Source organism: Phalacrocorax aristotelis, chromosome 8 (genome assembly GCF_949628215.1).
Source record: "Phalacrocorax aristotelis chromosome 8, bGulAri2.1, whole genome shotgun sequence".
In the NCBI taxonomy this organism is placed as follows: domain Eukaryota; kingdom Metazoa; phylum Chordata; class Aves; order Suliformes; family Phalacrocoracidae; genus Phalacrocorax; species Phalacrocorax aristotelis.
The window spans coordinates 16499695-16643873 of record NC_134283.1 but is presented as its reverse complement, the minus strand read 5'-3'; the positions used below and the strand labels follow the sequence as shown (position 1 = coordinate 16643873).

General features: G+C 42.4%; 3 protein-coding genes and 2 long non-coding RNA genes across 14 annotated transcripts in view; 1 reads left to right on the top strand and 4 right to left on the bottom strand.

Moving 5' to 3' along the window:
• Positions 1–1319: 1319 nt before the first annotated feature.
• Positions 1320–45150, bottom strand: TENT4B (terminal nucleotidyltransferase 4B). Its single transcript, XM_075101565.1, has 12 exons — positions 44370–45150; positions 23576–23699; positions 18408–18454; positions 15862–15982; positions 14726–14833; positions 11321–11449; positions 9473–9686; positions 8475–8601; positions 8261–8364; positions 6330–6517; positions 5568–5732; positions 1320–4257 (listed from the first exon to the last, which is right to left on the bottom strand). The coding sequence occupies exons 1-12, from the start codon at positions 44909–44911 to the stop codon at positions 4078–4080; spliced, it is 2049 nt and encodes a 682-aa protein (XP_074957666.1). The 5' UTR covers positions 44912–45150; the 3' UTR covers positions 1320–4077.
• Positions 45151–46895: 1745 nt separating this feature from the next.
• Positions 46896–70075, bottom strand: HEATR3 (HEAT repeat containing 3). Of its 6 annotated transcripts, none has more exons than XM_075101568.1 (16): positions 69440–69742; positions 67750–67922; positions 66870–66957; positions 65807–65919; positions 63891–64000; positions 62984–63124; positions 61946–62229; positions 61178–61268; positions 58134–58291; positions 57034–57116; positions 56646–56782; positions 54903–54991; positions 53958–54101; positions 53679–53855; positions 52595–52738; positions 46896–47403 (listed from the first exon to the last, which is right to left on the bottom strand). In XM_075101568.1, the coding sequence occupies exons 1-15, from the start codon at positions 69560–69562 to the stop codon at positions 52619–52621; spliced, it is 2031 nt and encodes a 676-aa protein (XP_074957669.1). In that variant the 5' UTR covers positions 69563–69742; the 3' UTR covers positions 46896–47403; positions 52595–52618. The 6 variants fall into 6 exon arrangements, with proteins under 6 accessions (XP_074957669.1, XP_074957670.1, XP_074957671.1 ...); XM_075101569.1 differs by having other exon boundaries at positions 46896–47094; XM_075101570.1 differs by lacking the exons at positions 46896–47403; positions 69440–69742 and adding an exon at positions 69779–70075 and having other exon boundaries at positions 47567–52738.
• Positions 70076–70102: 27 nt separating this feature from the next.
• Positions 70103–76624, bottom strand: CNEP1R1 (CTD nuclear envelope phosphatase 1 regulatory subunit 1). 2 transcript variants are annotated; one of them, XM_075101574.1, is made up of 6 exons: positions 76520–76624; positions 74164–74235; positions 72279–72352; positions 71819–71928; positions 71625–71679; positions 70103–71372 (listed from the first exon to the last, which is right to left on the bottom strand). In XM_075101574.1, the coding sequence occupies exons 1-6, from the start codon at positions 76542–76544 to the stop codon at positions 71331–71333; spliced, it is 378 nt and encodes a 125-aa protein (XP_074957675.1). In that variant the 5' UTR covers positions 76545–76624; the 3' UTR covers positions 70103–71330. The 2 variants fall into 2 exon arrangements, with proteins under 2 accessions (XP_074957675.1, XP_074957674.1); XM_075101573.1 differs by having other exon boundaries at positions 70103–71679.
• On the top strand, positions 76617–105531 carry LOC142061051 (uncharacterized). Of its 4 annotated transcripts, none has more exons than XR_012662033.1 (6): positions 76617–76796; positions 76905–77015; positions 87988–88101; positions 98050–98145; positions 100131–103101; positions 104048–105531. It is a non-coding gene; the product is annotated as an uncharacterized LOC142061051 (long non-coding RNA). The 4 variants fall into 4 exon arrangements; XR_012662032.1 differs by lacking the exon at positions 76617–76796 and adding an exon at positions 79262–79377 and having other exon boundaries at positions 76818–77015; XR_012662034.1 differs by lacking the exon at positions 76617–76796 and having other exon boundaries at positions 76811–76944.
• A 38155-nt stretch (positions 105532–143686) lies between these two features.
• Positions 143687–144179, bottom strand: part of LOC142061047 (uncharacterized) — a 7281-nt gene continuing 6788 nt past the window's right edge. The window contains exon 4 of the long non-coding RNA XR_012662030.1: positions 143687–144179. This exon is cut by the window's right edge and continues 3245 nt beyond it. This is a non-coding gene — a long non-coding RNA (uncharacterized LOC142061047).

Below are 144179 nucleotides of genomic sequence, written 5' to 3'. Positions count from 1 at the left end.
CTTAGAAAATTATTTTGCATTATTAAGCAAAAGAATCAAGTTCTAGGAATCAGCAGAATAAGTAATTGCTACTTTTTGCACTTTAACAGTAGCTGGAATAAATAAATGTCTTTTTTGTTACAGCCCATAAATAGGTAAACATACTTCCTTCCTGAGTAATCACATGCTTTGTAATCTACTATAACTTCTACTCTTCAGGAAATAAAGTTGGAGTCACACATTCAGTTTTAACACCTACCGTGTGTTTTAACAGTCATCAACATGTCAAATGGCTGGCTGCTTTTATTTACATTTTCAAGGTGAGCCTATTTTCTAACCACCTCCTCACATGTTGCGTTTAGAACACACACGATGACTCCAGATATAAAATGGAAAAGGTCGACTTCGAAAGTACATTAAAAAAGTTGCCACCCGCCATTAGACTACTAGTTGTTTTCTGAAGATTAAGTTACTGGAACACCTGAGCGGCAAATTCTGAGGAAGCTGCATAGAATGGAGGTCACTGAACAGATTCATGTCATGTCCCACAAACAGGAAGATGTACTTACCTTTTGGCTTTTTTTCTGCCGCAAGATGGAAGACTGATAATTTAAAAAAAAAAATAAATACACAGCCTTTAACTATAAACACCATTTGAACTCCTTTTAAAAAAAATAAAAAAAGCCTTAACAAATCAACCTAACATCAAACAGGAAGATACATAAACATTTCAGCTTATTTACATATTTCAAATGGTCTTTGGTAGGCTACTAGCAGCAAGACTATGAGAACTTTCAGTGTGTGTACGTCTCCCTGCTGATTTACGCGAGGAAGGCAGATAACCCAAGTTAAGAACATACTTTAGTGCTTCAGGAACCATTCTGAACAAGGTTTCTAGCTGAAGGTAACTCAGATGAACTTTTGCATATTTCTGCAATGCCCTCCTCAGCACGGCAGCCTCGAAGAGCTGCTGTCCTGCAGCTGGAACACTACCCCGAACCCAGGTTCAGAAAGCAAAGCAAGTGGGTGCTTGCACAAGTTTCCTATGTATAGTGCAGAGGAAAGTTAGAGAAAAATAATATGTTAAGAACCCTTTAGACATGCATATTCTTCCACTTATTCTCAGGCATACAGACTCTGCTGCAGCTCTCCTGGAAGGAAACACAGCAGACCAGGCCCACTCGAACAAAACAAGCTTCCAAATTTCAGGCAGAGAGGCCCAGCACTCAGCTGGGGAAGCACCCAGATACTACAAAAATGTTACAAAGCGCCTCAGGTACTCTGCTCTTTCCATAGTACCGTGAAGAAAAAAAAAAAAAAAACAGGGTAAGTGTCAAGAATGGTGATAAACTGCAGTAGTTAGATTAAACATTTATTTTGCATATATTCACAAAATCTTCACAAAAGTATTCAAACTCAAAAAGGAATTAGACTTGAGTCAAATACAGAGATGAAATGTACACGACAAATGAGCAGGCAAACTAAAAGGTCTTAAAAGTATTTTACTTCAGATTGAAAAACGAACAGTTCAACTGTTCTGTTTAAATAAAGATTTGCAAGATATACAGTATTTTATGAATACAATGCTGGTCATTTGAGGCAATGTAAAACACCTCAATTTTTCCTTCATGCCTTTTTTTTTCTATCCTTTTTTTTTTTTTCTTTTATAAAGATACTGTTTACCAAAAAGAAACTTGAGCAGTCCAGGAAAAGCTATTTTCCATTAAATTTATGAAAACCATAAATTGAGGCAAACCTAAGATTCCCAATGGAATCAAGATTATCTTCCCGCTACCACCACCTTAAAATTATCACATGCTTATTGGAACACTAATATCTGCACCCTAAGAGTACATTTGCTTTCAACGATGAGGGTGATTCTTTTAAAAACACTTCAGTGTGGTAAATGCAATAGAGATTTTTGCAAGTATTAAGTTTTGGAACAGTTTTGCTACTAGCCGCTAACAATACTGGATTAATATAATTTATAAATAATTGTTCCCTAAGCGGTGAACATAGGTCTACACATTCACAATAATCTAAAACAAAATAAATACTGTGATTATGTATAATGTGGTACAACTTTACTAGTTTCTAGGAAAAAAAAGCTCAACACCTTGTTGATAAAATAATCTGATCAAATTAAGATATGAATCTAAAATTTAAAAAACATTGTCAAATTAACATCAGTTAAACTTAGTGTTTCAGTAAATGTTAGAACTTTCCATATTTTGGAATATATATTTTTTCTTTTGAAGTAGAACACTTTAATGCATTGAAAATGTTTGTTAAGTGATGACATCAGTTCTGGTCTTATTTTAGCATTATTTTACTTTTAAAATCATTGCACTCATCAGTGCCCATTAATAGTCAGGTCAGGCTGTAGTATTCCATAAATGTATATTAAAAAAAAGTTTCTAAAAAGCTAATAGTACTTTTTATAAAAGCATCATCTCCAGAACAGCTGCATTAGATACAGCCATGTATGCCGAGTACGGACTTTCCTCTTTAAAGAAATATGTGAAAGTAAATGCCATTTAACTTTCTACCATTGAAGTGTCCCAACTCCTGCTTCAAGCTGTGCCTGTGAATGCAATTACACATTTCATTCGCATTCATGGCATCAAAGTTACTGCAACCTAGACTTGTAATGTGACTGAACCAGACAAATGAGGAGTTTAAATTAAATGATAACTAGGTCAATGAAGAAATACTATGAGATATGAAAGGTTTGGGTCTTTAAGGCAATACAAAATATATTTCATTATTTGAAGTTGTTTTTTGTTTGTTTGGGGTTTTTTGTCTTTTTTTTTTAAATAATTAAGTGTAAATATAAAAATGTCTAAGAGGGGAGTGAGAAAAAAATACTTCAGTTGTAAAATTTACTTAAAGCTTCAACAGTTATCACCTCCTACAGGAGTTAGCAAAAATATAGAAGACAAAAAAACCCAGACCTGGAAGCAGGAGGGAAGGCACAAACAAAGAGGCATGGGATTAAAGCAGCCCAGGAATGCAAACGTCTGTAACAAACTGAGTTTTCTTGTTTGTTTTTGAAAACTGAAATTAAAAAAATATGAAAACAATCACCACCACCAATCAAACAAAAAACCCCCAAGTGTCTTTATATTTCTTTAGAAAAACAGAAAGGGTTGGGGAGATACCACTGAGGGGAGGAAGAGAAGGATGCAAATATAAAACCCCACTGCCTGAAACGATGGCACTCTAGAAAACAAGGTGAAGGTTACTTCTCTGAGATGACAAGCTCAGTGTCTACACAAAGTACACGTACACTTTATACAAATGAAAAACTTCATTTGCCACCATAAACCTTTCTTTCAGAGGAACAGCTGTTGCAGATCAAATGTTCTATTAAATGCCAAGAAAAGAAATTCTGAGCAATGTAACTAGTAATGTCTCTTTATACGGATGTTAAAGTGACAATTCAGATTATGTTCCAAACTAATCCTGAGAAAAATTTATGTTTACAATTTAAACAGTAATGTTATGTAAAAAGTATTAACAAATCCACTATTACAAATGTCAGTTTTCCTATATGGTCATCTATATATACACAATAAAATAGTAAGTATATGCAAAAATAATAAAAAAAATCATGCAAATTACTTTTACCTTTAAAGGCTGGGTTTCCCTCAAAATACAATTTTTTGCTTTTTTTCCTATTTTTTTGTGTTTTATTTGTTTGTTACCACCCCCTAGACACACTGAGTACTACCTCTACAGGTCAGCATGAGCTGATGGGAAATACATTTATTTTACATTCAAGCTTTTATATTCTAAATGACCCTGTTGTAGCATATGACTTATCAAATGAGCAGCCTTTTTCCTCTATTTTTAAAAATTTTGTTCTTTTAAATTTTGTTTTTAGTTTTTTTCTTTTCTTTTTTTTTTTTTTTTTTTTTTTTCAGTGATCAGTCTTCATGATCCGTTCCGTGGCGAGCTGGGAAAAAAAAAAAATGCAGTTGCTAATCAATGTCTGAACAGTCTGAAGCTCCGGAAGAGATCCAAGGAGTCACTATCAAACTATCCTGTAGCATGATATCATTGCACACAGAAGAAGAGTCATAAAATAATAGGCAACTATCTACAAAGGTCTGAAAGGGCTGCATCCCTCTTGTGTTTCCTCTTTTTGCCATGGAAAAACTGATGGTGTGATTTGCTGCCTTGATGTTGTTTGTTTGTGACTGAGGTACCGTGGCTTGAATTTGTTGGACCTTGGAAGCCTTTGTTAGAAGAGCGAAATAAACGTGCAGATCCATGCTGTAAAAGAAAGAGCATGGTAAATCAGTGCTAAAATAATAAAGCGTGGCAATTACACAACCCTGTTTCCAGCTAATGTGGACATTAACTCAAGAAAGGGTCATACTTGAAAAAACTGATATGGCAAAAGAAGCTAGGCACAGTACCATGAGTCTTTCACTTCGGTGGCTGCAATCAAATGTCCGTCTCTAGACCCAAAACCATGCAGGTCAAGAGAGAATAGCAGAGCACTCTGAATTTTGAAAAGGATAGAACTGTTCTATCGCTCCCAATTGCAACCACCGAAAAAGTGTTTTACAGAAATGGAAGCCCATAAAATCCACAGACGAAGATTGCTCAAATCTCATCTTCTGTGCAAAATCAAGACAACATTCTTTTAAGACCAGGACTAATTTTGTACCACATCTTTTTACAGATGTAGAGTATCTCAGATCGTGCATATTCATATTCCAGCACCAGAATGAGCTCTGCCTAGTAACACAAACACACATTCATGGTGTATCCAAGGCCTAGTTTGTAAACTGCCTTGTTACTAGCTGGAGACAGACCACCAGCAAGTAGGAGGCAACAAGTCTTCAGAACTACTGTTCAGGAATATTCCAGAAGATTCCAGACTGTTTTTCATACATTAAAGAGGTCCTAAACTCTGAAAAAGTACAAAAATTTAAACTGCATATATCCAAAGTATATTGAATATAGAGACATATAATATTTCCAGATTACTGAGTTGTCATAGAAGTACTCCTCAACATGAGAAACCCCCTAAATGCACAAGCTCTGGTAGGTATCATCATAAAGGTATTTGTCTTTAGGGGGGAATGAGAGGGAATGTCATATATCAGCAAGGAATCTCCATCTCCCTTAATGAAAGGCAGTTCAACAAGTACCAACAGCTAACAGAGCAGCCAGTCATAATTTTAAACACATATTTTTGCTCTTTTTAACTGAGTGTAGGCAAGTCTTATTAGCTCTCAAATTCTGCAGTAAAGACTGGACTGACGTGATTTTTGCCAAAAGGAAATGGGTGCAACACAGCTGTATGCTTCTGGCAAATCTGTATCTCCCAAAATAAAGTCAGTCCAATTTCATCTGTTTTAAAGCTGGGAAAGCCACTGTTGTAAACTCATCTCTGTAAGCTAAACAGAGAACCAGGTGAGTTTAGATACAATCAGTGCTCAAAGCTTTCTAGTGGGGCAAAGGGGAGGAAAAAACCTCCATGTTTCCCTTCCAGAACAAGCTACCCTTCCATGGAGGGTGTGTGTAATATTCAAATAATCTATATAATTGTTGTTTCCAAACATTTCACAAACCTGAGATTTGTTCGTGTTGCTGGATGTATTGGCTGTTTGGCTATTTTGTGTTTTCCCACTTGACTGGGAGGATTCCAGTGACACTTCTTGTGACCCCACTCTGTTTGTGGTAGACTGACGACAACTCAATTGTTTAGAGGTTTTGCAAGGTGTCCCATCAGAATCCTTCAGGAGAATGTAAAGTATTAGTGAGTTTTTCTTTGAGTTTTTCTACAAGTGAGTTTTCCCTTAAAAATAAAGCTAGCAGTAGACAAAACTTAAAACATATTTATTTTGTTAGATATTAAAAGTCTTTCAATCAAGAATTCTTACTGAGTAAAATGGACAGATTAAAAAAAAAAATGTATTGATGCATGATTCTGATTCTGGGATTTATCTTTTACTCTTTTAATAGAATTCCCAGACTTTTTTTTAAGGCTTTTGAATTTTTTCAAAGCATATGCCTTAGGACTACCAGTCTTTTTTTTTTAAAATACAGTTTTCCCAGAGAAAAAAAGGCTATGTAACTTTGTATCTACTGTGTTCACTTTCTACATGTGTTGTATCAAAAACACACCACAACTTACATGTGTAGAAATTGCATAAGAGGTAACATCTTATGCAAGTTAAGATTCTGGATGAAATAACTAACTAGGATTCCAAGCTTTCCAAATGTGTTCTGTGGCAATACAAATCAGGAAAAGAAAAGAAAACAAAACAAACAAACAAAAAACAACAACAACAACAAAAAAAACCCAAAATCAGAAAGCCTCCTGTACTTACTACATCACTAGAGCTGGACAGTGTAGATGATGATGATGATAAAGGACCTGATGAAGAATTTGAAGAATGTTTACTAAGTGTTTCTGAAGTTTTATTTCTAGGTTTTCCCAGTGCTTCGTTCTCTTCAGCAAGATTATTGTTGCATTTGTCTAGCTGCTGAGTATCTACTATCAAGGTTACTCCGTTACCTATTAAAAACAAAACAGAAGCATCACCACACATTAACTGCTAAAGTATGTTGCTTTTTAAAAAAAAAATACATACCCACTCAGGTATTATATAACTATTATATCCAGCAGGACATGTACAGTCATCTGCACACGTACATACTTCTAATGCACGCAGGCACACATGTGCATGTGTTTACATGTATGTTTTGCATGCAGCAAGCCAACACCTCGCAGAGGGTGTGGTGGTTTCCTGACAATGTACACTATGAAAACCACCAACCCACAGCTCAGGATGGAATTTAGACAGATAAGACATGTAAGAAGGTAATAACAGAGCTCAGATGTGCTGCTTAATAACATGACACACTTGAACAGCACTCAAATACATAGGTTTAAATTCCGTTCCAATAGGCCCAATACTTATCAACTCCCATTTTTCTTCTGCTGAAGCTGCTAGGGTCATAAGAACTCCAAGTAAGTCTGGTTGCTTTGTATGATACCCTGCACTGAAAAATATTACATACAGAACTCTCATATCTCACTAACTGCTACCTTAGAACACAAAAAAAAAAGAAAGAAAAAAAGAATCGGAACTTAAATCTAAACTAAATCTACAAGATGACCACTGTAACTGTCACCATTATCTTCCTGTTACAGGGTTATTTTTATTTTTTTAAATACACCAGACACCTTGGAGTTACCTCTGATTTATATAATATATATTTATTGCTCCCCTAGATGTATTTGCATATACAGTTTAATACATACATCACAATAGGTAGCCAAGAGTTACTCTAGAGCTTGTGGGACTGAACTGTGGTTGTCTGCCATTAGCAGGGGCCACAGCAGTGCCACAAGGGTCTACAAATTGATAAAACACGAATGGCCAAGAAGCACATTCACTTCACAAGAATGGCGAGGGAAATCACCAACAAAAGATTTAAAACCAAATAAATAAATTCCCAACCTAGCCTAAAGACTAGGCAGTTGTGTCATCTTCTCTCATTGAAACCTAATAAGAGAAGACTTCTAGTAGCTAACGCTCTAAAATTAACTGTAGAGTATTAAAATTTATTTTAATTTGAAAATTTCCAGGCAGCAGATACACCTACACCAAAAGAGCGTGGCAACTGCCTGGTGGAGTCAGAACGTGGGCAATGAAAATAAAGATTATTTTAAAGGACATTTTCAGCACGTTCTCTGCCTAGATTTTGTGTTTCCATGTGTTAGTACCAAGAATTATGATTGATCCTTCAGCATTTCTCTGTTTTAAAGACTTATTCCACTTATATGGTCAATCCTGGTTTAAATATTCCTTCCATACACATACAATATATCAAAACTTTAAAATGAAAAATAAGAGAACAAAGGAGGGTCAGGATTTAGATTTAAACTAGCATTCTCAGTAACTCTTTTTAAAACCTTGTCCACATCGAAAGGACAAAGGAAGTGTGATAGTAACAACAGGTGTGATTTAAATTGGTAGTTTTTCAAAAGCCTCCTTTTGCAAGCCAGCACTCTAGACTGCTGACCAAATCTATTGCAGGATAAAGATGTTGTGGTGTAGCCTTTTTAATCTTGTACGAATCTAAATTTTCTGGATGAGAAGACAAGAAGCTGTCCATCAATACTGATCAAAAAGGTGATTTCATATTAGGATGCATACATTGCCCTATGTGGGGCAAAAGCAGCAATAAAATTTATATCATCAAAATATGCAGGAAGTTTCCCCACTATCAGCTCTGCTTAGTCAAAACTTACCATTACACGAAGACTCTGTCCTACTTTGCATTCCCCACTGCTTTGATATCCAGTCTCTGTATGTAGCCACTTCTTGTGTTACTCTAATTATTCTACCTAATATACTGTGAACGAAGGGGGGGTGGGGGAGGAAACCAAACATCATCACCATTAATTTTTAGGTACACAAAAATGTAAGCAATTAATGTCTGAGATTTGGACTCATAAAATTTACCTTTCTGTTTCGTTGTTAGGATAATATTTAGCTATTGGGGAAACCGCATGGCTCAAAACAACATAGGCATAATCAAAAGCCTGTTTCACTTGCATGGCACCATAGGAACTCCTCCCAACATCATTACCTTAAAATAAGAATATAATTAAATAAATAAATAAGATTGAACCAGTGGTTACCTCCTTTCAGGCACGAGACAGTAATATTTTTCAGAATTGTCCTTAAGACCTAACTCACTGCAGTTACTTCTTGTGGAATAGAAGAGGATTAGTGAATCATAAACATGTGAAAGAGCTTCAGAGACCTATATACTTTACACGTACAGAGGCCCAAAACGGCAATTCTCTGGGTAAAAGTGTAATACATGAAGAAAAAAATAATGTACTACATGTCCTACACATAACCACTATCTTGGATGATGGTTTTTTAGATCAGAAACGCCTTAACTCTTCTACGAATGGCACTTGACTCACTGCTTCAGAGGCTACCCATTTAAGTCAACAATCAACCTTAATGTAAAGGGAACAGTACAGAATGGAACCACCGCGTATTTATGTGACTTTACAGAATCAAACTGGAGAGCATGCTTAAGAGTTACATTATGAAGTGCAACCGTGATACAGGCAAGCAAAAGCTTGAAAGGGACCACGTGTACACACAGGTAGATCTAGCCCACACTCAGGCCTATGCTGATGTAGCTTTATTGCTGTTACCACAGAGCACGTGGAAGTTGTTTGGCATGCCCTCTCACACCCTACCTCCTGACTGCAGGACAGGCATTCTATTGGGTGACATGGTAACTTTTGCTAAAAACACATCTTGAAGAAAATCACTGTGTTCTGAGTGCATCTTGTGTTCATAGGCATGAATGAGGTGTTTCTGTTTGGGTTTTGGTGGTCGGTCATTCTATGCTATTTGTTGATTCAGTTCCTCTGGATTGTGCATTACCCTAACTTTTTTTCTTAGTCAATACATTAAATCTTGGTTTATGAGGGTACCTGGCTGTAATGGATCTTCAATATACAACATTGATGGTCTGTAGCCATCCAGCATGCTTTTTTGCACGTCATCCTTGGCAACGTAAGAGCCACCATCCTTTATTCGGATTCCAGTCTTCAGGTAATTGAAGTGACGTCCATATAATTCAAAAAACTCTATTAAAAGAACACCATAGTTGGCATTGGGCATACAGGCATCTTCCCTGGGATGCAGCTATTAAGAGAGGAAAAAAAAAAAATTTCTTAAGACTTCAAGTTTCAAGTGCCTTTACCTGCCTTTTCTTTTTCACAGCAAACGTCTAAAACCAGTAATAAATAATAATAAAATGTAATAGATAAAGCAAACATCTCCAAATATAGTATTTTTCCTTAATAAAACAGTTCTGCATCTTTAAAACAAAATGCTATCAAAACTTTTATAAACCAGTTACCTCTTAAAAATAACGCTGGAAAGCATTATTGTATTTGAACTGTCAGTTTAATAAGTGAACTTCCGGCGTTCATCATAGAATAGTTTACATTGAAAGGGACCTTTAGAAGTCACCTAGTCCAATCCCCCTGCAATGAGCAGGGACATCTTCAACTAGATTGGGTTGCTCAGAGCCCTGTCCAACCTGACCTTCTGGGCAACCTGTTCCACTGTTTCACCACCCTCATTGTAAAAATTTTTTCCTTATACCCAGTCTAAATCTACCCTCCTTTACTTTAAAACCGTTACCCGTTGTCCTATCACAACAGGCCTTGCTAAAGAGATTGCCCCTATCCTTCCTGTAGTCCCCCTTTAAGTACTAGAAGGCCGCAATAAGGTCTCCCTGCAGCCTTCTCTTCTCCAGGCTGAACAACCCCAACTGTCTCAGCCTGTCCTCACAGGAGACGTGCTCCAGCCCTTGGACCCTAATAGCAGGGTTCTTGTAAAAAAGCAGAGATATTTGCACTCACAAACCTGGATTTGCAATACAAATATAGGCTTTTAATGTACACAGCTATATAAATGATCCCCTCTACTGTTAAGTAGGTAGCCTGAGAGATTATGAACAAAACCAGTTTGTAATTGTAACAGAAAAGGGTTTTTTTTGCAGGAGTAATTGGAAATGCGATTAAGTCAATATAAGAAGAAATTGGGGTTGGGAGTGATTTTCCTTTCTTTCAAAGAGATATGCCTGCTGCCTTCATTTCCTTTGTGTTCAGCTGTCAACTGCAATAGCACTCAGCAAACACCAAGCTCCAGTTCAAGGCTCAGGTTTAAAAGTAACTACCATCTGGAAAAGTACAGACATACACATACACACACAGAGTTATACAATACCATTTAGTACACAAAAAAGAATGAGATTGATAAAGCCAGAGCTCAGCTGCTTCATATTTCTACAATATTTTTCTCCCCCCAGGCACAGCAATATACATTTAGCTCATGAATTTTGTTGTCTTAGTGGTTATACATGTTTATTTGATACCAGCTTAAAAACTTGGACAAACAAAATTGCATTGCATTCAGTAAAGCACATACAGGGTGTATGATCTGGAAAACAAGTGTTACAAAGGACAGCTGCATCTAACACTAACCTATGTAGCTTGCACCAAATAAGTTACACAATAGTCAGGTTATTTTACCCTGAATGACACATGTGCCTGGTACTGATACACCAACGGATGTTCCAAACGTCTCTAATAACAAAGGTACCAGTATGGGAGAAAGAACAGAAGACAGGTGGGATGTGTCTAGCTCTTAATGAAAAAGGAGTGCAAAACCACAAACAGGATAGCTTCAATGATTAAGGATTGATTAAATTCCTTCTTGGTGTAATGTCCATTTGCACTAGTGGCGTCAACATATTACATTAAGCTTACCTGAAGGAAACTGACAGCCATTAAAAAAAGACTGTAAGAACCGATTCCACCTGTAAATACTTCATTAAGGTCCCTCTGCAACAGGAACTGTTTCAATACTAAAACTAGATACGGTAAGACAGGATATTTCTGAAAGAGAAAAACAAAGGTGTTAGAATACTCTGATGCACATATAAGTGATGCTAAGAAAGTGTACTGAAGCTATCTGTTACATGAAGTCTCAAAGCTAAGTATAATTCTGACTTACTATATTTAGTAACAGGGTAGAAGCCAAGTGCTCTGCCTGTGATCAAGACAGTTATTTTACTTCTTCAATTCCAGCAGCAGATATTAACAACAGAAAAAAGTTATTACCTCAAAAAATTAGAATTATTTTGTTTGAATACATAAATACACTTGCTCTTATACAAGTGAAAAGGAAAGCAAAGGAAGAACTACGGAGATACTCCAAGTTTGTAACAACACCCTCCTGCTACAGCTAAGGTGATATCCCAAACTGGACTGAAACTTCTGTGCTGCAAGTACTCTGGATGCCCAGAATTCAAAACGGTCCTTCAAAATTACTACACCCAGAAACATTTTCAAAGTAGTCATATACTTACCTTTGGGTAACAGATCCTTCAATAGGTTTGTCCGCATGGATTTCCTTAGGGGCGTGCATATGCTGCACATGTAGAGAACGTGGACATTTTGCACAGTAGTGGAGCTACTGGGCTACTGGGGCTACACCTGCACTCTGTACACCCCAGCACAGGGGAGGGGGCAGAATAAGCCCAATAATATCATTCCTTTTATCAACACAGAGCTAAAAGGAGTAGGGAAGAAATTCAGATCATGGTATCTGTGACTGCAAAGATTAAAGGGAAAACAATTTTCCAAGAACTTCTTGGCACAAGTCTCACAGTGAGTATCGGGAGCCCTATCTAACTCAAGATCCCAGGATCACCTTTTCGAACTATTAAGAACTTACAGTCACAAGCTGAAGTGTTGAATATCAGTATATACCAAAACTGAAAGACAGGATTTTTCTCAGGAAACTGCAAACCCTTAATTAAGGCTTCAGCTGCCTCAGACATCCTAAGTAAACTGGAGGAAGAGAAATAGGCATTTCCAAGGGTAACACTGAACACGACACCTCAGGTATTCAAAGTTACATGGGACAAAATAAGATCCAAGAGAATGCTCTGCAAGTGTTTTACAGAGAGATCCTCAAGAACACCAATGAAGCTACTTGGCAAGTACACCTCAAGTCTACTCCAAGTTAAACAAACGACCCTGCATGGTAGCATAGACATTACCTGCCATGTGTCAGGGCCAAGTACCACCTCTCCCTCCCCACCCCAGGCTCAGTTGCCCGTGCTCAAGGCCAGCTCTGGTATGGCACAGCCTTGCCTTGGGCTGCTGGGAAAACATCTATGTGGAAAAGCGCCATGTGGGAAGCCTAGTTTGCTCAAGAGCTGCTTTTCATCTCAGCTGTTCCCCTTGGTGACTGCCTGAGCCATGCTGATGCTGACCCTGACCCTAATCCTGACCCTAACCATTGACTTGGCATCCTCAGCCTCGACCTCCTCACTGGGGACTTGTCTGCCAGCTGCTGGCCAGGCTGACCCTGACTACTGTCACCAGACAGGAGTACCATAGAGCTGCAGCCCGGTGGGCAAGGCCTCTGCCCTGTGCCTGCTCCTCCACCACACACAGCTCCTGCTCTCTCTGCAGGGGCACAGCCTGCTCTCGCCATGCCCTGACCCAAGGCCAAAGCAGCCTCTCCAAAGGGTTACAAATAACCCAGGCAACAGGAACATGCTAATGCTTTTTTTCTCTCTTTTAAGCACAGAAAAATGCCTTCAGGCTCTCAAGAGAAGACCACCTCATATATTGAGATTAAGAAGTATATAGACAATTTTGGGCAAGTATGCAGGGCTTTACAGACTTACCTAAAACTAAGTGGAACGTAACAGATATACAGCCCCTGTGTTGTGGCAGAAAACCAAATACGGACAGCCTGTCTACCACAAGGCAATGTGACAGTGCACAGGATATAAAAACTGAAGTTCGCTACCAAATTCCAGATAGGCGTCTTATGACAGAGAATTTGGACGTCTTCCTTCCTCAACAAGGAGCTACATAGCACAAAACTGTGGTCTTGATTTAGCAGCAAAGAGCTGGCCAACACAATCGACTTCTGTTCATCAGATAGAGGCTGAGAGAAGAAAGGTCTCTGGACCCATGCCACCCTCGTACTCTGAATGTGGATGCAAGAGGCCTCACCAGCACAAGGTTTAAGCAGAGGATTTATATAAAACACACAGGCGAGACTGCACGGACAAGAACTCAGACTATTCTACTGAAACTGAACTAAGGACAGATTTTTCTCCTGTGTCCTTCTACAGGTTAAAGAAATAGACACTGTAGAAGCAAAGTCAGCTACTTTCATACTTGCTACTAAACATACATAAAGGAACTGAAGATTAATAAGTTGAAGGCCATACACTCAACTTATCAGCAGCTGAAAATCCGCCCAAATTTGGAAGACTTCTTGCAACTTGATGACATTATTAAAGCAGATGTACATGATTTCTAACCCTTATGATTGAAGGTAAAGTGCTTGCTTTATTCAGATTTACAGAGTTTTCTGAAGGGGTTTTAATTGTCTAGGTATTGAAATACTTTGATTCTCCTGCTGTCCATTAGTTTGGTTAAAAAAAGAAAGCAGTTAGCAGTACAAAAGTAATACCTAAGCACTTAAGTGAGACTGAACTGCACTTCGTTTCCTCACAGAACATGAAAATCCAAGAAAAATTTTCTACTGCTTTTGTGAGACATTTACTATGAGTGTCCAATGCACTGAATAGGGGAAAAGAAGGAAAGGAGACCAGTGTAATGATACTTCAAAACTTTAACTACAGAAGCTCATTAATCCTAACAAAATGATTCTATATATTAAATAAAAATAATTGCAGTGTATCTATGATACAGGTTATTAGTGAATCCCTGAACAATAGCTTACTAAATTTAACTTATTCTACCTAATTAGCATTTGTATGCTGAAACAATATTCAATCTAGGACAAGAGTATTCCTATGTTCTGCAGGAATGTGTGGTAATTACTAATTTTAAGGTCAAGGAAGCACAGTTAGAAGAGCACAACATTTAAAACAGGTATTAGTGTATTTTCCTTCATCATTGTATCATTAGAACTTCTCCGTACTTTGTACATTTTATCATCTTCATGCCTTTTAGGGCAATATATCTAAAACCTAAGAACATCACACAATAGTATCAGACAACAGAAAATAATGGAGAGTAAAAGTGTCTCTCTAGTAAGCATGCAGCCAACATAAAACAGAAAACCAAATTAAGTCATCAAATACTCGGCTCTGTAGTTCTAGTACAGTGTTGCCTAACCTTGATAAAATCTTTGATGAGCTGGGCTGCTTTAACCCCATTCTGTACATTAAAGCTTATATCAACTTTCACTTCAGTGAAGGAATCTGTCAGTTTAATAATAGGTACCTGCAAAAGAAAGACAGATTAAGTCAATACAGATTTCCAAGGCACACTTGGCTTCATTCATACTTATATGCACCAGTAAAGCTTAAATGTTTTATGAATTTGTAGAGAAGAGGTTGACGGAGAAAACAGGCCTCCTGCCTATTTATCAACTCACTCTCCTTGCCAATCTGTTGACATAAACTTTTCTTTTTTAACTCATAAATGCTGTTTTCAATTTACTATACTGTTTAACAGAACTTAACACTTCATCTTCAAAGTGATTAATTTTAAACTGTTTTTAGTCAGTTCCTGGTGCAGAAGCATAGCTCTAGTGGGAAGAACAAACACCAGAGGGAGATGAACACTTAACAAACAAAGATAAATGGTAATAGAAAAGACACACTTGCGTCATCGTGGGTCACTGATACATCATCAAAATTTTCTTCAAAGAAGCACAAGATATGAAGAGCACTCTGACACACCTCCACCTGAATGGTTTCCGAATTACCTCTCTCTACTAATAACAGCCATCAGTTAGACACCTGTTTAACCCCCAACACTCTTACATACTCTAATAATTAGCAAAAGGAAGGAAGTTCCAATAATGGAATTAATCCTATCCCGCGCAAGACAGACCATTGCATATTTATTCAAGGCTGTACCTGCTACTTCTGTGTGAAAAATGCATTACATCTGCTTACTTGGAGTAACAGAAAATAAATCATTTACTTACGTACAAACTCCGTCCAGAAATTCACAAGTCTTATCACATTAATTCATAACAATGACTAGTATAACCACACTTAAAATCAAGCGTATGTTGTGCAGTATGGAAAACCTGATGATTTTCTCCAACAGCACTGTTGTAGCACTATCAATTATTTTGCCAATAATAAAAACCATACTAAATAAAAACGTTCTATTGGTTCTATTTCAAGTTTATATGTAAAATAATTTCTGCCAATGAAAATTCATCCTTTTAACCAAGACCTTTCATTGATTAGAAATTTAGCTTAGAACAAGGAAACACCCTCTTCCCCCAAACTTACAGTTGCTTTATCTAAAACCTTCACGGAGTTTTCATCTGCTACATTGTGCTTTCTAAGAGCTTCTTCCAGGGTCCAAAGAGGTAATGTCTCCCATTTTCCAAACACAACTAAATCAATATCACTGAAATGGAAAGAAAATATAGATTTATTCAATACACTTAAAAGATAAACAACTGACATCCACACAAGACTAGAATAAAGCTGACAGAATGTAGCTTAAGCAAATAATTCATTCTTAATTTTCTAAGGAAAGGGGTGGGGATGAACTCTTACACTTGGGGGAAATACAGAACGTTTCAGGTTACAAAACAGGAAGGGTACGGATACACATACAAATCAATTGGGTTGCAAAACCAGAGATTAGTCTTCTCAGGCCACACTGTCAGCAGAGAGGGATCAGTTCTCCAGAGTGATTCAGAGCAAAGAATTAACTTTTAAATAAAGCCCAAAGGTGGCAATTAATCTGTAATGCCGATTTAACAGCCTATCACTGGAAGGGAAAGTCCTGCTCCCCATCCTCTACTCCCAGATGCACAGCCCTGTTCTCTCCTTTACTCTAGGTCTGGTATTCGTCTAATCCACAGCAAATCAATTCAACGTATTAATGGGCCTGGCAGAAACCAAGTCCCCCCACCCCTTTAAACAAAACCAAAAACAACCAAAATGTTTTGGGGTAATTTCCTGCTTCTTTGCAACTCAAAGAAGGTTTTTCTGAGTGATCAGAGCACCAGTGGGCACATGATAAGCAACTGGCCTGTCGAACCAAGAACAGGGAGCAGGGAAGGAGAGATGAAAATGTGGCAACTTTGACTTCAGGAATCAACAAGATGTTAAATAAGATTAGCCCCTTGAAGAGGTGTCTCCATCCCACTATGCTTCCTCCCTATGCACATACACATTCATCTGACTACACAGGAAGCTGGCACCCTAATTCAGTGCCTAAACTCAAATTCACAAGGTGACTGGTGTCCGAACCTGCTTGGAGAGCAGGAAATACTGCTTGATACTTCTCTTCTAAACTAAATCAGTGTCAAACCCACTACTGATGCTGACAGTTAACAATGGGAAACATTTTTCTCATGCACACCAAGAGAGAAAAAGCAGCTCTGTTGTCACCTTGAGGATACATATTGCCTGCAAAGTAACAGAGATCCAGCAGCTAAACCACCATGTGCCCAAACCTTCAATATCAGCTTAAGTAAAAGGATATTAGGCAAATTCTGACACAGAATAACAGAATCAAAAACACACTGTAGTCTTTATGAATCCCAGAACCTGAGTTCTACATTAACTATACAGTTACTGATGGGTGGGGAAAACCTAGGGCAAAGGGAAGCAGCCAACAGTGAATTAATTACCAACACGCAATTGCCGGTTATTTTAAAAGTTTGGCAAGTACTGCCACAGGAAAGTGATTTGTGGGTTTATGTACTGTTTTTACAGTATCTGCATTTGTTCTCCCCCAAAAACTCAGCTGAAACAAATATGGAGGAAAAGTAGCATATGAAATCAAATAGACAACAACAAAGCATTTTTGTTACATCAGTTTGAAAACAATCAAGCAAATATGGTAAAGAACTACTACTATCAGTCAGGTGGACAGGAGTATCTCTCTTGAACTATTAGCATCCAACCAAGTTTAATCAAGCCTATTTAAAGTGAATGAAAAAAAGGCCGAGAATGAGGCCAAATGTGAAAACAATGTGTATTTGTACACCTTACTTCTGACCTTCCAAACAGAAACTGAGCAATTCAGCTTTCTTGCAACTCCTTAGACTAAAGCAGATAAAAGAAAGTATCTGACAGATACTTTCTTTTTTAAAAAGAGATTAAATGACAACTCAGGTATCCATCACGTGCAGTCAGTACTAGATATTAATTCCTCATGTTCCCGAAGTATGGAACTGAAGTGTTAACCTCAGCCTTATCCTATTTATATGTGTTTATCCCCTGCAGCCATTTAAGCCTTTCATTCTATTTCTATTTAATTGTCAAAAGTACTTACAATTTCTACACAGAAGATACCAGTGTCACTGAGTAATGGCTTTTATGAAAACTAGTAATAAATTTGGAAAAGAGAGGTTGACTATTGTACGGATTTCACAAAAGAAGACAAAGGAAAAAAACCAATTCTGTATGTAACCTTTTCTCTTCAGTGCTAACATTAGTATTAACAAGGAAATGTTAAATGTTTCAATTTAATAGTCTGCAGAGATAAAATTTAGCTTTTCTTTTAAGGCCAACCTCTTATTTTGTTTCAGTTATTTAATGAAGCCAAATCACAAAATAAGCCTTTTTTTGACAATGTGGGAATTCGGATCTTTTACTGATGCATGCAAAACCTATATAGACACATGTATTATAGTTAGTACTCTGCAAAGGGTACAGAAATATAGTAACTAAGACTACTAATTGCTTAACACTTTCTTAATGTAACAAGTGTACACACAAGTAACACAGGTATTGGGAGATCAGATGTACCCCTGTAGTGATTTAGGTTCCACAAGCTGATTTCTCTCTTATACGGAATTTACACAATTACTAACCTTGTAGGTAAATATAAACCAGTTTTAAAGCTTCCAAATATCTGCACCTGAAACAGAAGAACAGGATATATGAAAAAAAGTTTTCAGACTTCAGAAGACAAACAAGTTCTATTAAGTTGCTTGTAAAGGCTGGTTATGCCTACCCTCCACTGGTAGATTTTGGTATTGCTAAAAGGTACATTCTGAACAGAAGTACTCTTTTCTGTTAAAGCATTTGGCCTCTTGAATGTAGTATAAACGGCTTATTTTTATTGTTATTACCCACAAAACATTAACTGAGTTTTCTATTACATAACCTTCTTTGCAATGTAAAGTTTTTCCCCATGACCAAATTTGGCCAAACCCCATAAACCAAAAGATTTTAAAACACTTCAGAATGATAGAGCATAAAAACCCCAGTATCAGTTAAATTTATTTTTTTGTTTACATATCTCAAAGTATACCCTTCAGTTTTTAAACACTTTCTCTAAGTGTAAGTTTAATATATTCCCATTGTATTGCATACTTTAAAAAAATTAAATCATAATCCATTTTTTTTCTTAATTACAGAGCAAGTAGCACAACTCTGTTTATTTCTGCTTAAACAACAAACAAAAGCTTCAGAAAGTTTCACATCCCACAGATTTAGTTTAGCATGCTGGACTTTTACTAGCACTGGAGTTTTAAATAACCAGGTTTCCACTGTAAGCTGTCCAAAACCACGTTCCCATTAACTTAGCCGAGCCTTGCAGGGAGGTCAGACTCAAGTGCTGTCTCAAAGGGTGACTGGTGAGACTTCAAAGTAAAAATATATACACACTTGGACTAATTTTCAATGAGTCTTCTGATGTGCTTCCTGGAGCCACCTTACAGGCTTGCACATTTTGCTTTAATGAGTCTCACACACTACCTTGATTGCCACCTATTTGTGTGTCAAGTGACCCACTCTATGTTTTTCCTCTTTGGGACAAGAAAAAGGGGGAGACAGGAAAAGATGATGTTTTGCAAGTAAGTGTCTTGATATTTTAGAGACTAAGAAGCAGTATGAGTGCTTCCTCTTGATGATTTTATATCACTTCACTCTTTTCACACCCTCACCCCAACCCCGAACAAAAGGCATGCACTGGCAGTAAATTTTATGTTGAAAGTTCATAGCTTCAAACTAGAAGAGACTGCAGGAGATGCCACAGAACTAGCATCAATATTGTACAAGATCTTGACAAAAGCACAAAGGCATCAGAAAGCTAAGAATATAATAATAATAATAATTATTACTATTTTTAGTCCAGGATAGTAACAAAAGGATCCTCTGTAAAACTGGCTTCAGTCAAACAAGCATTTATTTGGCCACCAAGAACATCTAAGAAGTGCTTTTGCACAATAAAACAACCACTGATGGGTTTGGAAGAAAGTAAATGTGCTTTCACATTATCAAACAAAATAGTGTGTTTGGCTGAACAGCAAAGAGAGCCTTTATTGAATAAACAACCCTGAAAGTATTCACAAACTCACTGATACAACATATATGACCTTTACCGAAAGGAATGAGACAACATCTGCTGTTGTACAATAATTTGGAGTATGAGAAACACTGAATTATTATAAAAGAAACCCACACCCACACTTCAATCCCTCTCTCAACAAATCTGGAAAGATGGAAGAGGGGGAAAATTGGAACAGAAATTGTAAAGGATTTTGATTTATTATCCAATAGGAATTTAAACAGTTGAAGCTTTATAGCCGTGTACATATTTAAAGTATCCCAAATACAGGACATTATTATGATTTGAGAGACGCGAACATTAGTTTTTGTGCCGATTATGTTTTTTATTCTGTGTGGACAGAGGTATATAATGGCATTCGTAAGATAACTTAAGACTTCACAGCATTGTAATGGATTCCTTCTACTCCTGTATGTTATTGTTACTATTTATCCTACTTTCTGCGAACTTGTTCATATTAAATTCCAAAGTTCCTGAAGGAGCTTTAATTATGGTATGTGTCCAAATATGTCCTCACTATGCACAACAGAACTTGGAAACCCACAAAAGCTTGGAAAGTCCTTGCTACTAAAATCCCTCCAGCAAAACAAAAACAAAACAAAACAAAAATCTATCTGTATCCAATTTAAATTCCCTTTTCTTCTACATCATTAAGCAGAATTTTCTGTTTGTCAAATTAAATAGAGTTCATCTTTCTACTTCCATTCCCAATAATGGTGTTTTCATAACTGAAGTACAAGAAATATGCAACATTACCTCTTTCCAGATCTACAAGCCACACAATATTCGGACACGAAGCTGAAGACATTATGACAAATGTATCCTAAATTCCACTGTGCAAGTACTTGTTTGTTCAACAGTAAAATTTTCATGCTCAACTGGTCAAAAAACTTTCTCTTAAAATGCTTTCATTTAATATTTTGAATTGTTCAGTTTCAGTGTAATTAAAGCCTTTCTTAGGGTCAGAGCCTTGCTGATGCCAAGAAAAGTTCTCACTGACTAGGAATGTTTCCTTCTAAGCACATTCCCTTGAGTAAGAGAGCAAATGACACAATTGCTAACTTCTATAAATAAAGTAACAGTTTAGGATACCTAGTTTTACTGCCCGCACCCATCAGGGAAAAAAAAAACCAAAACGTGCACAGACACATTCCACACACTCTCCATACATCTAGACTCATGAAGCCTGATTTTCCTTTTCTTGGTATCTGATTTTTACAGACTATGTCTTACCTATGTGTTTAGTGAGGAACTACAAACTATATGTGTATGTTTAACTTACAAGTTTATTTTAGCTGCATTCGCTGCATCTATGACTCAAAATGAACAGCTTAAACATTAACTTATCGCTTTACACTACAGCTAAAGCTGAGGACATTGGACTAGATAACACTCCACCTTCTCAGAGCATGTACTCAAAGCTTAAATCTTACAAGTAGCTAAACCAACACAGATTTCCAAAAGGTTAGTGATTAACTCAAACGATTGAAAAATTACAACAGAAGACTGTCAGAGTTGAACACAGATAAATTCAGCAGTTCAGTTCCCAAGCAGATCTGTAAAGCAAGTATTAGAAAAATAACATTAATTTCCAGATTATAAACTGGCATGCTGTTGTCACTGTTCAGTGCCTTCCAGCCTCCAGAGAACAGAAGCGTGTACAAGAGGATAATTCTTCCTCAATGTAACAACAGCAGACAAAATGCAGAGTTAGGAACTGCTCTTCAAAGCCTGACTTGAGGAAAAAGGAACTGGGATGCTCTTGCTCTTAACGTTTTCAAGAACAGCAAAGAATGACAGTCATGGCAGTTTTAACTGGCACTAATTGAAAAGTGAAGTTCACTTTTCAACTGCACAGGTGTGATTCCTCTCAGTCACATTACAGCTAAGCCCAGTGGCCTGCTGTCACTTATGGTAGGGCTTGTAATTTGCTTCTGCTTCTAAAACAGATTATGGCTACAAAAAACACTTTCAGTATCTTACAGAAAGACTATTTTCTCAAGGCCCAAAAGTCACACATATACACACACACGTATATAAAAATTTAATACAAAAGACTTGCTTTTACAGATCAAGTCTGTCCTACAGAAAGAGTATCTCTCGAAGCACTAAGTGCTTGTGCCCCATTCAAAGTGTTAGTGGTAACAAAGAAAGATACCCTGGTAATAAATCCATTCACCCCATTACACTAGGTAAGTCTGCAGGACACAAACTTGTTTAGGAAATAGTGGCATCTTCTCTGGGCTGAAGCAATCAGTTATGTTGGTGAAATCTCCTACTACAAGACTTTGGCAAGGTGTATCATAGCAAGCGCTGTTTCCTGTACTATTGCCTGTCAGACTGGCAGCCCACTACTCCTGCTCTTGATTAGGGTCCACAACACTGTTTCAATGGGTTAGGGGAAAGCTATACAACACCTGTGAGATATGGTAAAGTCTCTTACACAGTTCCCTTAGAAAGGTTATTGGTTTTGCTCAAAGAAAAAATTACCAGACGTGTAGTACTGACGCTATCAACTCCCTCTAACTGTGCAAAGGCAGCTAACACTGAGTGCAGAGTGCTCCTTCTGTATTATACGTTACTAATACGTTGTCCTAACAACATGAACCACCTTGAAAATGTGAGTACATTTCACACACAAAACTACACACCACATACACATAGCTTATGCAGAATTCGTATTCTGCACCATTTCTAAAAACACATTCCAAAAAACAGGTTAAGAAGATCTGAAATTAACAGTGCGTTTAAGTCACTCATGTCAAAACACTATCTGTTACTGTGGCAGAATCATAGAGCATTCCTTATACTAAAGATTCTTCTGTCTGAATTTGGTTTACCATTCCAGCTAACAAGTCCTTATTTTCAGCTACTGTTATATACAGATAGATGACTATGGCTACAAATTTGCATTCTGGAAACGAACACCATGTTAGTAGAAGGATACAATTATGCTAAAAATCCAACTGTGTCCCCATAATACCATCTTGAGTTGCAAAAGCAATTTCTCTGGCTTCTCTTTAATCCAACCTTTATTAAAAAAAATCATAGCTCTGCATAGCAGAAACTCTTGTTTCGACTGATTTAAGTACTAGCAAAAAACCATCTTCAGTGGAAAGAGGCATTACAGATTTTAAGCTCGATACACAGACCTACAGACTTGTTTGTTCCTGTACAAAAAAATGGTTCCTTTAAATTCATAAGATATGTCAATTTAGTTTAAATGCCCAGTAAAAATACTATGGTCTACCTAACGTGGCATTGCTGGCATTCCACTTTAATAGGCTTATTCCTGACTGCAGGTCCTTGGACTAGAAACCCTGCTACTAGTGAAGCTATGAGTGTCAGAAGATTTATTTTTTTTTAACACAGTACTTTACAAGCATACATTCTTGATACATTCCCATTAATCTTAGTGAATAAATATTAATGACACTAAATGTTGCCACACCTTATGGCCTTTCTTTGACTACTGTAAGTCTAGCTTGACTTTGTTCCTATGTGCAATAGAAAATACTGACCTGTATTCTAGAAATAAAGATCATCTCTCTCATTTGACTAGAAATCCTTTGGGGTTTTTTGAATATGGAAAAATAAACAGTATTTTCACTCTTCAATACTTGACAAAGTAAACAGGCACAAAATGTTGCTTTTATATATTAACAAATAGAACAGTGTCCTACTCACATCTGCATTAGGCCAGAGCTCTTTTATAACGTTTTCTATCCTGTTCACCACTTCCATCCGCATTCTCTCTTCTTCAGGTCTGGGAGACATATACTTATAAAAGTCAGTGATTTCTTCATGAAGACTAAGAAAAAAAAACCAAAAAGAACAAAAAGTCATGAAAAACCCCACAAGAGAATGAAATAGCCACTACTCTAATCAAACATGCTTTTTAAGCTCCTAGTTAACTATTTAGTTAAGGGGCAGTTTAGGAGTAGCATGCAATTAAAAAAAAAAGATCCAGATTCACAATACTTGCTAGCCTTGAGTTTCATGCTAGTTTGTTATACCATAGGTCAATATTGCACTGCATTTGCTAAAAGCATGGAAACAAATCTAAATCCAAACGCCTTCATTTCACATCGAAAGTCACACTCTGTTTTAATGCCAGTGTAACACAGAAACAGGTCAGTCTTCAGCTATGAACACAGCTGTAAGCTCTGAGTACACACTTTGCAAAAATGTAAACAGGAGGGTTTCAGCCAATGCCTCCTAGTCAGCCCCTTCGTGTCAGCTAGGGAGTTACAGGTGTCAGTCTGTATTCAGTACCAAGCTTTTTAAAAAGCTGATAGTAATTGTGCCAGTACTAGAGCTAGAAAAAACACTTCTTTTTACTGCTTAGAAAAGACGCATAAACTAAATATACACACTCTCTCTCCCCATAACAAGAAAATAAGCACACCTGCAGTTGTGGCTCAGAAGAATAAATAATTGGCAGACAGTTAACCCATATATTTGACAGTTTGCCATATTATATGTGCTTCTCACAGTCAGTAAGTTATGTTTAGATTGCCTACGATTACAGCTGAAATAAAAACGTCTTCATACAGTGTCACAAATTTCTATGCTTCTGTAACATCACAGGCACACCATAGTCTTGACTAACAATGTATTTAAAAAACCAACCCTTTCATTCTAGCCAGAGTAGCTAAATTCATTTCATTTGTTTCCTGCAATGACCATTACAGTAATAAAAAGTTATTTTTTAAAACATTATTGTTTCTAGTTACCAAGTACAACTGCATCTCTCCTTACAGCCCTGAGGATCCACCAGAAGAGAGCAATTTATTAAGAGCGAGCCTTTAGATGAGATGTGGAATATAATACTTCCCAATGCACGTGCTTAAATAAATCAAATGTTAATAATTGGAAGTTGTATACAGGTGTCAACAAAACAGGTTAAAATATCTGAAAGTTGTATTTAACAGAGTCAGGGTAGGGACAGAACTCAAACCATCTGCATTATGTTCTTCAATACTACAGCGTTATGAACAACACAAGCTTCTTTCTCTCAGAGACAGAGGTATAAAATATTTACATTACTTTTTACTGAGCATTCATTGGAATTTCCCCCACGCACAGTTAGGGGAATAGTCATAAAAGCCTAGCAACTCATGGTGGCCATAACCACAACTCTAAATAATGCAAAGAGAAAAACTTCTCTGACAGAGGGAGATCCAGACAGACACCAGATTTAGCTCTTCTGTATCAACCTTTGGAGAAGCTTTTCCTCCTTCAACACCTACAGAGAGCGCCTTACAAACTGAGATAAAACAGCCCCCCCAAAAGATCTCCTGCAAAAATGCAAGGTGCCATCTTCCTCCTCTCGCCCCGCTTTCCACCACACTGACACCAAGCCCTGTTCATGCACAACATCTTGGGTACCACAAGGATGTTCTGAACAGTGCAGTTGCAATATTCATACTGAATAATGATGGTTTCAGCATTTATTTTGACATTACTAAGAAATTTCTTACCTCCTCCTACAGCCACTTTGTTTTTGCCTGGAAGCATACAATCTGGGATTAACATGCACATTCCAAACCACCACTGCCATCCCTTACAGGGGCATTGACTCTTCTGCCTTTCAGTCATCTCCTGTTCTTCTATTTGTCACTGCTATTCAACCTATTGGCACTTAAACTTCTTTTTACAGCTATCCTCCCATAGAAGAACTGAATTAAGGTGAGAAGTATGCAATAAAGGACAAGTTAAGCACTCCAACAACCAAGTTCACTTTCCGTCCCCACTGCCAGTCACACACATTGAATTGTCAAGTTAGTCTCCACCTGCTTGACCATTAAGGTATCATTCAAAACAGGAGGAACAAGAAAAACAGGGGAAAAGGCTGATAATCAACTGTAGAAAATACAAATTATTTTTCAACTGTAATTTGGTGAACCAGCTTACACAGGAAGACCTCGGAGTCAGTCCAAAGCTTCTTATCATGTCTGGCAAGCCCTTTACTTTCTTTGTGGGCTACGTTGTGGGGAACCGATGAAGCAACACAGCCCCGTTTCTGCCTCCGCTGCTCTGGACTAGCTGGAACAGACTGGTTACATCCACAAGGCACAAGATTTGCCCCAAAGCAATCTTTTTAGTAATGTAAGATTGTGCGCATGCATGCACTGCATGCCATGAGGAGTGGCACCACATTGTCCGACGGCACTTAACGGTACAAGACCTGCTGGGATAAGACTGAGGGACTACCCCTTGGGAGAAGTGCATTTATGGCACAGCACAAATCCATACTGCCCATCATCAGTGGGCCCAGCTGCTCCTGGGCTCCCACTTTACAGGAGTTAATTGTTTCCCTGTCCCATAAGGGAACTTTGAAGGAACAAGGCAATCAGAAATTAGGTCCCCAAAGCGCACAAAGGGCCAAGCCATACAGACGCAGCAGTTCTCAGGGGACTTCTCTTTATTCACTCCACTGATACTCTTAATTGAGATAATTTTATCAATTGGTGCATTCTTTAGAAGCACAAAAAGTAATTGTGTTGTCAGGACCAGATGTATTTATTTTTCTAAACATAAACAACATATGTCTGTGTCCTGGTTTCAGCTTGGATAGAGTTAATTTTTCTTCCTGGTAGCTGGTATAGTGCTGTGTTTTGGATTTAGTATGAGAATAATGTTAATAATGTACTGATGTTTTAGTTATTGCTAAGCAGTGCTTACACTAAGTCAAGGACTTTTAAGCTTCTCGCACTCTACTATCTGAGAAGGCTGGAGATGCACATGAAGCTGGGAGGGGGCACAGCCAGGACAGCTGACCCCAGCTGGCCAAAGGGATATTCCATACCATATGACATCATGCTCAGCATATAAACTTGGGGAAAGCTCGCTGGGGGGCTGCTGCTCACAGACTGGCTGGGCATCAGTCAGTGGGTAGCAAGCAACTGCATTGTGCACCACTTGCTTTGTATATTCTATTATTAAACTGTCTTGATGTCAGCCCGTGAGTTTTCTTACTCTTATTCTTACAATTCTCTCTCCCATCCCACCAGGGGGGAGTAAGCGAGCAGCTGGGTGGTGCTTAGGCTGGGGTTAAACTATGGCAGTCTGCATCTCTTTAAATGGGACCCTTCTTATTCTTAGGTAATCATGTAAAGCTTTATGGCAAAACAAAAAATTGAGCAGCATGCAAACACACAGAAACTGACATTACACATGCGCTGAATGTTACTAAACAATGCAGAAAAAAATGAAATTTGAACATTTTCAATGATAGAAGAAAGGCTTTAAGACTACTAGAGAAAGCCCCCATCAGCACACCAGCTGGAAATACTACAGACATATCTGTGTTTCATCTGCTGCAAGACTCCATGCTGCTTGGACTGCCTGTGCTGCACAGAGTCACAGTATGCAGAAGGCAGGCAGAAGCTGTAAAGGCTCAAGACTACACCTGGAACTGTATTTCCCTGCCCAATAATGGCTGCTGCCAAGAAATTAGAGAATGATTAATTAAAGCCAAGACAAACAGAAGTAACCACATGCAGATTTCAGAGCAGTACAACACGACTTACAGGCGTGACTCTAATGTGGACTTAAGCTGAATTGAAAATTAAAACTAAAGGTTATTCACTGTCTTAATCAACATCTATTATAGTCACTGTTTCTTCAAAACAATTTGTTTGGATTAATGGAGTCTGTTTACAAGAGTCTCTAGTGGAATTTTATATCTTTAGCTGAAATGAAGATCAAAGAGGCCGAGAAGTTATTTCTGGCATCATAACAGTATTTTATTATTTAATGCCATCATATTCATTAGTTATTTTAGATAAAGTCCTTAAAAGAAGACTTGTTTTTAGAAGGAAATTACACTGTAATAAACCTGATCTCACTATGGAGAGATATTTCATTTGGCTTTATAGTTATACTGAAGTATACCAACGCGCAAGACCTACTTAGGATGCACGGAGAGAGTTCTCTGCAATGCATCAGTTTACTGGTTTTATTACAGTAAATAGCAGTAAACAAGCAGGTCTTTTTCCTGTACTTCAGGATATCTTAACACATGGGGAAAAGAAAAAGAAATTAGTCTCTTAAACTTTCTCTGAGTATGCTTTAAGACAAATTACTAGCTGCATCTCACCCTGTTTTCAAGCCTGGTAAGCTGATTCCATCAGAATTCCACAGACAGAACAGGATTATAGAGAGGAGAAGCCACTAAATTGATGCTATTAAAGCGTCTGTTACATTTACCTGACAGAGAGTGATGCATCATTGAAAAATAAATTATGGCTGCAAAAGCTATAATCACAAGAAGGACTTCCCACGATAACATCACTGAATAGCACCACAAGGAACGCAAGTCTGCTAGACTCAAGCCGCTTAGGTGAAAAGCCGCAGCTTTTGTGCTGATGCAAGCACTATGGAACACAGTGCATTACATTTCTTTCTTAGTTTGATCACACTTTATTTTGCAGCACAACTCGTGGGCTCTGAATGTGCAACTTGGGACTCTCAAACTGCTTACATATATATCCAAGACATTGTTATTCTGGAGTATGAATCTTACTGCATCTCTGACAATCAATTAAAAAAATATAATTGCATACAAACAAAATGTTTTTTGTGTTTTTTATACACAGCACACAAACAGATAGGTGGAAAGCACATACACTTGACTGTACACCTCAGCTACCTGACTCATAAAGCAGCACAACTTGCTAAACTGGAACCAAGAGTGATACCGGGAGGCACATCGCTTTATGAAACATAACTGGAGATGCTACAAGTTTCACATCTCTGCCCTAGGATTCTGAAGCAGACTAAATGACCAGCCTACTGTGCTCACGGATTTCAGCAGCTTGGAGGAAGCCCACCCGACACAACCAATGCCCAGCACTCGCCAGCTACACCAGCACCTGCTGGGAATGGGACCATACTCTGGTTCCCTGCCAGCCCCAAGCAGCTGAGCAGCACAGCGCAGTCCTGCTAAGCAGAGCAGCCAGCAAGATAAAGATAATTCTGACTGGTTTTGTTTAATCACAGGATAGCAGTTAAGTGCCTTTGTGTGCCATCATGCAGCATTATACTAACCAGAGTAATAAGTTTTAATTGAAATATTTCCTGCTTTTGTCATTCTGGAATTGTGCTGTATTTCCACTCTCCTCTGGCTCTTCTTCCCTCTTCAGTTCACAGAAGAAATTATGCAGGCATGCATGTTCTAATTTCTTTCATTGGGGTATTACCCATAGCTTCTGCTCCAAGTGTTAAGAATTACTGGGGTAAAAATTCTGCTAATCCATCCCAAAGAGCTTCCTCTGCCTTGGGCATAAATGTTCCTTTGCACAGGAACTGCTATTTGCAACATCACTGAAGATAATTTAAAACAATGGATATTAATCATACAAAAAAAAAACCTGTATAGTACTCGTGCACTACAATTCATACTTTGGCAGGATTTTCTGAAGGAAGCTTCATTTTCAGAGTGATGAAAACCTAAATTATTTAGAAGCTCTGCAGACAGTGGGCAGAAATAAGCAATGAACGCACAGATGACTTCTGCCTTCCCAAACTCTATGCTTTAAGAGGGTCACTTCTGATTTAACAGTTTTGTGATTTTCTACCCACACTTGGATGGGATATTTGCAAGGTACCCCCATAGCACTAAATAAGCCTTTTGTATCTGTATTTTCATTGGATGAATAATTCCTATAGGACAGTGTTTACTTGCCCATACCATTTTAAGTCTCCTCTGGAGAAAAAAAAATAAAAATCAAAGGCAGAGAGAAATATTGTTGCATTTCAGGTTTATCATTGTTTTTGGGGAACAATGTGAAAGAGGAACCTGAGGTATTTTAGCTTCTTGAAAGCATCAATACTTAAGTGTCCTAACTGCATGCATCCCTCCACCCCTGACAGGAAAGCTAGCACAGGAGAAGAAAGAGTAACTTCAGTTTGAATCTTCCCAATGTGTTTTACTAAGATAGGATTGTTAAAAGAAAGAATTATGGCAGGGAATTCTGATCCTTTGGAAGTTTCATGAACTAAACAAAGCTTTTCCCTATCCCATCTGCAACCTACTTGGTCCTGAAGCAGTTTTGAACAGAATTGTACCTAGGATAAAGGACCTCCTCCCCTCCCTCTGCTGTATTTTTTTATATATATATACACACACATCTTAAAAGCAACATTGACACTCTACAAGATGGGGAATCCAACAGCTTCCCAAATTAACTTTCAATTTTAACATTAATCTCCCATGACCTTAATAAAGTAATATCTAGATTACTATTACATGTGTTGAATAGCAAAGCAGGAACAACAGCAGACACTGTAAGGATAACATTATTTTCCTACCTACAAACTCAAGCAAAATCAAACATTAGAGTGGTGAAGGGAACCATAAACACAAAGCTTCTGCTGAGTTCCTCTCCCTACTGCCTGGATCTCTGTAGTAGACAAATTCTTTTAATATTTGCTAGGTTTTAAGCTACTGAAAACACACCTAAATGCATCTGCAGGTGATTTAATAGGCAGTTAAGTTTCATGGTGACTGAATATATCAGGCCTCGTAAGAAACTAAAATCGTGCATAATAAAGCAAACAATTTTCCAAAGCCTCAGAGACTTTGACAATCATTTTTTATATCCTTAGTTACTGAACCACATCAACATATTATAGGTCACATAGTAACCATATTTTGAGCCACATATGCCCTATGGGAGGTTTAAAATGAAACATCCCAAAAGATGTCCATATTAGTAACCTGGCAACACCAGGAAAGCTTAAGGAGATGAGTTTTTGATATCACACATTTTTCTTCCATTCAGTTCAGTTCACCCATTTGAAATACAGCTTCACAGAACATCTTCTGGCACTTTATCTAAAAACAGACATGCAGGAAAAAACAAGTATTCCACTGCCATACAATTACTGAACATCACTAAAAATCAGGATATCTACTGTATAAACAGTTTCTTAAGGTGCAAATGGAGAACTTCACTTTGCAGAGAGCTAGGCAGATGAGATTTATTTCTGTCCCCTTCCATTATAGCCCAGGTGTTTGTTACCGTTCCCTGGCTTCCCAGCCACAAGGTCTGTTAGAACAGGATTACACAAGCCTCCCTAATCCATCTAAAGCAAAGTTAGCCAAGTTAAATCCCACCACCTTTACCAGTTCAGCCAAAGCAGCCAACTCCTCCTAAGCATAGCAGGGAGCCTGAAGAGGACCCCTCGAGCAGCAGTCACTTCCACCGAGATGGCAAGGGGTGAAAAGAGGCCAGCAGAAAAAAACACCTTCAACTAGCATATCTACATCCAGAAGACCACCTCCAGCAACCAAGCACTATTTGAGTAGCTTTCAGTATTTACCCAAGAGCAGCTTGACCTTTCTGACTAGCATTTGTCATCTGCTGAGCAATTCATAGAATTGCCTTCTGGGACCAAGGGAGGGCAAAATTTTCACAAATACATAAATGATTCAGGAACCTAGATCCAACTTTCAGACTAATGTCTTTCAGGATTAATCTAATCATTCTGATGCTGAGTTTAGTAACACGTTTCTGTATGGAGTTAGTTTGTTCAATTTATGATGGACTGATTATGCACATTTCTTCAAATGCTGTGGAGTAAAAAAGAGACGCCACTAAATTTACCTTATAAGACCTATGATTTCTATCCTGTGCAAATATTTGAAAGTATATAGCACAGTCCCCTCTTTCTTCCTCCCAATCAACACCCACCTCCACAAACCTTTCAAATTAATGTAGCTTTTTATTTATGTTCTGGATTTAACATTAATTTATGGATTTAACTGCATCATAAAAAGCATTAAAATAGCACTGCCTTGTGGTAATGGCCAAAGTGTATCAGAGGCATATTAAAACACAAGAGAAAAAAGCAATGTGGCCAGTCTTTTAAACTATTTAAATTGTTACCTCCATCTTCTCAGTTATTTTATTTGTTTTATAGTTACTTTGCTTCAGTCTGGATGAATGCTATCTTCTTTAAATGTTATTTCTAATTAAAACTCCCAAGCATATTCTTTAGTCAAGAAGTAATCTAAGAGACAATTTTTCCTGTCAAGGTAGAAGTGAACATCTTCTTGTCTGTTTATAAATTGTGATGTGTGCTTTGTCTTCCTAATACACTCAGATGTACTACGATTTTTTTCTACAGAAATTTGTCTTTTAAGAGGGAAAAAAGTCCTACTGAACTTTAATTATCAATCAGATGCTTGAATTAGTCCTACCAATAAGCAACCTGAAGTATAACTCTGCAACTGATCCACTGGCTTTTAAACCCATGCCATATGCATACTCAGTCTTGCTCTCTATTTTTACAGCATTTCCAGCAAAAACATCAAATGCCAACTAGGAAGAGCATTTTGAGAAGTATCCTTATTCCCATTGCTTTTTTTTTTTTAAATCATACCGTACATAAAAACAATCTACATGTGTGGGAATGGCCTATTTCTTCCCTGGAAAATATCTACATATTGTCCCTCCTCATCTCTGTAACCAAGTACTATGAGAGCCTCTTGCTTCTCTTCTCACAGGCAAGGCATTGCCAAACTAAGGCATGGGTTTTGCTAACAGAGTGAAAAAATAATACTAAGAGAAACTGCCACCTCAACTCAGCTGAAAGAAAAAGTACTAACAAAAGAACAAGACAGAGCATGAGAGAAGGTTTTTGTGCGGGGAAAACAAAGTCGAAAGAGCAGAGATGGGAAATAGCCATTTTATTGCATTAAGACAAAAAGGCTTCAACTCTAGTAATATCTACTTATCTTGAATTGCACCAGTAATTCCAACATCTCCTATAAAATACTACTACAAGGGTTCTCTTTAGCTCACTTGTAGAAAAGCATTAGTCTGTTGGAACAGTTACATATACAGACCAGCTATGCAGTTTGCAACCTCGTAATTTAAAATACAGATATGTTTTTTAAAGCCTTTAAGTTTAAAGTGCAACAGTTAGCATGCACTTCATACACTCTGTAATTACAGCTTGAGGTAAATTTCCAAAAAGCTAAAACCACAAAGGAATTAAAGGTATCTATTTCCTATAGTGGAGAATTAGTAATTCCTCAGCCTGCCAATTCCCCTTGCTTAAAAAGCTCTCACTCAAAAAGACCAAACACCAGTTTGTACATTTTTTTAAACAAGAGCTTAACAAGAAGTGAAAGTAACTACCAGTATCTGTTCAATTTATACTCAACCTTCCCAACAACACAATAATGCCTGGGTTTGTGTTAGTATTGTAACAAAAGCTATAGCCAACAAATCCCCACAATGCTTGAGAGTAGGTCTGACCCGTTCTGCACGAGCACAACGGGTAGCAGAAGGAAGTTAAAAAAAAAGTGTATTAGATCAATTTTGCAACTATCACCAGTGGTGTTACTATTAATGCAGAACAGAGGGATACAGCAGGTCAGCTACTACACCTTTGTTTGTCTTCATAAAGCTAGGCTATCAGGACAGTTCTTTATACATCACTAGTATATTACTACTATTTTGTTAGTGTAGTAAACATTATCATATAAACACACAATCTGTGACCTCCCAATAAATGACACCTCATGCTATCTGCTATATGGCAGAAGCAAGACTAACACACTCCCTGCAGGCTGATGAGCACTTCTGATGGATAACGTGTGCTCAGAAAAAAACCCTCTCCGTTTGAAGACTCTGATCAGAGGTAAAATCTTGCAGCACAGACCTTTTTAACCACGTGAAGGGCTGCGTGTGCAGCAGGTCACCCAACATGAAGCCACGCAAGCCTTGCACAGAGCTCCAAACAGGGTTTTCTGACACAGAAGAGAGTGGAGAAAAGTCCTCTAATTTCACACACAGAGCCGATTCTGCCTGGCAAATATACTTCTTGTTTATGACTTGATAAATTATTTGACTTGAAAGATTAAACAAAAGGAAGGACAGCAATGTCATTAACTCCCATCTCCTTCCACCAATATATGCTGAAAGATGACTTATAGAAGATTTCATGCAACTACCTCAATTGCTGGGTTTTGCTTGGACATAAGGACAAAAGAATCAGCACATGGTGGAAAAAAAGGACTTCTAATGGGGTGAGAGTTAAAACCTCAAAAATGACCCAGGCTTAATATCACATAGGTGAATGCTGGAACCCGCTCTACGATGGAGCATCCCTGGCATGGCACACACTGTTCATATGTTGTGCATTAACAGTTGTGCACAGTCTTCCAACAAAAGCAGCAAATGGAGAGTGAGGGCCTGTGCAGAGCTCTCAGAAACCCACTCAAGATTCATCCAACTCACCTACTGAAACCATTCTCTCCAAATAATTTCAATAATAATTTGAAGATTAAGCAAATGTGTCTAGTGTAGTGAGTAGAGGATGAAGCAGTAGAAACTAGTTAGCAGAAGCAGAAGAGGGTTGCTGCAAACTCTACAAACTGCTGAATCAATAGCAACTCGAAAGAGCGTGTTTCAGCATGCCTGAAGCAGGTACACCTTAGAGGAGCAAAGGCTGAAGTGAACTCTTCTACCAATAATGTTCAGTGACTTAATGCCTACAGGCAAATACCACATTATCCAAGAAATGAGAGAGGAAGTTTGTTATTACACAGTTATTCTCTTCATTTGCTCCAAGTTCCTGTTATGCCAGGAGCTGACACTGCTACTTACTGCCATTGAAACATTAGCTTTCACCACCTGTACATACCCTGTCACATTTGGCCAAGTTGTAACGAGAGCAGCTTCAGAAGATCACTAGTTAATTCAAATTTAGATAGATTCTAGCTAAGAAAAGAGTTGCAGCTTATGTATAATGTGATTACAAGACACCACGGTCTTTTCTGCCTAATCTCAAAAACCATCCTGTAGGAGGAAATCCAACAGATCGATGAGGAAAATTTCTCTTCCACCTCATGCTGGAAGCAGAGGTACATGTAAATAAGCTGCTTACCTTAAGTAACAAACTAGCTCTTCAAGAAAAAAATCAACATGAAAATTTTCACCTGTGAGTACCTGCCAAGTATGACTACTACAAGGAAAAATCCCAGTGGATGAATGAGAGTAAGATACTGAGTCCAAAACACAACCAGAAGATTAAGTAAATAAAAGATCCTCAAGCATGTGAGTTGAATCACCCAGCTGAAGACAACTGCGGCATAAGTCAGATAAATCAAGGGCAGTGATCATGCCCCTATACTCAGCACTGGTAAGGCCGCACCTCGAATCCTGTGTTCAGTTTTGGGCCCCTCACTACAAGAGGGACATTTAGGTACTGGAGCGTGTCCAGAGAAAGGCAACAAAGCTGGTGAAGGTCTGGAGAGCAGGTCTTATGACGAGCGGCTGAGGGAACTGAGGTTGTTTAGTCAGGAGAAGAGGAGGCTGAGGGGAGACCTTATCGCTCTCTACAACTACCTGAAAGGAGGGTGTACTGAGGTGGGTGTTGGTCTCTTCTCCCAGGTTGCTAGCAACAGGATGAGGGAAAACAGCTTCCAGCTACTTCAGGGAGGTTTAGATTGGATATTAGGAAAAATTTCTTTACTGAAAGAGCGGTCATGCATTGGAACAGGCTGCCCAGAGAGGTGGTGAGTTGCTGTCCCTGGAAGCGTTAAAAAAAAAATGCATAGATGTGGCACTTCGGGACACAGTTTAGGAGACATGGTGGCGTTGGGTTGATGATTGGACTTGATGATCTTAGAGGTCTTTTCCAACCTTAATGCCTCTGTGATTTCTATGGTTTCTACAACAAAGCAAAAATTAAATAAAATAAACTATCAGGACCTCATTTTTTCAGCCTGGCTTGATATTTACCCAAGACTGTGTGATTTGCAATCATGATCATTATTTGGATCAAGATAGTTCCTTCACTGAACTATGCTTAACTCAATACTTGAACTGCCAGTTGTGGAAAGGTTGCTGACCAGGAGTACCTCTGAACACGTAAGAGATAAAGCCATCAAGCAAGGTGCAAGTCCAGAGTAAAACGTCACACAATTTTCAAAACCAATACACATACTTAGTTTAGTTTAAAGGCAAAATCTCACTGAGGGAGAAGGGGGAGAAACATAAATGCATACAAAGGAGTTTGCTTTTTGTAACAACCCCCTTAAAATGAAACATACAAAGGAAACCCCCAAAACCAGAACAAAAAAAACACTTTTGCTTTTTGCAATACATAAGAAAATATCAGCTGTTCCTAAAGCAACAGAGGAAGTGGATAGCTTTAAAATTAACACAATGAGACGAAAACTTAAGAAAATAATGAAGTTATGTTATCCCACTTCCTCAGTCTAGATCAATCACAACATCAAGAGGTCAGGCAAGGTGAACAAGCTTTGATTAAGGACTTGCTATCTGCAGACTACACATTGACACCTAACAGTAAGATCAACACCTTTGTCATCAGACTACAGCAAGGTATTACTACAGCTGTATTTCAGCAGTATTCTTTCTCTAATTACATTATATATATATTTTATATATATAGAGAGAGAAAATATATATATATAGAATTATATATATATTCTCTAATGACATTATATGAAGGTCTTATCTATACTTGATATTTGTGACAGGTTAATGAAAGTTCTTTCAGATTTTATTGGGTCCATAAACAAAGTAGCTGTAAGAAAGCATGTGACACTTTAAATGTGTGTACTTAAATCTAGCTGGAAGTAAATCTACACTGAGTGAAGATGATGAGCCAATGTTCCTACTCACCTACACATCTCTTCCTCTACCACCCTCGCTTCCCTGATATGGAAGCTTCTAGAGAACTTTAATGCCTGCATTTGCCCATTGTTATATCTCATAGAATCACAACACTATTTCCCTCATGCTGTCTAACAACATTTTCAATATAGCATTGGCTATTTGCCCCTAATAAATCATGCCAGCAAGATGGAATAGTGGAGATGCACAGACACTTACTTTGATCCTAAGCCTCTGCTTATCTGAGCCTCTGCCACGATTGTTTTCCAGTAAAAATCCTATAAAATGCAATGAAAAAAAGAATTGCAATATGTATGCAATAAAGTATGGTGATAGAGAATTCCATACCTTAAAGCCTTCTCAAGCAACTGTAGCAAGACTATGCCTCTTTAGTTGCACATTGCTTTTAAATAATTCAGATGTCGTTCTCATGCCATGGAGGACATTATGAGACTGTCAGACAAGCTGCTCTAGAATGAGGGTTGCCAAATAATCTTAATTGTCACCACGGGAGCAAGAAAATTAAGAGATGTTGCTGATGTATCAGCATAAGACATCCTCAGACCCAATCATGCAGCCAGTTCGTCCTCACACTGAGCTGATGTGCTAGAACTGCCCTGGAGCAGCTGCCTCCTACCTGCGACCCACCCTCAACTAGTATCAAAAGACCTATGTTAAATGCAGCAATACTAATATGTTACTTTTGTGTTGTATCATGGTCATGCAATTATCACCAATACAAAGTTATTGAGAAGATTTAAACAGGCTCTAGAGATCTGTGAGAGAAGTTTTTGTACAAACTTACAAGAGTTCTGCTACCTCAAATCTCTCTCTTGCTTTGACATTGTAAGTTCATAGTATTCCTGGAAAAAATTCCTGCTGTGTTATCTGTTGTGGGTTAAAGTTACAAAATAATTAAAGTTCAGATTGCTTCTTCTGTAAAGCTACTTGCAGCCTAGGAAAAATATCTGAAGGCTGCATCCAGCTCACTACTTTTCCTCTCTTTTTCTTGCTTACAGGTATATTTTTGTAAGCCCTAATTTCTAGGCAAAGGAACAGAAAGCAACATTCAAATAAAACCAACATCTTTAGCACTCTTTGGCAGTTCATCCAAAAAGATAATACAAAGAGACAAACGCTCATCATTTAAGAAAACCTAGCATGTTCAAATAATGAACTAACATGCAAACTGATCACTAAGACCAGCATTTATTTGCTTATAATATGTATTATGCAAGATTTGCACTGGTAATGTCACTATATCACCTACCAGCACACACATCTCCCAACACAATACCTAACCTGGCTCTGGGCTGCATTCTGCTGCTGCTGCTAGTTCCAACATCCAGCAAAGAGCTTAGGAACCATTGTTTTATATCATGTGCAACGTAAATAAAAAACTTTTAAGCAAAAATCACCTCTTTAATTTTGGGCACATGTATTATTTTGGAGCACATACCCCATATTCAGAGATGTATTCTGAACAACCGAATTACGAGGCCAAGAAATATGGAGTATTACATTATTGCCTATTTTGATAGCACGGTTACATACACAACTTCTCAAAACCGCATTTCAAAGTTTTGCAAATTTCCGAAGTAAAAAACAGACCTCATACTCCAACTTTAAATGAGTATAAGCTGCCCAGGAACAAAGTATAACAGTAAGATGGTTTAAAAAAAACCCAAACAACTGAAGGAAAGAAAAATGCAATGATATGTTTTCATGATACAGGTCCCCATCTATTTGTTAGGACCAACAATACAATCTCAGGCTTCCTAAAAGTGACCTTATACTAACAGTTTGCCAATTAAAAAATAAGAGCTATAAGCCCAACACAGTTTAATATAATCCTAATAGAAGATTCAGGGTGAGATCCTCTGTTTTCAATGGCATACTGCTACAAAAAGCACATATCAGCTCTTAGGAATCATTAAGCGCACACAAGGAATGACATACTCTTCCTATTACTTAATATAGACATCCCTATCTACCAAAAGAAGTCCGACAAACTTCTGCTCCTTATATAGCCACTCCCAGGTAAATAGGTACCCAAGTCCCAAACAGAAGAATTGGAGAAAACAAAACAGTTCACAAGAATACATTCACATGCTGTTTCCTTGCACATGTAGAAACCAGCAGGCCTCTGAAGTCCTCCTTAAATTGTTTAAACAAAACATGCCGAAATGTTGGCACCATTCCAAAGTTCTCCAAGCACAAACAATACTGTTATATAATATTTACAGCATATTTACTAAAGGTTTCCCTCAAACTGCCTTTAGTTAAACATCTCCATCCAAACTTGTTTCTCTCTCCTAACCCCTCCAAAAGAAGTAATTTCTTACTGCAGGAGGCTGTGGGGAAATATCCAATTTCACTTCCATAAAACCCAGATGACAGCCTTCACAAGCTGCACAAGCTGTCACAAGGGTACTGCCAGAACTGTGCTGTGGCATGACTCAGGCTGAGATGGACAGCAGTGGTGGATCTTATCAGACAGATACAAGAAAAGGATTTGTACTCAGGTCACATCCCTGAACTTCTACTTTACAGTTTACATACACAGCTACAGTGAGGAGAGAATATTGTTCTAAAAGGCTTTTTCAGGGAGCAAGCAGATTTTTGTCTACGAATTTTTCCAGAATGACTCATTTTTACACATGATGTATACTGTGAATTCAACTGCAACCTGCGTTTTAACGTACATGCCTTCACTAATCCAAAACACCTGCAACTACTCTAACAGAAGATATATTTAGAAGTTGTGCACGCACATCGTTGTTTCACCAGACATCAGAAGTCTGTGCACAAAAGTGCTTGTTTACTTACGTGACGCATTTGTACGTACCAAGTAATGCAACAGCAAATCAAGCACCACCCATGCATTTGATTTGAGCCCTTAAGAGTACGTGATGAAAACCAACGCAACTGATTAGGATTTTATCAGATCTCCCTAAGTCAGGCATTCAGTCTGGCTAGATATTTTGCTGCAGGTACACAGACTCAATGATCTTGAAGGTCTTTTCCAACCTAAATGATTCTATGATTCTATACTTGCTCTGCTGACTCTATACCCAGCTTTCTGTTCATACTCCAACCCACACTGGAAAGCATGCTACTGTGGCTGACACCTGAGCAAGTATGAGCTAGAGAGACACATGGTAAGTTACCTCAGGCAGATGGCTGCGTTACTGTAGCTACATGCCCTCTGGTCAGCTCAGAGCCTACGGAGAATGAGCTTGCACCTGCCTTAACATACTTAGCTTCATGTAAAAAAGAAGATTAAAAGACCTGAGAAGTTGACAAATTTCACACAAAAAAAATTGTAACTGAACTACAGTAGCAAAGACATATGGCTTTAAGCTATTTTCTTCCTAAAGTAGTTATGATTTTATTTTATGGTATCTTCTGTAATCCTGGGCAACACACTGGGAACCCTTATATCAAATATGCTGAAGCCTGCTCAATTTTGTACTAGCCAATTCAGCAGACTGCAAGTGTGTGCACATCTGTGCGCGCACACACACACCCTGGGGGTCACAGCGTTCTCTCCCTTTATGTTGAAGTTTCCATTAGTACTTCGAAATACTGTGCATTCAATATTTCAAAACAGTTTTCTATTTAAGCCAGGTTCCTGCTCAGGAGCACACATTACCCATTTCTCTCCTTAAACTCACACAGTAACTGGGTTCTTGCCTTTGGCTGCAGATTCCTGTGAAAACTAACCAGCTTCCTACAGAGTCCCAAAATCCACATCTCATACCTGCTAACTGTGTACAAACTGGACTCTTTCCTTTGGCACAAGAGTAAACGGAAGCTACTAGAAGACAGGCCAAACTTAAGTGCACATCTTTATTTTTGGATTTTGTTACGCTTCAGGCTTCTGGCTTACACAGTTCTGCTTGTGTCACCTTTTAGCTAGGCTCAAACTAAACTCAGTGAAAAACATGAAACATGCATTTCAGTATCCCAAATACTTTTTCTTCCTTTTTAACTGTGACACTGCTAAGATTATTTACAGTTGCCCTTGGGACACATGCACAAAGAGTCCCCTCCAAAGCCCAATCCACAGGTCCTTCTGCATCCTTAAGTTTTGCTACCAAGTACTCTGTCAAGACAAAACCAATTAAACTCTCTAAAGGTATATTATGTGTTAAGTCCACAGTAACATTGTATACATGCTGTATCTGTTGCTTTTAGCACTACTGTCTGTTCACAAAGTCCCCAGAGGATGTAAGATACGCAAGCTGAATCCAGCTGGTGCAAAACAACTTGCAGGTAGCACTAGACAAATGATTTACAGTGATATTTCAGAAGTCACAAAGTTAAGAGTGCTAGAACAAAGTAGAGTACCTGTAATACCAACATCCACTATATATACTATATATATCTACTATATATATCATCTATTATAGAACTGCAAGTGTGAAAATTTTTAATAAGGGAAAATACGAAAGATAAGCCAGAATACAATTATGCAATAGCACCATTAACTCTGTAGGAATAAAAACCAGCCATGTGTTGAATTGTCAGTATTTCAGCATTAGGGAGCGTTAGCAAATATTGTGCATGCTTTAAAAGAAATCTATCTTGAAATCAAAAACAATACTGTTGTGGATTGTTTTTTAATTACTTGGTTATCTCTTTGTATGTATAAAATAGCATTAACTAAGAAAGTATGTTTCTCTATAAAAATAAAAAATTGAAAGGAAAAAATCAGAGCATTGACTGAACAGATACTTAGCATTTAACCAAAATCTCTACTATTTAATCATGTTTAACTTAACCAAATCTTTAGACAGCTAGTTACACACTGTTACGTGTTTACAAACTGTCCAACTAGCTAAAAATTATTGGACTGTTTTTCCAGACAGCTGATCATTATAATTGCATATTCAGAGCTGATTTTGCACAGCTGTACACAAGTGACATCCTCACACTAGAAAAATGAATGCCACATGTCAGCTTTCAACTGTGTTTGCCAGCAAGTCAGGCCTAATCTTTCTGAAAATGAGACTGTTCCACACCACCATCATATTCAAAAGACTCAAATTTTAAAGTTATTAACTGAATAAAATTACAGAATGGTATATAGGGAACAGTGTCAAGCCTTTACTGTTTTTTCCACAATTTGTATCGAAATAATTAGGGAAGGAAAAGGTACCTGTTAACACACAAGCAATGCTCCAATAGAGACGCAGGTTTCTTTTTTCCCCCAATAACTATTAGAAATAGTCAATACAAATTTAGGAATTAATGTTGGAAATAACAAATGTAAAATATTTACTTTACCAACAATCTCATTTGCTAGGTTACAAACCTCTCTATCCGTCATTACTGTCTGGTGTCTCAAGACCCGAGACAGGTGCCTTACAAGGCAGTTATTAAAAAGAAACTTGTGTGAGGGAGCGGTGGCAGCACCTCAGTGCGTGCCAGAGGCAGTTACACAGGAGGCTTCATGCAGCCTTGCCAGCAGCCAGTCAGTCATACTGCAACCTTCACAAGACCTAAGCATTTTCTATGCTTTCCTAAGAGGCTTCAGTTCCTTTTTAAAAATTGTTTTCACTATTTTTAAGTCAAGATTTGTTAGCCAACTGCCTCTAAATCCCATTGGAATAAATAGCTTTCTAGAAGCAAACATCACTCACTTCCATAATTTAGGAAAAGCAATGTAAGGGTGTATCTTTGAGACACTCTGCCTTGCTCTAGGAAATGGCTAAAACAGAATCTCAGCATCATGTAAATATATGGCATAAACTAGACAGTCAAGCCAAATGTAGACCAACATATTTGAGTACTTTTTGATACTATATAATAAAAAAAAGTCCACAATGTGCTTCCACTTGGGAGTTTGAAACCAATTAATCCAAAATTCTGCTCTAGCAACAGACATCACCTTGAATACTTTGGTACAGTTACTGTTGTTGTTACTATTATTATTAATCTCTTGCTGAAGCTCACCCTTCCCCTACATCGTATCATCAATATAGGGAAAAGGTTTATGGATTTATGAGACACAGAAAGGGAGAGAGACACTTCTAAAAATGTTCCTCAACCTTCAAGTAAATAAGTGACAATCTAGAAGATAAACAAAGTCCAAAAACCAACTTACAAAAATTCAGTACTTAGTACGTTTTGCACACATTACTTTTAAGTCTTGCAAAGAAAGTTATGGAAGGTTCTAATGTATAGCGACTACAGAACTTAAAATAGTACACTTCTGCAGTGTCATTTTATGAATTGTTATAACCCCAGCAGTAAAGGTAACATAAGAGCTGACAAGAAAATAGGAAGCCAGAGGCAGTAAGAGTTTGTCTTCCAAAGTGACCAGCAAATTTGAACAGTCATTTTGACAAATCTTACAGAACAGCTATTTCAGAGGCCAAAGAGGTCAACGCTTTCCAGTGGGAGGTGGCTGGAGGACCTTTAGGTGCAAGTTTGACATACAAAATCTGACACATCCAAAACATTACTGTTTTCTAAAATGAGCTCTTTCTGGCTTTCGACTGTCACCATACACCTCCGCCATCTGAACTCTGGAACAAAGCCGGATTTGTTTGTAAAGGTGCAGGATTAGAAAGGATATTACATCTGCATACACCACACAAGAAATCCATGCTTAACAAGTCAAATACACACCAACATGCTCTTGCCATGGGGAGGAGGGGCTTGCTACTGGTCAAGGCAAAGGTTATATTTTGAAAAAAGCCACAGACATTACCAAATGGCCCTCCCCATGTTTACAAAATGGGAGGAGGGCGGGCTCAAAACAGGGACAGAAGATGAGTGTTTCCCTGCCCTCGACCTCCATGGGCTTGTGCAATATCAACCGATGAGACCTAAGCTAACAGAAAAACACTACAGACAAAATACTCAGATCAGCACGTGCACCTTCTTTTAGCAGGAGCAGATTATTAATTTTTTTAAGTTATAGCTCCTACTATGTGTTTGATGCACATGTAGTGCAAAGCTTTAGAAGGATGTTTGACAGTGGCTGCAGACCTGCACAGCTGGCAGGGTGATGCCTGCTGCCCACCTTACTCCCTCCAGCTCGGCCACCCGAGTGACAGCCGAGCGAAGCGCTTCACCGGCCCGCAGCCTGTGCGTGAGCAGCAGCGGTATTAGACATCTCATCAGCAACAAAAGCCAGAACAACAGCAAAGCGAGCAGCAAGGTGACAGTACAACACCTGTGTCGGAGGAGCAAAGCGCGTTACCGGGCGAAGACCGTGTAACACGCCCCACGTGCACACGCAGTGACAGCCGGCGGGAGCTCCCGTCCCCTGCGGATAGGCGTGCCCGCACCATTAGCATGCACACTGGCACCGTGCAGCCGCTGCCCCCGCCGCCTCTCTCCCCCGCACCTCCCTCGAGGATCCACCGCCCCGGCCGCCCAGTCCAGCCCGCAGGGCGGGACGGTCGACCGGACGGCTGCCCCGCTGCAGGCCGGCTCGGGCCTGGGCACCGGGGGGCCGGGCGGCTGGAGCGCAGCCGCTCCTCGGCGGCACGACGGGCAGTGACATCCGGAGCGGCGGCCCGCCACCTCCGCCTCCCCCCGCCGGTGGCGAGCGGTGCATCGCGGGCCCGGCCCGGTCGCCCTGGGCCACCCGCCGGGGCCTGGGCCGCGCCCCGCCGCCGCGCCTCAGGTGCCGCGGCCCAGCGCCCCCCTACGCCGCCGCACCTCGGCGGCCGCCCCGTCACAGCCGCCCGGCCCCAGGGCGGGCCTCGGCCCCCGCCTCACCCGGAGACCGTGCCGGGGCCAGGCCCGGCGCTGGCCGCTGCCCATCGCCCTCTCGCCCGCCCAGTCCCGCCGCTCACCCCACGACTCCCTGGCTGTAGTTCCTCTTTTTCCAGGGCGTGCCGGTGTAGAGCGGCTCGGCCAGGCCGGCCTGGGCCCGGGCGGCCGGCTCGTCCCCCAGGGCGGGGGCCCGGCCCTGCCCGGGGGGCCCCAGCAGGAGGCTGTAGTTGAGCCCGAAGGTGCTGGCCTTGTTGTCGCGCTTCCTCTTATTGCTGGCGGCCGCGGCGGCGGCGGCGGGCGGCCCCCCCCGTGCGGACCGGGCCCAGGAGGCGGCCCCCGGGGGTGGCGAGGCCTGGTGGTGGCTGCGGTTATGCTGGTTGTTGGCGCTCTCGAGCGGCAGGAAGTCGGCCTGGGGGTCGGCGCGGGGGGCGCGGTACATGCCGGGCGGGGAGGCCGGGCCGGCCCCGGCGGGGGCGCTCTGCTGCTGGTGCTGCTGCTCCTGCTGCTGCTGCTGCTGGAAGTAAAGGTTGCGGACCCCCTGCGTGGTCTCCCAGATCTGCATCCACAGGCGGTTCGAGGGGCCGAGCTGCTCTGGCTGGAACCAGGCGATCCGGGGATCCATCAAACGGGGACCCACCCCGGCTGCCTCCGCTCCCCGCGCCGGCCGCCGACGCCGAGACCCTGTCACCGGGTCCCAGCGCTAATGGCGGCTCCTATGGAAGGGCAGCTCCGCGCCTGCCTGCTCGCAGCCGTCGCTCCACAGCCCCCGCCCCTTGCAGCGAGCGCGGCGAGGCGGGGCCCGGCGGGGCCGCCGGCACACGGGCTTCGCGCAGGGAAGAGGGGCCGGCCGGGCGGCGCCCCTGGCGAGCCCCGGCCTCGCCCCCGGCCTGTCACCCGCCGCCCTAGGGCCGGCCCCGACTTCCTCTCCCGCCAGGCGGGGCGGGGCGGAGCCCCGGGGAGCGGAGCCTTGCGGCCGGGCGGCTCTCGGGCGAGAGCGGCGGCGCATCTCACGGCGGAGCCGGCCGGGTCCCAACCCTGAGCGGGGCGCGGGCTGCAGGGTGAGTCGCCGGCGGAACCCCCGGCTCCGCAATCCAGGGGTGCGGGGCAGCCGCAAAGGAGGTGCCGCGCCCGGAGGCTGAGTGTTCGCCGCGCTCCCCCAGGCCCCCCGGCGGCAGGTGCGGCCGGGGGGAAGCTCCCGGAGGGACCCGGGGCAGCCGCAGGCTACGGCAGCGCTCCGGGGGCGCTGCTGCCGCCAGCCCCTAAGGCTGGTGCATGGGTGCATTAGCTAAGAGCATCGGGCATACCGGTCCAAGCGCTCTGCGGTACACAGCCCCTTCTGCAGTCACATTACCCTTCATGCACACTATCAGCTGCCACGGTGCTCCCCTAAAACTGTTTTTGGGATGGTTACCGATGCTACTGAGTGTTCCTGCCTTTCATTTAGCTCCAAAGGAGAGGAAAAGAGAGCCTAGGTGCCATAATTGCCTTGCACAGCCAATGCTTCTGCAGATGGAAAAACACATTACAGACAACACAGCACAATTTAGTAATACAAGTTGTGGTCACATTCAGTTTTATTTTTAGTGTTTTCATACTAGAGCCTTAAAACATCTTTAATAAAACATCAGCGATACAGGTTGCAGCAAACTGCACCAAGGGCCTGGTGCTTCCCATAGTTTCTGAACTGCATGCAAGGGCATTTCTCTCTAGGAAGACAGAGGTGGAGGTTTTGAAAATAAAAAGCTGCATTTCACTGCCAAGTATTCCATGAGGCGGACAGTTTGCAAAGTTGTCTTAGCACCAGTCCCTGTTGACAACTGAAGACTGAAGTTACAGGCTTCTCCCCACGATCCCAGGGCAGGGCGCTCTGTCCTCAGCCTCAGCCTCTGTTCTGTCACAGGGTGTCTGACATGCATTGTCCAAGAGAAACCCAACCACAGTAAGAAGTTGTAGGGCGACATTTGGCTTTTGAGTTGACAGACTTAACTGCTTTGAGAATTAGGATCTGTATGTAAAACTACAATCACAAGTCAAGTGGAAACTGGTGGGACTTAAGCATAGCTTGGAACTGGAAAAAAACTGCCCTGAATAACCTTGTTTTCCAAAACCCACATTCTTCAGTTATTCTGAGAATTATAAATGTACCAGAAAAAGAGGTAACTAGAAAATGACTAGCCTGCTGTTCCTATTACATCAAAGATGCAAATAAAAAGGTTTCAAATTAATAAACTTTTTTTTTAACCACAACACAGGAAAGTGAGCGTAAGTCTAACAAAGGACTTCATGTTATCCTTAAGGAGATAACAGTAACAGAAAACACACCTTTTTCTTTAAAAAAAAGGCACATTCTGCAAAAAATAATTTTGTTCTATACCCATAGCACATAAATGTAAAAAAGTTTTATTGTAGGATTGAGGTTTATTAATTTACAGGAATCCTCAGTAGCAACCCTAGTCCCAAGCAAATAAAGCCAGGACACAACACAGGTGGTGTGATACCACAAAGGGATACTCCACATTAGGGAGAATGCCCACAGGGTATTAAAAGAAAAGGGGGGGAGGGATGGGCAGGGACCCCACAAAACCAACAAAAAAAACACCACTTGATTATGGTCAAAGTCTTTTTTTTAATCATGACTTTGAACTTTAACTCTTTTACTTACTAAAAAGAAAACTTCTCAGAAAAGGTTTTTTAGAAACATCATGCATTTTCTAGCTGAATCAGCCATTCTTCAGTTGAATTCTGGAAGTGCCTTTCACTCTCTGTCAAGTGGCAAGGAAGAGGGAAGACGCCAATGCAGTTTTCCTTAAAATTTCAAAAAAAATTCACATCAGAGGAGGAAAAAAAGTTCTTGCTGGGATTTTTGCCCAAAAAGGAACACAAAACCCAGCGAAGGCATACTGAAATCCCAATGCATCTCTAAAAGTGGTACAGATATTTATGTGAACACCTTGCAACCCCAGGGCTGCATCGGGACCCTCCGTTGTGTTGAGACCATGTAGCAGCTGCAATCATTCTAACAGATGCTTACTATAGTATCTTATTTCAGTTCACAACCATTTTGATTTAAGCCTTTAATGTAAGAGTAATGCAAGGAGTTCCAGACACCCAGATCTGAAAGAAAAAATACAGCGTCTTACCATATCCTTTGTGTGCAAGTCTAAACCCATGTTTTTAAGTGGTCACTGAATTATGTCTGACAAAAATGCCTCTCAGAAACACAGAACTTATGTAAATAATACAGAAACAAAATGAAATTAGAGTGAATCCCCAAAGATGCAAAAGTTAACAGTTTGAATTTATTTGGAATTTAGACAAAAAACCACCCGCCAGTCAAGTAAAAGCTTCTTCAAACAAGGCGGCTCACCATGTTTCAGCCGTTGCGGAAAAACTTCATGCTTCTTAATCTGCCGTAACTGTCAGTGTTCAGGTTTTGCCAATTATCTTAATATTATATATCTTAACAGTATGTCCACCATAAACTACATTTAGGTTGTTTGCTCAATTCATCTGTGCCAGAATGAACAGTTACATTATTTTCAATTACCTCTACCGTTGCCTGAGTTTGAATTTGCAACAGTAAAAGTAAGGCTAGATGTTTCTATCCAATCCCCTGGGAATGCTTTTTACTGAAAATTACTAAGGAAACAGAACTTGAGTTTATGCACATTTTTGATTGGTTGTTTTATGTTAATATTCCAGGAGATACACATTTCATTTATAATACTTAACTACAAAAGGATTTTAAATGACTTTGTTCTCTGACACAGTTCTCTTTTTGTAATTTTACTGTGCTCTTTTGGTTTTTTTACATTTTGTCTCAAAATACAAACGTAAAACCAAGCCAAGTAGTACTGGTTAAAGTTATTCTTGTTCCTCTAAGATGACAATCTTTAAAAAGACCCATACTGTACAAAAAGGTACCTTCACCACACACCACAAACCCGAAATAGTTAACTGTTGACTATAATGTGGTATAAAGCCATCTTCTGAATGTCAAGGCATGATGTACAAGAAGTATTTCACAACAAATGCTTATTTATATTTTGCCACTTGTTTCTTTTCATAGAGAGCAAAAATAAAACCACATAGCAATGATAACTCCTTATCTACACAGCTGAGGATTCAACATTTTGCAGACTGCAGAGAGGCCAAAGCAGCAGCAACTGCCACCAGTCCTGCTTCTGAACAGGGTGGGGAGCACATAGCCCTCTTTACTCAATACCATAGCCAACTTAAATTCAGCACCTATTTTGGTATAAAATGTCAACCCACAGCCAGATTCTGTTGTGCTAGGTGTCAGACAGGGAGACAAAGAAGCAATCCACACTTCCAAAGGATTTTTGGTGAAGCACAGATGATGCCTTGGGGACCAGGATAAGCAAACAAATTCAGATACCTGTTTTGATATCAGTCTTATCTGTGAGATTACATGAACTGATGAAGATCACTTACATCTATTTAGCATCTATTTATTTATGCTGCACACTGTCTAGATCAGTCCAATTTCTGCCACCCGCAAAGCATCTTCAAGATCTGGCTTTGCCGTTGTAGGCTATCAAGGATCCTGTCTTCGTCTCAAGCTTACCCTATACCTATTTAAATAAACCAGTGCCAAAAGAGCCCCCAAAACATTTAAGTTGCACCACATCATCACTTCTGCTGCTGCATTAATTTTCCTTAACTGGGTCAGAACAAGTTTTATAGTCCCAATCTTACTGCTGAGCTCTTCTGTACTTATAGATCTTTCTGGTTTTAGGCCCCAGGACAGTTCTTTAAATCACTGATAACTTGCCTTGTCTTCCACAGACAAGTCTTCAAAAGTCTTCCATGCTTTTCTATTAACTTCTATCTTGCCCCTTACAAGGAGAACATGTTCTCTAAATTAACACATGAAATTATTCCTCTCATTCAGTCACAAGCCCTCCATTGGACACCAAGTTACACTAAACTGGTAGCTAGGCAGGTTATAGAATAAGATTTTCTCATTCAGAGAAATAAAAGTATGGACATGAAAATATGCAGTTGGCTAATTATTATTATTAGACAACTATAATATCATAGAAACCCTAAAGGAAGATGAGGGCTTCATTTTGCTATGGGCCACCAGTAAGGGCAATAGACTTTGGCAAAGATCTTACAACATGGGATATTAGGAAATCACGTATAAAAGCTTCATTAATATTAGCGATGAGGTTAACAAAACAACAAAAACACCTCCCAAGAGCTATAGCTTACCCCTCAATCAACCCAGACATATCTGGTCAGCTGGAGACAGAGCCACCAGCTTGTCAGTGCTTCATGCTCTCCTCAGCCAAACAGAGCCACTGAAACACTCCAGTCTCCTCAGATGAAACAAAGGTGAAGAGATTATTTCCATTTTTGTGTGTTAGAGTTTTAATACAAACGCACAAGAAACCAAAATGCCTCTGCATGTCCTTATTTCTCTTTCAGATATGAGCTAGAAGTAGCATGTGTACTGGAAGACAGAAGCAAATACTTCAAGCACTAAAAATCACATACTTCCGCAAGTGATACGGTTCATACTATGCACCTGTCTTACTATGACACAAGTGATTTTTTTTTTTTTAAGGCATTCAACTGATTTGTGCATAGCAAAAAAAAAAAATCCATGCATTCCTACTGCTGGAATAGTTCAAGATCTAAATGACAGTCTGTCTTTTCACTTGAAGGAAAAAAAACAGGGTCTGATAGATTATATTATGAAAACTAGTTTTTCTAGTGGATGCACTATCTTCTATATATTTATCTGCAACTTTCAGATTCATATTTCAATGTGAAATGTTCATTCTCATTAATAACCTAAAAAATATCCCTAAACAAAATAACACACTTAATTGTTCTAACAGTCACCAGGTACCAGATTTTGACTGCTATACTTGATAAAAAATGCAAAGTCCTACACTTGGGACAAAGTAATCCCATAAACCAGAGCAGGCTCTAGACTTAATGACCAAAAAGCAGCTTTGTAGGGAAGGACCTAAAGGTCCTGGTAGACAATAAGTTGAAGTTAGCAGTGCACCCTTGCAGTGATGAAGGATAATAAATAACGGGCTGCATTAGCAGAAGCATGGCCAGGAGGTCAAGAAAACCAATTACTTCTCTCAATTCAGCACTCATGAGATCACATCTAGAATACTGTGTCCAGTTTTGGGCCCCCCAGTATAAGACATAGGTAGGGCAGGTCAAGCAGAAGGCCACCAAGATGGTTAGAGGACTTGAGCACAAAGTACAAGGATGGGCTGAAGGCGCTGGGATTATTTGTCCTGGAGAAGAGGGGATATAATTGTTGTTTTCAACTACCAAATGGGGGTTATAAGAGATGGAAGCAGACTTTCTTTGGTGGTGTGCATTCAAAGGACAAGGGACACATTTTGCAGCAGGGTGAAGTCCTGCTATGTACAAGGGGAAAAGTTAAAAAAATAAAGTTTTCACAGCAACGGCAGTCAAGCACTGGAAAAGGCTGTCCAGAGTTGTGGGATTTCCATCCTTGGAGATGCTCAAGGCCTAGCACAACCTGATTCCAGAGTAAATCCTGCTTTAAGCAGGGGACTGGACTAAGGGACCTCCAGAGATCCTTTCCAACCTAGATCATCCTGTACTCCAATGCAGCACCCAGAAAATGACAGCAGAACTGCATGAATGTCCTTTTAAGTGCTCCAAACAAACATTAATGCCTTTTATCACACTCATATTATACTATCTTCAGTGTACAGCAAGTATAACTAGCATTGGGATTAAAATGCACGCACTCTGCATTCGTATGCTGTAATCCACCCAGCTACTCTTTCCTCAGCTGTTACACTCCAGCCCTCTTCACAGCCTGCCCCTGCCAAATCCCAGGATAACCCTTTAGCTGCTCTGTGCTCCTTAGGACTTATCCTGGACCAGGCTCAATGGCCCTTGAGCCCTCCTGATCCCACGCTCACTCACTCATTTCATCAGCAGGTATTGCATCACATCACACATTTCATCCAAATCTTCTAAAGTAATAGCAGTAACAGGACTTCGAGGCAGCATAGCTGCTTAAACTAATTTTTCACTTTCTTTTGCATTTGACTAAATACTATTTCAGGATTTCATCAAGTCTGTCATTTGCAAGTTACCCAGTCAGTTCCTGAGCCTGCTTTCCAATCTAAGACTGAAATCTAACAAACAGAGCAAATTTGGTCTTTGTAGTTCCATGCCTAACACCATGGGCAAAATTTTGCCCAAAAACTAGGTGCCTATGCTAAGGCAGCATGTTAAGAGAAGAGGGAAGGGAAAAACTCCCATTTCAAAAATCAGCATAACAAAATGCTTTTGTTTGATTGTGATTTTTCTTCCTTTAAAAAAAAGTGTATAAGAGGATCTCATTCACAGAAATAAAACCAAAGTTTTGGACATACAGAAGCTTACATACAATCTTCATGAATCAGTGACTTTTGAAAATAGTTTCTGTATTTTACATCTTAAAAATCTCTATCACAAATAATTGAAAAAGATATTTTAAGCAATTATAAAGTTACTTTAGATAATACCTCAGTATAAAAAGATACTTTTTAGGCTTACTGCTTCCCTGAATTCAAATTCATTCTTATGCAGAATTACAGGGAAGAAAGTAGATCAGAAGACTTGATTTTCAGAAATACCAATCAAAATAAAGTAAAAACAAGGAGCTGCATATAAACATAGGATCCTCTCACACTGATTTCCACAGCAAAAAGCTATTGCACTGAATTTAACATAAGTGAATCTGAAACAGTTTTTTCTTTGATGAATCTCATGAAGTAACAGATCCAAGTGCTGGCAGTAATCTACACGCTTGTCACACACTTCTTTCTCTTGGGAAGCTTGCCATAAGTGCCTGTGCAATTCTAGAAACAGGTAAGAGCAAATACCAAATACGAACATTCTGCCACTGCTCAATTCCCTGAAAAATACTGAGTTTTTAAAACTTTTTTCTTGATCTGGCACATAACCGAGAATATTCTCTAAATTGCCTTTTCATGCAATTACAGTTTTCTGCCAGGATACATGAGGATTTCTAAACAACAACAGTGGTGCCATGTACAGACCTCAGGACTGCAAGAGCACATTCTTATCACTGCTAACATTTAATGTCAATGCATGCTATGTTTTTTTTACGCTGATGTGACTTTCACATTGCATCAACCCAGAAGTGTAAAAATACTGAAGATTAAAAAAATGCCGTATTAACATGAAAACAAAACTGCTCCGCTCAATAAATTTTAGAAGTTCAAAACAGTTATATTTTTGGAAAACATTATTCAGTAAGGGAAACCTTAGTTTAAAGTTCCTCGATGTTTCAAGTTGGGGTTTTCCCTAGTGTCTCCTGATACGCAATGAATCTTCTCAAATTCATCTTCACATTGTCAAGAACACACAGCTGATCTGTACTACATTGTCCTTTGCCTTCTTTTCGCATCTGTAAAACCAAAAAATACATACTTTACTAATGGCGAAGTTTCCTCTATTAGATCAGCTAAGTTTATACTACTTGTATATATATCTTCTATCAAGGCATGCTACACGCGCTGTTTGAGAACTGCATGTTCACACGTGCACATATGTAGCTAGCAAGTATTTCTGACAGTCAATTTATTATAATACATCTTTGCCTAAAACTAGACTGCTAGTGGCATGCTATTTCACAATTTCAATATAAATCTGAAACATACAGTTATTTTCTGTAGCTTTTCATATGAAAGACCTTGCACATCTAACCAAATTGTAGCACTGTCAAGTCTCTATTTTGTGTGTATAGTGCTTAGCTTTAAGACTATGAAAGTCACTCCTCAGGCTCCATCTGACTAAAGAAACAACACACTGAAGGTCATTCTCTATTTAAACAAGGCTGTACTTAAAATTACAGTTCAGGATTTTGGTCTTGTGATTCTTGAACATACAGAATACATTATGTATTTTAATTAATCAACAGAACAAAAATGTCCACCTGCAATTACAGCAAGTTAAAAACAAGAGATGCCAATGTAGCTTCAGAAGGGACCTCTCTCCCACCAATTTAGCTGTTCCTCCAGAGACATCTGCAGGTTGGTGAGGCGTGGTGGGTGGTTGGTTGTTTGCGTTTTTTTACACACACAAGGGTTTCAGAACTGTACAGTGACTGGGACATCAATAATGCTGATGTGTAATGCAGATGTTGCAATGCAAATGCTATGCCGTTACCTTGACAGTTCCATGAACTGCAAGGTAAGTATCTGCTTTCCTCTGAAGCAGAATATCAGGAATTCAATTATTTGTCTTTTTTTTTGTTTTGCTTAATTATCTCTTCTAGCAGCACAAATCTCAAAGCTTTAACCCACATTGTGTGTTGAGACCTTGAGCTGACTGCATTTGATGCCTACCCTCATTTTGAACACTGGCTGAAATTCTTTCAGTGCTGGAAGCAACTTGATCTGTACTGCTGCCTTTTCTGCTTCTTTACCATCTGCAAATACATCAAAAAGTGCATCCAAGGCTTCCCCTGCTACCACAAGAGAAGATTCCTTCATGGCAACCTCAAGAAGAAATCTTCCAATCATCTGAAATAAGAGAGAAAATTTTATTTTTCCAGCAATGCTTAAGGAATTTGAAAGTAGTACCAAAACTGTTTTAGGCTTGCAATGCAAAGCTTGCTTTTTCACCTTTAGTGTTTCAGCTGTATCTTGTCCTTTTGCTAGGACGCTGCCAGAAATTCCAAGGATGCTCACTACGTTCACTCTAACACTGGGATTGCTGCAGTGAATACCTGCTTCACATAAAGCCAATAGCTGCTCAGGAGTCATACACTGCTTAGCAAGGCGGGGGAAAAGGAAGATAGACATATTTACATTTCCATGGAAATTTTTGAATATGACACTTAGACCATTTGCTTTTACACAGGCAAATTTATAACAAACAAGAGTCCTGTCTTATGAAAACTACATGAATTCTGAAAACGTAATCAGCAAGAAAACAGTTAAAATCTTCCTTTCAGCTTCTTAAGGTGTTTCTTCCAGAACATAAGCAAGGCTGTCAGGAAGTAGAAAGAAAAAGTTCTGAGCCCAAAGGCATTTTCAGAAATAGCTATTGAGCTAAGTAAATTTGTAACTCATTACAACAGTATAGAAGCTAATTTTTCAGTTTAAAGCCAGAAAGGACCAGCAGATCATTTGGTATTACATCTTGTATAACAAACTGTTATGCTTCATTCCTATATTTAGCTAATTCATGTCCAGCCAAGACTGCAGAAGTACAACCAGCTTCAACTAGACAAAATCAGAAAATAAAAAAATTCATGTTTCTAGGTGCCAATTTATTAAATGCTTGTCATTATATCCATCTCCTAAACATACTACCTGTGGCTTATTGCTATTCTGGTTTTGAAATAGCTTGCATCTGTTCACATGTTAAGGAGAAGATATATATAAAAAAGTATTCCTGTAAGGTCCATGAAAAATACCAGAAGGAAATCCTATTAAATCTGTTCTTTGTGTTCACAGTCACTGAGATTTAGCTCTTCATTTAAATGGTTTTGTCTCAAAAAATTTTCCAGCATTATCTCACATGAATTTGAACCTACGACAGCATTTGTGTTTGAATGCTTTTACCTGGGAGATGTTCTTTGATGCCATTGTTTGTAGGACAGCCCTCAAAGCACTGGTTATGGCTTCCAGGAATTCTGTGTCTGTAGGGAGTTCTGTCAAAGAATTGAACGCAGAGCCAAAAGTTAAACAGGAAGATGAATTCTTCCTCCAGGTACTACCACAAACAGGAAGAGCTAGATTTTCAGAGACTGGTCTTTGTAGGTTGTAACCATGGCGATTTATTTGAATTCAGTAATAACTGTGTCTGCAGGTTAGACCACAGCTGGTCCTCATTTTTAGGTGCATCCCTGGTTGAGACACTTGCGTGACCTAACGTATGTTACAAAACAGCACTGTCAGAACAGAAGCTTGAAAACTGGCATCACATGAAGGCCATCATACAAGAACCGAGAAAACTACAGAAGCTGAATGCCTACTTTAACTCCTTTCTTCTGTCTTCCAAGCAGGCTTTTTAGACATCCAGAACACTGGACTCCTTCCAATTCATATAAAGAATATGTTTTCCCATGCTTTAATAACTTTTCAGGAATGTACGATTCTAACACTGTATTGTTCTTGTTTAACTACAAATTCTTTAATACTAGCCATCATCTTCAACATATATTCTGCGTTCCTTGAGGCTTTTTACTGTCCTCTAATGTGTTCTTATTTTCTGGAGTACTCCAGATGCAGACACTCTTGATTATTTCATGCTTATCTCCTCCTTTCCCAAATAAGCAACTAGATCTTTATGCCTCTCTTTCACCCTGTAAACCACAGAACTCCTTCTAAGTACACGTTGTTATCTACTCTATCTGGCAGTTTCCATTACATAACACTGAACTATTAAAAAATAGCACATTAACAAAAATGGACATGGGCCATTAATCACTTTATTAGCACCCTTTGTCTTTAGCTAGCCACTTCTCTAATTTCACCTAAGAACTTTCTGACTATTGCAAAACATAACACAGACCCTGAAATCTTGATAGTCCTGCTCCTCAAGCATGAGACAAATATTTATATGAACTTCTTTGCATATGTCTTCATACTTTTTTCATTTCCTGCATTTTAGTTTTTCAAGCACTACACTCAGTAATAATGTTCCTACAGAATGATCACATGCTTCTAATGACATTGAGAAAAAAGTGTGTTTTGCTGGCAGATGCATTTTCAAGCATTAACGCACTGTCATACTGTACAGTGAATAAGAACTACGTACACTGCATTTGCAGCTACAGATGAAGACGCTTGAAGGAAGGGAAGAAAATTGAGCTTCTCAGGCTTCTAAGACAAGAAATGACAAAGCCAAGCATATGTTAGACTTCAACAGATCTATCTTAGGAAAAATGTTTCCTGACAATTTTAAGAATTGCCAGGCTCTTCCAGCCTCTAAGAATGTCTTGTTTCCTGAAAAGTCATCATCAATGACCTTAAAACAAAACCAGATTATCAGAATAGTCTAATGAAGCAGCCCACCAGGCAACCAGATCATCAGTTTGGAACCTTTTTTTCTTGTTGTTGTTGGGTTTTTTGGGTTTTGTTTGTTTAAATCTCAGTTCAGCTTCTCTAGTATCAGTAACAGACTTGGCTAAACACATCAGATCAGGACACACTGTTTTGTCAGCAGACTTCCAACATTCAGTATCCTTTTTTTGAAAGGCCAGAGGGATAAAATTAGTAATAAATTTTCATTAAAACTTAACAATGAACATGGCTACCGTATAACTATATGAAATAGGTCAGCAAGCCCCCTTTAAATCTTACCTGTTTTAGAAAACACTAGCTGCGAGAGATGTTGTGCAAGGGACTGAAGTGCTGAAGCTCCTCCAAGACAATCCACATCTGACACTAACAAAATGCTATGAAGACATGTTAAAGCTCTACATTGCACTGCATTCAGCCTGAAACAAACAAAAAATGCACTTAGCAGATCTCTTTGAAAACAGATGTCAAAATACAAAGAAGGATCTTGAATTAAATAAGGCTGCGATCCGGTGTGCAGTTTAACACAAACATTTGTATCTCTCAAAATTGTGTATCAGATCTGCTATTGTGCAGGTCTTACAAGCAACCCAAAGATGGACAATCCTTCTAAGAGTTCTAAGACAACTGAATATACATGAAAAATAGTAAGAGACAATGAAATTCCTACTTTTTAATTAATGGTTTCCAAGACAGATTGTCCATACAGATGTCTAGAGCAACACTGTTCGGAAAAGCAGTTTTTTCAAGAATCTGGGGAGGGGAAAAAGAAAGATTTAGCAATAAAGCTTTTTTTTTTTTTTTGCATTTTTTTAAGGTGTGTTTTGCGGGGGAAGACTGAAACTTTACCTTAATGTCAAAGAGATACCTCAAACTATGTATTTCAAAGCTTTCCAGGTAACAAGTATCTCACCTGCTAAAAATGCCAGAATCTTCCTCAGTCACTTGAATGGTGCAATTATATGCTGGGTTTAGCATAGCATATTTTAAGCATCCAACTGTACTGAACAAAAGGTGATTTTCTAGGTCTCTGCTATTCTTTTTCATTTAGATCTTTCTTCTTACAGATTCTGCTACAAAATTTTCAGACAGCTGCAAGCCTAAAAGACCTTGCCATGAAGCTTAGACTGCTTTCTATTAAGTACGAAAAGCCTTGAATCATCCCGACGTCTTGGGTCAGAATTCTACCACGCTGCTGAACTAGCATAATAACTGATTCAAATTACAAACTTCTTATATGGGGTTGTAAAGATGAATGAGCAAAACTCTGCAACAAGAACCTCTGAATTCTTGTCAGTGTCAACTATCACACTTCAGACACTATGTATAAAATGGGGAAAGAGGAACTCACACTTTTTCAGTGCTGTTACCATTCACATAGGTTACTTCTGCTTCACTTAGCCAATATGGAAGTCTGATAGTCATGCTTCTACTCAAAGTTTCCTTTCTTTTTGCAGGTAAACCTTTTTTTCATGTCCAAATCAAGGAATATACTTTGTATTTTGGAAAAGCCACCTTAGAAAAAGGCACCAGGTTTCTGAAACACATGAATCTTCTATTCCCACTTACACAAAGAAATTATTGAAGTCAAGACAGCTCATGTGATGATGCTCTACCTCTAGGCCAAAAAAAGTGAAGCTAAACTTATTTTTAAAAACCCATTCCTTTTCTCCAGATGGGTTGGGATAATTTGTTTGCCTAACCTGGGATACAAATCAGGCACAAGGGAAAGACTGTACTGTGTGTTGGAAACAAAATAAAAGACGATACCTTCTTTGGAATGAGGTTATTCAGAAACGCTGAGTGAACCTCACCAGAGAGACACAGGGGTGACATTAGCAGCCCTCCCCCCTCATTGTATGAGTTTTCCATAAACAAGTCGCTTTCATCACTGCTGGAGAGTTCTTCCCATTCATCATCAGAGGGATCTGAGAACAGAAGCAGACTTGTGAACATAACATCACTCATGCAATAGGTATCCTACTTCTCAGTTAAACTTGGCTCCAGCTCTTGGTTTAGGAGTCTTTAAGCTCTTGGGCTCTAATGAAGTCCACACAAGCCAAGTGCCATTAAGCCATAGTTCTAAATATTGTACTACCTTTGTTTAAACTCTTTTATTTTAAAATTTTGTTTATTTTATATTCACTCAGGCAACAAGTATTCACATGAGGGAGGTTCTTCATGCATAGGTACTTCATTCTCTGATATTAACTATGCTTCACTTAAAGATACCAAAAAAAGTATAGAAGAAACATTTAATAAAGCATTTACCAGGATTTTAACCTGGATTGTACCATTTTACATTTTGAGGTAGATTCAGGCATGCAAATACACATGCTTAACTTGTTTACTAACTGCAATCAGTTTAAAGCAACTGTTTTCTCTGGCAATACTGAAGCCACAGACAGATGTCCTCTGACTGGGCAGTAACTGGGCTTGATGAAGGTGTTACTGTCTCCCCAGTAAGACCAGTTGAAAGGAAATGACAACTGTAAAACAAGCCAAAGCAAGCCAGATCATTTCCATTAGCCATTTCAGGCAACATATCAAATAAATTAAACTAGGTTTATAGTTATAAACCTCAACTAGGTTTATACTTACATGATTTTCTCTACTAGCAGATCTGTAAGGGCAGACATCGCAAAAGGGGTTGAGGTAGCATTACCAACAGGCATAGCTACTGTAAAGTGAATAATCTGTCCATGGCTTAAGGTGGATTTGGCCTGACAGCACAAGCTAAGTCCATCATTTATATTTAAACTGATATATCTATAGCCACAGGGTTTACACTGATTTCTCTGAAGTTTTTTTAAACCTGGTTACATTTTAACTGCTGTGACACTGGTGTTCACCCAAGTCCTAAGTCTACAGGTTGGACTGATCCTCCTCACTGACAGCTGAGAGCTCTGCCTGCATACATAGGTCAGGATATTTAACTACGGTGACAAAAAAATGTCATATTCACCCTCAGATACTTTTGTCTGACAACACAGATTCATGTGAGGCACAGGTACTGTAGTAACTATGGTAACAGCCATACACTTTTTCTGTGGCAAAAGGTAAAATAATTCCCTTAAAATACATCAAGAAATGTCTAAATTAATGCATTTCACTTGCACTGTGCAGCAGTTTAATAATTTATTTGAAGGTGATGACAACTGTTTATCTGACGCAAAGTAACTCATCAGGCCGTGGTAACTTGATCACATGGGCATCTTCCTTTGCTTATGGTAATATCCAGTTAATTCTACAGCCATAATATGCTAGTGTTAATAGCCTCTGCATGAGAAACAGTGTCTTTTATGCTTTACCAACCACAGTAGCAATAGGCGTGAAAACAAAGCAGTCATTCCCCCTTTCAGTTGATCTCTTGCCTCTTCTAAAAAAAACTTCTATCTGCATTTTTACAGAGCAATGAAAACAAAAATCTCCTTTGAAAATTAAATGACAGCTATATGAGCTGACCATGCAATTCAGCAACAACAAAGACAACATTTGTCATACGTTCACAGTGAGTGACAAGGGCAGAGTAGGAACTGGACTCTGGAACATTAGCCCATAACTAAGATCAGGTTTCTTGCAATGTTCTTGGAAATACAGAAGCATTTCCAATGGCAATCCCATCTTAACTAGCAGCAGTAACCTGCGAACTACAAACTGGACAGCAATGCTGGAGTCTCCTGGATTCCTTCCCATGTCCCTGTTAAGGAGAGAGCACTCTGCTTCTTCCTAACGCCAGCCAGTGTTCAGTAAAACACATCTCTTGCCTGGTTGTTTCCCTCAGTTCTGTGGCAAGCTGAGTATTTCTATGAACCCAGCATAATGGCTAAAGCTATTTTAGTCCTCAAATAACTTGAAAATTAAATGAACAGCTGCCTCTGGATTCCTCTTAATTTCTACAGACAATGTTTCTGTCTGCCTATGAATGGGTAAAGTACTGTAATGAAATACAACACAATCAACCTTACATTACACTGACTGAATGGCAGAATATGCATCTTATCCACAAGAGATTTTCAAATTAAAGAGGAGAGCTTATGAATTACAGCTCATTAGGTGAGAAATACAGTTATGAAATGAGCTTCATATACTAGGTGCAGAATTTCCTTGCACTGTAAGACAAAAAAAAATCACCGTTGGGAATATCTGGGTATTACTGTGGATTTTATTAGAACCTGAAAGATTCACTTAGGACGTTATCTCCTACACAATTACTTTTGCATCAGGCTTACGAACTGTACTAGCAAGTAAAATTTTCACATTTTGGAGGAGTTTTTTGAATTTTGGGAGGTTCGTTTGTTTCAAACAGAATATGAGAATCATTTGTTTTCCAGAAGATTTGGAGAAAAGCTATCAAAACTGCGTATCAGAGCTCACAGAAGATACAGAATATCTATTTTCCTACTCCCCCTAGAGTAACTGCCTGCCTTTCTCCTCTAAAAAAGCTCAAAAAGGTGAAACACTAAGCAGCCTAAATCTGCATTGCTGCCAGATTTGCATGCAAAAACTGTCTCTCCTCCTTCTTTTGACACTTGTCGTATCAAAACTAGAAGATTTCTCTGCTTTAAAAAAATTGATGCCCTGGTCCTGCAATAGGATTCACACCCATACTTTATCAGATGAACACTCAGACCACATTCTAACTAAACAAAGGATTTTCTGTAATACTTTATAGGAAATACCTCTTTGGCACAAGTGCTTTTTTTGTTTGTTCTTAAATGTTGGCACATGTAGTATCATGCAAAAAGTATGTAAGCAATAGAAATTATTTAAATGAGGAAAAAACCCACTTGCAATGAAAGATTCCTACAAACCTTCACTGCAGCACATATTAACAATAATTTCCAGAGCAGTCTGCTGAGCCATCAGTAAAGCTGTCACTTCTTTCAGTTCCCACTTATCAGACTAAAACAGAAAAATATGAACCAAATTTAATTTTGTAAAATAACACTTCAGCACAATTTAAAGTACCCAGACTGTCAGTTAAAAATTCAATCCAGCCACTTCCTCTTCTCATCCCTATGCTTAAAAAAAAAAAAGGGACAAAAAACCTATCACCTTTCTGCTGGATGCTTCCAAACAAATGTTACCCTTAAGAAATGCCACCTGCACTAGTTGTAACAGAAAAGATTACCTATTATAAGCTAAACCCATAACAGAAACATTTATTTCTGTTATTAATTTCATGAACACAATAGTGAATGCATTTGTTGACCTGTGTCACCTCCACTCACAACTGACTGGCTATAGCCATTACAAGTCTCACTCGCCTTATGTAGAGATCAGAACTTCCTGCAGTAGCTACAGGGAGAAGCATCAGATAAGCCTATACCTTCCACTAGAGGAAAAAAATGGAAACACGCTTTCCTGATGTGCTGTGCAACTTGCTCACACTTGAACAAGTTGAGCTGAAATTCTCCATGCTCAGCTTTGAAGTTTTAACTGAAATAGTCAAGCCATTTCAGAAGCAGGATTAGTAACACTAGTAGGTAGCTCCTCTGGCTAATATTCAGTCAAGACCAGTCAGATACTCAGCCATATCCATTAAGGTCTCTCAGAGCAAGCCACCCAGCCACACTTACTGGAAGTAGGTCTGAGATGTCATTTTCTTTTCTGACTTTTCCTTTTGGTATTTCTTCCATGTCATCATCTTCACACAAAACAAAGTCATCTGTAACATCACTCACACCTTCCTCAGTTTCTGCCTCTGCAGCAAGTTTTAACCTGTTTTTTTCAGCTTCCTTCATATGAATAATTGTTTCCCCAGCATCTATAGCTAATGATTCTGAAAAAATCTTCAGGATCGCATTAACCGTGCTTCCCAGGCTGCCTGGTGGAATGGTATCCTTGATATTCCAGATAGTGCCTAAACATGAGACAGTTGAAATATAAAAATCTGTTAAAATACTCAATTCCTAGCTCTGTAATAGCTATGTATTTGGTAAGGACACAGCCTCCACTAGTTCAAATACTCAGTGCTTATATTTCAGTATGAGTATTCAAGTCTTTTCTCTACGGACTTGTATTTCTCCTGCCTAGTGTTTCATATACTAATCTGTAATAACTACGATATGCCCACAGCTTAAGTAAATTTCAGAATGTAAGGATACACAGAATATTTATGCAGAGCAATCTTGGTGGTGCTTTTTACTTGTGATAACAAATCCACATGAGAACAATTTTCTAAGGATTTCAAAATTAAACTAATTTATTACACTCCAGTATCAAAAATCACCATGGTTGAGCATTTGAGGTGGAAAAAAGAATGCAAAGTAGAGAATCTGAGGTGAAAACTACCTATTAAGATCAAAATAATTCCTGTACTAATTGACTCATTTCACTGTTGAAAACCAAATAAACAGTTAAAATGGGTTATCACACCAAGCAGGTACTGAATTTAGAATCAAGCACTTAAGACCATTTTAAAAGTAGTTGCAAATATTTGGTTACTTCAAAACACAACCTCAAAAGGCACAAATAGCCTCATGAACCAGCTATACAGGCTTTGACGATCAGATGTCCAGACTACAGCAGAGAAGACTAAGCATTCTGTCCTTCCCATCCTCCTCTACCTGCCATGCTTTCCATCACAAAGAAGCAAACGCCCTCGAGCATCATACCTGCTATCAGTGTTCTCAAAAGAATATGCTTCATTGTACTCTCTGGACTCAACATTACGGTCTCCAATACTTGTTGTGCAGAAGCATTGAATGAGGAAAGAAGATCTGGATTATCTTCTGTCACTGCCTGCAAGCAGTTTGCTGCAACAAACACAAAGATAATTAACAAACCCAATATGGTAGCTTTCACTTTCCTAATGAGGAAGCATTATCTTCGTGAAAGCTGAAATAAGGAAACAGACACAGGAAAAAACATTTCATGAGGCATCATGTTGTAACAGTATGGCACTGTCCTTCACAAACTGTGTTTTAGATTAAAAGACATCTCTGGCAAACCTGTACATAAAACAGGTGAGGACAGTACCACATCGGACATGTGACTAGCCGTCTTAATTTCAGTGACTCAGAATTTGATTTTTCCGTTGTATACTGACTAGGGGAAACAAAAAAATGTTGTGAGCACATACACTTGTAAGACTATTATAAGACTATAATAACAATACTACTAATAAAAATACCTTGCAAGTGACAGGAGTTGTTTGGGGATTTTTTTAGATGGACTATGTCCTCTGCTCTACAAATTAAACCCTTCATTACCAAAACCAGAAAACAAGATGAAAAACCATAGCCTTCATCTAGAGCTTTCTTCCCACAAATTTTTTCCTCCCATGTAACCATCAATAAGCCATTCTCCTTTGTACTGAAAACAAGCACAACAGATGTCAACTTCTGAATGATGTGCTATTCTGGAAGGAATTTTAAGTCTTATATTTAACGTCAAGTTTAAGTAACACTAAGGCAGGTGCATTATGCAATGGATGTGACATCAGTCTGACACTCATATGTAATACTGAAAATATGTAAGAAAAAAATCTTTAAATCCATATCTTCTCTTTTTACCACTTACCTACTGAAATAGCCAGATCCACGTTTGTGGAAAATTTTTTCATGTAGTGTAACACAGCCTCCAGGCATCCTTCTTTATTGAAAATGGATACTGCAGTATTGTTGCATTCACTAATGCATAAAAAAAGATTAATAAAACACTTTTCCCAGGAAAAAAGCCTACTGTAACAACATTTTAAGTAATGTTTAATTCTTAGGTAGGCCTTTGAAATGTAACTAAGAGTGAGCACATTAGTCAAAAAGCTATCCTTCATTATTGAGGTTACGATCAACTCTATACAAAATGCCCTGGACATATATATATCTCTATATAAAAAAAGCCCTGGACACCTTTGAGGGAGGCTGGCTTCTGCCAGCTGCTTCTTCACACACAGTGTTTGGGAGCCTAAGTACAGTCTCATGTGAACAGAGCCAGCCAGAGGGCAAAAGGCAGCTTATAGCTGCAGGCTACAAGCCAGCCCAGGGCTTTCTGCAGCCATGGAAGACTTCCTCTGCAAGCTCACCAACAACAGAGCGGGCTGTTCCCTCTCACATTAATATTCTCTTACTCTAGAAAATTACTGCTCTCAACATTCAGAAATGCATGCTAAAATCAATGCTAAATGTGACATTTACTTTAATTATCTAAAAGCGGGATTTGTGTTTCTTCAAGTGTTCACAGATATTGCCATTTTTAAACTAATACGTTCAAGCTAAAAAAGCAAGGGACCTAACTAGCCACAAGGATCTTCCAAAATTTACTTTTGAAAACATTATGTCTCAGCATCAATGCCAGTCCCAATTTTATCAGTACCAAACTTAGCAACGAAGTCAGCAGTTCACAGTCATTGCCACAAAGTTCAAAATACAGAAGTGATTTATAGTGCACTTAATGATTATAGTTCCTGTTCCAAAGCACTTGTCTACAAAAGCAACTAAAAAAAATCAACACAAAACAGTGTTGAGTCAGAGTTTCAAAGCGTCATATATTCTGTATAAGGTGTAGAGCAAGCAGTTTCTGTGCTGTTTTAGATTCCAATCCCTTAAAAAGGAAAAAATAAAAAAAAAAGAATTTACAAATAAGACCTCAAGCCAGCAAAGCCAGCAGCCATACAATACAGACAGCCAGAGAGACAGCTCCACTGAAATACTGTACAGTACAAAACAAAATTCTCTACAGACCACAGTGTATAGTGATGTGGAGCTGTTAGAAAATGAAGAGAAACAACAAAATTCAACCAGAACTTTCAGAACAGGTTTGTATCACTTCAACATTTAAGCCATCTCTGTATTAACAGTGTTGCCATTTCTCTTCCTTCACCTGGAGTTGCCAATGTAAGCTACTAATTGAACAACTCACATTCTTCCTCACATAAGTAGATTTGTATCAGTGCCTCAGTCACTAAGGGATAGTTTGTCCAAACACATTAACTTTTGGTATGACCTGCAGAGGGAGGAAGCAGTACAAAAACTCCTCATATTCCCACAGCACTGGAATCCACTGATCAGAATTTAATTTTCTCCGTATCACAATCAGGATCTACAGGAACTGCATGCAAGATCTCACAACCTAAACTGTACAGGAGACTATGACAGAACACACTCAGAAAACTATCAGAACTTAGGATGAACAAGCAATAGATAAAAAATTTTGTTACTCTCCTAAAACTAGTGACCAACTTTGTACACTTTTAGAACCCTTCACTTACAAAAGTAATTTATGGTAGAAGACAAACTTGCATTTCAGATCAGATGAGGGCTTGCCATTCATTAAGCAAGGCACACACAGCAGCAACACAATCAGAAATCAGAATCAGCAACTGAATACCTCTTCCCATGCACGGACAGTCATTTCTATTCTGACTTAATTATCATGCTCTTTTTCAGGAAAAAAATAAATTAGCTCTTGTAAAAGGCCAGTGTTTATACAGCACTTACCATACATTCCACAGCAAATTAATGGCCTCATTGGCTATGTCTTCAATATGATTTTTATTCATCTCTCTGCATTTCTTTGGAGAGAGCTGGTTAGCATCTAGTCCAGTGCTACACTACAACCAAACATGAGAACCAGGGTTGGGAACAAACAAGCCAAGAAGAAAAGCAAAAACGTAAAACATTAGCAGCAGAGTGAGTGGATAGAACTCTTATGAAGTGCTTATTACCAGAAAAACTGGCTAGTTTCCCATTCTCTATGACAACTGGCCCACTATGGAATTGAATAATTAATAATTTTTTCTCTTGTAGAAAGACTCTTACCATACTTGCTTTGCATTCAAGTTTTCAGAGCATTTTTAATAAAGACTTAGCAATTTCAGAACCTGAAATGCTGTTTCTTGCTAATACAGTCTGTATGCAACTTCCAACAGTTCTTTCTAATCACAAGGATTAATTCGGCTAATATCTGTGCTTTACAATAATGCTATTACCCATATTTTAAAATGGGGAAGAAACATACAGAAAATGATGGTATTGCTCAAGGCTGCTCATACAAAGACAGCAGGTGACAGAATTCAATGCAATTTCCAAACTGCATTGCAATACCTGGACTAAACAAAGAATAGGTATTCAGTACAGATTACTCGACAATAGCAGTAACTACCCAACTGTAAATCCAAGCTTTCATTTAGACAAAATTGTTTACCAAAAATACCTCACTAGATTAATGTTGTAACATAAATGCTGGATCTGGATCTTGACTGACAGGATAGACTTGTCTTGGCTGATGTTCCAGACCCAAAATCTCCAGACTGTTTATGCAAAAATCATCCTAGGCAGCAAACTGTACCACAGGCCCAAGGTAGCACGTCAGGAGGCAGAAGCAAGTGGTTTGAAATCTCTGGTATAATTTTTGTACTATTAAACCCACTGAAGTATTTTTTAAGAAATCTTTCAAATATGTTATCTTGAGAATAGCCACAAAAAAAATTGAACTATTTCTGAAAAATAGGATAATTCAATGGCTAGATCAGTTTTAAAATCAGAATAAAAATAAACACACCTCTTTCAGAAGTGCCACAAGGGGTGTCATGATGTCTTTTGTCACCATATCATTACAGACTTCAAATCCTCCACAAGCACTCAAATTTCTGGGAAACAATATAAATGCTTTGGATCAGATACAATACTTTCCAGGAATGTTTCAAAAAACCCCACGCATTTGGTATTCTTCTCTGAAGGTTATGGTACTTTTTGTTTTAAAAATCAATCTGCTTCATCAGTAACTTTAGTATTCTACTTTCCTAACATAAAAGAATAACTTTGGTGTTAGGAAAACAACAAAAAAATTATTTTCACTTACTTGTCTAGTGTAACTAGAACTCTTATCTGTACTAAAACATGACTTCTGTCAGGTGTTACTCAGTGTAAGATACAGCATGAATGTTAACTAGTATTAGCATTTACATTTTTGTACAAATAAAACAAGCTGTAGGTCTGACTGCAGAATGCCAACTCAAAATGATGCTGTTCAATATTTACAAGTTTCTCAAAAAGCCAGCTTATGTGCATTCTCTAACCCACTGATCCTACAGTCATCAAGACATAAAATGCCATGCTAACAGCATTCAAGTTCTCTGTATTTCTTCATACCACTGTTGAGGTTTTTTCTTAACATAAGGATGGAAAGCAGCACATTCCACTAGCAGATAAAGCAGTAGTCACTAATTTAAATGCTGCTCCTGACATTGAAGTCTCATGGCAGCCTAATGGAGCAAGCAAAGGCCCTCTTCTCAGGGACTTTGACTGACGTAGGCATGCTTACTCAAAACAGGGTTGAAGCAAGAAAGCCTGGCATTCAAGTTCATAGCTTTTAACAGCAAAAACTGACTCTTTCTTTACCAAGATTACCTCATTCTAAATGAATATTAACAGTTGCTTACCGGAGAGCACCTGCAGCTGTCTCACGAACAGCTAAACTGTGATCCATCAACAATGGTCCTAAACACCTGACCACATCTCTCTGCAGAAAGGCTGGGATTACATGCTTCTGCTGCAACAGCTTGGAAATACTGGCACAGGCATACTCTCTCACTTCAGCACTTGGATGCTGCAGCTGGGGAGACACAAACAGGGCAGATTAGGGGCAAGGGAAAAAGCAGCTGGAAGTTTTGGTGAGTGAGAAGACTGATCTGTTTTTTGATTTGCAGGCCCAGAACCATAGGTCCTCTTTCACTGCTCCTGAATGGAAGCAAGAGCTTTTAACTTCCATGGAAGTTTATAAATCTTTGCCTGGGTTATGTGTGTTAACTATCTGACTAGATAAATACTAATCTGGGTGTTTAACAAGAGAGCCATAGTTCAGACACAGATTTGACACTAGCTGGCACTGGCGAGATCTCACAGGTACGAAAGTTGATACTTTCAATTACCACATATAAAAAAAAAAAAAATGGACAAAAGTAGAGGGGAAAAAATACCACCAAGGAAGTATAACAGACATCACACATGCCACGATAAAGAAAAAATGAAACATCAAGAAGTACAAAAAACCATGACAACCTTTAAACTAAAACATCTGCTTAAAGACACAGAGCAAGCATTCTCTACATCCACAAGACAACACCATGCTGTAACAGAGGTTTAAGCGAGGCATAAGAACTGCAAACCATAAAGATAATAAAACAGCAGACGCGCCTGTCCTGGAAGGCAAAGGAGTCCATTGAAAACCAAACAGAGAAGATAAACATCTGCTGTAAAGCAAAGTGGAGAAGTGTGATACATCAGATCCTGCCTCACTGAAGCTCATCAGGGTATCTTGGTTCATCCTCACCTGTGCATTTATATATATATATATTACTCTTTTTTTTTTTTTTAAAGACTAGATAGGTTAGTCCAGAAGAATAATCAAGAAGTGATTTGTTCAATGAGTTCAGTTAGGTGTAGTGATCAAAGGGGATTCATTTATTTAAAGGAAAGGAGATTTTTACTTCTGATTCTGAAGCCACATGCTCAGGAAGAGGTTTAAACTAGCTTTCATCTGTAATAATTCAACCAAAACCAGGAACGTGGCCAGTAAGTGGCCAAATCCAGCTTTTTTCAACATTTTCTATCACTAATTTCTTACGTAAGGATTGTGGACTCGTCGCTCTGGGTGCCTGTAGAACTCTCCGGTGGGGCAGACCTAACCCGAGCACCGTGAGAACTGCTACAAGCGCCTCCCGGGACGCGTGGCACAGCGCGGCCCCAGTCCCCCTTAGCCGCTCGAGAAGGAGAAAGAGCCCGGACGGGCCGGGGTGCCGGCCCGGGGCAGGACCGCCACCGCCCCTCCCTGCCCAGCCGCCAGCGGGCGCAGCCGTGACGCCGGAGGAGCGACGCGGCGGCGGTGGGGACGGACCGCCCCCGCACGGCTCCTTCCCGCGCCCAAGGGAAGACGGGGGAGCGGCACCGCGCCCGGTGCCTCGCTCGACACCGCTGGGAGGGCCGGGACCCCTGCGCAGCCCCGCCCGCGGCAGCGGGCACAGCCCCGCCAGGCCGGGGCTGCCCCGCTCACGAGCGCGGGTCGCGCCGAGCCGAGCCCCCCACCCTCATCCTCCCCCCGCCGGCGGCCGCCCACCCGCTTCCCGCCCGCACCTTCTCCAGCAGCTCCACCGCCGCGGGCTCTTCCTCGGGGCCGCCCTCCCCATCGCAGCGCTGCTCGGAGCCGGCGGGGGCGAATGGGTTCTTGCGGAACCGCCGCGCCCGGCTCTTCCCCATGGCTCCCCGCAGCCGCCCCCTGCTCGGCGCCGGCGCGTCCACGTGTGCGGCCCCGCGCAGGCGCGGGCCCGCCCTCCCCGGCACCGGGCCCAAGACCTGCTTACCGCCAGGTGACGCATTTTCTCATTACAGCCGCAGGGAAGCGGCAAGGCCGTCCCGGCCCACCAGGCAAGCACCGCCAACAAGACCGGCGAAACGCCACCTACTCGGACTCACCCCACAGCGCCTTCAGTCAGGCGCCGACCGTACCCGTACATGCGTCTGAGGACATCAACGTCTACTCTGGATGTTTGCCCGAGTCAAAAAACTCAAAAAACGACGACTGAAACGATTTCCTCTCAGAAGGCAGGATTGACCTGCAGGGTAGGAAACCGGAGGGGCTTTCTCCTGGTGTCAGTATCTTAGATTGTAAGAACAACATCAAATATAGGAAACGTTGGTCCAGTATGAAAGTTACAGACTTCAGCTAGGAACTTCTGAAATTCTTCTGAACTTCTCATCTTCATCTGAGATCTGTATTTGCACAGTACAAAAGATAACATCTGTTTATACAAAGAATTTATTTTATACACATTAACCTACAAAATATACAGCACTTAAAAAACAGGTGGGCAGAAGACTCGCTGGAAAAAAAATCAGAGGAGACAATTCTTCATGTCTCAACTGACAAAGTTACATCAACATGCTGCCTTTAAAAGCCAATCTACCTTGTAATAGGAGTTACTGAAGTTACAACAGCTCTACAGTTTTAGACAATGAAGAGAGTTCAAAACAATTAAAAAGGCACCTTGAACAACTTAAACTCTTACTTTTCACAATTTTAGCTATTCAGAAGTTGCACTTTACGCATATAACATCCACACCTTGTTTTTAACACTCTGAATGTCAAATTTTGTTATTTTATTGTGATACTCTCTTCACCAAATCTTAAGTTACACATTTGCAATACTAGTTTCATATTCAGACCATCACTGCATAAAAGTCCACTCAGAATGGTCATGTGGCCTTAAGACACAGTACAACCTTACAACTGAGAAGATACAAGCATATTTAAGATAATTTTTAAAATCTTAAAATAGCTGTGTTGTGAGCCGGATCAAACAAGGAGCTGCGCATGACCACAACTGAAAGTGGCTGGTGCACTATATATACAATTTGACAAACGTGATCCTTGATGTATTTGCAAAGTTCTTAAACAGTAAGACCAGTTTCTTCCAGCACAGACAGACAGTCCTTCTACAAGCCTTTCAACCAGTTCCAAAAAGAATGACCAGGAGACAAGGACAGCCATAATGAGTAAGTGTGCTAATAAAACATTATGGGAATGGTAAGTGTTCCTTTCAATACTGTTCATGAGAACAAAATCCGTACAGCAAATATTAATCCTTTTCCTGAACATTGGCATCGATCTGCTATTTACAATAGCTTACAAAGACACATAACACAAATGTGGTTTGATTTTCAAGTTCAACTACATAGCCAATTAGCATACTTCACCTCTATGTTCTGTTCCAGCTGAAATAAAAAAGTGACACTAATACTGAAAAAGAGGTAATCAGAAGTAGCAAAAGCACTGATAATATGGTAACAAAGAATTTGGATCAATATTCAAGAAAGTAATATTGCACACTTTCACTGTCAACTGTGTAAGACTTTCTCTCCCAGGCAGCGACAACCAGTCCTGTTTCTTTTTCTGCTGTCATACTACCTTAAAAAAAAGGTAATTTTTGGTTTCCATGGCAGTGGAAAAAATGAAGGAAGACAGCCCTTATTGAACATGAGGCCTAGGTTTCAAAATTAACTTTCCAGTCTGCAAGACAGGAAAAAAAAAAAGTTTAGACCCTGGAAGTTGAGCCCAAGAACTGCACTTCAAGTTCAATTTTACAGGCTAAGTTTAAAACAACACACAGAACAATACTAAGTACTCTACATTCCAGTTTTACAGACACACAGAATTTGTTAAGGTGTATACAAGTGCTGTTGAGAAAAACACACCTGTGTGCCTTTTCGAATTACTTGCATTTTTTTGACAAGGTTTAGGCAACAAACCACTAACACTTACATCATCACAGGACATATTATATTCTGCCAAAACAGTTCGACATCGGGCTGCTATACTGTGTGGATTGTGTCAAGGAAAGCAGCTAACGCTTGTACACAGAGTAAGTAAAAACTGAGAAAGCAATGCTAGCATAGGTTTCAGTAACAGCAGTTAACTAGAACACTTGTAACCTGACAAACACGATTGAAGGATACATTGATGGTGCCACCACTCTTTTATGTATTCCAGCAAAGAACAAGCCTATTAGCGTAATACAACTAATTGTGAAAAATGGGTGATTCCAAAGTGATGTGAAAAATGACACCTAGGAAAGAAATCAGATTAGTCCCACTATATACTTTCTAAAACATACAGGAAGTTGCTGCCTAGTTCACTTAATTAAAAAAAAAAAAAACAAAGCCATACTGGTCCTAGCCATTTCTAAGTACTTGTGAACAATTCTTTAGATAAGCGTTCAAGGTGTAGCATTTTGGTAAGCATTGTCCGAGGATGTATTCCACAACTATTCCAGACAGCTTGAGAGCTCTACGAAAAATGATCTCACAGTTTTACAGGAGAACCATGTTTAGCCTTTCAGTTTTCAAGATGCTGTACCACCTGACTGCAACACCAAGCTATGAAACAGACTACATTCAGGATTAGCCTGATCTTTACCTTTTGCGTCTCCGGGTCTATTAACCAGTTCCAAGCACCAGTTGCTGTGCAGACTGATACCACTATCAGAATCACTGATAAAGAAAAGAATGAGAGTCATAAACAGTATACCTTGCTCCTGTTAAAAAACATTTATTTTTCGGCAGCATCTCTTAACCATTTATTTCTTCTCCCACTTCTGAGAGAAGTTTCTAGTTGGCAGGTAGAAGTGAAAATAGGCAAAGAAACTTCTATTACGTGAAACCGTAAAGATTCCATACAGATTTCCTGAATGGGACAAGTAGGTACTAAATTGTGTCAACTAAAAACATCCTGATGCTTTGAAGAAAGGAAAGTTTCTAAAATAACATTATTAGCACAAATATGAGTTGGAAGACTGGAGTAAGAGTTGCACCAGACATTCAGTATGCTATTTGAGCTTATGCAGTCTGGGCAGCAGAAATGCAGCACTATTAAACTGCAGAGCAGAACTAAAGCTTCTATCCTACTAGCTCTTCTACATAAGAAAAGCCTGAGGCCTAAGCACCAGCAGTTTCAGTGGCACACCTAAATTGTGTTAAGCTCCCCATCCCAATCAACAGGATTAGAAACAAAGATAGTTAACATACAGGAAAAACCCACAAAATTTAAGCAGGAGCCAAAAGGCATGTTAGCATTAGCACATGAAGCTTAACAAAAACCTTTACGCATCCAGAATGGCTTAGGAAGAAAAAAATCAACTCACTGTAAATAGATAATGCTAGATACATATTAGAGTAATACAAGATACTAGACTGATTTTGAGAGACTACAAAGGGTTGGGGAACAGGGGTTGACTGAAAAAAAAGACCGCACAAATACAGAGAAGGCTCATATTCTATTGCACACCCATAAAGCCTTGCACAGCTTTCATTGGTCATTTGGCAGTTCTGAGTGTTTTCTGTGGAGCCTGAAGTTATGGATGCAAATAAAGGAGGAAAACAAAAACCAACACAAAAAAAAAAAAGAGACGACCCAGAGTTACCAGCCTTTAGGATCATAGGAAAGAACCTGAAAACAAAACCCAGATATTCATGAAATACTGATTTCACTTTTGTAAGTCTGCTATAATTTACTATTCAATTGCATATTCCTTGCTGATATTACAAAATCAAAACCAAAATAAAGTAACCCTGGCAAGTTATGTTTTCAAAATAAATTTGGAAAAGATCTATCAAAAGCATGGAGCTTCTTCTCTATGTAAATAATGTTATCTGGGGAAAAAAGTAACATTGAGCTAAACACCCCACTATAATTAAAGTAAGAAGTCCCTCTTTTATGTGAATTACAAACTAGTAAAGCAAGCAGTTAGGGGGAAAAATTAGCTAATGAACACAATACTAGTTATGCAAACCTCATTTAAAGTTTCCACACTTATTATTATATCTGACAGTAAATAGCAATTCTGGAAGCCAAATGCATTCCTACAGCAGGTGCGCACAAGTTGCACAGATATACTTGCAAATATCTATCTGCTTGCCTTCCAATTGCTCTGAATCAAGGGGGCTTGGGGGAGTGCGACTGTGTGTTTATGTTTGTGTTTTGGGGTGGGGTTTTTTTGTTGCTGTTGGTTTTGCTTCTTAGTCTTTCCTCCAGTTCCTTCATTTGAATTTAACCTCTTGGCCTCTCAGGAGAAAAGATGCTATTTTATATGTTCTAAAAAATGTCTGTATTGTTTGAGTATGGAAACTTCAGCAGAATCTTAGAACAAATTGTTGCAGAATGTTTGAATGTATGCCACAGAAATTGTAAAGACAGTCTAAGCACAGATTTTTGTTTGGGCAACCATAAATCAAAGATACACATGGGTAAATCTAAAAACCTTGAAAGAGAGAATTCTGTTTACCCCTTGGAACATCAAACTTACTTCTCCAACGTCCTGTAGCTGGTTGTAAACATGCAATATATTCAGTAAGTCGTCTTTCAAAAGCTTTGAGATCTGGGGAAGATGTATATCAAACAATTAGAGTTTCCTCTATTTAGTCAAATTCTAATGGAAAACATAAAAGTAATTTACTTTTCCCCTGTGTACACCCATTTCTTAAAGAGGCAGAGAAAACCAATGGAATGATTATTTAGGTGTAATAAAAGCACAGTCCAAGTAGCTTCACACAACTTTAGCTAATAAGTACAATGATGGAGTTATAATAAATGCAAGAAACATTCCCACTTACAGAAAAGATCAATATAGTTGAGAAATCGAGAGTATTTTAGACATCTTTAAAAAAGCTGAGAATTAGATTTAGAATACCTTAAATAGCCCCTCCACACACACAAAAAAAAAATCATATTTTGGAGTATTAGGTACATCAGGAAATCACTAAGTTCTATTATCCATATAATGGTAATTTAGAAAAAAAAAAAGTTGGCCATTGCCAGCTGTTCAAGGGATTATTTGTAGCAGCATGGCTTTGATGCCTTTGTTTTGTAGAATCTTTTTGTGCCATTATATATATATAAACACACATAAAAACGCACAGCAAACACTAGCCTAATGATCTTATTTTAATTCTTTTTTTTTCTTTAAATAGATCTTTCTTCTTATTGCCATTACTCTCCCATGGTCTTTCTATTGAAATTTCTGTTAAACGCCAAGCAGCATTTCGAGTTCATACTCCTAATCTGTTTAAAAAAAAAAAAAAACTTAGCCAACCACCTAATGCTTGTCTACAAGGAGCTGTTTCACCTGATGTCTATATTAGATTTAAGCTTCTGTCCAACAAGGTCGGCATCTGACAACATTCCAGTCAAAGCTAGAATTCTAACTGGCATTAAGTTTTTATTAGTATAAACTTAACTTTCAGCTAACATGTTTCAACTAGCATAACTCCGGGAATTTTTTCCTTCAACTTGCAACTATTGCTAAATTATTTACCATAGTAAAGCAATGAAAGAATAAGATTAGAAGAAATATACCTACTATGATCATTATTAATGCGGTTTTCCAAACTGTAAATTTACCTCTAAGTGGTTGGCAGGTGAATTCATGCAGGATGATTACAGCACCTTAACTTCAGCCACAAAACAGCTACCTACTCTTAATTACTGCCAACGGCCCGGTAGTTACGGCCTGTCCTCCGCCTCCCTTCTAGTGAAGCTAAGCCTCTGCCATCAATTAAGCCTAATTAACTGTTCCCTGACTAGCACAAACCCCTACTAGTAGTCACCAAAGCAGGAGGAGTAATTTGAGGCATCACATGAAAACCTACTATTTGAGAAGCAGCACCCTGTAGGCATAAAATCAAGCTATTGATAACAGAGTTCTCAAGAAAACACTTTATAACCTAGGCTGTATTAAAATAAAAAAAAGGGAAAAACCTTTCAGAAAACAGGAACTTAAAGCTTTAACTTATTTCTGAGTATCTGTGTTTTAAGAATCTTCTCTGAGTTTACCACTTTGGCACCTGGCAGCTGTGACTAGCCAGGCACGCTTCTGAGACACCTACAGCTTGAACAGACATAACAGCCAAGCCATGACAATGCCAGGCTACCATTTTCGTCGACATGCCTACCTCTAGCATCCGCTACAGAACACCTGCTAGGTCTGAGACAAGCATTTTTTAAATCTCTACCAGTCTTATTTTTGGACGCCGAAAACTCCTTTCAGGATTTTGATGTCCTGTAAAATGTAACTTCAAAGAGCGTGTAACCCACGCCACCAGCGTTCCCAGACAGGAGAGGACTGTCTAGGGTCGCGCTCCTCAAGTGCCAGAGCGCCCGGCGCAGCGAAACGCCCGACGCGCCAGATGCGACCCAAAGCCGCGAGGAGCGCATCTCACGTAAAAACCCGCGAGCGGGGGCGCAGTGACCGCAGCACAGGCGGACGTTAATAGGCTGAAGTCGAGAAGGGGCAGCGAAAGGGAAGTCCCCTAGGCTGCTCCCCACCTGAGGGGAGGAGGGCGGCCGGCCCGCACACCGAGCCCCTCAGCCCAGGGCTTCGCTCTGGGCCCCGCCCTGCGCCCGCCCCCGAACCTCAGGATGCGGGGGCGGCCCCAGAGCCCCCGACCCACCTCGGCTGCCGGGAGAGCCGCGGAGGGGGAGCCGAGATCTCCTGGGGCCGTTTCGCCCCCACAAGACAGAGTAGGGTAGTGCGGCGCCGCGCAGCGGCGGAGCCCACTCCGGAGAGACGGGGCAGGGCGCTCAAGCGGCGCCGGAACGGGGCCAAAAGTTTCCAGGAACACTGAGGCGGCAGCTCCGGTTCCGCTCCGGGCCACAGCACTTACCCTCAGCCTGGTCCAGGGAATTCATGGCGGGCAGAGACAGCAAACACCGCCCGTGCCCCTCGCCGCCCCACAGCCACCGGCCACCCGGCACCACCCCGCACACCCACCGGCACCGCCCACCGCAACAACACCACGCCCTACTGGCCAGCCTCCCACTCGCCACGCCCCCTCCTCAGCAAGCGCGTCTCACATTGGTTATGGAGAGGGAAGGGGCGCAGCTCGGGCGTGGCCCCAGCCATTTGAGGGCGGTGGCGGCGCAGCGTGGAGCCGAAGACGGGTGGGGGTGGGGGTGGGCTGGAGCCGCTTTGCGGTCCGTGAGGTTCATGGGACTGACAGGGAGTTCTCTAGGGACTGAGGCTCTGTGTGCATTGTCGTCTGTTTTCAGCTAACTGATGCTGGAGGCTGCATTAATATTTTGTGGTTCAGTAAGTGTTCTGTGTTGCTGTCCTGTACAAGCCGCCGGCGAGAACTGCAGTGCTTTCTGTGGTGGGCTGGGGTATGGTTTCTTTCCTGTTGTGGTGTGTGGGCAGATCATTAATTGTGTACAAAAGCTTTCTTAAAGGAAACTCAAAAAGTAAAAATATTGTTTATGATCATTTTGTTCTCATTGGTCTTAAATGTAATTTAAAAAAATTGTGTCCTTTAAAAAGACTTAAGTTACTTTTGCTTTGGTGATGGGCTACTGAATGTAGATAACAGCATGATATTGTCTTTAGAGTCTTTATGAGTCAAGCTTATTACAGTTTTGCCTAGCTCCTTTATATCTGAATTTGTTGATGTGCAGATCTGCTAATCTGTTTTATCTTGCTCTAGCCTTTAGGTTTACTTCTGAACAGATACAGTTATCTTAAAATTGTTTTTATTCAAGCTTTCATGATTTGTGACACTTAAAAGCTGAACCTACATCAGGAAGAAAATTCCAGGAGCAGTAACCCTTGAGATACTTAAGTAAATTGTAATTCCGTTCCTGTTTGTAATGTAAAACTTCTTGAGCAGTTCAAAATACTTTTATTTCCATGATTTTTTCCAAGTAGCTTTTACTCTCTTCTGTACAATTCTATTGACTGGAGACTAACTAAGGTAAATGAGACAAGATGATGTAACTGTCCTCATACTACAACTATGACTTGAATAATCCATTTCTTAGGGTTAGTGCATCTATCCTTGATATCTTTTTCTGCCAACACCTGTGAAGCCTTAAAACTAACAGCTTAAGCAAGAGGGCCTAGTGTACACTTGGATTGCTTCATACTGCAGAGGTCATTGGAAGACATGTGCTTTGTCAGCCTAGAATGATATCCCAAGTACCTCTTTTTGAGGTGCAAGGGGTGCATCTTTTTGAGTGTAGCGTCTTTGGTATCTATTTCTGGTTCTCATAGCTGTACTTTGAGCATAATGTGAGAGCATCTGTTAGCAGATGCTCTGCTATCAGAGATAATTAGGATGGGTCACTTGTTTTTTAGTTTGATTGCATTTCCAGCCTTCTCCTGCTCATTTTCCTCTAAACATTGCCTTCCTCTTGAGGAAACATGGTACTTCAGAGGCACTGTTAATGTTTAAGGCTGTTAAAAACCAGTCTTTTTGAATTTACTAATCCTGTATTTTTAATAATCTGTTTATTGGAGTAACTACAGAAGTAATTTGAAGAGTATTATCCTAATTTACATTTAATGATATGAGAATAGTGTTTAGTGCTTTATATTCCTTTTCTAAGTAGATTTTTGGAAGCTTAAAATCTTATCAAGAATGTGTCCTTTTTTCTTCATTCCCTCTCATTTTCCCAGCGAAGTGTTACTTATCCACAGAACTACTGGGATATTTTATGGGGAGACCATATTCAGGACTTCTTAGTTTAGACAACAAAAAAATTCTGGTCAGAAAATTTTTTGAGCAGGCATACCTAGAGCAGGAGGCACAGGACTGCGACCAGGTGGGTTTTGAATGTTTCCAGAGAAGGAGATTCCACAACCTCTCCGGGCAGCCCCTTCCAGTGCTCCATCACCCTCACAGTAAAAAAATTTTTCCTCATATTCAGGTGGAACTTCCTGTGTTCCAACATGTGCCCCATGTCCTGTCACTGGGCACCACTGATGAGAGTCTCGTCCCACCCTCTTGACACCCACCCTTCAGTTATTTAGAAGTATTGATAAGATCCCCCCTCAGCCTTCTCTTGTCCAGGCTGAACAAACCCAGGTCTCTCAGCCTTTCTTCATAAGAGAGAGGCTCCAGTCCACTGATCATCTTGGTAGCTCTCAGTTGGACTTGCTCGAGCATTTCCCTGTCCTTCAATATATGGATATAAAATGTACTTCAAATACATAGGTATTAAAAAAGTAGGGGTGTAATATAAGGCTTTCTCTCACCCAATCTGTCTTGTCTGCTTACCAAAGGTCTTGCAAGTGCTTACAATCCAAAGTATGAGAGTGGTTTTCAAAACAGGATACTTTAATTTCAAGAGCAAAATGACCTTACTAAGAGATATACTCACTTTAGCAATTTAGCTGGCTAGTCCACAGATGTCCGATGTAGGTGGTGTGCTGGAGTAATTTCTCCATGGGGTTTTTCTGAAGTGTAGCTAATGATTTTGGCAGTTGTTTTAAATATTCTCATTTTGATTAAGTCTTTAGATTTGTAAGTGAAAAGTTTCAATGCTGAAGAAGGTAGCCTTCTAAAGAAGGCTAAATTATTTAAAATCTGAGGTTGAAACATAGTACCAGGCTTATGTGCCTTTTACCCTTCTAGGAAAGCACAAAATAGATTTCAACAGAGATTTCTCCATAGCTTTGAAGAGCTATTTGGGCAGCAATATGAGTGATAGTCAGGGAAAGAAGGTTCAAGATACCAGTACTCCTAAAAAGGTAAGAATTGTAGCTAGCTCCTATCCCTTCTTAGAGCATGTGCTTTCATCTCTTGTTGACTGAAGTTCATGATATCCATTTGTGACCCTTCAAGGTCTAGTGGTGGTAGCCTTAAATCATTATAGAAAAATCATAACTCCTTGGTTGTCTTTAGGAGGTACTGCTCTTTGGATCTGGGATTCAGGTTGAGGCTTGAATTGCTGAATGATGCTCACAAGAATTGTGGTGCAGATTGTTGAATACTCATTTTTCTACTTTGTGGTCTCTGGAAGCTGATAATGATTCATTCTTTGTGCAGTAAAAAGGCTGTCATGGCCAGTAGGATAAAAAGTACCATGTCCCAGGGAAAGCTGGCAGCACACTTGGGAGCATGCATTGCATTCAGATATGTGGATGCAATCCAGCAAATGCCTGAAATGTTGGAGTATGGCAGGAGCCCATTACTGAGGAGTTTGCATTACAGGCCACACTAGGATTAGGTGAAGGTAATCTCTGGTCTGGTTTTCTACTGCAGCATTTTTGTGTATCACTAGGGGTTTCTTGGGTTCCCAGCAGACCAGGTAGATGTTTATCACAGGCCATTATGCTGGAACTTCAGTGAAGGCAGATACTTTAAGAATTCATGTTGCTTACAATAGATTCCTGTGGTGGAGGGGGGAAAGGTTTTGACAATGAGACCCATATTTCCATTGGCTGTATGGGAAAATCTGCCCAATAAAAGGGGACTGGGATAATAGAAACTGAGTGTAGGAATGTGAGAAATAAATTTAATCCCTGGTAGAACTCAATGGCAAAAATATATAGGTACTTCCCTTCACAGCAGAGAAGAATATTTATGTAAGAGCTTTCTGTCACTATCTAAAGAAATTGTTAATCCCATGATATCTAGGACAAGTTAATGAATGTGTGAATGTTGTAGCATGTGGGAAGAACAATTGCTAATTGAATTGCAGGATCACTTATGGATTTACCTGTACTCAGTCTGTGAGTTCTTCCAAGAAGGTACAAGAGGGATATTGCTTGATTAACTACCTAGGTTTTTTGCACAGGTAAGTTAGTGAGCAATAGACCTAGAACTATGTTCATTGCTTTATTCCTATGTTAAGATTGCTAGGAAGATTGTGAAGGCTAATAATTCCTGAGAAATATTTATCAGAATGTGACAATTGTTTTTCCTGGTGTTTTTGCCTCTTAATTTGTTTTGACAAGGTCATGCCAATAGAATGCTGTATGTCCATGTTCAGCTTTTTAAAAATTCAGCCAGTCCTTGAAATGAGCAGAAATGGAAGGTGTGGATTACAATAGGTAGTAAATGGTCTGTATTACTACCACATTTGCACCAAAGCAAAATTCCAATTGATTTGTTTTACAGCATCATCTTTTCTGGCAGTTGGTTGGCTTGTCTGACACTGAGGCTGTAGAGCAGGCTGTCACAGCAGGGCTCCAGCTCATGCGTGTCCGTTTATTTGGGGACGGGCTGTGAGACATGATATGTGACTGGGAACTAGGAGCTAGAAATGGTTTGTGTTTGAGAATTAGTGGTGTGAAAATACCACACTTTCCTCAAGAGAGGAGAACGAATGCTTGCCCACAAATATCTTGATTTACTTTGGGAGTACAAAACATCCTGTGAGGAAGAACTGTGCGTGTATGTTGTGGTTTAGCCAGCAGCTCAGCCCCACACAGTTGCTCACTCACTCCCCCACCAATAGATGGGGGAAAGAATCAGAAGGATAACGCTCATGGGTTGGGATAAGAACAGTTTAATAATTAAAATTAAAAGAAACCACAACAGAAATGCAATGTAAAGGAGAACAATGAGAGGTGTGAAACCCGGGAGGGGTGAGGGGAACTACCTGCCAAAACAAACAGCATGCGGCGCAGCTGCTCACCGCCCGCTGACCCGATGCTGTGCCTCCTCCGAGCTGCAAACTGCCCCCCCATGTGTCATGGTGTCACATGGTATGGAATGAACCTGCCATTGGCCAGTCGGGGTCAGCCGCCCCCACCATGGCCCTGCCCCTCCCAGCCCCCTGCCATGTGGCAGAGCTGGGAAGGTAGCCGACCCCCACAGTGAGGAGAATTAACCCCTTCTCAGCCAAAACCAGCTCATTCTCCACCCCTTATTCCATGCCATTTACACCATGCCCAGGTCCCATGTCATCCAAGACAACCTTACCAACCACCACCCCTCCCCTTCCCATCCTTTAACATAATACACAGACATCATTCCCTTAATTCATGGACCTTCCCTGTAAAATGTCCATTAAAATGTCCACTGAGTTCACCCAGTCCATGACTCTGGGCTCCATCTATCGTATCAGTCTTTCAGGGTGGGAGAAATGGTGTGTGTGGCATTGGGTTGCTGCATACCGAGTCAGTCATCGTTCCATCACTGCTGCACTTTGCTTGTTTCACAGTTCATCTTCCATGGATTGGGAGGCTTGTACTCTGATATCATTGATACAACACAGAGGTGACACACAATATTATATAGCAGTTTGCATTGTGCCATTCAGTTCTTTGACTGTTTTTGCCCAAAATCAAATCCCCTTGAGGCGCACATCGGATTTCTCCATCCTCCTGCATCACCCACCAAGTGCACCCACGTCCTCGAGCAAAAGCAATCCCACGAATGGGTTTGCCTTTGCCTGAGGCGGGAATAACCCAGACTGTTTTGCCCAGCATACTTTTTGTGTGCACTACAGGGACTCTATCCCCTTCCACAGTATGTAGGATTTCTGACTGGGCAGGACCAGCTCGATTGGCAGACCCCCTTGTGTTGCCTAACCACGTGGCTTTTGCTAAATGTGTATCCCAGTGCTTGAATGTTCCACCCCCCCATTGCTCTCAGTGTAGTTTTTAACAGTCCATCGTACCGTTCAATTTTCTCAGAGGCTGGTGCGTGATAGGGGATGTGATACACCCACTCAATACCATGCTCTTTTGCCCAGGTGTCTATGAGGTTATTTCGGAGATGAGTCCCGTTGTCTGACTCAGTTCTCTCTGGAGTACCATGTCGCCACCGGACTTGTTTTTCGAGACCAGGATAGTGTTCCGGGCAGTGGCGTGGGGGACAGGATATGTTTCTAGCCAGCCAGTCGTTGTTTCTACCATGGGCCAAGCACATGGGGCTTGCCTTGACAGGTTTGTGGGAGTGTGATATAGTCAATTTGCCAGGCCTCCCCATATTTATATTTCAGCCATCGTCCTCCATACCACAGAGGCTTTACCCGCTTTGCTTGCTTGATTGCAGCGCATGTTTCACGTTCGTGGATAGCCTGTGCAATAACATCCATAGTCAAGTCCACCCCTCGATCATGAGCCCACCTGTATGTTGCATCCCTCCCTTGATGGCCTGAGGTGTCGTGGGTCCATCGAGCTAGAAATAGTTCACCCTTATGCTGCCAGTCCAGATCCACCTCAGCCACTTCAATCTTGGCAGCCTGATCTACCTGCTGGTTGTTCCGATGTTCTTCAGTGGCCCGACTCTTGGGGACGTGAGCATCCACATGACATACCTTTACAACCAGGTTCTTTACCCGGGCAGCAATATCTTGCCACAATGTGGTGGCCCAGATGGTTTAACCTCTATGCTGCCACTTGCTTTGCTTCCGCTGCTGCAGCCAGCCGCACAGGGCATTTGCCACCATCCAGGCGTCAGTATAGAGATAGAGCACTGGCCACTTTTCCCGTTCAGCGATGTCTAAGGCCAGCTGGATGGCCTTTACCTCTGCAAACTGGCTCGATTCACCTTCTCCTTCAGCAGTTTCTGCTACTTGTCATGTAGGACGCCATACAGCAGCCTTCCATCTCCGGTGCTTTCCCACAAGGCGACAGGGCCCATCAGTGAACAGGGCATACTGCTTTTCATCTTCTGACAGTTTGTTATAGAGTGGGGCTTCTTCAGCACGTGTCACCTCCTCCTCTGATGATAATCCAAAATCTTTGCCTTCTGGCCAGTCCATAATCACTTCCAAGATTCCTGGGCAGCTGGGGTTTCCTACTCGAGCCCGCTGGGTGATCAGTGCAACCCATTTACTCCATGTAGCATCAGTTGCATGGTGTGTAGAGGGGATGTTTCCTTTGAACATCCAGCTCAGCACTGGAAGTCGGGGTGGCAGGAGCAGCTGTGCCTCAGTACCAACTACTTCTGAAGCAGCTCGGACCCCTTCATATGCTGCCAATATCTCTTTTTCTGTTGGAGTATAGTGGGCTTTGGACCCTCTGCACCCCTGACTCCAAAACCTTAGGGGTCAACCTCGGGTCTCCCCTGGTGCTTTCTGCCAGAGGCTCCAGGTAGGGCCATTCTCCCTGGCTGCGGTGTAGAGCAGGTTTTTTACATCTTGTCCTGCCCGGACTGGCCCAAGAGCTACTGCATGAACTATTTCCTGTTTAATCTGTTCAAAGGCTTGTCATTGCTCAGGGCCCCATTTGAAATCCTTCTTTTTCCACGTCACTTGATAGAGAGGGCTTACGATCAGACTGTAATTTGGAATATGCATTCTCCAAAAACCCACAACGCCCAAGAAAGCTTGTGTTTCCTTTTTGCTGGTTGGTGGAGACATGGCTGCTATTTTGTTGATCACATCCATTGGAATCTGACGACGACCATCTTGCCATTTGATTCCTAAGAACTGGATCTCTTGTGTGGGTCCCTTCACCTTACTTTGTTTTATGGCAAAACCAGCTTTCAGAAGGATTTGGACTATTTTCTCTCCTTTCTCAAAAACTGCTGCTGCTGTGTTGCCCTACACGATGATGTCATCAACGTATTGAAGGTGTTCTGGAGCTTCTCCCTGTTCCAGTGCAGTCTGAATCAGTCCATGGCAAATGGTAGGACTGTGTTTCCACCCCTGGGGCAGTCAATTCCAGGTGTACTGGACACCCCTCCAAGTAAAAGCAAACTGTGGCCTGCACTCTGCTGCCAGAGGGATTGAGAAGAATGCATTAGCAATATCAATTGTGGCATACCACTTGGCTGCCTTGGACTCCAGTTCATATTGAAGTTCTAGCATGTCTGGCACAGCAGCACTCAATGGTGGAGTGACTTCGTTCAGGCCACGATAGTCTACTGTTAGCCTCCACTCTCCATTAGACTTCCGTGCTGGCCACATGGAACTGTTAAAGGGTGAGTGGGTCTTACTGATGTCTCCTTGCCTCTTTAGTTGGTAAATGAGCTCATGGATGGGAATCAGAGAGTCTCTGTTGGTGCGATATTGCCGCTGGTGCACTGTTGTGGTGGTGATTGGCACCTGTTGTTCTTTGACCTTCAGCAACCCCACAACAGAAGGGTCCTTTGAGAGGCCAGGTAAGGTAGACAGCTGTTTAATTTCCTCTGTCTCCAAGGCAGCTACACCAAAAGCCCACCTGCACCCTTTTGGGTCCTTGAAACACCCTCTCCTGAGGTAGTCTATGCCAAGGATGCACGGAGCCTCTGGGCCAGTCACAATGGGGTGCTTTTGCCACTCATTCCTGGTTAGGCTGACTTCGGCCTCCAATACAGTTAGCTCTTGGGATCCCCCTGTCACTCCAGCAATGCTGATGGGTTCTGCCCCTATATAGTTTGATGGCATTAAGGTGCACTGTGCACCGGTGTCCACTAAAGCTTTATACTCCTGTGGGTCAGACGTGCCAGGCCATCGGATCCACACAGTCCAGTAAGCCCAGTTATCCCTTTCTTCCACGCGGCTGGAGGCAGAGCCCCTCTAGTCTTGATCATGGCAATCACAACTCACTTCCTGTAAATGTGAATCAAGAGTCCCTCTATTACGCTTAGAAATAAAATCAGCACTTTTACTCCTCTGTCTGGGGATTGGATCACTGGAAACTGGAGCAGCAGCTTTCCTGGAAGAGCCTCCCTGAGTGACTGTTCTTCCTTGCAGTTCATGCACTCGTGCCTGTAGGGTCGAAGTAGGCTTGCCATCCCACCTCATCATGTCCTCTCTGTGGTCACGCAGGTAGAACCATAGTGTGGCCCATGGTGTGTATCCCCTCCTTTGAGCCAAAGGACGCTTATTCCTAATAGCTGAGACACTACTCTGTAGAGGTGGGGAGCAGGACATACCTTCTTTGAGTTGCTGGACCTCTTGGGATAGTTTCTCCACAGCAGAGACTAGCGAGGAAGAGATATTTGTGTCGTAATCCCAGAGTCTATCTATCACCTCTGCCACCGTTGGTGTTTCGTCATCTTTCCAGGACATCACTGCCAATGAGTTTGCAAGCGAAGATGGTGCGCTCCGTACAAACTTCCGCCACGTGGGTCGTGTGCGCTCAGCTTCATCTGGATCTTTGGATGACCGTTGATCGTCCAGGTCACCATAAATCACCTCAAGCACAGCTAATTCCCTTAGACACTGGATGCCTTTCTCTATGGTTGTCCATTTTCCTGGGTGATATGTAATATCTTCTTTAAAGGAATACCCTTCTTTCACTCCAGACAGGAGTAGCCTCCAGAGGCTGAGGGCTTGTGGTTTTTTCCCCAATTGCTTTGTCAACGCCCCCTTCCCCAGACAGGGATCCCAGTTGTTTGGTGTCTTTTCCCTCTAGTTCCAGGCTACTGGCCCCATTATCCCAGCATCGGAGCTGCCAGGTCACAATGTGCTCACCTGAATGACGGCTGAAATCTTTTCGCATATCTCGCAACTCACTCAAGGACAGGGATCAGGTGGTCTCTATTTTATTTATTACTTCTTCCTCCTCTCCCCGTGACGGCCCTGCTTTTTCATCATCCTGTTCTAAACGAGTTGACGTCCGCTTCCAATAGTTCATCTTGTGTATGGAGCAACTGATACTGGCACAGGTTGATTATCTGAGCCAGCTCCAGTACTTGTCGTGGGGGTTTGAGAGGCTGCAGTGCCAGTCACTTTGCCTTTCAATCCAGAGACCTTCTCTTCCCCTTGGGAGCACTGAATACTGTTGAGCAGGGCTCGGTACGCATGGGCCGGGCCCCAGCACATTACAGTTATCTGTAATTACATTATAGTTGTCTCTCTGGAGTTCCCAGCATAACAACATACTTTCTCCAAATATTCTACTAGTTTTTCAGGATTCTGCACTTGTTCAGGGGTGAAATTCCAAAACACTGGGGGTGCCCACTGCCCTAGGTATTTGCCCATGCTATCCCACATGCCCTGCCACTCATAACTATCAAGCCTCGGGGCAGATTTCTGGGTGATATTCTTAAGTTGCTTAGTCAAAACCAAAACAACATGCCCAAAAACTAACAATAAGTGCACCTTAACCACCCAAGGATGTTCAAGATACAAAAACGTTGTTGTAATAGAGGCAGAGACATCATAGAACAAAGTTGCAAAGATACTATTCTGTATTTCCTCCATATAAAGTCTCTCAGAGGAGGAGGTATAATTGCTAATTGCCTCAACAAGGTGGTATCCAAAGTACAGTAACTGTTTCAGCAAAAACCCCAAATACCAGATAAAGCTGAAAACGAGTGTTTGTATAACAAATCTTGTCGGCAAAACGTTACTAATCACAGCAGAACACAGCAGACTAAACAAACCAACACCAGACCCACAGCTGTTATTATCTCCAACCCTTGAGCCCCACGTTGGGCACCAAAAAAGACTGTTGTGGTTTAGCCAGCAGCTCAGCCCCACACAGTTGCTCACTCACTCCCCCACCGGTGGGATAGGGGAAAGAATCAGAAGGGTAACGCTCGTGGGTTGGGATAAGAACAGTTTAATAACTAAACTTAAAAGAAACAACAACAGAAATGCAACGTAAAGGAGAACAATGAGAGGCACAAAACCTCCGGGCGGGGTGGAGGGGTGGGAATGAACCGCTGAAACAAACCACACGCGACGCAGCTACTGCCAAGTGGCAGACTGCCCCCCCTTAATATACTGGTCATGATGCCACATGGTATGGAATGAACCTGCCATTTGCCAGTCGGGGTCAGCCACCCCCACCATGGCCCTGCCCCTCCCAGCCCACCGCCTCGTGGTAGAGGGTGGGAAGGTAGCCGACCCCCCACAGTGAGGAGAATTAACCCCTTCTTAGCCAAAACTAGCACAGTGTATTTTACAGATCAAAAAAAATTGGATGTTGGAGATAGGCAGCTCATTTCTGATGACCCCTACACTGGGTTGTGTCCAGTGTAGGTATTTTTCAACATAGCTCTTAAGGTATTTAGGAAAGGTGTTCTGTAACACAGCTGAAAAATGTTTCAATTTAGCCCCTAGTGTCTGGCTATAGCAAAAAAAAAGCAGTGTGGTGGCTTTTCCTAGTCTCTCACTGCTTTCCCTTGGAGTGAGATTTGAGTCCCAGCATCAAAATGGGAGAAAGTTCACGACAGAACTGGAAAAAAATAACTCTCTGTGGGTTGGAATAGGAGGATGGGCTGTTCTCAGTAGATTAATTCTGAGAAGTCTGCAGCCAAGTTTAATCATGTTTCTTATGCCTTCTTGCATGTCTGCAACAAACTTCCTCAGGGGAAAAAGAAAAGGGTGGGAAAAATCCCTTGCTTCAAAGAACTGTTTTTATAATTTTTGACAGTATTGTTAAATGGTGAAGTAGTGAAGACTTGGTGATGTTCTAATACTGCTTTGCAGTCTGCTGTTGTTTAACTGATTTTTCACTTGGTTGCAGGTGACTGCACCAGGGATGATTGTCAAGAGGAGGTATACCTGCAGTTTTACCAACAGATGCAGAAAGAATGAGACACCTTCTGACTGTCATTGTTGCCATCAGCAAGGAGCAAAAGTAGGTCTCTTAAGATTTTTTCAGCTAATTCTGTTACAGAGATGGTAATTACATAGATAAGTGTAACCCAGTTCAGAAATGTGACCCTGCAAATATGTAGATAATGTTTGAAGATCATGCCTCTATAATGTTTCTGGATCTCCTTAATACTTCTAATTAGTCCTAAGATTTCTTATGCATCTGCCAGACTTTGGAGCATGACAGCCATGAGGGACCTGACAACGTTCTTAATAAAATTGACTTAAAATTATATATAGTTATTTTTATATATTTTAATTATGTAAATAGTTGTAAATGTATAAAAATGTATTTTATATCCTTAACATATAAAAATTAAGTGTGATCTTAATCCACTCATAATTTCTCTTTTCTGTTTTAAAGGCCACCTTGCAGAATTTGTTTGGATTTTGTGGTCTCTTAATCTAGACATACTACAAGTGGTTTTGGATACTACTTCTGCATGAGTAATCTTTGCAGGTTTTGGTGCATGTCAGGTATCTTTCTAGTGTGAAAGATTAATTCACAGTTGCCAACAGAAGGAAAAATGGAAGTTGGCTATATAAAAAGGAATTTCAAGTGTACAGAACTTCATTTTGTCTGGTGTCTGGTTCTTATACCTCAAGCAAAACTGGAAGTACACTTTGGAAAAATGAATTCTTAGAGTAACATTCTGTTAAACAGAAGGCAAACTTTTATCACAAATGTGTCTAATCCTGTAAAAGAGTTCATTTTCATTATATTGCTGTTTATCTTCTGGAGGTCTGCTGGGTCAACTTGAATATGGAGATCTTAACCACTCAGATACACAGGACTTATTCTTCTTGTAAGAAGACTATCTGGAGAACTAGAAATCTAAACCATAGCTCCTTTGAATTCCTTATTGCTGCTTTGATAATCTAACTTTCATTTTTCTCTTCCCATAGCAAAGTGTTTTATACCAAATTTGTTATTGGTATCACTTTCTGATATGCTTAATCCATTTTAAACTTATAGGACATGTAGACCATATATTCTGCTTTCACACATCTTCTAATAACAGAATCAACAAAATTATTTTAAGCTGAGACAGTTGCTTTTCTTTGTATTGAATTCTGGTGCTGTAAATGCAATACTTAATTCCCTTCCTCCTCACTGACCTCCACTGAGATATGCCCTTCTGATACTTAGGTAGGATTGGGAATACACCAGAGATCTGGTTCAGTTCATGGGGTGTTGCAGAGTGTAGTGCTACATAATCTCTTTAAATGTGCGATGGAAATTCTCTGCCACTATCATGGTTTAGTGCTCTATTGAAATGTTTAGTCAGTAGCAGAGAAACTTTAAATCCATATAGGAAGGACTACAGCTGCTTCAGCTGGGTTGATTAATGTGCCTGAAATGCAAAGATCATGTGGGATAATCAGAGCAGGCTGTAAAGTGACTTCTAATTTTTTGAAACAATTAAAAATAATGAAGTAAAAAAATTAAAATAATTTAAAATAATATGTGCTGCTCAAGTTTATACTAACAAACAAGGAAGGTCTAGTTGAGGATGCGAGAGTTGGGGGTAGTCTTTGCTCCAGTGAGGTGCTGGAGTTCAGGATCCTGCATGACAGAAGCAGGGTGACAAGTAGGATTACAAACCTGGACTTCAAAAGGGCCAACATTGGCCTCTTCAAAGACCTGCTAGGAGGAATCCCATGGGCTAGGGCTCTGGAAGGCAGAGGGGTCCAAGAGAGCTGGTCAGTATCCAAGGACCACTTCCTCTGAGCTCAACATTGGTGCATCCCTAGGAGGAAGAAGTCAGGCAGAGGAGCTGGGAGACCCACATGGATGAGCAAAGAGCTTCTAGAGAAACTGGAATGGAAGAAGTAAGTTCACAGTATGTGGAAAAAGGGACTGGCCACTTGAGAGGAATATAGGAATGTTGTCAGGGTATGCAGAGATGTGATGAGGAAGGCCAAGGCCCACTTGGAATTAAATCTGACAAGGGATGTCAAGGATAACAAGAAGGGCCTCTTCAAATACATCAGCAGTAAAAGAAAGACTGGGGTTACAGTGGGCCCACTGTTGAATGAGGAAGGGGCCCTGGTGATGTAGAGAAGGCAGAGTTACTGAATGCCACCTTTGCTTCAGTCTTCACTGCTAAGGCTGGCCCTCAGGGATCCCAGCCCCCAGGGGAGAGCAAGGAAGTCTGGAGAAAGGAGGACTTGCCCTTGGTTGAGGAGGATTGGGTTAGAGGTTACCTAGGCAAACTGGATCCTTGCAAATCCATGGTCCCCAATGGGATGCACCCATGAGTGCTGAAGGAGCTGGAGGATGTTCTTTCCAAGCCACTCTCCGTAATCTTTGAAAGGTCCCAGGGGACAGGAGAGGTGCCCAAGGACTGGAGGAAAGCAAATGTCACTCCAATCTTCAAAAAGGGCAAGAAGGAGGACCTGGGAAACTATAGGCCAGTCAGCCTCACCTCCACCTCTGGAAAGGTGATGGAGCAGTTCATCCTGGAAGTCGTCTCCAGGCATGTAGAGGACAAGAAGTTTATCAGAAATAGTCAACATGGATTCACCAAGGGAAGATCATGCTTGACCAACCTGATAGCCTTCTATGATGGTGTGACTGGCTGGGTAGACAAAGGGAGAGCAGCGGATGTCATTTCTATCACCTTCAGTAAGGCTTTTGACACCGTCTCCAATAATATCCCCATAGGTAAGCTTAGGAAGTGTGGGTTAGATGAGTGGACAGTGAGGTGGATTGAGAACTGGCTGAACAACAGAGCTCAGAGGGTCATGATCAATGGGGCACAGTCTGGTTGAAGGCCTTTCACTAGTGGTGTTCCCCAGGGGTCTGTGCTGGGTCCAGTCCTGTTCAACATATTCATTAATGACCTGGATGATGGGATAGAGTGTAACCTCAGCAAGTTTGCTGATGATATCAAGCTGGGAGGAGTGGCTGATACACCAGAAGGCTGTGCTGCCATCCAGCGAGACCTGGACAGGCTGGAGAGCTGGGCTGAGAGGAACTTCATTAAATTCAACAAGAGCAAGTGCAAAGTCCTGCCCCTGGGGAGGAACAACCCCATGCACTGGTACATGTTGGGGGCTGACCTACTGGAAAGCGGCTCTGTTAAGAAGGACCTGGGAGTGCTGGTGGACAGCAAGTTGACCCTGAGACACCAGTGTACCCTTGTGGCCAAGGCAGCCAACAGTACCCTGGGGTGCAGTAAAAGGAGTGTGGCCAGCAGGTTGAGGGTGGTTATCCTCCCCCTCTACTCTGCCCTAATGAGACCATATTTGGGGTGCTGTGTCCAGTTTTGGGCTCCCCAGTTTAAGAATGACAGGAACTGCTTGAGCAAGTCCAACTGAGAGCTACCAAGATGATCAGTGGACTGGAGCCTCTCTCTTATGAAGAAAGGCTGAGAGACCTGGGTTTGTTCAGCCTGGACAAGAGAAGGCTGAGGGGGGATCTTATCAATACTTCTAAATAACTGAAGGGTGGGTGTCAAGAGGGTGGGACGAGACTCTCTTCAGTGGTGCCCAGTGACAGGACATGGGGCACATGTTGGAACACAGGAAGTTCCACCTGAATATGAGGAAAAAATTTTTACTGTGAGGGTGGTGGAGCACTGGAAGGGGCTGCCCGGAGAGGTTGTGGAGTCTCCTTCCCGGGAAACATTCAAAACCTACCTGGACACGGTCTTGTGCCCCCTGCTCTAGGTGTGCCTGCTCAAGCAGGGGGCTTGGATGAGATGATCTCCAGAGGTCCCTTCCACCCCCTACCATTCTGTGATAACTGAAGCTGACAAATCAATTTGTTTTCAGGTGTTTTAAGCCCAAATATATTGCTTTAATACGTGAATGAAACACTTTTAGAACTGTTTAAAAAAGTGCTACAGTATATGAAAAATAAGCCATAGATCTTCCTTGATTTTCTGCTGTCCCACTGGTAACTTCAGGATCAGTGTTAGCAAGCTTTTTTTTTTTTCTTGGTGGTGGAGCAAATGGAGTTTCATCTCTCCATATTGCTGTCAGTAAGTGTGATCTTCCAAGTCTAAAAGGCTAAAATCAAGATATCAGTAAAAATCTTAAAAGATAATGTTTAGCATCTATGCTGAGAACATATGGATCACTACTCTTAATTTTTGTGCCCTCTATCTCCAGTATTTTTTTTAAAAAAAACAGGCTACTAACAACATTACACTAATGCTGGTCTAATAGTTCATAATTGACTATGTTCTTTTCAATTGTATATTTCCAGTATACTCGGATGATGAGAGAGAATCAAATGCTAAATATAAATAATTTCAATAGTTAGGGTATTTCATTCTCAAATCTGGCACTAAAACATGATCAAGCAGGAATCACTAGGTAAAAAACTTCCTTTTATGTATATTCCAGATTCCTACTATACTTTGACAAATTTAAAATTTTTCAGTGTGGCTTAAAGTGGAGATGACAGTTACTTCCTGATATTGTAGGAAGTGTATCTGATTAATGAAACACTGTTTTGTGGGGTATTTTAAACGTCACAACACTGGACTTGATGGTTGTGGATTCTGGTACATACAAGATGGCAACAACAGCACAGCAATGGGAAACAATGACGCAGACTTTATTTGTATATAACTAACTTCTCTTTTCTTCAAGGCAATATGCTAGAATTATAGAAAATCTGTTACAAGAACCTGGTCTTGTGGTGGAAATAATATACTTTACAGAAGTCCAATATCACACATGCACTCCAAGTTAAAAATGATGGGTTTTATATTCTTGAACATCCCAATGTAGCACTTTCCTCTTGTAATCATGCTTCATTATTCTATCAAAAGAAAGTTTAGCTTGTCTGGGAGATGTCACTTAAGATAGTCTTCATTCAGAACTGCAGTTTAAATTTCTTTCAACCTTTTCAAATTTTAAATGTTGATTCATTGCACTCCTTGGTGACAGAATTTGACCTAGTTAAAATGAGACACACTGAAAGAGTTTACTGAATTAGCTTCTAATAATTCATAATACATGAAGTGATTAAATATCTGTCCTGGATTGCTGCTTAAATAGCATAAAAGGTACGCACCACTCACGTAATAATTGACAGAATCACAGAATCACAGGTTGGAAGGGACCTCAGGGATCATCTAGTCCAACCTTTCTAGGAAGAGCAGAGTCTAAACAAGATGGCCCAGCACCCTGTCCAGACGACTCTTGAAGGTGTCCAACGCGGCCGAGTCAACCACTTCCCTGGGGAGATTATTCCAATTGGTTGACTGTCCTCACTGTGAAAAATTCCCCCCTGGTGTCCAGTCGGAATCTCCCCAAGAGCAATTTGTGTCCCTTCCCCCTTGTCCTCTCCATGTGACTCCATGTGAAAAAGGGAGTCTCCATCTTCTTTGTAACTACCCCTTAAGTACTGGTACATGGTGATGAGATGCCCTCTGAGCCTCCTTTTGTCAAGGCTGAACAAACCCAGTTCTCCCAGCCTATCCTCATATGGCAGGCTTCCCAGTCCTTTGATCATCTTGGTGGCCCTTCTCTGGACCCCTTCCAGCCTGTCCACATCCTTTTTGTACAGCGGGGACCAGAACTGTACACAGTACTCCAGGTGTGGCCTGACAAGCACTGAGTAGAGTGGGATGATGACTTCCTTCTCTCTGCTGGCGATGCCCTTTTTGATGCAACCCAGCATCCTGTTGGCCTTCCTGGCTGCAGCAGCACACTGTTTGCTCATGTTGAGCTTTCTGTCCACCAGGACCCCCAGGTCCCTTTCCACAGAGCTGCTCTCCAGCCAGGTGGATCCCAGTCTGTACTGCACTCCTGGATTATGTTTTCCTAGGTGCATGACCTTACATTTTTCCTTGTTGAACTTCATAAGGTTCTTGCTGGTCCACTCTTCCAGCCTATCCAGATCTCCCTGCAGAGCAGCTCTCCCTTCTGGAGTGTCTACTTCCCCACTCAGCTTGGTGTCATCAGCAAACTTCTTCAGGCTACACTTGATGCCATTATCCAGATCACTTATAAAGATGTTGAATAACATTGGGCCCAATATCGATCCCTGGGGGACTCCACTTGTGACAGGTTGCCAGTTTGAGAAAGAGCTATTTACCACCACCCTTCAGGTGCAGCCTGTCAGCCAGTTCCCCACCCACTGCACAGACCACTTGTCTAGGCCATAACACATCAATTTCTCCAGGAGGAGACTATGGGGGACCGTATCAAAGGCCTTGGAGAAGTCCAGGTAAACAATGTCCACCACCCGCCCCATGTCAACCAGGCAAGTCACTTTGTCATAGAAGGCCACCAGGTTTGTCAAGCACAATCTGCCTTTAGTGAAGCCGTGTTGGCTTTTCCCAATTGCGTGCTTCATTTGACTTGTGATGGCCCCCAGGAGGATTCGTTCCATAACTTTCCCAGGGATTGAAGTAAGGCTGATGGGCCTATAGTTACCCGGATCCTCCCTCGAGCCCTTCTTGTAGATAGGGGTAACATTTGCCTTCCTTCAGTCCTCTGGGACATCCCCCATTCTCCATGACTTCTCAAAGATTATGGAGAGCGGCCTTGCGATGATGTCAGCCAGCTCTCTCAACATCCTTGGGTGGATGGCGTCAGAGCCCATTGATTTGTGGGGGTCAAGATCCTGTAGTAGTTCATATACTAACTCTTCCTTCACCGATGGTGGGTCGGTGTTTGGTTCAATTGGCAATTTTGTTCCCAAAGCCTGGGACCCAACAGTATTGGTGAAGACCGAGCTGAAGAAGATGTTGAGGACCTCTGCCTTTTCTGCATCATTGGTGATTGATTCTCCTTTTCTGTTTAACAGTGGGCCTATGTTTTCCTTCTTTTTCTCCTTATGGTTGACATGTCTGAAGAACCCTTTCTTGTTATTTTTTATGTCTACAGCCAGTTTCAATTCAAATTAATGATAGGAGGTTTTAAAATTTTTATCTGTATTTATCCCAGAACTTCTTATTGTAAATTTACAAATTTTTACAAATTTTGCTTCATTTCTTGTATCAAGAACACAACAGTGTAAAGGCAGTTTCTTCTGGAGGGAATCTAACTGCCCTGTTCTCCAGTTAGCTAGAAAAAGTTCTGAAATTAATAAAAAATCTGTACTAATTCCTGTTATTTCAGGTGTAGGTGTTTGTGAAAGTCTTTGTATGGAATTGGGAATCTTTATCTCAGTTTTAGCTTTAGATCTTGAATGACCAATAATATCTTGATAGTGAGAAGGAGAAATTACAACTTTTCACTTACATTTCAAATGAAGTTTGTATACTGCTGCCAAATCAAAACTGACCTCTGAGGCTGCAAGAGGGCTTTATCAATACTGAACTGAAGGCTTTAGAAATCTCACTCAATTATGTTGCACAGACTTAACAGCTATATTTATCTTTCGGTAAATATGTGAAGTAGATGAAAACACAAGGTTGATAAAGCCAGCTATCTCTTCTCTGTGGTGCATCATAACATGCCTGTGGAGGATGCACTGGCTCTTCTGGTTAAAGCTTTTGGGAATACATTTGCTGAGTGTGAGCAACAGGAGCGTACCAGGGTTTCACAACAGGCAGCTGATCTGGTAGACAACTGCCTAGCGTGGGAGCTGTGAGATACGCAGTGTGCCTCTGGGCATTGGACATATTTCTGTCAAGTGCAAGGAAATACTTGGATTAGGTGGAGTTAAACTCAGTAAATGACTACGCAAAGACCAGAAAAGAGATGATTGAAGGTATTAATATTTTTTCCCACTGAAATACAACTTCAAGCATTTTTTAAATCTGATGTAAATAATCTCAGGTACATTCTATGTAAATAATCTGTAAATAAATTATAAGCATAAGAGATCAAAAGTTCATATATAATATGCCAGTGTGTATATTAATGGGCATGTGTATTCTAAAGTAGAGTGCATATATTCTTCACAGAACTGGATATGTTATAAGGACATAGACACAAGTCCCCTAATGGGTAATTACTGTCACAGGTTATGGTTGCAAAGTGAGTATTTGATCACCTGCTAATGCTGTTGAGTATTTAAGTTTTAATAACACTGTATGCATAAATGGATTTGAGTTAGTGATACCCATCAGTCCATTAAGCAGAATGCAACTCTTGGTTTAACCTAATTCAGTAATATAATGGTATATGAACTTTTTTAATTAAAAAGTTTAGAGATGTTATGTTAGATTTTAAAAGAAAAGAAAAACTCAGCCACATATGTAAATTACAGACTTGGAATATCTGTCCCATTTTGATCTTAAGAGCTACTCCAAAGACAGTTCTTGGATCCGCTTGTGATAAGGGGATAGTGAGATTCTTGCAAGCTTCTCCTTGTGCTCTTAACGTCTTTTGAAGAATTGCGTACCACTTTTGTTCATTTAAACTAAGGCTTGTTGAACAAACTCCTTTAACTGCTCCTCTAACTGAAGTTGAAGACGTGTCATGAGGGTGCAAGGGCATGTACAAGCATTGCCAGCCACACCTTAAGTAAACCTCCACCTCTTGCACTGCCAAGCAGAATTGCTGTCTTAGGCCAGTCACCCCTTCCTCAGGTTAAACCTTCATTTGGGTGATAGACAGTCAGGGGCTCTTCTTCCAATACTGTTTCAGTTTTGTATTTCAAAGTAATTCATTCTGTTTTCATGACTGACTGGATCACTTGCCACAGTACATTCAGTCATGAAAGTAGAAGAAAACATAGTAGATACTACACTAGCTACAATCCAGTAGATGGGTGGGATGTGGAAAATCTGAACTTGCAAATATTTGGCAGTGATCAAATAATAGTTGAAAGTCTGGAACTCAGCCATGCTATTTTCAGACCAAACTTTATGTGAAAGAATAGGAGAGTAGGGGAGTATACTATTCTTTCTCTAAAAATCAATTTGTTCTAACATTATAAAAGCATAAAAATATAAAGCTCATCTTTCATGTCCTTAGTCTGAAATCAGATTCAACTACTGTCCTTGCATTTTTTTGAAGTTGGTATGGGTTGAGGTGAACACCTAACTATTTCAGAAAGACTTTTTTTCCTCCCATTGTGAACTTTTCCCATTCTACAAAGCTTTCTTTTTTAGTTACCAAGTTGGCTGCAATTCTTTTGAGTTACTGAAACTCATTGAAAGCCAAAAGGGCAGCTGAAATGGTGAAGGCGGTTCAGGTTTTAAACACGAATATTCTTGGGTGTATAGATTTAGAGCATGGTGCTTTGTGGTAAATTAAATACTGCTTTAATGGTTGAAATAAACAGGGAAGTCAGCAAAAATTGTGACACCTGCTTAATTGGATTATTTTCTTTTACTAAATGGTAGTGTAGAAAGAAACCACAGGTACACACTCCTGACAGGTATCAATGTTAGTGCTCAGTCTGATTCTTGGAATGGATGCTAGGCACAAACTATATCAGAACTAGTGACCTACATTATGGACATGGATTAAATTCTTGCTTAGAACCAGACTCAGATGACATCTGTTTGTCATGACAAAACCTCAGAAACAAAATCTGGCTTTAATTTCCCATACCAATTGTACTTTATTTGTCAGTTTGCGTTTTAACTTGCTTGTGCAGGTTAACATTAATATCAGGGAGAGTTTTACTTCGCAGCTTGCTCATGCTAAGATTAGTAACACTGCAGGTCAGCGTGCTCAGTTAAATACATGCAGGGAGCTTATACTTGTAGCTCAGTGGTTGTACGTCTTTTAAGGTAGGGCACTATGACTGATAAAGGCTAAGGCATTTGTAGCTGCTGGTGTGTGGTGTCACTGCTTTGTCTGCAGTGCTTGTTTCTATACTTGTTTTCAGATAGGTAACTAGTGCTTCTTAAGCCTGGTGTTTTTAGACCCTCACAGTTGAGAGTGTGTCATCTGCAAATAAAAGTAGATTTTACTGTTGGCTTTAAAACAGTTGACAATAAAAACCAAAAACCATTTCCAATCAGGACCGTCAGATCAATGGATAATCTTCTTCCTCTTCTTTTAGCACCTGCTAAAGGATTTGGACTTCTGGGATATTCTTGACACCAGCCTGTGAAATGGCCACTGCTTGGAGGGACACTTGGCCTTTTGCCAATGCCAGGTGAGAGTGATAAACCTCTATAGCTGTTTGGTTTAATAACTGTAAATTACTTCCAGTTAAAACCTTCCTGATGCTGACAATCATACATTTGTTCTGGCAGGAGAACTTTATTCCATTTAAATAATGAAAAAAAAAGCCATCTTCAAAGCCAGTCTTCGCCTGAAGGGTACTGTTTCTATATTGAAATACTTAGATACTGCTTTCTAAACCATACAAGTCCAGTGGGTTTCTTTGGCTTTTTCATAATAACCAGGGTGCTTACCACATAGATGCCTGTGAGGTTGTTACTGTAGTCATCCAAGCAAATGAAATGTTATTCACAGTAGAAATACAATAATGTAATTTATAATTGAAATTTTAAATACTCTTAAGTAGAAAAAATTATTAGATATTGCTGTAGATGTAAAATAAAAATAAGAATGCATAGTTCTTGATTTAAATCTTTTTTTTTAATGGGGAAAAGACAACTGGAGAAACAAACAAAAGCATGACTGGAAATAACTAATTTTCTTACATCACCATTTTAAACTCTTCCAGGGTGGGGGGAAAAATAATTTTCTGCATCCCCATAGTTCACTGAGAGTAGATTTGAAAAGGTAAATCACAGTCAGTTTAAATGAAGTACTTTGACTTTAGCTAAGCAGTCATGTGCCCTCCTTGCAGGTTTGCAGACCTTGAGAGGGAAATACCTTCTGGCCTGTAGGAAGGCTAGTTAGCTTTTCTGTAGGGCTTTGCCTTTGTTTTTTGTAGACATGTAGTGGCGGCGGGGAAGGAAAATGAGACACTGAAAACAATTTTCTCCACTAATTTAAAAGGGGATTAGGCCCATGGTGACTGATGCCTGTTGCAGGTAATGGTTTCTGGTAATCTAGCTACAGTGCCTGTCAGAGCTGCTTTCTGTGCTTGTGAGCTGTTTGGCGTTGGCCAGTAAGTTAGCAGTTGTGTTAGAACAGAGGTTCTGGACTAGCCATGGTCTCAAGTGGAGGGAGAGGAGGGAAGGGGCTTAGAGTTAGCTTGAGCTTGTACTCAGTAGAAAGTCAATGCTTAGAGAGGAGCAGGCAAGTGACATTTCACATAGATTTGATTTGCATGTCAATTGTTGCTTTGAGTGTATTTTTCAGCCTTTTTAAGAAGTGAAGCATGATGGTTAAATGTGTGAGTAATTGGTGGTCCCTTTATCTTACAGACATATAAAATATAATATATAAAAATATACTTATGTGCTTCTCTAGTTGAGAAATGTAAGTGGATGTTTTTACTGCTTATTAGGCATACAGTGCTATGGAGAGTTACCCAAGAGTGCATGGCAGCTGGGAGCTGACATAATCTGAAAGGTGTTATCAGAACCATAAAAGATTATTAGAGGAATCATGGTTTCTTTTCATAGCTCTTCCTCTTGGCATGGGTTGATTCTTTTAAGGTTATAAAGAGGAGAGAACTTTTTTCTGTGTTCATGGCAGATAGAGTAATAAGTAATTGCTGTAATTTGTAATAGAGATGATTTAGGTTATATGTGAGGAGGAAGTGTGTGGCCAGTTCATATTGAAACACATTGCCTGGAAGGAACAAGAACTGGTGAGGCACATGCCCATCAGTGGTAATACAGGTATACATGATTCTGCATCAGGTATTAGTACAGGACATATACTTTCATTTTAAATGTTCTGCAGCACAGTATTAGCTAGAGGATTATGTTAGCTTTACACTGGGCCCTTACAGGGCCTTCCAGTATGCAGGATACTTAAAAAGAATAGGATATTTTGCACTGAAGTGAGAAGTTAGATTACCTATTTGAGGACATGGAACGATCAAAAGCTTATAGCAAATAATTAGGTTTGAATACAGTAAAATGAAAAATTGAGATGGCAATTAGCCTTTCACTGATGGAAGAAGGGAATTGATTTTTAGATATAAGTAGGTGCGGGGAAGGTGACAGATACAGACACTGCAACTGTCTTACAGTATTTGTCATATTTTTGTCACAGCTGTTCATGTTAAACCAGTACAGCACCAATGGGGAGCTTAACTAAGAAGACACTGTTGACACCATTGGCAATAGTAGAAGTACTCTAACCACACCTGCATCGCATCTTCTGTCGCACTCCATCCTGTGAGAACTTCCGAAAAATTTAAGAAGGCTTTTGTATTAAAATAAATATTAATGAATATCAGTGTTGTACCTTTGTAATTTTAAATTAGAAGCTGCTAAACAGTCACAAAATAGTTACCTGGTTTATGCAGTTGTCACCAATTTCACCTTGTGGTTCAACTTCATCTGACTGTGGGCAGGTCTGGTCAGACCTGGACTTCAGTGTATGTTGGATGGGATGGATGGAGTTTTTCTAAATTCCTGGAAAGTCCCATCAGTTGTTTTTGCGTTTTACCTTATAGATAGATGAAGGTGAAGGGACTGACTTCAGCCTTCAACCAGAATTATTGGTGTTACTTGCTCACCTAACAACCGACAGCTTTGAAACAGTTTTATGTTGATCTCTTGAATATTGAATTTGCTTGGGTTTGGGGTTTTTTGTATTTTCAACTGTTTCTTTTCCATTATAACTTGAACTTATAACAATGGGAAAATTAAGGAAAATATAGAAATAACTGTAGTTAAAAAAGCAGTCAAGTTACTTAATGTGAGGAACCACCTTAATCTGTAGTTACATACAAGCCAATCAAATACCAGATTTAAAAAATATTTTTAACAGCCATTCTACTGAAATATCAAGTATACTTGAATTTAATACATGTTTATTATTATTAATACAATAAATACATTTAATACACCCTGCAAAAACAGTTAATATAGAAGATAAGTTATTGCTTATAGAGAGAACATAAAGAAACATTGCTAGAAACAGTTTTTCTTAAAAATTTTTGTGGATTTTTCCACCTTCTGAAAGAGGCAATTACTTTCATAGAGAAAATAGTTTAGATGTAATGAAGCACACATCAAGTTACTGAAAGTAACTTCTGTAATGCATTACATATGTCATAGGTATTACTTGCAACCATAATAGGCACAGTACTTTTGTAATGTCTTTTAAAATGTGAAGTAGTTTTTATTTTACACGTACCCATACCAGAAATATGACAGCTGCTTTTCATAATCGAAGGGGAACGTTTCTGCTGGTAGTGAATAGTGAAGAACTGACTAATACGTGTGCTTATCAGTATATCAGAGTAATTAAATAATTTTGTTCTTTCCTTTTGCAAGACAGGCTGTCTAATGCTTTCACTGTGGATTGTGTATTAGAGTACTTAGTCTAGAAGGTTACACAGTGACTTCAGTGTTGTTTTCCTGATAGTGCTTGCTTGACTTGCTTTATCATAACTTGTTGTCAGATGCGTTTTCATTATTGAATTTATTCATTCTCTGAAGTAAATCAATTCATAAATTTAATTTTACCAGGAAACATTACCAACTGTAGTTCCTAATTGAGCAAAATTTTCCTGCAGTGCAAACTGTGGAAAATAGTCCTGTGCTTGAGAACTAAGTGGTATCTTTCTAAAAGGCCTGCCAACTTAATTTTATCTTGGAGCTTTTTTAATTCACTTAATGCTAAAACCATTAGGAAACTAGCTGTCAGCCCAAGAGGAAGTTATATTATAACTTATTGTTTTTTAAGACTCTAATATCTGTTTTTAAAAATGTAAGTATGATTGCTGTGGTGATAGTGTAATGGTAGCGCCCACTTTGAATAGCAAACTAGTTCTCAAAATTATTGCAGCCCACCTAACTCCTACCTATGCATTTATTTGGTCGTTGATACTACAATGTCTGAGGGCTTCATTCACTTATAAACTACCCTGCCGGTGTCCATGCGAGATAGGAGATTGCCTAGGCTTTCCCAGGGGAACCTGGAAGCTTGTTTCAGAGCTCAGAATTGAACTAATTCTCTTGAGCCCCACAGTAGGTCCTTAATCACAAAATCATTCCCACTTCCCCCAAAGGGATTAAATGTAATAACTTTTATCATTTAAGAGCTTTTCTTTTTTAACACTTGAGGTTGAGGTTTTGAGGTGAACTTTGCTAAAGAGTTACCTGTCATGGTGTAAAATCTTTTTTCAAAGGCAGGCAGTAGGAAGTTGCAGTGCTGCTCTGGCACATGCAGGGGTTGATCAGGTCCTGCTGGCCCTGCAGTGGGCTCCAGCCATGAGTGGAGAGCTGGCATCTTGTATGCTTAAACACTAATCCCTCTGTGTTGTGGGGAAGGTGCTAAAACTAAATATCCTAAGGGAATAAAGAGTGAAAGAGGTATGTACACTGCACTGTGAAGAACAGAAGTGAGGCATGTAAGAAGGTAAAGGGGTGTTATGTTGCCATTTTAGCAGTCAGCTTGAGCCTCTGACTTCACATGTGAAAAGGAAATATAAGGGAGCTAATAAGGCAAAACCAGTTTCACCTGCATCTGGATACGAGTGGGGAATTTCTGTAGATGTTTAATTTTCAAGAGAATTAGGTCTAATTTAGTAGCCTTGCTGATGTGAAATTGGAGAAAAATAAACCCCAAAAGTTCTAAACTCAACATGTCTGTGCACAAAGGAAATTATGTTTGAAACTTCACTCATTTAAATACAGCAAAAAAACCAAACCAACCTATCCAAAACAACAACAACAAAAACACACCCCGAAACACAAAAACCCAAACTCAAGCTTTGCAGAACATTGTCAACTAAATGAATTGTAACCTCTGAAATCTTTTTCCTGAGGAAACTTCTGAGCAGCTTAGAGTAGTTTAGATACTTCTTTCTTTGACTTGCTACGTGCAAGCTCTTGGAAGTGGTCTTAAACTTTACTACAGACCAATAAAAATTCTTGTTCATCCTTCAATGAGGTGTTTGGGTAAGGTATACTCAATTTAAAATTGGTTAAAAAGGCCAATGGTCCTTAACAAATGTTCACAGTACTGGGGAGCATGCAACAACAGAGCGATGATGTGCTGCACTATATAGGTGAGTAAAGAAAAAGAAAAGGCAAATGGAACCTTGACCAGGTAAGTATTTAAGTCTTACTGCAGCCTGGGAGTTGAGACACAATGTAGTGGAGACAGTTGTTCTGTCTCTGTTACCGAACTGCAGCAGTGTCCCAGGGCCAGCTGCTGTGCAGGTAAAGCGGGAGTCCCTCAGCAGGGGAGGGTGCTGCCTGCCCCTGCCATGCCATGCAGCACAGCCAGCAGGGGAGGTGCCCCCTCAAGCGTGGGAATACCAGGGCTCCAGTGCAGTTAGGCTGCAGGTTGTGAAAAGTGAAGGAGAGATATAAAGTTCCCACTTAGCTGCTTCTGCTGCTCATCGTTTAGTCATCTGTGAATTTCTGGAGGTGTCTGCTCTCCTCAGAGCTGCTGGTTGTGTGTGAAGCATTGGGGTCTGTGAAATGGCTGGCTTGATGAGGCCAGTGGTGGAGAAGACTGAAACTATACCACTTGTCTGTCTCCTGGTCTTCAAAACTTCATACTACACCTGAGGATGGGAATAAATATGAAGTGAGGCTGGTGTCAGAGGCCTGCAGGAGGCATGTTGTGGACACCAAATCACTCTTAATGTGTCTTTTGAGGAATCTGCTGTTTATTTTCTGAACTGCTTAATTGTGCAGTAGTCACTTGAGACCTACATTGTGTTTTATAAGAAAACGTATCAGATGAGTTTTTAACCAGAATCCTGCTCTAGTGATCAAGCAGGAAAAGGAAAGATAACTTTTATCTGTAGTTAAGGCTGATATATGACCCAGAGTGCTTGAATTACTGAATGCTTTTCATATTGCCAGTACTACCATTGATTTAGATGTCCTCAGGGCTCATGTGGTGATATATTTTAAAGACACTGTATTTTTCATCTTCTGCTCTTACATCTCTAGCTGGATTTACTTTTCTGACAGAAAACTTGGATTTAAAATATTTTTCAGATGAACACCAGTGCTGCTTTGACCTGCTTTTGAACTTAAATGTTCTGTCTGGAGTAAATGAAAATGTTGCTGTTGAGCTGTAGCTGTCCTGCAGAAGTCTGGCAAAGTTTGAGTAACCAAGGCAAGAGAAAGTTACTTCCGCATTTAAAATGTATATTTTGGGGCATATAACTTTTTTGCAGTGTACCAGCATCATGGCTGTGTTTCAGGCTGACTTTTGCTCATGCCATGCACTTAAGGCAGCAGAGGCAGGAAGAGGAGTTCTGGCAAAGGGGAGGGGGAAGCTGCCCAGCTCCCCAGCTGTGCTGTGCCTTGCTGGTCAGAGCTGCTGGGCGGGGGGGAACAGCTCTTGCTGGCAGCCCTTCACCAGGAACCTGGGAATTGAACATAAATTGTGGAGGGCAAAGAGGCATCTAAAGCTGCTGATATGTCTGAGCAGATCAAAGTGCCACAGGAGCAGCAAGAGCCTGGTAGCTGCTGCAGCCAAACCAATGGGGAAGAAACAGTGCCCTCGCTTTGCCTTATATTTCCATGGGCAAAATGAGCATGGCATGCACTCTACCCACTGCAGACCAGGGAGGAAGGCATACTGCTCACTCTGCCTGTGTTTTCTTTTATTCTGTTGCTTCACCATCTGGCAGCTAGTGATGGGCAGATAAGCCTTATGCCAGGGGTGGGCAGCTCACCTGCTGCACCTGGCAGGGCTGCCTGCTGCTGGCAGTGAGTTGGGAGGAGGGACCTGCTACAGGTAAGAGCTTCTTCATGATGCATTTGCCTAAACTAATCTGTAACTGCAAAAGCAGGCTTCAATTAATGCAGTTTTGCTTGTGCAGGTTGTTAAAAGGCAATGTTTAAGAGCTGGGCATGGTGGGCTTAGCTGTTTCCATGCTTTGTGGAGCCCAGGTGTGGTTTAAGTCCTGTGTGGGCTGTGGGGGAACCTGTCTGCTCAGTTGCTTTCAAGCACTCACATGAGCTGTAGGATTGAGAATGAAAAGTTATTGGTTTATGACAGTGGCTTCTAGTGTTCTCCAAATGCAGAGCACAAGTAGGGAGGCTGGGGGTTATGTTCCTGACCGTGGCACAGTGGCAGTAAATATTGGTCTTCGCAATAGACGTGTTGAAAAATACAAATATTGGTTGGCTTGTTAATTGCTGAGCCATGAGTGCTGTTGCTTTAGTGTCTGAGTACATGATGATGGTAGCTTGGTGATCGACTATTTTAATGTTTTTAGATACAGTTCTTTTAAGCATTTTCTAAGTCTGTATTTCTCAAACAGTTTTTTCATAGTTACACAAATATTCTGATATGTTTTTAGTTTGGGGTTAGGTTTTTTTGTTTGTTTTGTTTTAATGAGTTTTGCTAAAGATGAATGCTGCGTGAGTACCAGACAAGATGTTGTTTCTTCTTGTGGTAATAAGTTATTTATGTAGTGCTTGGGTTTCCTTGTTCTGTGGGCTGAATAAATCACATGAGCTTAAACCCCTGATCGTTTCTTTAGTGCTCATTTGTGTGTTGTAAAATTTCTGATGATTTTGTAAAAGTACATATATTATTGAGTAATTTTCCTCTTTGGTACTTCTTCCTTTTCATCCTTTTGTAGTGTTTAATGGGGTGTGACGCTGTTGGGGATGTAAGCAGAACATGTAGAGGGAAGAAAATTTCCATTCTCAGGTCTGTTATGAATGAAACGATGTACAGTGTTGGCTTGACAATACTTAAGCTACATTGATTTCTTAGCAGCTTCTTAATATCCCTTCAGTGAGAACTAACTGCCCAGAAATGCTCACTGCCAAATTCTGGCATCCTTGGTAATTATAATTCCTGATTTCCTGGGTAACTCCTTGACTCAAGTGTCAGTAACTCAGAACTGTTGAGTTCTGATTGACTTAAGGTATGTAACCTGGTTTCATTGCTGGTTTTATGTATTGGGGCTACATTAAAAACACTAAAGTTGCAATACCAAATATTTAGAAGATGCTGAACTGAGGTTCCAGTTCAGTCTCATCCCTGATACATGTGACAGTTATGCTGTATTCCTTACATATTGTTGTCTTCTGTTGTGTTTGATTATTGTTCACTTATTTGCACAGGGTGTTTGTCAAAATATATCTAGGGTGGTTTAAAATCAAAGCTGCCTTATGTAATAGAGGCAGAGTATGTTACAGAAGTTGGAAGGCGTCCTCATAGGTAAGTCTGCAACAGACTCTAATTCTCTAAGGCTATGTGTTAAGCCCAAGAGCTGAGAGACCACAAAAAAATCATGATGCTCTTCCTGGAGTTTCTTGCCTGTCACAGCTTTTCTGTGTAACTTTAAACCATGTAAAAAGTGCCTGTAACTGGGTTCTATTTGTGTAAGGATTTCTTTATTTTTAGTTGTTGTGGTTCAGCCTCAGCTGGCAACTGAACCCCACGCAGCCGCTCGCTCACTCCCACCCCCAACCCTGTGGGATGGGGAGGAGAATTGGACGAGCAAAAGAACCTGTGGGTTGAGATAAGCACAGTTTAATGATTACAATAAAATAATAATAATGATTATTATAATAATGACAATAATGTTAATATAATAAAATGGAAAAGGAAGGGAAAGGAAAAAAAAAAACACAGAAACACGAACGATAGAAACACAAACGATACAACCACTCACCACCTGCCGACCAACGCTGCCTGTCCCCGAGCCGCGATTGCTTCTTTCCTCCCCTGGCCAGCCCCTCCCAGTTAACATACTGGGCATGACGTTACATGATATGGAATATCCCTTTGGTCAGTTTGAATACGCTCTCTTAGCTGTGCCCCCTCCCCTCCCGGCTTCTTGCACACTCAGCAGAGCATGGGAAGCTAGAAATGTCCTTGACTAGTACAAGCACTACCCAGCAACAGCCCAAAATATCTGTGTGTTATCTCAACATTTTTTTTTCCATGCTAAGTTCAAAGCACAGCACTATACCAGCTAGAGTGAAGAAAATTAACTCTATCCCACCTAAAACCATGACAGTAATATAATTTGGTATGCTGGCAACGGGAGCCCCGGATTCTCCAACTTTTTTGACATCAGTGACAAGGGATGGATGTCAGAGAAAAGCTGGAGGAAATAGGAGGCTGCATGCAGTGTGTGCTAAATGCTGGGTGGTAACCGATGGGACTCCTTTAGTTATAATCCCTACAGTAAAAAAAACCCAATGGCAAATAAAATGATGCATTGCTCCTTATCGAATAGGTAGTCACTTAATTAGCAAAGCAGTGTGTTTTTATTTAAATATGCACTCTTGTAATTGGAGAGCATGCCATGCTACACATGGGTGTTGGAGAGACCTCATGGTGGACCATACACCTTCAGCTCAGACTCCTAACACCTGAACACTTTGCTCTGCATCCGTAAAGCTTTGTGAGGCTTCCAGTGGTATGAAAACCAAACAGAAGCATCATTGTATTTCTTTATTTAGTAGCAATTTCCTATGCAGTTAGGTGCAAATCAGCTATTGAACAGTTTTGCAATGTCTGCTCAGGTCTTCTCTATGGCTTTTGGAGGGAAGAGTGCTAGACTGTGTAATTTTTTGTAATTAGCTGTGTTGAAGCAAGACACATAATGCAAATAGGGTGAATGGAAGTAGAAACTCTTCTTGGAAATGCATCTGCTGCCTCTTGTGACCTACACTGAAATTGCAACAGCAGATAACTTGCTTCTCATGGAAGCCATGAGGTTTCAGTCCTGTTCATCTTTTGCTGTAAGTATTTAGGCTCCCACTGAAATTTTTGCTACTGAAAACCATGTGGAAAGGTTGGATGCAGAGACAGGCCATGTGCCGTAGACTGAGCACTTCTAAGTGACAGAAACCCTTTTTCCGGTGAAACTTTCAAACAGCAAAGCAGTGAGGTGTAAATAGCCAACAGAGTCAGACAGAAACATGGTCTTTGTTAAGTGGACTCAATCAGCAAACACAGCCAAAGGCAAGAGCTGGCTGACTTTTGCTGCACATTTGGGTACAAAGAAGGCAAGTTGTGTTTCAGATGGGAGATGGTGCTTTGGAGCTGCAGCTGGAAGACTTAGTGCTCTGCTGCTGTGAAAGAAAGAAATACAATCCTTGCATGGCTTGTTTTTCTTTTGGTTCCATTAGCAGAAGGGAGAACACTTTTACTGGTGCTCTTTTCAGAGAAAAAAATACTAAATTGCCTGTTTTGAGTCCATATTTTAAGGAGGATTTGGAGGTATGTTGGGAGCCTATTAGAGGTCACAGAAACAAACTGTGGCTGTGAAAACAAGCCTCATGCTGTTAAGTTTTAAGAGATTGATTTTTCTCACAAAAAGATGATTGGATGTGATATGAGTGTCCAGGTACCTCAGCAGAAGAAAGACATCTAATAACTGGGAAGGTTTTTACCCTTTCTGACAAGGATGTAATATGCCCCAAGGTACAGGGGTTTACCCATTGAATTGACAAATCTTTTTTTTTTTCTTTTTCCTTTTTTTCTTCCATCCTTGTAGGGACTTGCCAAAACTACTGTTGATGTGTTGGTTTCTCTGATGCTGAAGTTGAGAGTTCCGAGGGGTTAATTGCTTTACAGAAGTCATCTGGATGAATGGGTAAAGCAGATAATCTAATGATCTGGGATTACATCCCTGGCAATAGCTGAAGTGGGGTTATTAATTACTCCTGCCATTGGTTAGCAATCATTGCTAGTGCCTCCGTCTGCAGCTCCTGCCTTTCCAATCAGGGTTGTCACACCTCTCCTGAGCTTGCTGAACAGTTCCTTCAGTGCCTTTGTTTTCTCCAGCACTGAGCCTTTCCTTCAAAGTGGTGCCACATGGCTGGAGTCCCAAAGCAGTGACCTAGGGGTGAAGGAAGGGAAAAATGACCCTTTCTACACCAAACTCTGCTCTGTGACTTTTTAAGTTGTTCACCCACAAACATACCTGTCTGTGCTCTGCTTCCTCTGAGTGACCTGCTCACAGGGGCCCTAGTACTGGTTTTCTGGCTTTGTGGGAAGGGGCTGTGAAGGTTAGGAAAGCTGTGACTTTCAAGGAAGTGGGAGATGTGAGTGGCTTGTTAGGACAAATGGGAAGCTTCAGGGTTATTTTAAAAGTTTTTGTTAGGCATTTCCAGGCCGGAGCAGCACCTGCGTGGGCTTGACTTTGCTTCAGGGGTTTGAGAAAGCCTAGAGATGCCGAGGTGCCTCAGCTGTTGGTGGTGGAGACAGATACCTGCATGAAACCCAGAGATCACCCGTGTCCTCTGAGAGCCGCGCGTGGGTGTTCCGGCTCTCCGGAGCTCACGGCGCAGCCCCGGGGGAGGGGGAGTCCCCATGCAGCCGGGCGACGAGGAGACCCCGCTGCATGCGCCTGCTTCCGCGGCCCCGCCAGCCCCTCCCCAGGCCTGGCCCTGGGGTTTGCAGATCCCACGCTCCCTCCCATGCTCGGGTCCCCCCCCGCCCGCGCGGGAAGCGGTGGGGGGGGTGCCGCCTCTGGCCGCCAGGGGGCAGCGGCGCACTGGGAGGCGCGCGGCGGCGCGGGGCGTAGGGGGCGGGGTCTCCCCGCGCGCCTCAGCTAGAAGGGTCGAGGTCGGGTCCGCAGCGTGGGTCTGCGCCAAGCCTTGTCATGCGTGGGTGTTCCCGGCAGGGCTGTGTGAAGGGGCCGGACAGCACAGGGCGCGGGGAGGGAAGGCAGGCTTAGCGAGGCCCGTGCTGGCGGGGGCGTGGGTGCTGGGAGCTCGCTTCTGGAAGCCCTCAAAAAGAGAAGGGGGGGGGGGGGATAGCAATAAGAGAAATTACAATAATGCGTCTGAGTCTTGTTCAGCTAGCGCGGGATGGCTGTCATGTAGGTCTGGACGTTTATGTCAAAAAAAAAAAAAACCCGCTAGAAGTTCTTGATAATTTCGCTGATACCAGTCTGTGTATAAGCACTGTATTCTACAGTATTTTTATCCATTCAGTATGAAGCCTGTTCTGGCAGATGGTTAAGGAAAGAATGGAAAAGTAGAGCTACATGACAGAGGGCTTTCTTCCCCAGACCGAAGGGCACCTCGCAAAATCCCCTTCCCGTATGTTTGAAAGCAGCAATCTGAACAACTAGGGCTGTGCGTAGTGGGTCAGAGGTGCCATGGGCGAGAGCTGGACGGGGGCCGCAGCCCTCAGGCAGGGAACAGAGGAGCAGCTTTCTGGGGGCTGCGCTTCTGGGCCAGCCCAACAGCTGTGTGTTGGCAGCAAGAGATGCAGGAAGGCTCAGTAATACCATGAGGCTAGGAAAATCACTAGCCCTCACTTGATTAAAACTGGAATTTTGATTTTAAGTTGTTTTATCTGGGGAAAATCAAAGGTCATTTTCTATATCTACATCTGTGCTCTGTCTCTGTTCTGCCACTGAAAGCTTGCATAGCTGAACTGGGGAGGAGAGGAGCAGAAAGTTGTTTCTGGGTTTCTTTGACATTTCCTTTTTCTACTTCCTACCTAGAGCATTTACAAGAGGACTTGTAATGAAAAGAAAAATTTAGTTAAAATGGTGGAAATTTCCATTCAAACATTGAAATGGATTTGGGTCAGAAAGGGGAATGCTCTTTGCTAGCTGTCTCTTGAGTTTTAAAAACAAACAAACAAAAATGCCCCCAAATCAGAAACAAACACCCCTGCCTCTGCCCACAGCCCCAGCCTGCCCCAGAGGCGTGACACCAGTGTTTAGGGGCAGTGGGACCGACAGGCAGGTATGCAGGAGCACAACACCTCCTGTGCACAAAGCACTGCACCCACCTAGGCATTACAGAACCTGTAGAAAATTGTGCGTTACTCTGATTTGCTATGGTAACACGTGGTAAACTCAGGCTGGCTCATCTATTAAGAATCTCCTAAATATGCTACTGAAAGATTTGTTAAATGCAACAGCACTTAAACAGCTGTTTTTTCCCCAAACTTCTGCAAGTTGGAAAAGACCCCTTTGCACATCAGGTTCTCTCCTGCCTTTCCGCAGTGGTAAAGTGGGCTTGAAAACTCTTCACTTGCAAGCCCCAAATGAGGCTATGAAGGGAAGAGTTTAATTTCATTTTTTGATGTGGGAAGTTAACAAAATTAGCATTAGCAGGCCCTGTATCACGAGCACCGTGTGAGGCAGCTCACTGGTGCTGGGCTCTGTGGAAGCAAGGTGCCCCAGAAGCTGCTATTTTATACAGCTGTGCGACCATTCTTGCCAATTTTGATAATGAAACCGATCCCTTTTAATTTCTTATTGGGCAACTAAAAAGTCTCAGGAGAAAAATAACTGCTCCTTTCTCTGCAGGGTGGACCATGGCTGTGGCTGAGGGGTGCACCAGGGCTTCCAGGGAGGTTGATGCATCCAGCATCCCCCTTGCAAAGGGCTAAGACCTGGCACCAAAGTTCTACGAAGGCAGAACCTTTCTATGCTGCTGGTGTACCGTGTGCTGGCCTGGGCAGTACAGGGCACCTCATGCCAACATCCTGGGTCTGTCTGCCCCAGGAAACTGCATCCCTTCAGGAATGGAATAATTTTTTACTGTGGAAAACAATTCTCTGTCCTAATGGTGTGCAAAGTCACCTCCTGTGCTTAGGCACAAACTAAGTTACCTGATTAATGTTAGTGTTCATCTGTCCTTTCAGCCTTGGCTAATTTTAGAACTTGGAATAAGAATGACAATGGATTCAGTTGGTCAGAAATACCTATTCTGCTTTGAATACACTGAGCTGGATCCAGATGAATTTCCCTACAGAGGCAAGTTGTTTAAACTAAGTGGATTTTGGCCATGTTGTGCATCATCTGCAATTAGCCAGCAGGGCAGTGCCCCACCTGGGAGCCGGTGCTGAGCTCAGCTGTGATCCTCAGTGCCTGTCCTGTGCGTAAAGAGCCACGGTGCCCCGGCGGTCACCCTAATCTGCCTGCCAGCCACAGCCTTCCCCATGGGTACCCCATGGGTACCTTGACCCCTCCTGATGGTAGAACTACGAGCTCCCTAGAGTTGCAGGCTGGTTTTGGTATGGGTAGTGTTCATCTGTGGTACCCTGGATGTTTTGGCGGTTTCCATTTGAAATTAAATTGTTATGTCAAAAAAGTGACATAGCAGAATGAGATAACTGGGGTGTTTTGGAGAAGAACCAGGTTTGGGGGCAGGGGAGTTTAAAAATTTTTTGTCCATAGGTAAAAAGGGATAGAAGTTCCCTCACAATCTCTTCCTGATACATTTGCATTTGGGAGCCCCTTCCATGGTTGCATGTCCCCACCACAGTGCTGTGAGATGTGATTATGCCACCACCATCACAGGCCTGCAGCAATGCACCGTCCCTGGGAGGGTACCACAGCCGCCCACGCCAGTGCATAGGGCTGTACAGAGACATTGGTATTTCAGGAAAGTCTTAAAAATAATTAAAAATCCATCTGGACTCTTCTTTAAGAAAAATGAGAGAAAAAGAATGCAAGAAGGAGGAAATACCCCTTCTCAAGTTTGATAACCCCCTCTGTGGGGGGCTCCTTTCATCCTGCAAAGCACCTGCCCAGTGGGGATACAGCCATGCTGGCCCCTGGGCACCCTTACCTTGCAGGTTGTCCCCTGCCCTATGCCTGCCCTGGTTCCCAGGTTAGCTGCATGCTGAGCTGATGAAAATGTTGGAGGTGAGAGTTTGGTGTTGAGGTCCAACCTGAATGAAGAAATGGTGTGGGAGCGTATTGCCATGGATCAATGTAATTTCTTTGCTTCTGTGATCTAAATACGTGCTTTAATAATTTATTAAGGGGGAGTGTCTAGCAGGTGGGAGGGAAATGATAAAGGATGGTTTAACAGAAAGTGGTACAGGGCAATAAAATATTGAAGACAGTCATCAAAAGGTGGGTGATGTCCAAGTAGTTAAAGATGGGGGACTGAGAAGGTGAGACAGGCTTCGTGTGTTGGGCAAGAAGCACTGCAGGACTCTTAGAAAGTCCAGTGGGTCCTTTGTTGTTCTATGCCTTTTCATGCAGATCCTAAAGGGAACAATGGGTATAAGGGTCTTTCATCTATGAATTAGATTTAAATTTAAAAGAGATACAAAAGGACATTTCTAGTTCTCAAAATTCATCATTCTTCTTTCTTTTGCTATTAGTTCAGTTCAAAAAAAGGGTTTGGTTTGGCTTCAGCTGCTGGACTTGGGGCAGAGCGTCCCCAAAGCAGCCCTGCAGGCAACCCAGCACTGTCAGGGGCTCAGGCGTACACAGCTGTCGGTGCCACCCACTCGCCATGCTATGCCAGCCATGCTTGCTTCCCTCTTGTCCTAGGGCCCATTTGTGGAAGAAACTAAAAGCAGACAAAAGCTGCTCTGAGATGCATTAAAGGGAAACATCTTCAATGCTGACACTGTTCCTCCTCAGAGGGGAAAAGGACTGAAACTGCACAGCAGTGACAGTATTGGGGCAAAAATAGCAAGAATGGGTACCAGGAGGAATTAATCGCACTTAAACTTCAGCAGATCTTGTTCGGGTGTTTGAAAATAAGTATTCAACTGAGTCTCATCAGGATCATAAAAAGTGGTACACTTTAATTCTTCCTGAACCTCGTTTTCTGTACTTGCAGGGGACCACACACAGACTGACATACAGGGAGTGCAGGTCCTGTTCTCACCATATCTTTGTATTTGTTTGTACAAAAGCCTTTAACATAGATGTCACCTGGTAAACAGCAAGAATGGAGGGCTGTGGGGTGTTTTTTGTCTTATGGTATCTTTAAGCACTCTATAACATAACACTTAGGTTCCTGGACATAATTTTGCATGAAGTAGCACATGATAGAAAACACTTGGTCTGCCTGTTGGACAAGGACTTTCCTGAAATACCAGTTTGATTTTTCTACTGGACCAGAAATTTCTTCCTAATAGCCCTGAACATGTTTCTTAACCATGGGGTCTCTGCCTCTGGTGATGGGACAGCACTCAGGCTTCTGCAGGAGTCAGGCTGATGATGGAGATGTACAGAAATACCGCAGAGAATTAACTTGTTTGCACCCAGCAACAGTAATCATAGGGAATTGTAATTTGCATTGATTTTCTATATATTTAATGTTCTTTAAAGTTTATTCTGCAGAAAAGCGGCATTGATCTCTTATACAATTCTGGATCCTGGCTGTTTCAGTGCAATGTACCCAGTGATCTCTTAATGTATTTCTTTTCCTATTAATAGTACTCAGTGATTAGTATACAGTAATTGATTTAGTAAAAGCTGTTTGGAGGCCACATTTTCTAGGAAGTTCTTGCAATTTCACAGTATCATTACTTTCATTCATCTCCAATTACGATTAACACACACCCCCACACACCCCCTTACCAGGCTTTAGTCTCCTGAGTTTGTGTGGTGCTTTGGAGCTGTTGGTTGAAGGAGCCCCACAATAGGGACAGGAGCCAGGGCAGAGCAGCTGATGGGAGTAATGGCTTTGCTTTGTATACCTGTCAGCTAATGCTTAACTAATGCAAAATTACTGTCAGTCTCCTGCAGAACTCGCTTTCCTCTCCACCTGAATGCATGATGACTCCATAGCAAGGAATTTGAAATAAATGCTTAATGGCCAGACATTTAGAAAATCAGGAAAGAAGCAGAAGTTTGTTATGGTGGTTGTTTTGCCAGCTTTCCCAGCCCTCATGACAGGTATGGGGCAGTGGGTGCTAGTGGTGCCAAGTCCTCCATGGCACTGGTGGTCCCTGGGCAGCCTTTGCCCACCAGGCACTGGGCATGCTGGGATACAGTGCTGCCTGGGGACACCAGTGACTGCTGATGCCTGGGAGATACTGGCCTAGTTTGGGGCTACCTCCCCTTTAGGGGCAGCTCTGCGTGCAGGAACCTGTCCCCAGTGCCAAGCTCCTTGCTGGCACAAGCAGCATCCCAAAGCAGTGCTGGTGATGTGTGGGTCTTCTCCTGGGCTGTGGTGCACCCTGGAGCTGCTGCAGCACTTCACCCCAGAGAGCAGAGCAGTCCCTGCGCTGAGCTCTTGTTGCTCAGTTTGCAAACCCCTCTGGAACCATGTGGGAGGAAATATGTTTTCTAAATGATAGTCATTACCAGCTAATGGGGATGTTAGCAAACGGGGTGAGCTCAGACACAGAGGTGGCCAAGCATTGGCCGGTGAGAGGGCTGTGCCGCTACAGGGGCTCAGCAGGATGTGGGGGCTTGCTATGGGCCACTCTGAGACAGCCAATTCCTCCAAAAATGACTGCTGGAAGTGGTGACTTGTGACTCGTGACTCAGTAGGATGAGGGCAAATCCAGGTGACATCTCCTTGCAGTGGGGACTATGTTCCCATTCCCTGATGTCCCTTCCCGCCCTCAGAGGGACCCCAGTGGTGTATGGGAATGTATGAGTGTTCCCATGCTGCTCTGGGGCAAAGTGGTCTGCATTAGTTTTCATCAGTTTGGGCTTGTCTCTGCTGGGGCAATGAGGGACTGTGGTGGCCGGCAGCCTGACCTAGTGGCATGGTGACAGCCGAGGCAGGCCATGCTTTCTGCAGGTACTGCTGGGATCAGAGGTGGCTCTTCATCCAAGGTCCAGTCCTCATAAGGTCTCTGTGGCACCTGCACCAAAATAATTTCTCTACCTGCGTCATCTCTCACCAGAGATGTAAGATATTGAAAACCAGCTTCAATTTCCCTGCTTTTTGGGAGGAAGGGTTGATGTGCACAGAAAAACTTTAGAGGCGGAAATGTTTCCATTAGTGCTGACGACCAAGTTGGGTATCACCTTCGTCAGCAAACTGTGGTATCCTCATTTCATGCTTGGTGCAATAGCCGTGTTGGATTATGACCGAAGGAAGAAGGCTGGGCTGAGACATCTGCTGCAGGCGGTGGCTGCAGGCTCCTTGGCACAAGGGTGGGAGCACCCTGCTATGCAGGAGGGTGTTCCTGACCCAGTGTCTTTAGGATTTTTATTTTTTTGTTGTTGTTTTTTCCCCATGCACTACTTTTCAGCTAGCAGAAAACATTCAGGAAAATAATTGTATTGGAAAAATTTCAATCTACCATAATTTCTCAGTACAACCACCAGGGAAAATACAGCCCCACATACAAATATCGAATGAGGTTTTAGAAACAAGTGGTGTCAGAGGTGACTAGTGTTTAACCTTTGAAATACTGCATAAAATGTGTATTTGGAAACACAAACATGAGCTGAGAGGACGGGGCAAAGGCTGGGGCTGCTGAGCCATTATGCTGAAGTTGGTGATGGCAGGCAGCTGCAGCACGAGCTGGTGACCAGCTGCTCAGCCAGCCGTAGCCTGAGCAAAAAGTTTCAGGATGTACCAGCACACAGCCATGGGATGTGCTGGGAGTGCCCTCCTTGGGAGCGCAGCCAGTGACCTGACCCGCGGCCGTGCCCCCACCAGCCTGCACTGCCACAGGTCTCACATTCATTTCGCCCACATATATAGAATTATGTACACGCTGCCTGTTGGAGGGATTGTCTGTAAGGTGATATGCAGGTCCATAAGCTGATGCCCAAGCTTGCCCTGGCAGCCCGCTCCTGACCCCAGCGAGGGCACAGGATTGCATCATGAACCAGCCCTGGGTGCATCTCCCACTGCCTCCATCTGCAGGGGTCAGGCTGTTTTTGCAGGAGTTGGCAGAGCTTCCCACTGGCTTGTTAATAGCCAAGCCTGGAGTGAGTCCTTGCTGCTTGGATTTAATATGGGCCCCAGTTATTAACACATCTGAAAAATGGAAACAAGTGAGATACCATTTCCAAGTTGCGCTAATGGAAGCATCATTCTGTTTTACTTAGCACAGGCAGATATGGTCATTAAAACAGCTTTAAACAAATACCCTGTGCATAAAGCAGTCCAGGAAGCAACTGGACACCAAGCCTCAGTGTTTCTGCATCCACTTGTTTGTCAAGATAGTACAAACGATGATTAACTAATTTAAAGAATTAGTTTAATAAGGGCTTATGCTTTTTGAAAATAGATTTGAAAGTTATTTCTGAAAGTCTGTCTTTGAAGCACATGTTGCATACGTTATCTGCCCAGAGTGCCTTGAGGCTGGTACCAGGCTGGTCTTCATACCTGAACTCGCACCATTGCTGTAGAAACAAATTGCAAAGCTATTAATTTGTCATGCACTTCTAGTTCACTTCTCTCCACTGTGTCTAATCACAAGCTTGGGGACATCTCCCTGGTGTGGGCTGTGTCTCAGGGCTCCTTTGCAGATCATGGCTCCTCCAGCAACTGCTTGCTGTGCCTAGGCCTGTTAGTAATATGGCTGAGGCAGGGTGAGCGCTTTGGGTTGGACTGGGTGGAGTTTGTGTATCCTTATACCTTGTGCCACACCACCGTTGCTATGGCTGGTGCTTAAACTGGGGAAGAAAAAAAAGAAAAAGCAAAAGCTAGGAGATCAGGAAGGGGCTAAGCAAGTGTTCTGTATGTCCTTAACTACCCCACAAACTGACTCCACTGCTGGAAATCAGCAGGGTTGCCACCCTGCTCCCCAGGCCATACCAAATGCTCAGTGGCCTGGCAGATCTTTGCCATGTGAGGAATTTTTGGCTTTGTGTATTTCCAAAGAAGGTAACCTAAACTGCTTTGGGAGGGCGTCCTGAGTCCTGATGCAGGTAGACTTCCACAAAGCTCCCAGGGCCCAACTACTTTGAATTCATGGGCCAAACACTAAATTTCTCAGCTTTAGAGCCTGGTCTTCTGTAATCTGCCAGTGCAGCAGAAACAGGAGCTCTTGCCCAGCACAGTCCTTCTGCTATGAGAGATACACTTGCTTTTTGCCCTGGAAGTTCTCAAAGTAATGGGGCTGTAGAAACTGTATTTTGGAAATCCAGACTTATTGTATCCTGCTGATTCAAAATCCAACTTTCTCCTTTTACTGGTAAAGGGATGTTTTTTCCTAACTGCAACCACTGTGAGCCAGCCCAGTGGTCAGGCTGGAGCAATTCCTTTTCAGGGATTGCCATTGATAACAAGATGGCAAATCTTTTTTTTGACCAAAAAGGCCAAATTAGGCCCTCAGAGACAGCTATGCCAATGCAGCTGAGACGTGCACACCTCCAGCTGTGATCAGTGCGGCCAGAGAGACTCCGGTCCCCACCAATTCTGCGTGACCGACTCACTAGTGTCACTGGGTTGAGTAACATATGGTCTATTGGCAGGTAGGGCAAGTACAGTTGTTGCGGATAAAGGGTCAGCCATATCCTGTACCAGCTTCCATCAATTACAAATTAAGAGGAATTGATCTTAGCTTTGGACAATGTCCTCAGAAAAACTATTATAGTAACCACAGTGACCCCCACCCAAGTTTCTACTCTTGGGTCTCCTAAAGCTGTGCAAAATGAAGGGATGTTTGCTCAGCTTTTACAGGGCTCATGCAACTCATTGTCTGCCAAGGAAGTGACAAACATGGTACGCTTATCTAGATCCATCTGGGCCAAATATTAGCTACAGCCATGTCCAGCTGTCAAATGACTTAATTGGACCAGAGGCCCCCATGTGCTCCAGGGTTTAGATCTCTCCTTCAAACACTTCCACACTCTGCCAATGCATTCCCCACAGCGCTATCTCTTGTCTCCTAACAGCCACGGCTCTAATTGTTTTGTTAAGTTTTGTGCACAGTTTGTAGTATCCGTTATCTCTTTTACACTGTCCCTTTTGAAGGGGAGGCTCCATGCAGGCTCATTTGGGTAGTTCCAGCAGACCTGAAAAGTCAATCTTCACCTTGTCTTGGTACAGCACCATCTGCAGAAATCAGAGCATAAATGTAGAGTGAGAAAGGGCAGCAACAACAAGAGCAGAAGAAAGCAGCATGCCTGGGAGAGGGATATGAGGAGAAAAAGAAAGAATTTTCTTTGATGTATTAGTTTCCTCTTATTAGTATCCATCTAGTGGTGCTCAGGCTGACCTGTCCAAAAGTTAGTGATCCACACACAATCCACTCCCAATAGTGCAAAAGTACAGACATCACAGAATGAAAATAGCAGAAGTCAAGATGAAGGAGGAAACCACGGGCTGCCAGGTATGAGTGGGAATAACCTAAGTTCACCCAAGTGGCAGAGGTACTATCTTAGTTTGTGGAGAGTGAGGGAAGAAATGTCTTAACAATCTCATTCTCCCACCTATAAGCACATCTCTTCTGTATTTTCTATACTGCTACTGATAAAGACTGCCCACACTTAAAAGGACGTGGCAGGGTACAAGGTCAACCTTACATGATCTCCTCTAATTGTGTGGGTCTGGCTGACCTCCTTATTCCAACACAAGGAGGGATAATGGCAGGCAGAGATGACAGGGAAAAAGACGGCCAAAACTTTTCCTGTCCCTGTGGCAGGAGACTGCCTATGATCACAGAATGCCATTTCCATGATACAGCCTCTTGGTACGCTGGCTCCTCACTGCTGCCCATCAGTGACAGCAGCCTGCACACACTGCCTGTACAAGGGATGTGGCAGAAGGCGCAAGGTGTTACACACCCGAATTAGCCTGGCCTGCCTGGAGCAGATGGCAAGCTTACATTTGCCCTGCTTTGGCTTTTTGTGCCTCTGCCAAGGTATTGGGTTGTTCTGCTGCATAGAAGAAGGGGGGAAATACACACCTGTGCCGTGAGCCAGCCCTCTGCTATGTGGCCGCCTCCTTTGGCTGCAGGTCCTGGAAATCCTGTCTCTCTTCAGCTCAATTTCTTGATTTAGAGGGTGCTTTTGTGCTGCAGAGGGTGTTTTGCTGATTCCTGGGAGATCTGCATGTGGGTGACAGTGATAACTCATCTCCTGGGTGACCACTGCCCAGATATCATACGACAGCCCCCAGAGCGCATCCCCTCCAGACCAGAGGGGAGAGTCTCTCACAGCTCTCCGCAGCAGCACTTGCACAGCTCTTCCCAGTGAGTTTCTTGAAGTCTTGCTGGTCCTGGAAGGAGGTATGTTGGGCATTGGTACTAGCTTAAAAGTTTATTTGAATTGCTCCCTGGAGACAATGCCAGCTTTGTGTTCAGCTCTGCTGGAAAGAGATGAGAAGAAATTTCACAGACACAGTAAGTCAATATCGGCGCTCATAGGTATCGCTTCATAATAATTCCTTTTGACAAATGGATGTCAGTTCTCCAGAAACTTAGATCAAAAAAGCAAAAAATGAAAACTTGCCGCAAATTTTTATTGCTGATGCTTCATGTACAATCACAGGGAATCTAGACCATCTTCTTTCTCAGCACTTGTTTTCCTAAGGAGATTAAAATCTAATAAATGGACATCAGTAAAATAAATCACTGGCTCTTAAAACAATGGAAAATAGTATCACAGGGAACAATTATTCAAAACCACTGAACAGTTCTGTAAGGAGGAAATGTGTTTTTAGAACAGATCTATCTGAGCTAGAAGAAGCTGCAGGATGGGCCCTATAGGTCTGTAGCCATGCTGGCCCAGGGGCTGGGTTGCTAACAGCAGCAATGTGATGTGCTCTGAGAAATCCTGGATGGATGGGCAGTGTGCTCTTCCCTCCTGCAGCAGGACCACTGGTGGTGACAGCTCTGGCTCCTCCTCTGCAAGCACCTGGAGGCTTGAGGTACCCAAAGGCTGGGAGTCCTCTGTGTCCACTCCCTGTCCATAAGGTCATAAATGCACTTTGGAGCATGTAAGGTCTATCCCCTTGGTTTCCCTGTTAACTTCTTGCCCTTAGGAAAGGTAAAATGCTATCTGTTTCCAGAGGAGCCAAGTGCCTGTGATTGCCATTGACTCTTGTGGGAGAGCTTGTTTGCAGTGATCCTCTCCAAAATGCAGACTCATTTATACTGTGTGTGAGAGGCTGTCTACCGGAGCTTGCAAAGGCAAAATGGAAAACTGTGCTGTCTACACAGAGGAGGCTTTATCAGCTTTTTTCCAGATTTGTCATGTTTACCTGTCACCTGTGAGCACATGTGACCTCCCAGACACCCTGGGATTCCTTCCTTTTGTGAAACCTTACCTCCTGGCAGGTGGTGATAGTGGGGTGCTCTGGCTTCTTGGGGCTGCACCCGAATTTTGCAGGGAAATGTAAATTGTGTGAGGTGAGCTCTGGAGCTCGTTGCTGGCAGTGCCCATGCATCACAGGGCTGGCTGTCTCTGCCACCCTGCTTATCCAGAAAGCACAGAACCTGCCAGTCTTAAAAACTCCCCAAGGAGGAGCCTGCAACTCTGAAATGTGCAGGACTGAGCAGATATCCACTTAAAACTCAAAAAGGTGTGTTGATAAACTTTGATATGAAGGGATTTGGGAAGCTTTAGGACCAGGTAACCACAGGAGCACAGGTTTGGAGGGGATCTTGGGAATGGTTCAGTCTGTCTGCCCGCTGTGTAACAGGACCAGGCTTATCAAGACTATTGCTAGCTTCTTGCCTGACCTGATAGAGGAAAAACCAAGAAAGATAAAAGGGCTGGAATGGAAAAGCTCTTCCTCAATGTCAGGCTCAAATCTCCCCTGCTGCCATTGGAATGCATCATCCTTGCCCTGGAGCAGGACTGGTTTGCTCCCAAAACCCTTTACCTCCAGGGAGATTGCAAGTGTGACCTCCCTGAGCCTCTTCTACTGTAGACCAAATACAGTCACGCCATTAAACCTGTCTTCCTAGGTCATATTTTTAAGCTGCTCATGGCTTTTACTGTTCTGCTCTGGACTTTCTGCAGCTCATGGTTGGGTGACGGTTTTGCTAGTGCCTGGCATTGCTGCCACTGGTGCCTGTATGCTGCTGCTGACTTTTCCACTTGTATTGCTCAGCAGGGGTGGGAGCTTACCTTCTTCAAGCAATTTTTCACTCCCGCTGAAGGAAGTGCCAGCAGTTGAAGCAAGAGCACAGCTAGGGCTGGGCTTGCACGCTCCCACTTCCTGGGCAAGTGCTGGCTGCCGCCCCCTTGGCGGGGAGTGAGGGGACTCAGCCTTGTCTGTGGCTGGCATTAATACCATCGGAGCTGGCTTCTCAGAGCTGCACAAAGGTGAAAGGGATCCGGTTGCCTCTGCATGTTGCAGGGCATCGTATAGGTACAAAGCCTACAGGCTGCATCTATCTCCTGCTCTTGTGCTGTGTGTGCTCCAGCGCCATCTTCTTGCACACAAACCCTGATGTATTTAAATTTCATTAGTAAGACATTTAGCCTAATGCTTGCGCTTGTCAGTAGCTTGCAAGAGCTTTGCCCTGCCCTACGGAGGAGATTATACATCAGTCATGCTAGACCTGTTTCCAAAAGCAGCCTCTAAATCTGTGCACTGAAATTGCTCTTGCAAGTGCGTGGGTGAACAGCCTGACCGTGCCAGAGTGCTGGCTGGTGATTGCAAAGGGAAGGTGTATAGAAAAAGCTTTGAATGAACAAGTGTAGAGGTCAACCTAGGGCTGTCTTAGAAAAAGGAGAGCATTATATCTTCTTTTCTAGCTTTTATTTTCTGCCAGGCCACATATATCGAACAGCGCTCTCAAGTCATTTGAGGGTTTTAGGGTGTGCTAACAGAACAAACGTAAAGATGCTATTTATTAAGTAAAGTTATGGGGTGACATACCAGCATGGTGATGATACAGCAGCTCTAGGTGCCCAGGACACCACATGACCACAGACCCATGCCCCATGGCACAGCTCCCTTCCAGTGCTTGCGGGCCACCCTGAATAAACCCTATCCCCTGTTTTTTACTCCAGAGACTTAGTGCTCAGCTGCTGTAAGCTGCAGCTAACAGCTCATGGTCCATAGAGAGCTTTCCAGTTCCACTGCCTAAACCCTAAGATATGCCCTTAAAACTTATGTTAACAATAAAATGTGAAAATATTGTGCTGGTTTTGGCTGAGAAGGGGTTAATTCTCCTCACTGTGGGGGTCGGCTACCTTTCCAGCTTCCCGCGCTCTGCCGCGTGGCGGGGGGGGCTGGGAGGGACAGGGCCATGGTGGGGGCGGCTGACACCGACTGGCCAATGGCAGGTTCATTCCATACCATGTGACACCATGACCAGTATATTGAGGGGGGGCAGTGGCAGCGCGGAGGCGGCGCGGCGTCGGGTCGGCGGGCGGCTGCAGCGCGTGCGGTTTGTTTCGGCGGTTCGTTCCCCCCCTCCCCTCCCTTCCCCCTCCCCCGGGGCTTTGCGCCTCTTTGTTCTCCTTTACATTGCATTTCTATTGTTGTTTCTTTTAATTTTAATTATTAAACTGTTCTTATCCCAACCCACGAGCGTTACCCTTCTGATTCTCTCCCCCATCTACCGGAGGGGGAGTGAGCGAGCGACTGTGTGGGGCTGAGCTGCCGCTAAACCACAACAGTCTTTTTGGCGCCCAACGTGGGGCTTCTTCAGCACGTGTCACCTCCTCCTCTGGTGATAATCCAAAATCTTTGCCTTCTGGCCAGTCCATAATCACTTCCAAGATTCCTGGGCAACTGGGGTTTCCTACTCGAGCCCGCTGGGTGATCAGTGCAACCCATTTACTCCATGTAGCATCAGTTGCATGGTGTGCAGAGGGGATGTTTCCTTTGAACATCCAGCTCAGCACTGGCAGTCGGGGTGCCAGGAGCAACTGTGCTTCAGTACCAACCACTTCTGAAGCAGCTCAAACCCCTTCATATGCTGCCAATATCTCTTTTTCAGTTGGAGTATAGCGGGCTTCGGACCCTCTGTATCCCCGACTCCAAAACCCTAGGGGTCGACCCCGGGTCTCCCCATGTGCTTTCTGCCAGAGGCTCCAGGTAGGGCCATTCTCCCCGGCTGCAGTGTAGAGCAGGTTTTTTACATCTTGTCCTGCCCGGACTGGCCCAAGAGCTACTGCATGGACTATTTCCTGTTTAATCTGTTCAAAGGCTTGTTGTTGCTCAGGGCCCCATTTGAAATCCTTCTTTTTCCACGTCACTTGATAGAGAGGGCTTACGATCAGACTGTAATTTGGAATATGCATTCTCCAAAAACCCACAACGCCCAAGAAAGCTTGTGTTTCCTTTTTGCTAGTTGGTGGAGACATGGCTGCTATTTTGTTGATCACATCCATTGGAATCTGACGACGACCATCTTGCCATTTTATTCCTAAGAACTGGATCTCTTGTGTGGGTCCCTTCACCTTACTTTGTTTTATGGCAAAACCAGCTTTCAGAAGGATTTGGACTATTTTCTCACCTTTCTCAAAAACTTCTTCCGCTGTGTTGCCCCACACAATGACGTCATCAATGTATTGAAGGTGTTCTGGGGCTTCTCCCTGTTCCAGTACAGTCTGAATCAGTCCATGGCAAATGGTAGGACTGTGTTTCCACCCCTGGGGCAGTCGATTCCAGGTGTACTGGACGCCCCTCCATGTGAAAGCAAACTGTGGCCTGCACTCTGCTGCCAGAGGGACTGAGAAGAATGCATTAGCAATATCAATTGTGGCATACCACTTGGCTGCCTTTGACTCCAGTTCATACTGAAGTTCTAGCATGTCTGGCACACTCAACGGTGGAGTGACTTCATTCAGGCCACGATAGTCTACTGTTAGTCTCCACTCTCCATTAGACTTCCGGACTGACCACATGGGACTGTTAAAGGGTGAGTGGGTCTTACTGATGACTCCTTGGCTCCTCAGTTGGTGAGTGAGCCCATGGATGGGGATCAGAGAGTCTCTGTTGGTGTGATATTGCCGCCGGTGCACTGTTGTGGTGTCAATTGGCACCTGTTGTTCTTTGACCTTCAGCAACCCCACCACAGAAGGGTCCTTTGAGAGACCGGGCAAGGTAGACAGCTGTTCAGTTTCCTCCGTCTCCAAGGCAGCTACACCAAAAGCCCACTTGAAACCTTTTGGGTCCTTGAAATACCCTCTCCTGAGGTAGTCTATGCCCAGGATGCACGGAGCCCCTGGGCCAGTCACAATAGGGTGCTTCTGCCACTCATTGCCAGTTAGGCTCACTTCGGCCTCCAGTACAGTTAGCTCTTGGGATCCCCCTGTCACTCCAGCAATGCTGATGGGTTCTGCCCCTATATAGTTTGATGGCATTAAGGTGCACTGTGCGCCGGTGTCCACTAAAGCTTTATACTCCTGTGGGTCAGACGTGCCAGGCCATCGGATCCACACAGTCCAGTAAGCCCAGTTATCCCTTTCTTCCACGCGGCTGGAGGCAGGGCCCCTCTAGTCCTGATCATGGCAGTCACAACTCACTTCCTGTAAATGTGAATCAGGAGTCCCTCTATTACACTTAGAAATAAAATCTGCGCTTCTATTCCTCTGTCTGGGGACTTGCTCGCTGGAAACTGGAGCAGCAGCTTTGCTGGAAGAGCCTCCCTGAGTGACTGTTCTTCCTTGCAGTTCATGTACTCGTGCCTGTAGGGTCGAAGTAGGCTTGCCATCCCACCTCATCATGTCCTCTCCGTGGTCACGCAGGTAGAACCAGAGTGTGGCCGGTGGTGTGTATCCCCTTCTTTGAGCCAAAGGATGCTTATTCCCAACAGCTGAGACACTGTTCTGTCGAGGTGGGGAGTAGGACAGATCTTCTTTGAGTTGCTTGACCTCTTGGGATAGTTTCTCCACAGCAGAGACTAGCGAGGAAGAGATATTTGTGTCGTAATCCCAGAGTCTATCTATCACCTCTGCCACCGTTGGTGTTTCGTCATCTTTCCAGGACATCACTGACAATGAGTTTGCATGTGAAGATGGTGCGCTCCGTACAAACTTCCACCACATGGGTGGTGTGCACTCGGCTTCATCTGGATCTTTGGATGACCGTTGATCGTCCAGGTCACCATAAATCATCTCAAACACAGCTAATTCCGTGAGATACTGGATGCCTTTCTCCATAGTTGTCCATTTTCCTGGGCGATATGTAACATCTTCTTTAAAGGGATACCTTTCCTTCACTCCAGACAGGAGTAGCCTCCAGAGGCTGAGGGCTTGTGGTTTTTTTCCAATTGCTTTGTCAACACCCCCTTCCCCAGAAAGGGATCCCAATTGTTTGGCTTCTTTTCCCTCTAGTTCCAGGCTACTGGCCCCATTATCCCAGCATCGGAGCAGCTAGGTGACAATGTGCTCACCTGAACGACGGCTGAAATCTTTTCGCATATCTCTCAACTCGCTTAAGGCCAGGGATCGGGTGGTCTCTGTTTCATTTATTACTTCTCCCTCCTCTCCCCGCGATGGCCCTGGTTCTTCATCATCCCGTTCTAAACGAGTTGATGTCCGCTTCCAATAGTTCATCTTGTGTATGGGGCAACTGATACTGGTACGGGTTTATTTTCTGAGCTAGCTCCGGTACTTGTTGTGGGGGTTTGAGTGGCTGCAGTGCCTGTTGTCAGGGCTGGATTGTCTACAGTGCCAGTCACTTTGCATTTCAATCCAGAGACATTCTCTTCCCCCTGGGGGCACTGAATACTGTTGAGCAGGGCTCGGTACGCATGGGCCAGACCCCAGCACGTTGCAGTTATCTGTGTCTCTCTGGAGTTCCCAGCGTAACAACATACTTTCTCCAAATATTCTACTAGTTTTTTTAGGATTCTGCACTTGTTCAGGGGTGAAACTCCAAAACACTGGGGGTGCCCACTGCCCTAGGTATTTGCCCATGCTATCCCACATGCCCTGCCACTCGTAACTATCAAGCCTCGGGGCAGATTTCTGGGTGATATTCTTAAGTTGCTTAGTCAAAACCAAAACAACATGCCCAAAAACTAACAATAAGTGCACCTTAACCATCCAAGGATGTTCAAGATACAAAAACGTTGTTGTAACAAAGGCACAGACATCATAGAACAAAGTTGCAAAGGTACTATTCTGTATTTCCTCCATATAAAATCTCTCAGAGGAGGAGGTATAATTGTTAATTGCCTCAACAAGGTGGTATCCGAAGTACAGTAACGGTTTCAGCAAAAACCCCAAATACCAGATAAAGCTGAAAACGAGTGTTTGTATAACAAATCTTGTCGGCAAAACATTACTAATCACAGCAGAACACAGCAGACTCAAACAACCAACACCGATTTTTAACACCAACTGCAAAAAGGACAACACGGTGCTGTGACCAGCAGCTGTTGTTATCTCCAACCCTTGAGCCCCACGTTGGGCGCTAAAAAGACTGTTGTGGTTTAGCGGCAGCTCAGCCCCACACAGTCGCTCGCTCACTCCCCACCGGTAGATGGGGGAGAGAATCAGAAGGGTAACGCTCGTGGGTTGGGATAAGAACAGTTTAATAATTAAAATTAAAAGAAACAACAGTAGAAATGCAATGTAAAGGAGAACAAAGAGAGGCGCAAAGCCCCGGGGGAGGGGGAAGGGAGGGGAGAGGGGGAGGGGGAACAAACCGCGCCCGCCGACCCGACGCCGCGCCGCCTCCGCGCTGCCACTGCCCCCCCTCAATATACTGGTCATGGTGTCACATGGTATGGAATGAACCTGCCATTGGCCAGTCGGGGTCAGCCGCCCCCACCATGGCCCTGTCCCTCCCAGCCCCCCCCGCCACGCGGCAGAGCGCGGGAAGCTGGAAAGGTAGCCGACCCCCACAGTGAGGAGAATTAACCCCTTCTCAGCCAAAACCAGCACAATATGCATATCCAGGTAAAGGCTTCATGGAGGATGGAAGCATGAGGCTCAAAAATGTCTTAACTATATAAATACTTTGTTTAATAAAAGGGTAGTTATATATACATATAATTTACCAAGGACTTCCTAGCTGCCTGGTTTCCTGAGTGCCATGGTGGTAATCTTGGCATAATTACTAGGTAGACAGAAAGACAGGCAGACAGATTTAGCCTTTAGTGTAAAAGAGCTTCTTAAAGCTGGAGTGTTGGCATGATTTTCTAGTTTGTTACTCCCTGTGCTGTGCAATCATACTGGGCTGCACATCCTGGGACACTGGTACCAGATGGTGGTAGGGCACTTTGAAGGTCTACCCGTAGTATGGGTACCATTAAATAGTCTTTCTTCAGGCTGTGCAGGATTCAGTAGTGTGAAATGGTAGTTGTGGGTATGACTGTGGGGGGGAAAAAGAACAAAAAATATTTTGGAATAAATGCATACCCCAATATTTTAAATTTTGTTGTTTAAAAAACAGCTTACTCCCCAAAAGGTTCAAGACAAGAGCCACCCTCCTTTTACCTTTCTGGCCAGCAAGGAAGCAGGCCTCAGTAACCAGCAGCCCAAAGAAATTAGAATGTAACTCAAAGAGAGCATAAAACCTACAGCTGGCTATAAATCACAAAATTTAACCTCACATTCCAACTGTGCTACATTTTCCAGGAGTACATTATTTTTCAGACTTACATTTACCATTCTGAAGGTTTCCAGAAATTAACAGGACGTCTGTTTATTACAATGTGGTGCTGTAAAAATTCATTTTAGTTACTGTGTTTGTGCTGCCTGAAATGGCATGTCTGTGACTGCTCTGATCTGTATAACCACAATTTGCCAGCTGACTTGAAAGCTATGGAGACATCTGAAGTGTTTTTATTTAATACTGAGTGTACTTGAGGACTGAGATTCGTTTCCCATTTTGGGGTGGGTGCTTGGCCCTGGCCTGCAGGACGAGCAATGAGTGAAAGCGGGACCTCACATGGGATGCGGGTCCCAGGAAAGGGATGGATGCTGAAGCAGTCACTCCTGTCCTGCCATTTGAGCAGGCTGTTGCGCTGCAGTGACAATGGGTTTCCTTGATGTAGATACTACAGATCAAACATGTTTAAATTTCTACCACAAAAAGCATCCAATGCTTTTACTTGGGGTATCCACCATGGAGAGTACTATTTTTTCCAGATAATTTTAGGCATCATGAAAACCTAACTCCTTCGGGTTGCTTTTGGTGCCACAGCCTGAGAAGGTACAGCTTGGTGTCAGTGATCTGTTTTCCACAGGGGCTGCTGCGATGTGCACTACTCCACGCAGCTCCAAAAGAACTGGGGCTGCTGTAATTAACATAGCTAAACCTTGCTTCTTGTGTCAGTTAATTCCTTATGTTTATACGGTGAGGAGTGCTAAAGGATAGACTAAAATATGCCATATTTTAAAAAGTATAAAAAAGGAGAAAAAAAAAAGGGAAAAAAAAGGCAAGAAAAAAACCCAAAGAAGCTGGGATGAAACCAGCCTCTGTGCACTGAGAAACAGGCTATATCAGTGGGCCTGAGGTGTGAGGCAGCGGCTAGGAAAGGCTTGGGAGAGAGCAAGGTACACACCCCACGTGTAGAGGCCTCCCATCATCCATTTTTCTGAAAACAAATACAACAATGGCAAAAATCCTGCAGTTAAATTTGCAGGGTGACTCAGGGCAAGGAAACTCTGCTCACTGCAGTGGGACCCCTGACAGCCTTATGTCCCTATTCATTAACTAGTGTCTAAATGAGACTTGAGGGTGTAAGAAGTGGGGGGCAGGAAGGGCTGGTGCTCTCCAAAACAGGCCTATCTTAAAATACACATTTCACTATCCAGGCAAAAATTGAATGATTTGCATATTTTAACTAGAATAGCGTGAGTCCAGTGAAGCTCCTGCTGCTGGACTTCCACTGGCTGCTGTGTTAAGGTTTCAGGCTGGATCTTTCTGGATTTTTCACCCTCCTTCTCATCTTTTCAGTCTCCCCAGTAACAGCCCTACGTTCATTTTTCGTTGATGTTTTTAGACTTGTATTTAATCCACTAGGATCTTCAGGTCTCAAAACTGGACCTGAAAAAAAATTTTAATTGAACATTAGCTAATTGCTGTCAGAAGCAATATTTACTATTTATGTTTGAGGAATGTGAAGACCAGGACTTTGTGAAGCTCAAGCAGGCGAGGCAGCATGGCCCCGATGTTGCAAGAAGGTTACCAAGAGAGGAGTGATCGCAGATTTCTCTTTGTGGGGATTAACCAAGGAGTCAGTTACACTTAAATATATGCATATGCCTAAGTTAATTTTATTTTCATACTAAATAAAGCATGGTGATCATTGACCATAGCACTTGTGCTCAGATGAAAGCTCTCTGCAGTCTTGGGAAGGTGTACACCAAAACTGTTCGAGCTGGAATTTGCCTGCCCGTGGACAGCATCCTCCATTGGAGCCAGCTGGGCTTGCTTAGAGGATGTGCCTCCCTGCCAGGGGGAACAGCTCCCACCACTGTGGATGTTTTCAAATTCACTTCTGCCCAAATGAGTTGCATTAGGGCAGATCAACAGTCTGGCTGGCTGAGGCTGCACACAAATCCATCTGCTTGTGAGCCAGTGCAGGAGCCCCAGGTGGGTGTCTGGTAGCCACGCAGAGGGGAAGGATGCTGGACATGGGTGTGTTCAGCAGATAATGCCCTAATTCAGTTTCCAAACAGCATTTTGCATTTAGGTTATGCTGACAGAGAGCACCCTGCAGCTGAGCAGAAAAAACTCCCAAATTTGCATGTACAGGGGTTTGTACCAGTTTCTCCGCAGCCCCATGCAAGCAGTGTAAGTGAAACCAGTCTGCAGCTTCCACAGACAGGCAAAGTCCAAATGACTTGCCAGGCCAGGCATGTTGCCGGTGGCAGAGCCGCCGTAGCTGGGCCTGGGCATCCTGCCCCATGGGTGGCTGGTACCCACAGCCTGACTCCATGCAAACAGCCCTTTCGATGTGCCTCCCTGCTGATGGGGCCTCGGCTTCCTCGCTGCCAGGGCCAGACCATTCTTCTGGGAAGGAGGTGATGTTGCAGGCAGCAGAGCTGCTCTCCTGTCTGCTGCGAAGGAGGGCCTCCCATGCCCCAGATACATCAAACTGCATAATGTTATCTCCTAATGGGAGCACTGGGACTCTTCTTCAGGAATCTGCAATGTTGGGGTGTTTCATTGTCAGGAGCGTGGGACCCATGGGTACCAGTGGCGTGGGCTGCAGCAGCCATGGACAGGGTGCCTGCAGGAAGCAGAGACCCAACAGGAGTTTAAATCAGGTATCACTGCTGAGGGAGCCCTGCAGCACCAAGCGCTGCGAGGTCTCCGCTGGTGTTAATCTCGCTCACGTCTTCCTCCTGCAGTCCCTCCAGGGACATGTTTGTAATGGGGTTGGAGGGTGCCAGCAATCCATAAAAGAGTGACAGACAGGCTGTTATATTGTTATATTTTGCTACCTGTCATTTTAGTGTCACTTTTAATGTATGAATTATGCCCCCATTATGTGTAATTATATTCCTCCTCCCAACACTGCTTGAGGAACAATGAAAAGATGGAGCTGTTAATGTTAAAAACAGCACATCTCTCTCAAAAAAAGTTAGAGGTCACACCTTAATTCCTAGTGCATGAGGATAGTTAATCAAAAGATGATTGGACTAGAATGAGTATGGGGACAGAAATATCCTGCACAATTTCTTGTGGAATTTAATTAGAAAGGAAGTATTAATAGCATCTGCATGTGCAACTCTATTTTGCCTTGCAATGTGAATAACCTTACCTGGAGCCAGGCTGATGGAAAGCCCATTGAACTTCTCTTTCTTTTTTTCCATTTTTTTTTCAAGTAAAGGAAATAATGAGCCAAAATCAATAATAATAATACTTAATAGCAATAAACCCAAGCAGGAATCAACTTCCTATCAGCTGTACTTAGAGATTCTCTTTTAGGTCAAGAGATGATGCTAATCAATGAGGCATTCTGCAAAAGTTCATGCTCTACTTGTCCCAATAATGAACCTTCAACCTTTAATTTTCTTAGTAGCACATGGTTCCTCGATGGGAAAGTCACTGTGGAGGCCTTAATGTTGGAAAACCAATTATTTGTACTAACTGGGGGGTCAGTACTCTTTGACTTTGGTCCCTGGTTGCTTGGGCAGGTCCATTTCTGGGCCACCCCATCACTGCAGGATGAGTGCTGGCTGCGGATCAGAGTTTCCAGGCCACTTGCTTCCCAAAAGGACATACTGCGCTCATGGGGCAGGGACCTCATTGTGGCTTCAGATTCACGGAATATGCCTGCTGGATGGCACAACTGGAAAATGTTTAATTAGAAATATAGATAGCTTATTATAACAAAGAAGTGGATTTCCCTCCTTTCCCACTCAATACAGACTGAGGTTTTTAATATTCCTTTTTATTAATTTTCTCACAAAAGATAAAAAAGTAAATATAGTCAATATCTTACAACTTGATTTCAGTTATGAGATCATAAATCAGACTGTTTCTTAATGAATTAAGAAATGAAGGCTTCATTGATTGAATTCAGCATGGCTTGCAAGATGCTGTGTTTGGATGAAAATTGCTACAAAAATGCAAAGTGTTTTCTTACTGGTTATTTTGTTTGCTTTCCTTTTGCGGTTCCTGTGCAGGTGGGCTGGAGGCTGGCTGGGAGCACTGGGCGGAGTGTGGCTTGGCCGTGCCTGGCATGGGAGCACAGGTTTGCAGCTCTGCTGGGATGTGATGGAAGATGTGGACCAAGGGGAGGTGAGAGAGCTTGGGGAGGAGGCCAACAGTAAATGGGGCAGGGTGTCCCTTGGGGTCACACTGTTCCCAGCTGTGCTGCAATGAATGCTATATTTCAAACAATCCCTCCTTCAAATGCCTATTTTTTTAAATTATTTTTTCTGTTCAGCAATCCTGATGCTGAAGGAGATCAGGTCCATAAGACAAATTACATTTCATCCTTAGACGCCAAGCATGCTCCAGCACTGGTGCTGGAGACCTGACCAAAGCAAACCCTGATTGTGCAATTGCCTTTAGTAGAGGTCAGTAACTTCCCCACAAGTTTTGAAACAGCAGCTTGCAGCAGAAAGCGTGCTCAGGTGTCCCCTAGGACACCTCTGCCCAATGCAACCACTTTAAATTGTCCTGCTTCCTTGGTTCATTGTTATATTTTCAAAAATACTCCTTTTCTTAGGACAATGAAGGAACTGTGCAGCCCATCAGTAATGTCAGAACCTTCCCATGGCAATGCTCGTCCCATGAACAGCACAGACCAGACAGTTGTGTGGAGGGGGGCCTTGGTACAGCAACCTCAGAGGGTCGGGGAGGTCCTGGTGTCCTGTCCCTCACACTGGCATAAACGAAGACCATTGCCAATGAAATCACTTGGCAAAGCCAGTTCCTTGCCCTGATGTGGGGCTGTCTGCCCATTGAGGTTTTATGGCATTACAGATAGGAACGAAGCCAAACCTTTTGCTGAGTGGCACTGTAAAGTGATGATGCTTCACCAACAGCCACCTTTGTAGCACTGATGTCAGAAGTCAAGATTTCCCAGGGTAGCAGTAATGTAATAAGCCCTTCGCAGCGGGGATGGCCAGGGCAGGGAGAGCTGCATGCCACTCTATTAGCAGATGGCCATTAGGAGGGGAGAGCACTTGGCTACCTTGGAGCTTGGATTTGTACTTACCACGGAAAAAAAGCATGTTATGCAAGTGTTGCTTTGACCTTTAGATGAAGACAATTTTGCTAAGCATTCAGGCTGTTATTTTGTAGTGGTGCCTTGTTTTCTTGAAGATTATTCAATGTGGGCTTCCTGGTAAAACCAAGGTTTGTTTTATATGTGACGTGCAGAATGATCTCTCGTGTCTGGCAAAGACTTTTAAAGTTTGCATGGCAGCAAGTGTCATCTGGGCATGAATGTTTGCACATGGTCCTTCTGGGATCATTTGAGTCCCTGAGCTGTGGGGTCTAGAGTTAGACCACTGACTCAGCTGAGTGATTTGTACAATTACATGGAGCCAGGTGACAGATTCTCAGCCTGTAGTGTATGTGAATAATAAATAATCCCATGATTTGCATTCCTCTAGCATGCCCATCTTTTCCAACCAATGGCCCCACATACCTTTCTGAGGTGGTGGAAGTCGGCACTTGGTTTATGTCCTACCAGATGGTGGTACAAAAACAGCCAGTGCAGAGATCTGAAATGCCACACTGTGGAGCAAACTGTGCCCACTGTGGGGGCTGCTGCACACACAGAGCCACAGCAGGCTTGTCCAGCTGGCCAGGCACTGGAGAAGGGGACTGCAGCTCAGCAGAGCGAGAAACTGCTGCTAGTGCTGCAGCAGAGAGCCATTTTGTGATGAGGAGTGTGTGTTCCCAAGGGCAGACATCAGCTCATGCTGGATGAGCTAGGATATTTTCATTGTCCTTTGTGCTGCTGTTCATGCCAGCGCAGGGAAGGTGGAAACCTGGACGGTCCTGAGCAGGAAGGATCCTTTGCAAAACCTTTTCTTTCTGGAAAGGGGCCAGTGGCTGCAGCACAAGCAGAGAAAAGGATGCATATCACCTCCGTTCAGGGACACAGGCATGTTCGGGCACTGGGGCCACTGGTGGCTGTCAAGGATTTCCAGCAAGTCCTAGCTCTCAGGCTCATGCAGGCATTTGGGCTCCAATTACAGTGATATCTTGCTCTCAGTCCAATTAAAATTTCATAATCTCTCCACCAGCTGGGGTGGACGGAGTGTTACACCAGGTCAAGAAATACCTTCTAGCTACAGTACTTCTCCAGGAAGTTTTTGGCTCCATGAGGAACAGAACCTAAACAGATCCGATGGTGAAGGGCTGTAAAACCACAGAACCTGCAGCTTCCTTGCAGCCCTTTTTGCAAGCTATTTTATTCTATGTTTGGGGGCAGGAAAATTAGGCTTTGAAATATGAGTTGTAGATAAGGCTGTGAGGAAGCTTAGGATCACAGCCTTAGCTGAGGGTGAAAATAAGGCTGTAATACATAAAGTGTTAAAAAGGTAAAGTATAATGGCAGCCTCCAAAGACTTCTGAACAGCTGCAAGGAAGTCTGCCTTATTGCTGTGATTTTAACATGAATTATATGACACTAGGAAAGACCTGGATCTGATCAGAGAAATGGCTACATGGCTGTTTGCTGCAATACCCCAAGGGCTCTGTTTTAATCAGAGGTAGCTGCCATTCGGCCACCTTTTTGTTAATGATGTTATTGATTATACAGAGCCGCTCGCAAGCCTCAAAGCACTTTACAGAATTAGGGGAAGCCTCTAGAGCAGAGTTGGTGTTTTTTTGTTTTTCCTCTGCAGAGCAGCTTCACCACAGACCAAATCTTGAGGTCAGTACTTAGCTCCGTCTTAGCCAGGCCTTGCTTAGGCAAAACTCCAGCTGGCTTCGGTGCTCTGGGTGAGAAAAGGCAGCAAGCAGCTCAGCGCCACATCTGGTGCAAGCGGCTAGTGAAGCCAGTGGCAGGAAATGCTTGGAATTTGCCCAATAATTAAATTTGTAAATAATAAATGAAATAATTAATTTGGGCCTTGTTGGTGCCTATCTTCAAGCTGGGTATTGCTGACCATTTGGGAACGGCTTGTTGTGGGCAGAGCCAGGCAGGGTACACTGCTGCAGTCTCATACAGCCCAGGAATCACTGGTGTACTTGAACGTGTTTTGATTTACCAGCCTCAGTGAACAGAGCTGCAACACCATCAGCTGCCCATGTTCCTTCCTTGAGCCTTGAATTAAGAATATGCTGTCCTGGGAGATACTTGGTTTGCTCTCTAGGCTGGCTCTGGAAGCGCAGCTAGTGAGGTGCAAGGGGATGGACAAGAATGACTTTTCATCAGGTAGGAAAACTTACACAGCAGAAGTCATCCCGTCCTGCGAGCAGCTCCTGGCCAGGCATGACAGCAGCAGTGCTGCTACCATCTGTTGGCGAACAGGAGAAAAGGAGCAACAATAAACCCCTTAATAAATCACATGCCAGACATGGAGGTATGCACAGCACGACATTGGCTGCCGTCCCTTAGTGAGCACGGGAAGGTGTGCCGTGCCACAAAGACCCCTCAGAAAAACTGGGTCAGAAGCTTACCCGGGGACAGTGCTGGCTGTGCTGGCACTGGTAAGCAGCTGGTGACACTCAGCTTGGGGTGGCAAGGAAGGCAGCAGCAGCGAGCTGGCGAGGAGCAGTGGCCTCCCACCACATTTTCCTCCAAAACCCCATCCCTGGTGGCTACCCCTTGGGTGGAGTGGGAGGGGCAGTGCAGACAGGGACAATGCTGGGGGGGAGAGCACAGCTTCTGGGCTGTAGCTTTGCCAGGGACACCCTTTGTGCTGCCGAAGCGCAGGCTCTGTGGACGCAGCAGATATTGGGGCCGACAACCCCCACAGGATGTCTTCTCCAGGGCACAGCAGCTGTGCGGGTCAGCCCCAGCATGGTGGGGATCTCCTGATGAGTTAATTCTGTATTTCTAGGCCCCTTTAGCAGAATGTCCTGGTGTAGGGGCGCCTGGCAGAGCTGCAGAGGAGCCTGAGCCACTGGAAACAATGGTTTTAAGAAGGCGATGGTATGTTTTAATGTCCAAGAGATGCTCAGAGACCTGAACCTGCCCTTGCAGGTGCTGCTAACCTCTGGCAGTAGGGTTACAGCTCAAAGGTTTATTTATTGTTTTAGAGGACACTATCATTTAAAGGCGCTCTCTAAGACAGCAACCAGCCTTGACCACAGTCCAGCTCAATCCCCCAGCTCCCTGTGGAGCAGGGCTCCTGCAGCTTCCGCAGAGGTTTTCTGTAAACACTGTAAAGCTCTTTTTGTATTTTTAATAACGAGGTGGACAATAACACTATTTACAGGGAAATCTTCCTTTTGCAGGAGTATCATGTATACCTCTTTCATATTTGTTGCTGCCTGTTCCTACAACCCTCTTGCAAATGGGTAATTCTTGTTCTGATGCTTTTTTCGAGCAGAGATATTTTGTTTTCCTGTTGGCTGATGCTGTCTGTTCAGTCTGTGGAGGATTAACCTATGCGCTGTTGCTAGGTGGCCGTAAGCAAAGAAATAACGCAGATCACAGGCTCCTGCATTCCTACAGTATGTAACTCCCTTGTTCAGCACGGTTTTTTCTTTTTCTGTCCTTCTCATGTTTTGTGTTTATGGCTGCAGAAGTATGTATTGGAGGATGCATATGTAATTTGTACAAAAATAATGGACCAGAGCCCTCTAAAACATCAGGTTTATTTGGTCTTAAAATATTTAGTAACTAACTCTGCCAGCAATTTCCATGGCTTTGTTTCTGATGGTGTCCATGCCTCTTCCATAATTTTCAGATTTTTTTTTTTTCTTCCTGATGTGAGGTCTTGGGCTCCTGAGGGACACACAGCTCATCATCACAGCCCGCGTGTGCTGGGAGAAGGGGGTGCCAGTGGGGCCATGGCTCGCACCCCTCTGAGACCACCTGGATGTGTTGGGATCTCGTCGGGGTCACAGCATGATGGGTCTGGGCATCCCATCATGTACAAAAAAAAATGCCAAGAGCAGGGAAGAGTTCAAGGAAGAGCAGGGCTGACAGAATCAGCTGGGGAGGAAAGATTAGAAGAGTCTCATAGTTCTGGCATGCCTTACTGCCAGGTCGCTGACTACCAGTGCCTGTCATGTTTTGCAGCACTTTAGTGCTTTTGCTCAAAGGACCTTTGAAGTCTCTTATGACCCAAATACAGCCTGAGTCATGGAGTGTTCCCCAGAGAGATGCATGGATTATCAGCTCCATTTGCTTAGTGGTGAAACTGAGTCAGAATGATTCAAGAGGGTTGTTTTCCTTGTGGCATATGCTCAAATGCAGTTTTTAGAGGTAACTGCACTTCACATGGACACAGAGGCCAAGTCCTGCAGCACTGCCGAATATTCACTGAAAACCCGGTCACGCTTCTGTCGACTCCAGAGCCTAACTTCTGCCTCTGCTCCAGCTCCCATCTCTGCCAGTATTGCTCTGGTCCTCTGTGCCCTGTCTGTACAGGCATATTTTCTACTAACTAAAAATAGAGGATTTTGCAGCATGGTTTTGTAGTGAAACAGGACTCTGCAGCCTTCTTCCATGTGTGCATATCTGTACCAACTTCTGACAGCATTAGAGAGGCAGGGACTTCAAATGCACGCAGCTTCTTCAGATGGGGAATGGAGGAGAACACCCTGCAAGGGCAGACAGATGCCTTCTTGCTGTGTGTGCCTGGGGAGAGCACACAGAGGTGTGGTTCTTTCTGGGAGACTTTTGGTGTCTGCACCTCCAAGAGTGAGCTGTCAGAATGAGCCAGTTATATTTATCTGGGAAAGCCTTTTATCCCAGCCTTTGTTTTCCTGTTGTTGGACAACTAATTCCCTGTACTGACTGCTGATACCCTGGGATTTCACTTTCTTTTTTACTTTGACCCATCCTGCTGTCTGAACTGCTTGTAAGCAGCGTTTATCAGCCCTCTTTGGATGCTGATTAGAGCTGAGCAAATATATTACTGTGAATATTTAATGAGTTGGGGTTTAAAGTTTTCACGTGTCTTTTCTTGAGAGTTCATTTTACAGACATTTTCTGAAATGTGGTTATCCTGAAACTGTTTGAAATCTCCTGAAATTGTACATTGGACTATTATTATTTCGCACCAACGCCGTACGGGACAGTTAGCAACCGGCCATGTAAAGGCCGTAGTTGGGCAGCCAGGTCTGGCCGGGGCATGTGCAGCCATGTTTTGAGCGTACACACTCAGGTGTGCAAGTATAGGCAGCAGTTGCCATGAATATCTTCCATGTCCAAAACATGCTCGCCATTACTGTTTTGCCCAGGAATGCTCATGTCATTTGGCCAGTAATTAGAAGGCAGGTACAGTACAGCCCCAGGCTGAGTTGGCAAAACCCACTCCAAATTACAGGCATCTTTGTTTTGCATTGCTATTGCTCACCTACCTCTCTTTCTGATCCCCAGCTAAGGGAGTTGTGGCTGACAGGCCTTCCAAGTGCCTACCGTGGATACATTCCTTCTTCCCAGCCTGTTGTTTTTCAGGCTGGCTCACGTGTTGAATCTGGTAGTTTGCATTAATAAAATAGGTAGGTCTGAAATGCCCACAATTTTTTTTTCTCCTAGCACAACAGGGTGGAGTTTTTTGTGTAGACAAAGAACTCTGATGTGAAAATACATATTTCTACAAAGCTCTTACGTTCTTCTTCCTGCGGCTGTTTAGTTCAGCCACCCCAGCATGGCTCCAGCACTTGGTGCTGGATGGCCATCTGCACCATATGAGCCATGTGAGCCAGGATGGGCTGCAGCGGGGCATGCACCTGAGTGCCCGTACGGCTATACTGCGGGCCTGCTCACTGTTGGAGCTAAGTGCAGAGGGGAAGGATGGGCCTGTCAGCAGGGCAACAGCCTGGGGTTTAGGAGCAGTCAACCTGTTCCCATCCAGCTGGGCTGCCTGCAGTCCTGTGGTCATTGGGCAGGAAACTACTAAAAATGCCCCCAAAAGGTGAGCTCTCCAACCATGACTGGGACAGGAGCACCATGACAGGGTGGTGGTGCTGGATGGGGTGTGTGGGTCCCCTAAAACAGAGAGTAGGTGGACAAAACCCACAGGCAGACCCCATGACCATCCCAGGGCTGGTGCCAGGGACCCTCAGAGGGACGATCTATCTTTTTCCTCCTGCCAAGGCAGTGCCTGAGGCAGCAGCCAGTGGGTGCAGCTGACCCCACTGAAAGCCTGGGGGCAGCTGTGGCTGTGGGCAGCCTGGACCAGCTAGAAGAAGGTGGTCTGCAGGAAAACTCATTGTTTTGGTTTTAGCTTGGTCGCTGCCTCCAAGGGGCTGGTGCTTCTGCCCCCATGTGCGTGCCCACCCAGGGAAGCAAGGTGAGTGGCCTGGGAGGAGTGCTGGCCCCACATGCCATGGCTTACCTTGCAGGGGGCAAATCTCTGTCTCCAAATCACTGGAGAAGAAACAAACTGCTGTGTCAGGAACTATTTTAATTTAACTCCTGAGGAAAGTAGGACGGTTGTTGCTAGCGTCTGAAATGACTCACAGCCCTGTGGTAGCCTTGAGACAAGAGCTCTTTCAGGTGCAGTAGTCCGCTAATGCTGAAACAGAAATAGTAGTGATGGTTTTGTGAGCTTTATCCAACTAAGCAATCTTCTGCAGTTCCTAAACCTGCAGTCCTCTTATATAGGAGAGGACCGTGTTCATGGCTAAAATTAGGAAAGAATTAAAAACCTAGTGCTATGTAAGTGTAGCTTCCAAAATATGAAGGCTGAGGTTTTGGAAAGGCCTGAATTCACTGGAAATTTGTTGCCACTGAAAGTCAACAGGAGCTTGGCAATTAGCTTCCCTAACTTATTGGGAAACCCCAGCCAAAGTGCCTGCTAGATATGCCAGGGCACTTCAGTAGCATGTCACAAACTAAAAGCAGAATCATTGATGTAATCAAAACTTCCTGAAGCTTCTGCTGGCCTGTGCAGTACTGGGAGTACTTAGCTGTTGGTTATTAATGATCACACGTCACTTGGAGAAAGTGAAGCCTTGTACAGATGTTATGTCTTATTACTATTGATTGGTTGTAAGAGTATGACTTGAGCAGGGTATGGTCAAGTAGATTAACTTTATTAATTATTTATCACATAGTTACTAGATATTTAATGTATCTGTACAGCTATTTTGTCTTCTCTGCAGTCTGATTAACATTTTCTTCATTCAGAGGAACAACGCTCACATGCAATAAACCATCTTTTCTGATAAAAAATCTAGTGACAGAGCAATGACTGTCCCCAGCAGCAGCTAGTTCATCTTGGGAGCTGGACCTGGTGCAAAATAGTAATGGCTGCACCAAGCAGAGGAGCTACCCCTGTGCCACAGCGCTTCCAAAGGAATCAGTGTGCACAGGGAGCAGTTCTGCAGCCCCCACAGTCTGTACCTGGGAGTGTTGCTGTTACAAATCCTTGGCCAAGAAAGTGGGATTGTGAAAGACTGGCAGCCCAAAAATGGGGGAGGGAGGGTTGGGGGTGTAGGGTTAATCTGTGTCTCAGGCTAGGAGTGGTGGGATTCAGTGGGGAGAGTAGTAGGCAGCCTGACTCCTGCTGTGGGGCTGGCAGCAGCGAGCGTGCATGTGTGACGCTGGCTCTCTGGGGGCCACATTTGGCCGGCTCAGCCCGAGTGTGTGGCCCCTGCAGCTGCCCTGCACACAAAGCAAAGGCGAAGCCCCTCGTGGGGCCCCGGCTGGTGGCGGGTGCCGGGCTGGCACCCACGGCCGCCAGCACCATCACATGCTCTTGGTTTTGGCTGCTTTCCTTGGGAATGCATTGGTAACATTAGTGTTTCCTAAACGCAGCAGGCATGTGTGCTGCTTGAACCCAAACCTCTTTTGTGCTTGGAAGCGGCTGTGGGTTGCTCTGAGGGGACTGAGCCCAGGCGCCGGCTGGCAGAAATCAAAGCGGTACACAAGTCAGTGAGTTAAGATGGCATAAAACTAATTTCAGAGAGGCTGTCCATTCCCAGCCGACAGCAGGAGAGCCTGTGCTGCTGGCACTGCGCACCCCCAGCCTTGCCGCCCCTGCCTCCTCTGCTTGCCCCCTTCCTCTGTCCCCCCGCCCGTGCCCCCGCCTTGCCCCCGCGGCTCCGCTTGCTTTCTCGCGGCTCCCACTGCTTCATGTTCCTCCTCCGGCTCCCGTTGCTATGCCCCGCCCGGCCGGCCGCAGGCAGGAATTCATGGCCCGTCCGGCAGCTCCCACCGTGGCCCCCACATCCCTGGCTGTGCTGGTGATGAGCCCCTGGAGCTGCTGCCCGAGGGCTGGGCACGACACCAGAACTACAGCCTCAGAAATGCACCGGGCTCCTTTCCCACGGCATGTCTTCATGGGAATGCGTTTTTCCCCCGCTTGAGAAGACATGCTAGGAGGTCACTCGCGCTGTTCCATGAGTGGATATGGCTCATGAGCCGATGGCCACTTTGGGCTCGGTTTTCACCTGGGAGCTGCAGGCACAGGTGCTCAGCACTACAGCCCACCACTGCCTTGCTGCACCCACCACCCTGGGCAGCAGTGTGGTGGTGTTCCAGCTGCCCCTGAGCTGCTGTACCATGCTGTGCTGTGCCACACCGGGACACAGCAAAGACCCCCATGGCAGAGCTGACCCAAGAAAGCCCAGAACCGCACAGTAATCCCCAGGAGACTGATCTCATGGCACAGGCTCACCCCAAGACAGCAGCAGTGGTTACCCAGAGAAGTGCATGGACTTCAGGTGTAGGAGTTTTTTGTAGCTCTCTTAGATGTTTCTGCCTGCCTCTGGGAAATGCCATGTGCTGGGGCCCTGGGTGTTCAGTGCCTGGTTGGGGGACACAACAATAACATTGGTCAGCATAGCAAGATAACCAAATAAAATGAACAAACAGCAGGGCAATTTTTAAAGTGGCATTGTTATATGTATTTTAAGAACTTGCACTGCTGCCTTTAAAAATGTAGTTTAGGATTAAAAACAAACAAACAAACAAACAACTAGAAATAAATGTAAACAAACACAGCTTTCTTAATATCCTCTGGCCTCTCCTATTTTACCCAGCTGACTGTAAGCCTTATTGCTGATAAGGCTTATTCCTTTCTGTCTAAGAAAGAAAGGAGTCCTAGTAAGAGAAGAACAATCACTGCCAATCATTTAGGATTTAAACAGGACAGCAGCAGGGCTGATAATAGGGAAATACTCTGTGACCCTTCCAAAACCCTGTGGAGAGATGAAACTGAGAGAGCTGTAAAAACCTGGGCAGATTCTGTAGAAACTACTTGACAAATCTTTCTGAATTTGATAGAGAATGAGATCTTTTCCCTGTTTTTTTGGCATCATCCCACATTATTCAATAGTGAGGAGATAATTTTCTATTAATTTCTATAGAAGTTTTTCACAAGAATAAAAACTACATGTTCTCACGCTGCAACCTGCTCCCCACCACAAGCTCATTCACATTATCACACCTATTCAGAGGGGGGACCATAAATATCTCAGTATGAAAGAACAAACTTACTTTAAAATGCCACTTTCAAAACTGCCTGGAGATCTGTCAGTGCAGCTTCGGGGTTTGTTAATCAATAGCACCTCACAGTATGCTGTGTCTTTTTGGATAATTACAGAGTGAAAGCAGACAGAAAAGAAGCAAGTGGGAACTATTAATTTTGTAGAATAGAACTTGATTTGTGTTTCAGTTTTATTTTCTTTGATGCAGTGGGAAGGAGCTGGAAGAGGAGGTGACAGCAGCAGCTTGGCTGCCTGTCCTCAAGTCTCTTGGTTTAACAAAAAGCTGCTGTTTGGAGTCTGCTTTCCTGGACCTGTGAGCAGCTCTGGGGTTGTAGAGGCAGAGGGGACACTGCTGCTCCCCTGAGACGGGGATGTTGGGCAGGGACCGAGCTGAGCTGGGACACATCATACTGCAATTGAGAGCACCAGTCTCATGCCACTGGGTGCTAAAGCTGTCGGTGATGATTTTCATCGTAGAGACAATCTCAAGGGTGAGAAGGTTTTGTTGCAAAGGGTAAGGATCTCTACATGGTGCATGCTTTTTTAAGAAGCAGCAGTAGTAGTAGATGACAGGCTAATGCCATCAGGATTGGAAATGTGGTCAAGGATTACTATTTTTGTTTGGTTTATGAGGAAACAGGTGGGTAAAGGTCTCTTCTCCCTGTTATTTTACTGGGAATATACCAGTGGAGTGGAAGCCTTTGGAAATATAAGAATTTTTAGACAAGCTGTGCTTGCCCATGTAAAATGCTTGTAAGAGCCTAGACCCTGGGGACGGGTTGCTCATTGGCTGCTGTTAGGAGGCCGGTCCAGATTGCCGCTGACTGGTTCATGTTTGGAAGTCTTTGATATGGTTTCCATGGTGTGGGTGCTGCCAGGTCCAGTTCCCGGGGTGAATTTGCCCCGAGGCCTCCCAGCACTTCCTAACACCCTGCTGGGACTAGGTTTAACAGCTTTGGAAGTCCGCGTTGCACTTGGAGAGATGTTCTCGGTCTAGTGGGAATGGGACTTCTTGACTACAACGTGTAAGGAAAGGTGGTGTGCCCACTGTTATTAACGTTGCTAACCCTTTTCTCTGGATAAAGAGAAATCTTCTGTCTCCAGAGTTTAATTCTGAACATCTCATAAACATTACACAGATACATGCCACAGATATTTATAATCATAAAAAGGAACAAGGATGCCTGATAATATGGGGCACATAAATCACTCCTAATGTTGGAGGAGGGTCCATAATACCGTAAATAAGTACTCTGAGTCCAAGTGCTAATTATCTGGTAATGGGGTATTTTTTCTCCTTCAGTTATGTAAAAGTACACAGCATTCAGCTTAAAGAGTGCGCTTAAAAGGCTTTGTACTGGTGGAGGATGAACAGCCCTGGAGGCTGCTGCCATGGTTTGCCCTGAAGCCCCTTGCTGAGTTCCTGGTGCTGCCCTCACGGCTGTGCCTCTCCTCTCCTCCAACCTCTCCACCCTTCGTGCTCTGCCCTTGCCATTTTAGCTAACTTTCTGTCTCTGTATCTCAACATTATTCTAGTCAGCAATGTAGGCAGAGTTGTAAATAAAATTATGTATCATGTTTTCCACCACAGCTGCTGGTCAGACAGCAGTGAAGATGC

Excerpts from the sequence above, each read along its gene's own strand:
- HEATR3 (XM_075101568.1), bottom strand. The coding sequence starts at position 69,562 with ATGGGGAAGAGCCGGGCGCGGCGGTTCCGCAAGAACCCATTCGCCCCC. Across the intron at positions 56,783-57,033 it reads TGGAAACCATTAATTAAAAA|GCTGAATGCAGTGCAATGTA; the intron begins GTAGGAATTTCA and ends TGTTTGTTTCAG. Across the intron at positions 54,992-56,645 it reads GCTAGTGTTTTCTAAAACAG|AACTCCCTACAGACACAGAA; the intron begins GTAAGATTTAAA and ends ATTCTTTGACAG.
- TENT4B (XM_075101565.1), bottom strand. The coding sequence starts at position 44,911 with ATGGATCCCCGGATCGCCTGGTTCCAGCCAGAGCAGCTCGGCCCCTCG. Across the intron at positions 14,834-15,861 it reads AGGTTTTAGATAAAGCAACT|GTACCTATTATTAAACTGAC; the intron begins GTAAGTTTGGGG and ends TTTCTTTTGCAG. Across the intron at positions 4,258-5,567 it reads GCAACACGAACAAATCTCAG|CATGGATCTGCACGTTTATT; the intron begins GTTTGTGAAATG and ends TTTCTTTTACAG.
- CNEP1R1 (XM_075101573.1), bottom strand. The coding sequence starts at position 76,544 with ATGAATTCCCTGGACCAGGCTGAGG. Across the intron at positions 72,353-74,163 it reads AGCTACAGGACGTTGGAGAA|TGATTCTGATAGTGGTATCA; the intron begins GTAAGTTTGATG and ends TTTCTTTATCAG. Across the intron at positions 71,929-72,278 it reads TAGACCCGGAGACGCAAAAG|GTGTCATTTTTCACATCACT; the intron begins GTAAAGATCAGG and ends TTTCTTTCCTAG.